General features: G+C 27.2%; 1 protein-coding gene across 1 annotated transcript; it reads right to left on the bottom strand.

The window, feature by feature from the left end:
- Window positions 1–41,290: 41,290 nt before the first annotated feature.
- On the bottom strand, window positions 41,291–131,517 carry klu (klumpfuss). Its single transcript, XM_065504859.1, has 3 exons — window positions 129,885–131,517; window positions 72,015–72,061; window positions 41,291–44,150 (listed from the first exon to the last, which is right to left on the bottom strand). Exon 3 carries the CDS (start codon window positions 44,005–44,007, stop codon window positions 41,848–41,850), a length of 2,160 nt encoding a protein of 719 aa, XP_065360931.1. The 5' UTR covers window positions 44,008–44,150; window positions 72,015–72,061; window positions 129,885–131,517; the 3' UTR covers window positions 41,291–41,847.
- Window positions 131,518–144,179: the final 12,662 nt, after the last annotated feature.

Raw genomic sequence — 144,179 nt, 5'->3', positions numbered from 1 at the left:
TTTTTTTCAAGCCTTGTCCTATTAGCATTATTCTCCTTTGTGTACTCGTATTTATTTAAATCTGTTTCTTTCTTTGTCTGTCTGTCTGTCCGTCTGTGTGTCCATACAACTATTACTGGTAGCAGTTTATGCTGCCTCATAATTTAGCTGCAATCATCATTAACGTACAGTAAATGACTTTGAATTTGCAACAAGTCAGTAGTTTACCAGCCACTAACACATCCAGTCAGTCAAAGAACCATTCAACAGTCTACAAGCCCGGCAACCAGTCAACCAAGCAACCAACCAACCAAACAGTCCGTTTGGCCCGTCAGTCATTCTTTACACATTCATTTTGCAGTCAGTCAAATCTGGCAGTTAATACTGCTACCACTTCCACATTGCTGCTGCTTCTTTATGTAACTGCAACCATAACCTGCAACATGGAAGGAATATAAGCTCAATTTTATCTTATGATAGCAACTATAATTCAAAGGCATTTGTCTTTTATTTTTTTTGTTTCCAACCAGTAACAAACAGGCATCTAAAAAAAGAGGAAAAAACACCCGCGTCTTAGTTGATGAACTAAAAATAATAATAAAAAAAAGAGGCAAAACAAATCACAGTAAAGGATGTTGTTGCTGCTTCTTTTTATTACATGCAACAATTACTTCGATGTTGAGGAAAAAAATCAAAACCATCTGAAGTTGAAATACAAGGAATTTATTGAAGCCTGTTGGTTTTCTTTAATACACCCTCTTTGGTAAGGATTTGTTTTGTGCTGCAGTTTTTTTTAGCTAGTTTTGGAAGGTATTATCAGTTGAAGGTAAGGAGTGTAAAGTTTTCGAAAATATTAAGATTCTAACTTAACACTGATAACAAAGTAATGTACACGAAGTTTGACAACACAATTTGTATTAGGCTTGAATTAACAAAAGTTAAATCATTTAAAGTTGGAATGAGTTCTGGTTTGTACAAAATTTGAGGACTCCAGATATTAAAAAAAAATAAAGTTTGAAGCAAAAATGGATCTTTTACAATAATCCTAAGCTTAAGAGATCGTATGTGAAGACCGGCAAACCAGCCTAATCCACACCAAATCCAAATAGCCATGGCTCTAAGGTAATTATCTGTATTTAGTGGGAGCAAAATGATTCTATCTATTATGAGCTGCTGAAATCTGGCCAGACCATCACAGGGATTCTGTACCGAAAGCATAATCACAGAATATGTGGCCAGACATGAAACCATAATATACGCTCGGCTAAATGTTGCAATACCTGTTAAAAACTATTTAGAAAGAAGAGGTTGGTAAATTTTGCTTCACCCTCTTATATTACAAACCATGCCCAGTCCGATTACTATTTGTTTCGATCGATGCAGATCGATTTCTCTGGAATACTCTTCACTACAGAACAGAGTATCCGAAATTGGCTAATAATTCGTTCTTGGTCTTAAGAGATGAGAAGTTCTTTTGGCGCAGAATCTATATGTTGCCCGAAAGATGGGAAAAGGTGATAACTATCAAGCAAAGGAAGGAATACATTCCAGCACATGTCCGGTATATACCGTCGATAAAACAAGTAGGTGACCATCCTTAAAACGTGCAAAATTATCATTTGGGATGAATGGTACGTAATTTTCGACGAAACAACCAACCAAATTTTGCCCGTTATTCCTCGATCAATGCCCGCAGATGCTTGAAATCTTCATATCTTTGGAACCGAATCCAAAAAATCAACCTATCGACGAACATGCGTGCACTTGCTACAAGAAATTTCTGACGAAACATTTTCAAAACAACTGTCGGTCATCTGAAATGGAAAAATTCCAATTGATCTCGCCGAACTTCTACCAAATGCAAATGAATACTCAAGCAGTTGCCGACAAGATGTTATTCCCAAGTCTTACAACAAACTATTAAAAATCAGATTGGCTGAGGGAACGTGCAATTTTTGCACCAAAAAATTATGATGTCAACAAAATCAATGGGCAAATTCAATTGAAACTGACTGGCGAAACTATGAAATACAAATCAATTGACACAGTAATGAACGAAGAACAAGCCGTCAATTATCCTACTGAATATTTAAATTGAAGGTTTTATCACAGATAGTGCTTCTCAGCAATTTAAACGCCCCAAAATTATGAAACGGAACAAGATTCACCATCAAAAAATGTTCACCAAATTTAATTGAGGCAACAATCATCTATGGCAGATTCAAAGGCGAATACGTACTGGTTCCACGCATACCGATGGTTTTCAACGACTTACCATTTTAATTCAAGCGGCTCCCGTTTCGTATTGCCTTGTATACAGTGATGCCAGGAGATTTTTTCAGAAATCCCTACGCTTATGAATAAAAAATCCCTTTTTTCCCTACACTCACTTTTGATTTTCCCTACACTACTTTTTTCTATTTTGAACAGCTAAGTTGTGTTCAATCAAAAAAAGGCTTAATCGGATTTTGAAATTGGCCACATCATTGGTTTTTCCAGGACTTGCTTGCCAAAAAAAGAATACCTTGTTCGGGTTTTTATTTTTAAAATATTTTTTGGTGCATTTGGGTATTAGCACACAAGCCTTGTATCTGCTTTTAAAGTCGTCATCTTTGACCGGCTCCTGCCATCTAATTAGCTTCTCGTTTCTCAACCAACTTGAGCAGTATTTCTTTACTTTTTTTCCATCATTATCAGAAGACGAATCGGAAATTTTTTCTAAAATTTGTTGTTTTAATTTATAATGACATTTATTTCTTAAAAACTTACTTATTAAAATCGATGAGACCTGCGAAGATGGAGTACGTATGCATGTAAAAAAAATGCACAAAACCAAACATGTGTTTACTTCAAAAGAAAATTTATTGTAGAATCTACTCTTGTAGCTAGTTCTTTAAGGAAATGTCAAATACCATAAAAAGGAGAATCCAAGGCGTATTAACAAGGTGAGTGCGTGAGTGAGTTAATACGCCTTGAAATAATAACTATATATGTATGTAGTTTGAAAGCCATGATGATATTAAAGATGCCACATTATTACTTACTTCATATTATACCAGATTTACGAAGTTCTAATGATATCCTTTAACTTATCAGGTGGTGGTAAATTTTACACCCTCTTTTCATTTTTTTAAAGTTTTATCAAAAAGGCTTGCGAAATAAAGTGCCTGCATTTTTGTTTCAAATAACATTTTGCTTTCTTTTTTTAATTTTTTTAAATTAAAATTGTTGTATCTTATTGTTAAAAAGCAAATATTAACGAAAAAATGATTTTTAAAGTAAAATGTTTTGCAAAAATTATAAGGTGTAAAATTTACACCACATCTGTAACTATGTCAAAAATTTTCACGCCATAAGTTAAAGGATATGCTTAAACAAATTTTATGTTTTTTTAATTTTATATTTGGAAAATACATAATATGTAGTTTTAAATTTGCTATTGCAAAAAATCCCTAAAATTCGACAAAAGTAAAAAAATCTTTCCCTTTTTCCCTACATGTGAAATTTTGGGAAAAAATCCCTACAAAAAGGGAAAATTCCCTACACTTGGCATCACTGCTTGTATATCCCCTGGCCTTAAGATGAATTCATAAATATTATATCCCTTTTGTCTTTAATAAATTCGTTTCTTTTTTAAAGGATATAACATGTCACAGTAGTTATAGATATCTGCTACAACTTTGTCATATGACCACCTCATCCGCATCTGGCTACAGATAATAAGTGTTTCAGGTCGGGGGAGAGATCGAGATGCAATGTAAAACATATATTTTCTAAGTGCCAGCAACGCGGGTTCATCTAGCTTTAATGATTTTTCATCCAACACTATCAGTTCTTATATTCGAAATCATTTGATTATAAGCCACGATCGATTTTAATTCTTACAAATCTCTGAACACTGTGAGAATTCAGGACGATTTTGATTGAAATAAATAAGTTTCTAACTGTCAGAGTTCCGTGTAACATACTTAGACATATAAATTCGTTTGTTCAAAAATTCAGTTTACTCGAATACTCGTTTTAGGGCCATTACTACAACTTGCCGTTATAGTTAAAGTTACCTTTAAGGGTACCTTTTTCTATTGCTTAAAGTTACCTTTAACTATAACGGAAAGTTGTAATAATGGCCCTTAGTGGAACTTATTCATATTTCACTAGAGTATTAAGCGATAATGTTTAATCACGTAATATTTTATTTACAGAAGATCACCAGACGGTTGAAGCGTTTAACAGCCTTAGAACGATCGTGTATAGTCAAGGGGTCACCTTAGTTAGAGCCAATAACACATATTCACAATTTCGGATTTTCCTATTTATCGTAATAAAATCTCTTTCTCTGGTCTTATTCTGTTACATACCCCTTACTGCTAATCGTCAGTATACAATATACAAAATCTCAGGAGTTCCTTATAGGCAGTATATTCACTAATGTCTGATTCATTTTTTATATTAAAACTTTTCGGTTTTTAAGGGGGGAATTCCTATTTGAATTCCTATTTCATCCCTCTGATTCCGCGTCTGCTCTGATCACTTGGCTGACTCCAATTTATATATTTTGGGTCGTCTGAATAGCGTTAAAACAAATGCGATTTAAGTGTCTCTAAGTGATCTAGGGTGTAGTTACTTTAAACGTTTATTGTGTACTGCACTTTTTGAGTAATTCGTACACGCAGAGAAAAAATATAGTTGGGCATGGTTACTGTAACCATTTCAATATTGTTACAAGTTTTTTAACTATATTATAGTCACAGTAACCATTTACATGATTGTGGTAACCATAATATGGTTAATTTATGGTTAATTTCACATGATTGTAGCAACCATATATATGGTTACAGTAAACAAATATATGTTTGTGGCAACCATTCATATGATTAAGCACTTATCATATTATGTTGCTCTCGGCTTAAGGCTTATCATAATCTGAGAACAACATATTATGATAAAATTATTCATCATAAATATGGTTGCCACAAACATATATTTGTTTACTGTAACCATATATATGGTTGATACAATCATGTGAATCATAAATTAACCATATTATGGTTACCACAATCATGTAACTGGTTACTGTGACTATAATATAGTTAAAAATCTTGAAACACTATTTAAATGGTTGCAGTAACCATGCCCAATTATATTTTTTCTCTGCGTGCACCTAGAGCTTTTAGCAGCTTTAACAGTACTTATAAACAATGTTAATAACAGCGTGTTATCAACGCTGTTATTAACATACATATATCCCGAAGAAACATGACGGTTGGAAATCAAAGTGTTATTTGGTTTCCAGGGATCATTTTGCCTCCATTACACATAAAATTGGGAATTATGAGGCAGTATATGAAGGCTGGTTCATGTCTTACCTTTCTTTCAAGAAAGTTTCCAGGGTTGAGTTGAAAAACTGAAAGCTGTATTTATGATGACCCACAAATAAGAAAGACAACGATTTCATACATTCAATGAATGATTTGGAAGCAGTGGGAAATAATTAATTCTTGATTCCATCTTCGAAATCAAAATAAGTTTTATCTCTTAACCATTCCTTTAACAAATTCGTTACTATTTAATTCATAGGCTTATTTCCTTTGAGAATTAACTCTCTATAGAATTAATTCCTTATTGAATCATTAAAATACATACTTTACAAAATAGCTTTAAAATTGTATTGAATTATTTAACCGCTCAGTAGACAAATATGAAACCCTTATATTTCTAGTGTATAACGAATTTATTGATTTCGAAGAGAAAAGACTTGGCGATAAGAAACGATCCATATTTTAACGAGAAATGTGTGTATGGGCTTTTCAGCAAAGTCTCTGAAGACTCAAGACATTGTGGATACAAAGCTTTCCAAATATAACAAAGGAAATATTAGCGATTAGCAATGACGCAATCGATTAATTATGTGTTACAGCCGATTAGAATCATGATCAGAAAAATGTAGTTTCTACAAATAATGATGAATGACTCTCTAACATGAATATAATTCCGAATTAAGATTTCCGAGAATTTATCTCAAATTTAATTAATTAATTCGAAGCTCTTCTCTGAATGATAATGAATATAAGCTTTGTATGGGAGGGGCTATTCTCTTTGCTCCGATCCCACCAATTTGTATTCTATAAATGTACAATGTTAACGAAATAACTCATGCCATGTTTTCAGGCTGAAACTATTTAATTCTCTAGATATTCAACTAATTACTTTAGGAGGGAGGAACCATGTCCCCACTAATAATATTTCGTCCATATTTTATAACAAGTAAGAGAGATATATTCGGCTATGCCGAATCTTATTATACTTTAAAATAAAAATTTTAAATATTTTTAGGTAAACAAAATTTATTTTTTTTTAAATTGTTTTATCAAATTTAAATACACTAATGGTGAAGGGTACAACATTTTAAGACCTTCGCAAGCTTATCTTCTGATATTAATAATATTTTGTGTATATTGGAGGTGCCGCGCCCACTTTAAATCTATCTATATATGTATATAAAAATTAAATGGTCCATGTATGTAATGGCATCACGTGAAAACGGCTGAAGCGATGTGGCTGATTTTTTTCTAATTTTAATTTTTAATATATTTAATATATTTTCTTAATTAGAATAATTTTTTGCAAAAACTTGAAGAACTACATTAGTAAATAGCTACCAGGCGAAGGCGTGGCGGTCATCTAGTTTTATAATAAAAATTAACCTATAGTTCCTTCCAGGTACTCGTGCAAATGTAGGCACTGTACACAATTCAAATCGGCCTAGCCATCTAGCCGTTTATAGACTTCAAACAAACATATTTTTGATTCAACTTTTATGAATTTTCATCTTATTTACTATTTTTTAAATCGCCTTTTATATCGTCCATTCTACCCTAACTAAGTATTCTTAGACCCCTTTCACACTAGGCAATTCAGTTGCGCAAGTCTCTTGCCCAACAACAAAACAGCGTGTACATTTTTCTTCTCCTTAACCCGACATTACCTCTGGCATCAACAAACACAAGAGACTTGCGCAACTAAATTGCCTAGTGTGAAAGGGGTCTTATATTCGATATCATTTGATGATAAGCCAAGTCTGTAGTATATTGATATCACGATGACAACGGATACGGTCGATTTTAATTCAATTCCTTGGTGAAGTATTTCTTATCGCGTATCATAGATTTTATTTACAGATGATCATCAAACTATTGAAGCGTATGATAAACGATCGTGTTTGGTCATATGTCGGATTTACATCCAATATCGTAAGCAGGCCTGGTTTATATGGCTTCTTTGGAATCTGTTTATCATAACAGTTTACGTATCCCTTATAGACATTAATTTTCACTGATGTCTGATGACTTGGCTGACTCCTATTTATATATTTTGGGTCATTTGACACGTATGTGCTCTTTGTAGTGTAGAGAGAAGTCAATTGGTTACATTATGTAACCAATGTAATGTAGCGCAAAGACAAATGCCACTTAGGTGTCTCTAAGTAATCCACATTTTTGTGAGTAATTCGTAGAAACTGGTTTTATATAAACTTCCTGTGTGTTGATATAATTCTCATACATTTCCCAGCAGTTAATCAAGTAGTCAATGTATCCTTTAAAAACAGTAATTGTCACAAATGTCTTATCACTTGGCTGACTCCAATTTATATATTTTGGTCATTTGACACATATGTGCTCTTTGTAGTGCTGAGAGAAGACAATTGGTTAATTTATACATCCCAAGTAATCTAGCGTGAAGACAATTGCCACTTAACTGTCTCTAAGTAATCTGGAGTGTAGTCACTTTAAACGTTTTGTGAATAATTCGTACAAACTGGTTTTATAAAAATTCTGCTGATATAATTCTCATACAGTTTGTTTTTATTTTTACATAAGTATACTGATATCTCGTGTAGCATAGCATGAAGTCAGTAGTCACTTTAGTGTCTCTTAGTAAACTATGGTGAAGTCACTTCAAACTTTTTTTGTACTGTACTTTATTTTACCCACCAGAAGTAATCTATTGGAGAGTTGTTGAAGGAAGGTTTGTTTACAAGCAATCGTTTATTGGACTGTTTATGATATGTCATTTTAGCTTACTATTTGAGGTCAATTAGCTACCGTACATGTTGATAGCTGGTCAAGTGACCAGTTTGGTAGCTGTAAGGTAACATAAGCTATGTAACCAGTATGTGAATCCAATGCGTTGACTATTTTCGACCAGCCATCAGACAGTCTCATTGGAATCAAAAGTGGTCAATTGACCCCCTGCTTAGGACATGTAAATAACTAGTCACATGACTATTGAAGTAACTAGTTCCCACCCTCAATGATGCGTAAAATCACTAGTTGGTTATATACATGTGTCAAATTGGAAATTTGGACAATTTCCGATTCGAAAAGGCTGTAGAAATATTGAATGTAGGGCATCTCATTGTCCGTCATAAACAAGTATAACAATTTTCCTTCTGTTTAGTTTAAGACAAACGACCTAAGGAGTGATGATGTGCTTCATGTTGTTGTTATTACTTACACACTCCAAAAAAAACGATATAAAACTACAACAAAGAAACGCAAATTGCAATTGGAGCATATTCTATAGTTGGTTTTTTCTTATTATTTCTTTTTATGTAAACAGATGGATACCATGCTACCGGTAATATCAACTGCAACTCCTCTTAGCTGGCACAGCTAAATTCCAGATTCTTGTGAAAACACCAGGTTGCACTCATTTTCGAGAGTGTTGTATGAGTGTGTGCAACAACTCCTTATGTGGATAATGATGAGCTTTTTGTTTTAAAATTTGTTGCATTTTTCTTTTGCCAGAAAAAGTTACTGGCCGCACTTGCCACATCAATTTTAAACAACAGCATTGACTGCTGGCAGTTTTTAGTGTAATTACCGTAGTTAAAAACTTCCTTTGTATTAAACATAAAAAAGGAAAAAGATAACAAATATGTTGTTTTTACTTACTTTTTTGTGAACATCTAATTTTTATTAATCAATTGTAGGTGTGTTCGATTTTTCTTTGCGAAAATTAAAACTCATTTTTTATTTGAAATTTATTTTTTCTTTTGTTCATTATGTATTTATTTTTTAAGTTGTTTGTTTTTTTAGTTTTCGTAATAATTTTTGGGAAAGTTTCATAAGATTAATTTAAGAATTAATTTGTTTTTTTTTGTGTATAAGAGTGTGTGTCTGGTTTAATTATTCTTTTAGTTTGTTAATTAATAAAGTAGTTGGAACATTTTATGATAAAGTTTTTTCTTTCATTTTTATTTAGTTTAAGGAAGAATAAAATAATTGGTTTTTGTTTGTTGTATGCATGCAAAATGGAAAAGTTTGATTTTTTTTTAGGATTTTTACAATATTTTTTTAAGGTTTGAGATTTTTGTTTTATTTTTTAACTTTCAAAATTATTTGTTTAAAACTTAAGATTTGCTAAAACGATTGTCTTATTTGTAGATTTCTGTATAATTTGTTTATTTTTTTCGGGGACTTAAATTAAATTTGTTTTAAATAAATTTGAACTAATTAAAAAATAATGTTTTATATATAAGATACTGCACAGTGGCATTAACTAGTCCTACCATTAACTAATTGTTCACATTTAGATTGGACTATTAAGTTATTATCACCACTGTGCAATACCTACAAATCTAGTTGCTTTAAATTATATTAATTCTATTAGAAAAACAATTAACAATTTGGATAAATTATGATTATTAAGAAATCAAGAAATAAAATTAATTTATAGATCAATGATATGAACACAGTATGACTAATTAGTTTTAGTTTTTATGAAAAAATGCAAGACAAAATTAAATTTATGGCATAAAAAAGCTTAATTTAGAGTACATAAATATTTATGCAAGTTGTGTAGTAGAGAGACATTTAATATCACAATTTTTTTTTATGGTGTTTTGCTTAAAATTTAATTTATTTTCAGTTTTTTTTTTAATTTATGTTTAAATGTAAAATTTTACAATATTTTTTTGTTGTTGTTTTTTTTCAATATTTAAAAGGCATTTATTGTAAATCATTTAATGATTTTATTTTTAAGTAATTTTTAATTATTTTACTTATTATTCATAATATTTAAAGGCAAAATTTTTTATTTCTATTAGAAAAAAATGAGAATTTCTTAATGATTTAAATTTGATAAGGAAATAAAAGAATAAACACCCAATGGTGGCTACTTAAAAGCTGATGTAGTTATTACAACATTCCATAAGAGCTTTAAAGTTGTTAAAGCTTTAGCGTCTTATGTTTTTCAACATCAAAGCTTTTTTATTTTCTTGTGTTCTTTTCTCTCTGTGTGGGTATTAATTTCTTAAAAAGCTTTATATAAAAATATTTTAAGTTTAGGAAGCATTGATTGTTTGTTTGTTTTATTTATTAATAATAAATTAATAATTATGTTTGTTAATATATTTTTATTTTATTTATGATAAAATTATTTATAGAAGAAGAAAAAAAATATTGTAGGCTTATTCATTAAAGTGTTTTATTCTTATTTATTAAAGCTTGGAAGCATGATTGATTTTAAAAAGGAAATAAATTTGTTAATTTAATTTTTAGGAATAAAATTTTAATACAAAATATTTTAATAGACTTATATGTACAATTGAGAGTTTACTAAAAGTTAGCTTAAGTGTTAATGAGAATTTTACAGAGTATTTTAGAGGCAACTTTGAGAAATTGTTTCTTTCATAACAAAAAGAAATCTTTACCAAGAAAAAACTATTTCTTAAACCGTTTCAATTCAAATATTTGTCACATATTGAACTGGTTTCAATTATTTCATAATTAAATCAAGTATTCATTTGCTCAAAAACAAAATTTCTTGATATTGTCTATTGAATTTTGAGTTTTGAATTTGATAATTTTGACAATTTAATATACAATTTTCGTTATTGGTTGAACTTTAAATACAAAAATTATTAAATAGACAATTTTCGTAATTGAAAACACAAAATATAACAAAAATGTGTTTTCAATTATTATGATTTAATCATAAAATAATTGAAATAATTTTTGTATTTGAAATTCAACCAATAACGAAAATTGTATATTCAATTGTCAAAATAATCAAATTCAAAACTCAAAATTCAATAGAAAATATCAAGAAATTTTGTTTTTGAGCAAATGAATACTTGATTTAATTATGAAATAATTGAAACCAGTTCAATATGGGATAAATGTTTGAATTGAAATATAATTTTTTCTGTGTACAATATTTTAAAAATTCAAAAGTTGCATATTTTTGGTTTTTAAAGAAAAATATCAGAATTCAAGCAGTTAAGTAATTCGACTCAAAGGCAAATTTTTTATAGGTGTAAAGCTTGGAAATTCCAAAGATTTTTTATTTTTTCTCCGTATATTTCTTCTAAACTACTCTTTGCATTCACCTTAAATTTCTTATTTCTATATATAGTTCTGAAATTTTACTTTTTTCGAAATTTATCTCTTAATACTTAAAATTCTCTTTTCTTTTTTTATATTTTCTCTAAATATTTTTCGTTGTCATATTGTAATTATTTAGATCTTAAATGCTAAATTTAATTTAATTATTTTATTTACAGTTTTGTTATTTATTCCATAATTATTTAATTCGTTGTCTAGTTTATTTAATAGTGTGTTTATTTTATTATATTCGTAATAAGGCACTTCCGTGTGACGGAAATTTATTAATTTTATTTAAATTAATTATTCATTTGTATTTTATTTAAATAAAAATAAGTTTTTTTTTTGTAAATATTGCTTTAATTGTTGCATTTAGAAGAGTAGCTTTAAAATAAAAAAAAAAATAAGAAATTAAAAATATTGTTATAAATAATGTAAGTTCGTCATAAAGTTGATATAAAATATTACAGAACCAAAATATTTTGATTCTAACTGGTTGCTCCGTTAGCAGTTGAGTAAATAATTGGATTTAAGTTTGGACTACGGATCCCTCAGTAACCCATCATCCTTCTAAAAAGCTTGCAAATTTGAGAATATTCAATTTTGAATTTTCGTATTTTTTTGCCGAAAAAAAATTTCCTAGAAAAAAGATTCTGAAAGATATCTCACAAGGGATAGCTGTAGAATTTCGAATTTAGTCTGTTTTAATATAATCGAAATTTTGAATGTAGCCTAAGTTTTCTAAAATCAAAAATGACATTTCAATACGGGTAACAGTTTTAGATAATATGATTAATTCCAAGTCAGTCATATAATTATTTTCCCAGCCCTGGACCAGTGCGCAATTTGTGCAAAATTGTTTTTAGATAATTACGGGATTTGCTCCTCCTAAATCATATAAAGGGTCTTTCAATAAGGACTTCGAACTTTGAAATTTGATAGCAGCTGTCATTTATTCAGTTTTTTTTTTTTGAAATCACCATGGACAACACGTGCAAATGATAAAATAATTTTAACAAAATGAGTATTCTGTTCGGGCAACATTTCGCCCATTAAACGGTGAGGCCCATTTCTGGATGAATGGGTACGTCAACAAACTAAATTGTCAAATTTGGGACGACATGAGCTCCAAGACAATCCAATGCATCATGAAAGAGTCATCTCTCCACATTTATTTTAGAATCATGTTGCTATGGCGAGCGCTATAGGGCGATCTTTTAGCCTGATTTGATTTTTCCCAGTCTCAGTTTTATGACAATTTGTAAAAAAGATCATCCTGAACAATTTTATTTAAATCGGTTGAGATTAAATCACGTCTTAGCCCTCTAAAGTTTTGAGATGCATTTACAGGGAAAAATTAAATTTTTTCAGTTTTTGTAAAAATTTTGCCATCATAAAATTACTTTTGCAATTTTATTTAAAAGAATAGAAATGTGTACGTAACTCTCGTTCCAATGAGATTATTGTTTAAAAAATGTTAAAGTTATTAAAAATTCCTCAGGCCATTAACGTGTCTCAGGTCACTAGAACAAGAAATGTAGGAACAAAATTAATATATTTTGAGAAATAATAAAATAAAAGCCCATTTTTACTTAAAATATATCCATATGTACTTGTATATGAGTTTTTGTTTTCGTAGGATACCGTTAACCTATTCGCAGGTATGACCGAAAAAATAATATTATTTTAACGGCAGTTTCAAAACTCCAATTTCAAATTTTTTAAAATTTTGTTAAACTAATTTCAGAATTTTTTTATCATCACATTGGGATTTATTGAGAATATAATAGGGAATAAAAATATGAAAAAATTATGACAATATCTCCTAAAATTTTGTCCGTACTTGCGATTTAAATTTTGCGATTTTCGCCATATTTTGGCGAATCAGCCCAATTTCCTTACTGTTATTATTTTAAATAGAATATTATAGTCCAGATAATTATAAATATACTCTGAAAGTTTTACTAAAATTGAAAAACGTTAAACATTAAATCGTAAAGGTCAAATGTCAAATTTTTCAATATTTGAAATTTCTAATGGAATGATAGCGAATGTTATATAGTTTTGGGCCGATTTTGATGAAACTTAAGAAAAATATAACATAAAGTATAGTATTTATAATAACAGCACAAAAATGGACAGTAACCTTTAATGGCATCAAATTAAGCCTAATTTATCCGCCAGAGTCATGGACAATTAGACATTTTGGATGCGCGGAACCAAGCGAAGCCTTGGCGGATATTTGCCATACATAATGGGATCAATAGGCCCTTCGAACGAATACAAAATGATTATGACATCTCATTCACTACGAAATACTTATTATATAAAGAAATCCATTAATTAGTTCAATATCAAACCGTTTAAATTAAATCATTTAATCTCAAAATTCTATAATATTTAGTGTCTCAATCAGCTAATGGTCTGTCGCAAGCTCCTTAAGGAATTTCAGGTTATATTTAAATAAAACAAAACAGAAATTATTATTGAAATAAGAAAGAAAAAACGTATTACGGAGTATCATGAATATGCGTTGTGGCATATCGAGCACTTAGCGCCAAATTATCGTAAGCGACATTTTCAAAATTTATTTTTTTATTGCAAAAATTAAAATTTTATGGACCGACTGATGTTTTAGCGTTCTCAGAATATCAAAATTGTTAATAACTTCAAAATTATAGGGGGTAAGATTTTATCGTAAGTCAATGTTTACATTTTACAGTAAACGAATTTTATCGTAAGCGACACATAGTGGTATAGAAAAAAAAGAGGGAAATAAATCTGTAACTTCTAAATGATTAGATTGGTTTGAATGAAATTTCACATGCGCAAAGAAGAAATGCTATTGAGTTTAAGTTCTGAATGTGGATCTCATGGGCCCACTACGGGCGCGACCAAGGGTCCTCAAAGTAGGACACCTCGGGTATGTTACATTTTTAAAACGATCCTATTTCTTCGTTTGTGTTCCGATTTCAAAAAAATTACACATATAGAATCTTTTCATCGAGCGCTACAAAATACCTAGTCTTAGCTATCAATTACCTCTTATAGCTTAGGAGATATTCGCATTTGAAAATTAAATTTTCAACAGTTTTACCCAGCCTTTTTTCCGATTTTCTCCAGTTTTCCTTCATTCGACTAACAACATATGTATGTGTCAAATAGAAAAAGAAGTGTTTAAAAATAATGCCTAAGTCCAAAGTTATATGCATTTTAATTTAAAAAATTTTAAAAGCCGATTTTTCGCAAATTTTTTTGGGAAAAAATAACTTTTTTTCTTTTTAAGTTATCGCAAAAAAATTCTAAGAGGATGTATAAGGAATTTATACTTTCTGAAAGCTAAGTTTTCATAAAATATTTTAATTAAAAAAAATTAAAAACTTTTCTTACCGAGGGGACCAGGTCCATTCAAAAAACACCTATTTTTGTATGTTAAATTAAAATTTAGGGCAAAAATTCTCAAATCGCATATTCGATACCAAAATATAGTAACCGATTTTAGACGGCCCAATATGCTTTTAATTATTTTGTAAAGGGTTCCGATAACTCGGACCCTGGTATGGATATTATAGCCAAAAAAACTAAAAATTTCCATTTTTGGGATTTTTCAAAAATTTTTTGAAAATTGCGGGATTGCTGATAATAAATTTCAAAATTCGTTTTTATTTTTCCATTTTGAATAGAAAATTTTACATAACTGTGAAATTTCATTAAAAACTATTCATAAATAACAATTTTATTGCAATTCGAAACATTTTTATCTATGCAAAAATTCAATAAAAAACATTTTTTGTCATATTTTTCAATAAAGTATTCCATGAATTTTTAATTGTCAAAAGTTATAAATATTTTTGAAAAATAGACAAATAGCTTGAACGAAATTATATTATATCGCATCATAACATTTTTAATTCTATGTATAAATTTCAAAATAATCGAAACAACCTTCTCCTGTAAAAATTGTTTGTGCCCTAGATATATATTTTTTCAAAACATATTGTTACGTTTTAACCTTTTTAAAACGTTTGTTTATTTCCTTTAAATAAACCGGATACTTTTGATTGCAAATAAAAGCCGTTTAGTAGTTTGAAAATGGTAACAACTCTTTATTTATTCAAATGTACAACAACAACAGAATTAAATAGTCACTCAATGTTTTTTATACACGTTTGTAAATTCGTAGAAATACAGACACAATTTATAATGTACACGAATTTACTTGAAAAACACAACACACTTTAAGGCACTCAGTTAAACTGACTCTGATAAACTGACTCCCGACTGCAACCTCTGCCACTATTTATAACACTGCCATCTGCACTCTATATTGCTCTTCGAATATTCTAGATCTTACTAATACATACGCCATCTGTGGTGTACTTTCTACAATGTTCTTTAACTGAATATTCGAATTCGAATACAGCGTTGCCAACTTACGATCAAATCAACTGAAAGCTTTTATTTAATAATGCCCACAGATATGTTACAGTTTGCTATTACAGCACTGTTATTAGAAAGCATTATTCTACTTTTAAATCAGCCCTTAAAATCGTTATATTTGAATTCAAGTACAATTTCGTAGCAATATATTTTTTCGGTTTTAGCTGTCAAAATATTAAGTAGGATAGTTTATCAATAACTAAACATATGCTGGAATTATACAATATATTTTATTGTGGAGGTGGTGAATAGTCCCCCTTTACTTATTAACCACATACTCTTTCCATGATATTACTAAAATTAATATAATTTATTTAAAGACTCTATTAAAAAACTCCAAATAAATTCACACATTCTTAACCATCTACGATAAACATTAAACCTGACAACCTTTCAACCTCTTTTAATTTAGTTTTTATTTTGTTACTGCTAAACTACAGTTTTCAGGGTCGTTATACTGATTCACAGATGATAAGCATCGAAATGTCGCAACACATCCTGTTTCTGTTTCTTTTATTTTATTATCCCGTAAACTTGTGTGTTCGTTGCCGTATTTGTTTCAGTTTTTTGTTTGTAGGTATTTCTCATGAATATTCCTGGCTACTCGTATAAATAATCCTTAGAAATTCGCATGTTGCTTTTAGCTGTCGGGCTTTTGGCAAAAAACTAAAGATAACCCAGTAACATTGGTTTCATTTCAAAGAGAATTATAAAAGCTACTGAATAGATGAAGGAGATTGGATTTGAAAATTATAGCAATGAAAATAGTAATAGATATTAGTAAGCAATTCCTGAACTAATGTCTTTCGTTTTCCCTACCTGAACACTGCCTTGTTCTTAAAATCAGATGATAACTCAGACAGTTGGTTTTCAAACATTTTGCTGGGTTGTTTTTAGAGTTTTATTGGTTTTCTTGTTTTATATTTTTATGTCCTTGTTCATGTTCGTCATTGCAAATTAAAAGTCTTGTTTTTTAACATAATTTTTTTCAAATGAAACAAAAATTTAGATCAGACAATTTTAGGAACAAACTGGACTTTACATTGCTAACATTTAACATAATTAAATAAAAATCTAAATAATTGAACAGACTTATTAAGGAAAATGTCAACAGGATAATTTTCTTTTTATACCCTACACCACCATAGTGGGGAGAGTATAATGCGTTTGTGCAGATGTTTGTAACGCCAAAATATATTAGTCTAACACCCACCTTAAAGTATACCGATCGACTTAGAATCACTTTCTGAGTCGATTAAACGATGTCCGTCCGTCTGGTTGGCTGGCTGGCTGTCCATGTAAACCTTGTGCGCAGAGTACAGGTCGCAATTTTGAAAATATTATGATCACCTTTGGTACATATTATTTTTTCGGCCAAAGGACCAAGCCTATTGAAACTGGCTGAAATCGGTCCATTATTTCACCTAGCCCCCATACAAATGTCCTTCTGAAATTGGACTTTATCTGTCATAAATGTTTAATTTATAAATGTATCTCCACAAATTGCCCTCCAAATAAGTTTTATATATACAAAATTTATGTCACCAAATTTTATTACGATCGGTCCATAATTAGTCATAGCTCCCATATAGACCCGCTTCCGAAAATCACTTTAACGTGCATAAATCGCTTAAAAATATTGATATACTCACAAAATTCAACATAGTTAACTTTAATATAGACATAAATTACAGGACCTAATTTCATGGTGATCGGTCCATTATTGGTCATAGCTCCCACTTCCGAAAATCACTCAAAAATATAAATTATTGAAATTTTAAAAGAAAAATGTTTTTGCTCTTTTACTTAGTGTAGGGTATTATATGGTCGGGCTTGACCGACTATACTTTCTTACTTGTTTTTCTTTTAAAGCAGGGGTTCTCTTAAGCTTTTGCATCACGGCCCCTGACCCATTTCATTGAACACTTAAAAATTTCTAGATTTCTTCGCTACCCATCTGTAATGTTTATTTGAGAACAGTTGTTTTCAACATGTTCGAATGTACAGACATAATTTAAACATATTTTGCATTATTTTACAATTTTTATTAAAGACTGCTTAAATTTTGCTGTTTCTTTCCTATTCACAACTTCAAATTGACATCCTTAATTACCTAAATTATAGTAATTATCCTTAATTCGCCATTTTTGAAATTTAAACAGGTCCTCCCTAAAAAAACAGTTGTTTGCATTTTACATCCGTTTAAAGCCTCTTTTTCAGTTCCTCCTGCCCTTTTACCCTTTTGTGTACAAAATTGAAAACAATAAACTATACCTTAGTGACATGACAATTTTATCATCTCTAGTTCTCTGCAATGTTTATTACAATGACAAACTCTATTCTATTATTTTTTTTTTTAATTCGTTTCCCTTGCAAACAATTACAAATTACAACAATAAATTTTACAATGTTGGCCTCAAACAAATATTTAGATGAATGAATAAAATTTACTCTTAAACAAATACAAACAAACTAACACTAACATATGTAGAATTGCCTAAATATCTCAGCTGACCAAAGCATTCAAAAATTGTATTACCATTGAACTTTATGCCAACGTTTTCTATTACAAACATTTGAGAACTACTATCGCAAATGACTGGAAACGAACCTCGAACCTTCATTTGCAAAGTTTCGAGAAAGATATCAATAACAAATCATTGGCTCTATCGAAAGAGATTTGTTTACAACAACAAATATTCGTTATTTTAAAATTTCTCTAAACAGAGAAAACAGATAGGCAATAGAAACCGAATTTTTTGACAATCGAATGATTATGTCTTAATGACCATATTTCAATGTTGTGGCTGCACCATTTTAGAATGGGTAATACAACTTTGGTTGCTTCAACCGAAATTCTTCTTTATCAACTGACTTTCTGTTGATAGAACCAAAAAATGCAATGTGTACAACCGCATCATTGGATTGATAACTAATTCGGTTGCTACTAAGAATCTGTTTTCTCTGTGTACAATTTATGAGGTTTACTTTTCAAAGAATTACTTCGTATTTAGCATGACACAACAATATAAGGTACACTCAGTAGAAAATAAATAAACAATTATACAATTCTTGTAACGTCAAACAAAATAAAATATGAAAAAATATGATAAAATCAAAATCAAAGTTTGACGTTGTAGGCGTAAATACTGAAAACTAGCCCTGGCGATTCTACCTTCTACAATTATTGTATCATGGTATTTTGAACATTAATATTTTTAAAATATTTTACCAACATTTTTGTTGAGGCATATAAATTCGATTGTTTGGTCATGTGGGATACGTTGTGTGATTGTATAGACTTACAATGCAGCCATAAAAAGTTAAAAGTGATAAAGTTTTTTCTCATTGTATTGTTGGTGTCCACACAAAGTCCCCAAAAAATGCTTAGAGATTTATGTTTTTGGGCCGTAACAACAATAACAGGAGCCAAATACAACAACAGCAACAACAACGACAAAGAAAGAAAATAAAGTGCGAAAAATTATTGCATTTTGTGTAACAAAAACAAAATGATGCATGATGCACCAATCTACTGTAGATTGAAGTAAATACATACAAACATATTTAAGTTAGTGTGTGTTTGTATTTTCAAATACTTATTGTGTAGTAATGTTAGGTAGGTGCAAAAGTATTCGTAATGAATAAACTATATCAAAATGATCCAATATTTTCATAAAAAGTTTATGATTTACGTTTTTTGGTTGAAATTTAATGAAGAAACCAATAATTCAAACAAATTTTAGGCTATTATATAATAAAATAACACGGTGCTACGATGGAAAAAAAACTTGGAAAACGAACGGTGGGTTATAGGGCTTGCTGAGTACATTACAAATTGTGTCAAAAAATTTCAAAAACACCCTCAAATTCAGAAGTTATTCTGAAAAAACCGTTTTCAGTGATGTTAGTGAACTTATCTATCTGTAACTCAGTCAGTTTTTGTCCGACTTTAAATTAGTTAACGGGTTTGGAAAGAAAACTGATTACGCTTTTACGTGCAGTTGTTTATACATTTGTAAGTTATAAGTATTGTTTTTCTTAAGATTATCTAAAAGAAAAACAAAATGTATCAACTTTTTTGAATTTAGTCGCTTTTCATTGCTTATTTTGATATGAAAGTTTATAAAAATTTATACCAACATATATAGGAAATTTAGTTCTTAATAAAGCATGGTTTAATTATTCAAATCGGATTAAAATTGTAAAAGTTATTCAACTTTTAATTAACACCATTTTTAGTATTTTCTCCCCCAGCGCATATGAATAAAAACAAGTAAGAGCTATATTCGGCTGTGCCGAATCTTATATACACTTCACCAAATTATACTTTTTTATAAATTTGTTTAAATATTTTTAGGTAAACAAAATTTATTTTTTTTTTAATTGTTTTTCAAAATTTTTTTTCTTAATTTTTTAAAAAAAAAAAATTTTTTTTTTTGAAAAAAAATTTATGACAAAAAAAATGTTTTCATGAAAAAAAAATTCGGGTTAAAAAATATTTTTCCCGATTTTGACCCATTGTAGGTCCAACATACTATAGCCTTATCTAATCTACATCGTTGCAATGGACTTTGAAATATCTGTCATTAGATATCCATATTGTCTATATTAATGACTTAGTAATCCAGATATAGATAAAAAATACGTAAAAAATCGAGGTTGTTCCGGTTTTTTGCTCACATCTCCGTTATTTATGGACCGATTTTGCTGATTTTAAATAGCAAATTTTTCGAAAGCATGTCTGACAGAATTATTGAAGATTTGGATCCCGAAGATATCCAGAAAATTGATTTCAACAAACGGACAGACAGACAGACGGACATGAACATATATACTTTATAGGGTCGGAAATGAAAAATGTAGAAATTACAAACGGAATGACGAACTTATATATACCCTTCTCATCAAGGTGAAGGGTATAAAAAAATAAAACTAAATAGTTTGTTTTGAATCATCCAAAATAATATAAGTTTTTGAAATAAATAAAACAATTCAAATATATTTTATTTAGTGGTTACGTCTTTTTTGTCAAATATTTGCCATGTGTGACCCTAAATTTAGTAATCCAGATATAGGTCAAAAATAGGTAAAAAATCGAGGTTGTCCTGGTTTTTTGCTTATATCTTAGCCATTTGTGAACCGATTATATCGATTTTAAATAGCAACCTAGCCGGAAGAATTTCGGAGGTATTGATGTATGAGTCAATGACTCATACATCAATATGATGTATGAGTCATTCGGCTCATTCGCCAAAATATGGCCAAAATAATTGTTTTTCTCGAAAATCTCAAATTTTAAATCGCAGGTACGGAAAAACTATAGGTGGTATTTTCATACTTTTTTCATATTTTTATTCCGTACTATGTTCTCAATAAATCCCAATGTTATGATCAAAAACTTTTGAAATTTGTTTAACAAAATTTTTAAAAATTTGAAATTGGAGTTTTGAAACTGCCTTTAAAAAAATTTAATTTTTTTGGTCATACCTGCGAATAGGTTAGCGGTATCCTACGAAGACAAAAACTCTTATACAAGTAAATATGAATATATTTTAAGTAAAAATAAGCTCTTATTTTAATATTTCTCAAAATAGGTTAATTTTGTTCAAACATTTATTGTTCTAGTGGCTTGAGACACATTAATGGCCTGGCGATTTTTTAATAACTTTAACATTTTTTAACCAATTTATGTCTTTTATATCTTATTAGAACGACAATTACGTGTACATTTCGATTATTTTAAATTAAACTGCAAAAGTAATTACTTAATGCCAAAATTTTTACAAAAACTGAAAAAATTGCATTTTTTCCCCTTGTAAATGCACGTCAAAATTTCAGCGTCGTTGCGGCACCAGTTAACGTTACCCTATCATCCTAATATTTTACACAACGTGTTTCTACAATACATAGAACCATTCTAGAGGGGGGCACGGTCAAAATTCGCAATTTTATATTTTTGGAGCACTCTAATGCGTCATGTATGTAAGTTATTTTGGGGTTTCGGAAAGTTGATTTCTACACACAGACGGACATGGTTATATCGTTTCCGCTATCTATAACGATCCAGAATATATATTATTTATGGGGTCGCAAATGAAAAATGTGGAAATTACAAACGGAATGACAAAGTTATATATGCCCTTGCCACTCATGGTGATGGGTATTAAAACATAACTGATTTTTTTAGAGAGCATCTTCAATTTAAACTTTAACTCAGCCATTTCCCAACCGAAACTCATATTTTTCAAACAAAAGAACACATTTTGAAATTAGTTTAAAAACAAGTATGAAAGCTATATTCGGCTGTGCCGAATTTTATATACCCTTCACTAAATTATGCAAATTTTAAATATTTTTAAGTAAACAAAATTTTTTTTTCAAAAGTTGTTTTTTTAATTTTTTGGAAAAATTTTTTTTTCGAATTGTTTTTTTCAATTTTTTTTTGTTTGTTTTTTCAATTTTTTTTTAATATAAAAAACCAACTATGGTGGTGTATGATATAAATAGTAGGACTGACTGTCCGTCACAATAAAATTAAAACACTTTTTAAGGTAGTTTTATAAAAAATCCTAAATTTTACATGGAAAACATTTTTAAAAGTGCATCTGAAAAGTACATTTACTCCATGAAAGCATTTTTTGTAAAAACAAATTTTTGTTTAATTATATTGTCTATAAAGGACACAAATATCTTTCAATTGCATTGTAAATCAATAATATTCAACGTCAGGTTCATGAAATACGACACTTTTTCGAAATTTAAAAGAATAAAAATCGAATAGTCAAAATACCAAAGGTCAAAAACTTGTGTTATTTTTGTGCTCTTTGGTGAAATTCACAATAATGTGTTTAAAATTTGTATTAAAATTAATAAAGCTCATTCATAAATCTCCTAATTTTCATCATTAGAACTCGAAATTACATTTACACTTTTCTAATATTCGTGCTTTTTGGGTACTATTTATTCGCAAACAGAAACGTTGAGGTTGGGTTATAAAACATCTCGGATTATAAAATTGCATTTACAACAAAATGCAGTTGCCGAAAAAAACAAAAACAATAACAACAACTAAAACACATAAATACAGCAACAAAACTATGCATGTGTGGATATGGATATGAAGGGACATTTATTGTTTAACACTCATGGTGACACTTTGCATACATACACTCACTCACTGACTGCACTGTTGTTGTTGTTAGTGACAACAATGATGGTATTTGCTGCAATCATGTGGCAGAGTATGAGTTTTGATCTCTGGGTATTTGTTGCTGCTGCTGCTGGTGTCATTTTTGTGGGTACATGGGACAATATGAAATTGACTAATTTCGCGGTTTATAACAAGCATCAGAAATAAACAAAAAATCTGTTGTGTATAGTGTGGCAAGTGTTAGTTTATTGGCATACTTTAGCTTGATGTGGCAGCTATTGTTGTTGTTGTTGTTTCGTTTTCATGCGCTTATGTTGCATGTTATGTCAAGTGATAAATGAGGCTTTTTATACATCCTCATCATCATCATTGTCGTTGGATAAGTGATAAACGATGGCTTGTGTTGAAAGTCACACTACTAAATTGAATGCATATTTTTTTTGGAGTCTTTTTCAATGTTGATGACACTATTTAGTTGTTGCAGTTGCTGTTTTTTTTTTTTAATTGTATTTTGCAGGTAATAATTTGAAAAATGATTAATACTTGCACACATACACATAAACTGTGAAACATTACTTTTTCATATAAGCAGTTGTCAGCTTGAAAAGGAGGGGTAATTAATTAAGGAAAATTTGTTGTTTTGTAGAAAAATTTAAGGTAGTTAATTGTTGTAATTTATTAACATAAAATGTATAGATTAAATAGTGCAATATTAGTTTCATTTAATGTAATGATGTAATGCTGATATTTGAAGGAAATCTCATTCACAACTGTTGGTTTGTCAAGCTTGATATGACATTGGCAAGGATTAGCAAAGACTTTGGCATGTCATAAATTAGTAAAAAAAAACAGAACTTTTATCACTTAAAGTATTAAATATTCCTATGATATAGAATAAGGCATACAACCTTTATATTAATTTGTATCTCTTTAACCCTTTGGCTGTAAAAATTAGTGAAGTTAATTTAAAATATGTAGCAGAAAACCTTTTACATATTTGCTGTTGTTCTCAAATCAAGCTTGCGTGCTAAATACAATTCTTGCTGTCAACTTCATAAGTATAATATACTTTCATAATCGTCTATCGTAATGTTTGTTGTACATTGGCACTTCCTCTCTGCTGGTGGTACAAGTTAATTTTTATATGAACCCTGCAGTTTTTAAAGGTAGTCAATCTTCCACTAGCTATAGTGCCACTGTCTAAGTGACTATTTTTACCGACTAACTAATGCAGAGAGTAGCAATTGCTTCCTTCTGCATTACCATTCACCAATAAAATCTCTAGTTATTTGCCTACATTAAGTAGTTGACAACAAAAGAGCAAATTGTTTTTTTATACCCTTCACCATGAGTGGCAAGGGTAAATATAAGTTTGTCATTCCGTTTGTAATTTCCACATTTTTCATTTGCGACCCCATAAAGTATATATATTCTGGATCGTTATAGATAGCGAAATCGATATAGCCATGTCCGTCTGTCTGTCCGTCTGTGTGTTGAAATCAACTTTCCGAAGCCCCCAAATAACTTACATACACGATTCATACATCAATATCTCCGAAATTCTTCCGGCTCGATCGCTATTTAAAATCGAGAAAATCGGTCCACAAATGGCTGAGATATAAGGAAAAAACTAGGACAACCTCGATTTTTGACCTATTTTTGACCTATATCTGGATTACTAAGTCATTAATATAGACAATATGGATAATGATAGATATTTCAAAGAACTTTGCAACGACGTATATAAGTTGGACATACAATCGGTCAAAATCGGAAAAAAATATTTTTTAACCCGAATTTTTTTTCATCAAAAATTTTTTTTTGTCATAAATTCTTTTTCCAAAAAAAATTAATTAAAGAAATTTAAAAAAAAAAAAATTTGAAAAAACTTTTTTTAAACTATTTGAAAAAAAAAAATAAAACATTAAAAAAAAATATTGATTTTGTTTAAATAAAAATATTTAAAAAAAAAATATTTTTAAGTATAATTTGGTGAAGGGTATATAAGATTCGGCACAGCTCTCTTACTTGTTTTTGTATAAAATACCAATCCTAGGCTAAATTGCTGGCCCGTTTGATTGATGAGTGCATTGAAAATACTATTATACATAAAATCTCCTATAGAAAATACTGTAGAAAATTTTGTTATACAAAAAGTTTTCTCTAAAATAGAATAACTATAGTTATTCAGAAAATTGTCTGTAAAATAGAAAATATTGTTATACACAAAATTTTCTGGTAAAAAAACTGTTATACACAAATGTGTCTACAGAAAAAATACTGTTATACACAAATTTGTCTACAGATAAAAATGTTATACTAAATTTTTCTCAAAAGAATAATGTTATACACAAATATTTGTATAAAGAAAACTGCTATACCCAAGATTGTCTATATAAAAAACTGTTATACAAATTTGTCTATAAACACACATTTTTATATAGAAACAACTGTTATATGTAAATCTTTTTATAAAAAAAAAACTTTTGTACACAAATTTGTCTATAGAAAATCTGTAATACAATGTTATAAGCTGTTATACTAAAATACTGTTATACAAAAAACATAATACTGTTATACACAAATTTGTCTACAGATAGAAATGTTTTACCAAATTTTTCTTTAAAGAATACTGTTATAGACAAATGTTTGTATAAAGAAAACAGCTATACACAAAATTGTCTTTAGAAAAAACTGTTATACACATTTTTTTATAAACACACACTTTTATATAGAAACAACTGTTATATGTAAATGATTTTATAAAAAACTGCAATACACTGTTATAAACTGTAATACAACAAATTTTATATAGAAAATACTGTTACACACAAAACTTAATACTGCTATTCACAATAATTTCTAAAGAAAATACTGTTATACACAATATAACACAGTGATACAAAAAAGAATGAAGCAGAAATACATGGGAAGTAGGGCGGCTCGAATTAAAAATCGTCCAAATGACAAGGAAAATCGTTAGGGATCAAAATAAGAAACTTTTCCCTAGGATCCATACCTCTAAAGTGAATTCTGATGTTCCTTATTTTGAGCCAAAAGTCAAATTTTTAGACTCGATTGGGGCACTTTAAATGTATAACCGACCCCCACTAACTTTAGAGGGCAGGGTCAGACGGGTGGGTCACCCATGCTAGTGGCAAACAAAAATTTCAAAAAATCACCATTTTTGCCACTTTACATGATGTATGTATTGTGTATAAAATTTGTTTATGGAGCGTATGATAAATATAAATGTGCTGTAGGTAATAAATAATATTAATCATGCGTCTATGAGAATCAGCATAGCTTTATTTTTAAAATTTAGTTTAAACTTTAAACCAACAAAACTTTTGCACGCAATTAGCGAAATGATTAATACGAATAGTTTTAGTTTGCTTAAGTAGCGGAGTATTCAAAAAGCAAAAAATGGCGTTCGTGTCATAATAAACAAATTTTGAAAAATATGCTTAGTCAAATTCTCCAAATTTTACCTTTGGCTCAAAATAAGGAACATCAGAATTCATTTTAGAGGTATGGTTCCTTGGGCAAAGTTTCTTATTTTGATCCCTAGAATACGATTTTCCTTCTCACTTTGGCGATTTTTTTGCGTAACTACAAATCGACCCGGCCTAATGAGAAGTGATACTAGTTATACCCTTCACCATGAGTGGCAAGGGTATATATAAGTTTATCATTCCATTTTTAATTTCTATATTTTTCATTTGTGACCCGACCCCACAAAGTATATATGTATAATCTGGATCGTTATAGATAGCGAAGTCGATATAGCCATGTCCATCTGTCCGTCTGTATGTTGAAATCAACTTTCCGTAGCCCCCAAATAACTTACATACATGATTCATACATCAATATGTCGGGAATTCTTCCGGCACAGATAATATTTAAAATCGACAAAATCGACCCACAAATGGCTGAGATATAAGAAAAAACAGGGACAACCTCGATTTTTGCCCTATTTTTGATCTCCCGTCAGAGAGCATTTAGTTTTAATTTTAGTTATAAGATTTTATTACTTATTGTCAGGCCTAAATAAGGCAGATTCGATAAATAAATAAACGTTAATAATAAAAAAAATAAATTTTTGATCTACATATATCTGGATTACAATGTCATTATTTAGACAATATGGATATGTAATGATAGATATTTCAAAGTCTATAGTAAGTTGCTACAATGGCTCAAAATTGGGAAAAATCTTTTTTAACCCGAATTTTTTTTTCATCAAAAATTTTTTTTTTCATAAATTCTTTTTCCCAAAAAAAAATTTTTAAAAATTAAAAAAAAAAATTGGAAAAAACTTTTTTAAAAACAATTTGGAAAAAAATTTAAAAAGAATTCTAAAAAAATTTAAAAACTATTTTTAAAAAAAAAAATTAATTTTGTTTAAATAAAAATATTTTTAAGTATAATTTGGTGAAGGGTATATAAGATTGGGCACAGCCGAATATAGCTCTCTTACTTGTTTTCTGGTAGGTTTTGTTGAGTACTACCAGTGTTTAAAAAGCTACGATAACTAACAAATTTTTAACTGTTGCTACAACTACTGCTTCAAAAAAGTGTATGTAGCGGTAGCGGTAGCAGTAGCATTTGTCTTTTTTCGTTTTTTTGTTTTTTTAAAACAACTGCTACCTTCAAAATATAAAACTCTTAACAGAGCAGTAGTAATAAAACATGAATTGTAAATGGAGTAGTAGCATAAAAATACAAATCATTGCTACTGCTCTATATCGAGTTTTAATTTTTAAGGTAGCAGTAAAGTAGCAGTTGATGCAGCAGTTAAGGTAGCAATAAAAGTAGTCAAAAAAGAAAATCTTCAGTCATAACACCAAAATTGACAGAATTAAACACTGTGTGTTGTTTTTGTTTTGAGAGAGTTTGAAAGAATTATTCGATTTTATTCGTCTCAGATGTTCTTGTTGCTAACAGAAAGATCGTGTTTTCTGTGTGTATAACAAAAAAGCGGAACTTTTGTTTACAACACGACCAACTTACACAAATATACATTCACAATAACAACACATAATATACTTTTTTGTCTGAAGAGTTTTATTTTTGACTTATTTTATTGCTACCTCAACTGCTACTTAGCTGCTACTTCAACTGCTACTTAACTGCTACTTCTTCTACTACCTCAACTGCTACTTCTATTACTACTAAATTTTAAAAGTAGCAGAATTAATAAAAAACTAATGACTGCTACATCAAAACTTTTTCTTTTTTAAGGTAGTAATAGAAAATAAATTACTCTGCTACTTTTAAATTTTTCTTTTATTAGTACTACTACAACTACTGCTACCAATATGTGAAGGTAGCAGTAGTAATTATTGACTCCGAGTTTTTATTAATTTTTTAACTAGACTACTTGTGTTTTTTCGTTGCTACTGCTACTTGTAGTCTACTTTTTTAAACACTGAGTACTACAAGAAATCTTTTATTTTAATTGGCCAAACACCTCTAAAATCTTGAGTTACGGTAAAAAACGGATTCTCTTAAACACTTATAAGAGAGATATTTTTATACAGTTTTATTAAGTAATTAAAAAAAATTTGTTAGAGAAATACACACAGATTTCACAAGGTTTACTTAAATATCATCCATAAATCCGTGACTTTTAGGATTTTCCGGCTCTTAACTGAAAGGGCAATATTGCTGCTGTCAACAGTCATCTTGACTCCTGTCAAAATTGGAAAGAACTGAGTTTCTTCTGCTCATTAAGCATTATGTTTTTGGGAAAAAACTATCACTCAAATAAAGACTAAGCTTGATACTATGAGAATTCTGCGCGATAAATTTCAATGGTAAAAATGTAGTTTACTGAATTCCGTTGTGGCCGTACAAGCATGGACCAGTTGAGGTCTCTACACCCCAAACAATTGAAAAAAACACGATATGGAGTTGGCTGATCGCAGACTGATAGTGCGAGATTGATCGTGGAAACCATAGGCATCTCACATGGCTCAGTGGTTTAAATTTTGAATGATCACTTGGGTATAAGTAGGCATTTCGAATGATTGCTTTCGTGTTTGCACATAATCGTGTGCATTGCTTCGAAAGTAAAATCAAAAATTATAAAATTGAGGAGTTCATAAATATATGGGATTGTTCGTTAACACGTCACAATGAAATTTTTTACATCGGTACACCTTCTAATATCTAATGCAAAGATGGAAACAAATATAAGATTTATGAAAAGCAAATCCCGCAATTCTCAAAAAAAAAAAACAGACAAAAATCAGAATTTTTGTATTTTTTTTAAGGAATTTTGCCCATGAATTCCACATTTGGTCCATGCTAGTAAACAATACCATGAATAATTCTGCACATATCATAGCATCTACTGTTGCTCGTTTGGGAATTCCTGCTTTGAGATTTTGGAATACTTAGCGAGAATTCAAAATTTCGATATAAAATAGATTAAATCGTGGAGATACTTTTTAAAAAACTAAACGAGAGCTTCAAGAATAAATTAATATTTTTGATTTTAGACAAATCTTAAAAAAAATTGCATGTCTGAAATGCCACAGATCCTGTCCTAAGGGTCTTTAACTCGAATACTCCTCTGGTAAGCTCATGTGAAATTTCAAATCGTCATTTGACACGTATGTGTTCTTACTTTATACATCCCATGTAGTCTAGCTTGAAAACAATTGTCACTTAAGTGTCTCTAGGTAATCTGGGGTGTAATCACTTTAAACATTTATTTTGTACAGCACTTTTAACAAACTGGTTTTATACAAATTGTGCTGATATAATTCTCATACAGTTTATTTTGTTTTTGCTTAAGTACACTGACATCCCATGCAACCTAGCGTTAATTCAATTGTCACTTAAGTGTCTCTAAGTAGCCTAGAGTGTAGTCACTTTAAGATTTTATTTTGTACTGCGCTTTAGAAAGTAATTATCATAGGGTACAACTAGAGGCGCAACTGAGAATAAGCTGTGAGTAAAATAATTACTCTCTTTACACGTACTTGTGATATGTGAATTCAACATACTTGTGAGAGAATTAAACACATAAAAATACTTGAAATTTTAACTTCGATATTCCGATTAAATAGAGACCGAACCACTTTATTACACTTCTACACAATATTTGTCATTTTTTTTGGAATACTTTTCAGGACACTTTTTTGCCGAAATACGTTAATTTTGCTCAAACGAAAAAAATATTTTATATTAATTTTTGACACTTAATTTTATTTGTGGTGGAATTTAATTTATAGAACAGAGTTTAAATTTTTGGCATTGAAAATTGAAGAAAATTTAAATAAATTAAACTTTAAACATTTTTTATACAACTCTGTGTGTCTGGTGAAAATTAAAAAGGCACCAATACAATATCAAAACTATGTACTAATACATTCACACGACTTAGGTTTTTGACAACAGACTTAGGTTTTCTCCCTCTCAGTAATTATCATAGAGAAACATAGAGCGGAAACTAGAAAAAAACTCAAACAAAAAAAATACACAAAATAATCACACATACGAGTGTTGTTGTTGTTTTCAAATAGTTTGTTCTACTAATAAATTCTCACCACTTAGGTTTCTGACAACTGAGTTAGGTCTTTGACAGGAGAGTTTCCGCTCTATGTATATTCTCTATAGTAATTATTTTATCCATCAGGTTTGTTTACAATCAATAGGTTATTGGACTGCCAATTAGCACCCATGCATGTAAAAATAACTAGTTATGTTGAAGCTGATCAAGAAACAGTATTTGAATCCAATGCGTTGACTACCTTGGACCAGCTATCACACAGTCTCATTGTAATCAATATGAAATGCAAGTGTTAAATATCTATTCACGTAACTGCTTATGTAACTTGTTGTCAACCTAAGTGATAGGTAAAATCACTTGTTCGGAACAATCACCAAGAACTGCAGGGATATTTGTGTGTTTGTATAACAAATACACAGATACAAGTACACACTCTCTTGCATTTACACAATTACAACTACAGCAATAAAGTTTAAGGGGTTTGTATGTTAAAATGCAGCATTTACTAACTGCAGACATAAATTTGTAGGATATTTTTTTTTAGTTTTTGCATTTCAAGCATGTAAAACTACCAGCAACTACAACTACTACTACAACAAACAACAAAAAGCAACAGCAACAACAATTGTATTAATTAAGTTAAAGAGCAGCATGTGAGAAGGAGGTAAAACTAAGAAAACTGTTAAAACAACTACAAACATACAAACTATACAACAAAACAGAGCAACTATAAAACAGGGTCAAACATTAAAATACTACAACAGAAATAAAAAAGAAAAAACCGCAGAAAGTTGTATAAAAAAAACCAACAATTTGCTGCATTGCACCATGCGACACATCACACCCTCAATTATTTTGCTTGATTTTTTTTGTTCCACTACTTTAGCAACGAAGAAAAAGAAATCAGGCGACTTTTGCATATATTTATACTTGATTACATTGAATTTAATAACAGCATGGTGTTTTGGTGATTTTTAATTTTTGCCATAAACCCCTCTTTACATTTTTTTTTTACAGCAAGCGTGGGAATTTCGCTTTCACGTTACAAAATAAATTTCAAAAAACACAAAATTAAAACCGCCTGCTGCAAAGCTCTGAGATGTGTCGTGCATGTTTAAATATATTGAAAAAATGAAGAAAAAAGTCATAACAATCACATCATTAATTTAATAATGTCCTTTAAATTGTTTTACTACATGATGAGGATGTGTCGCTGTGTTTTTGTTTTGAGAAACAAAATTATTATTTTCAAGGTTTTTGGTTTTAAGCCAACCAGCAAGCAATCTACTGGTGTGCCTAAGGCATGTTACTTACTGCATATTTATTATATTGTAAAATTTTATGTTTATTTAAATGTTTAATTAAAGTTTTTTTTAACTTGACGATAAAAAAAAATGAATCAAGTCAATTTATGAATTTTTTTTGTAATGACAAAATTGATGGTTGTTATGAGAATCAATTTTTAGGATATTCCAGTTTATCGTTTTATGATATTTTGTTCTAACTCTATAATTAGGATAATAGCTCAATGGGAATCATCACTCAAAGGATTTGAAGTTTACGAAGGAGTTTCTATTACGAATCTGTTTTTTCTGTGAAGTATTGACTATTTGAGCTATGACTTTTTCCCATCAGTCTGACAACATATGGAATCCGAGCCGAAAGAACTGCTCATCTTTTGAGTCCAAGAACGAATCAAGCCAATATCGGATACTCTCGTCCAAAGTGAAGCTTGCTTCAAAAGAATCAGTTGCTTAATGTACAGGTTTCCTCTGATGGTCTGGCCAGATTTCAGCAGCTCATAATAATAAGGATACTTAGCTCCAAACGGCTTTGGGATCGAATCGGCTTGTTAGCCGTGCTTCACATATAATCTCTTATACTTATACTGCTGAATATGGTAATGGATTCATTTTTCATACCAAGTAATGATTCGGTGCAAAAATGCTTTTCTTTTATAGCGTTCAATCATAATTTCTGATATTCAAAAATGTCTTTCAAGGTCTCTCGGCTTCAATTCATATGGTACCCAATTTCCCGTGCTGCTTGCTGATTGAGTTGCTCCCAATGATCTTGCAAGCTCTTCTTCGTGATCTTCATGGAGTGAAGCCTCAACTTCTGGATTGTTCGATCTTTGTCTTCCGTCTCAAAATTACCACTTCTGAATCGCACAAACCATCTCTCGCACATTGAAACTAATGGAACATATTCTCGCATATGACGCTTTGTTGGTACAAAATTCGACATTTTCGAAGCAAAAAAACATGAATTTTTAAGCCTACAAGCGATATTATCACAAAGATTATTCCAAAATAAAGTAAGTAAGTAAGAGTTTTATATTCGGCTGTGCCGAATCTTGTATTGAATCAGATATGATCCGAACTATACGGAAGAGTGATTCATTTCTTAAAACTTTAAATTGCCAACAGTTAGCCTCAAAAGTGAGTAAACACCAATAATTATTTGATTTTTTTTAAGATAATGAAAATCCTAAAATCTGTCCGTAGATTCAAATTTAAAAGTTTCGGCTTGTTGGAGATCGAGTTGAATAATAGATTCGGTTCTGAAAAAACATTTAATACGGAATATAATGATTTTTATGATCTTAAAAAAATCAAAAAATTCACTGGTGTATACTCACTTCTTAGGGTGTGTGTATGTCGAAATTTATGTTTATATCATTTTATACGAGTGTAAATTATTGACAACAAAATATTTTTATGGGGTTGATAGAAAGATATACGTTCATATAACTTTTCATCACGATATTGATTATTATAAGACAATTATGAATGTTCGAGTGATTTTCTGAGAGGGGCCTTGTATGGGAACTAGGGAAAATTGTTACCCGATTTTCGCTATACTTTACGGTGTAATTTCGAAGTACTTAGAGGTAATTTTTGCGAAATTTTATCAGGATTTTCACCTAAACAACATAATTATGACTGCACAAAGAGTATTCCGGGGGGAATACTGATAGAGAGATCGTCTTAGTATAATATGAGGATCCAGAATATACAAGGTGGCGCAAAAGTAAACTTCCGATGTTTTTTGGCTGTAATTAAAAAAAAAAAAATGAAAAACTTTGATTCTTCTTGTGGATTATTTTTATTTGGCCTTTTAATTTTTCTTACATCATGTCGAGAATATGATGTCATGTAAATGGCCGCCGCCACAGTTGATTGTCATTTGAGCCCTTTTTATGTCATTTGCCATCACTTTTTCCAAAACTTCCGGCGTTAGGTCCTCACATTCTTAGGCTTGTTGACATAAATCCGCGACTTCAAAAAGCCCCACAAAAAGAAGTCTGGAGCGGTCAAATCAGGCGATCTTGCTGGCCAGTGCAAATCGCCTTCAGCATATCGGTTGTGGCACGTGCAGTGTGTGCCGTTGCACCGTCCTGTTGGAACCACATGTTTTCCAATCCCAATTCATCTAGTTGCGGCAAAAATAACTCGTTGATCATTGCTCTGTAGCGCTCACTATTCACAGTAACCGTTTGGCCCGCGACGTCTTCGAAGAAAAAAGTTCCGATGACTCCTCCAGCAAATACAGCACACCATACAGTGACTTTGAGCGGGTGTAATGGCTCTTCGTGGGTTACACGCGGATCTTCAGTGCCCCAGAAGCTTAAATTTTGCTTATTTACGTACCCGCTAAGATGGAAATGGGCCTCATCACTCATGATTATTTTTTATGAAAAATCATCTTCGTTTATTGGTTAAATAAATAGTCAGCAATATTCCGCGTTCTGGAGCAGTGTAGCGTAACATTGTTTATTAACGTGTATTTCGCATGTGTTTACTACACAAATGTCAAAACAGAACTGACATTTGGGGCCAATCGCAAATTTTATAGCATTTTTTGATAGGAGGATAACTTTTGCGCCACCTTGTATATACATTTTGATTCTACGACCCACCCATGCTAGTGGAACTCTCCCTGGGGGGGTCACCATACAAAAATTTCAAAAAATCTCTATTTTTGGCACTTTACATGACGTATGTATTGTGTATAAATTTAGTTTATAGAGCGTATGATAAATATACATGTGATGTAGGTAATAAATAATATTAATCATGCGTCTATGAGAATTAGCATAGTTTTATTTATAAGATTTAGTTCAAATTTTAAGCCAACATAACTTTAGCTCGCAATGAGCGAAATGATTAACACGAATAGTTTTGGCGGGCTTATGTAGCGGAGTAATCAACAATATGATTTTCCTTGTCATTTGGGCGATTTTTTGTGTCCCTACAAATCGACCCGCCCTAATATATATAAATTAATGAGGTCTACAAATTAACAATATTTTTATAAATATGCCGCAGTATTTTTAAAATATCAGATACAGTTTTACCCCGAGTTTCTCGAAAATTACATTGATTATTTAGAAAAGGTTCTTTTTGATCATATTAATAGAAACAATATTTTATACAGTTCCAAATATAGGTGACTTTTAATATATTAAATATTACAAACATTTTGAATTTTATAGATTTTCAAAACTTACCTATAATTATTAGCCCCTAGAAAAAACTGTATACAAATGTACAATATTTGTATTAGTTTCGTAAATACGTTATCACAAAGATTATTCCAACATAATAAATAGATACAACTTTTAATAATCGTCCTTCGAAATTTTAACGCATAACAGGAAATCTCCGTAATACAGTTTTATATACCCTAGTAGGTTTTTAATATGTCTAGTCAGCTTCGGCTTAAATGTGGTCCTAATGCGCCAAAATGTTAAAATTTCCAATTTTGAAATTTATTTAGTATTTTTTTTATTACAGGAATTATACGAATATTTTTCTCCAAACTATTTTAGTTTTTATTAACAAACAACGATCTAGCGATTTCCGTCCTTCTGTCTATCTGTTAAAGACACTATAGGGTCCAAACGAAAGGATTTAGTTGCAATAACTGTCTGTTATATCGGTCAATGATTTCACCTACCCCCATACAAATGTAGCCCCGGAATACTTTTTGAGCAGTCATTAATATGTTGATTATCCGACAATGCTGATAATATTTTGCTTAATTTAGTTCTAAGTACTCTGAAAGTATGGCGAAAATCGGGCAAGATTTGTCTCTAGTCTCCACACAAGTCTCCTCAGAAAATGCTTTGAACATTCATAATTGTAATTATTATCGTGACTAAATTGAACAGAAACAAGTTTTATATGAACCTAAACTTTCTACCAAATTTTGTGAGGATCGGTTTGAATCTACCCCTCTATTGACACATATTTATGGTGGGTATTTTGGGCCGAATTTAACACTTTTACTTGTTTTTTTTTTCGTTCAAATATTTCCGATAAAAAAATACATAAATGAAGATGGACATAGCCAAAATATACAAAATATTTGACTTAAATATTCATTTTTTTTTTCAAATATTTGAGTTAATGTCAAACATTTAACTGAAATTCTTCTTGCTGATCACCCTGTATTAAAACAGTATTACCTAAGTATAACTTGTATTGTTAAGCTAAAAAAAACTATGTTATTTATTATTATTTTTGTTTTAAATTGTCTCGTAAATTATGTTATTAAGTAAATCAATTTCGGATTAAGGCCCCACCCTAAAATGTCTAACTTATCATTTGGTATTTTTTGGACAATAACATCTTTAATTAAGACATTTACATTTGTTCACAATTTATTTCGAATTATATTCATCACATTTGTCAAAATCTCCTTTTGTATTGTATACGAAAACAATACATACAAAAATGTGTGATTTTTTTTCAGAAATTTATTGGTTTTGTGTGTCTGTTTTTATTAAAATAAAAAAATCGCGATTTGAATTTCAATATTTTTGATTCTTTAAATTCTCTTTTTTCATATTGTTTTAATATTTATGTAGAGCGTTGTTGTGGGTTTCGTATTGTAGTTCCCCCTAACTTAATATAAAAAAGTATTTATAATTCACACATGTCTCAATATTAATAATGAATAAATATAATTATAATACAAAACTCCAATCCTATACAAACTTAAAAAATAAATAATATTTTATAAAGCAAATTATATTTGATATTAAATGGCTTTATTTTATTTCAAATTTATTATGGCAAATAATACGACAGGTTAAACATTTAATCTTGATTATCAGATTAACAAAATAAACAAAAATATAAAAAAAAATAAAATGCCAAACTACAAAATTATTATTATTGTTCGAGTATTCATTCATGTGCGTTTGTCGGTGTGTATCACTTTATAATGTTATTAAATATGAATTTGTTATATTTGGAGTAGGCGCGTGTGAATATTTTATGTTCAATGAATTTTAATTTAGTTGCCAAGTGTAGTAGTAAATAGTCAGTGTGAAAATAATACATACAAAAAAATATATGTTGCATATTATTAGGGGTTGTATGAATGATGCAGTTTTCAAACCAATTTTAAAGCTTATTAAGGCTAATCACATTAATTTGTATTGTTTGCAGAACAGTGATTTATTTATTTATTCCATTATTACATATCTATATTTTTGTAATTTAATTTAAATATATTTTAACTATGCAAATTATTGGAATCTATTTCATTTAAACGTTTAATAAAAATATTGCTAAATGGAAATATAAAAGAGGTTTGGAAAATTAGGACTTAAATAAAAGAATTTAGAATTGAACATTAAAACATTTAAACGACTTTATTTTTCTCTTGCCTTTTTTAAGCACTCTGTTTTTCTACCAAAATAGTTTGTTTAAAACACGTGTCTCAGCTAGAAACTTGCTTAGAATCTTTAAGTCTTCTCTGGTGAGACCCAAAGCGGGTTGGTCACACGAACATTTTCTACGAGGTAGTTCTAATTGGTCATTCTAGTATCCCATTGGGTAACGACTTTAGACTTCTGTATGACACCCCCAATTATGTTTTCCAGTAAGGACTTGAATGTGTAGTAGAAGGGGTGCAGTTTTCACAAGCCACGGATTTTATAAGGGCACACATCACAGAGGGGTTTATAGTGACTGTCATAGGCAGCACAGTGGTCTTTGAAATGTCATATGCTACACTCGAGCATAGTGTTGAACTTTAAGTGGTCTCTAGAAGCTGTATTAGAACTATACTCAGATTTGATTGTATTTGCTACTAGTGGACTGCAACTAGAGTTACAAGAAAAAAGATTTAAAACAAATAGATCAATAACAAGTTCATTATTCAAAATATTCCAAAAATTCATGATTGTTCACTGCTGTCACAGAATTCTATTCGGATCGAAAGTGGAATTATTTTACACAGAGAAAACAGATTCGTCATAGCAACCGAATTTGTTGCCAATCGAATGATTCTATCTTAGTGACCGAATTTTACAGTTGTGACTACAATATTTTGTAAGAGGTAACTAAAGTTTGGTTGCCTCAACTGAAATTCTTCTTTATCAACTGACTTTCTGTTGTTAGAACTGATTCTTTGTGTGCAACCGAATCAATAGATTGGCAACAAATTCGGTTGCTATCACGAATCTGTTTTCTCTGTGTAGTATTTTGCTTTTTCACAAAGAATATAACTAAAATTTTTGGAATAAAACCACCTCTCTTGGAATTGAATTTTGTTTAATATTATTGAGTTTTCTTCAACTTTTAATAAACATCTTAACTTAATTTTTGATTTATTAAGCAAAACATTGCCAATTAAAAATTAAAAAAAAACTAAAATAAATATTTTTTGCGAATTAACAGAATTAATTGGAATCTAACGCAGGTAGAACAAAATCTAATGGAAATTGAAGCCATTCCGTTACAAATAATAAATGGTGCCAGGTTTGTATATTCCCAAAATTACCAACCACTTTGATATTAATTTATCAAAGTCGACTATTACAAATCAACCCATTTTCTTTTCGGAACTCAGACGTAGTTTCAGTGCCGATGAATACATTGTTACAGCGACTTCGGACGACTGTTCAGTTAAGTTCATTTATTTGTATTATACACTAAGTATCTAAACTATTATAGCGTTAGTTATCATCCGATTCCGTACCGAAGATACACATCACCAGAACAGTCTACATCCGAAGTATTATCGTAGCTTTTCGGAAAATAGTGTTAGTAATCACCCGATTCAGTACCGACAAAACGAATCACCAGAAATTCGTATCACTTGTGACAAACTGCCCAGAATCAGAATCGTCTGCATTCGAACGTATTATCGTAGTTGTTCGTATAAAACTTATTATATATAAACTCGACCCCAGAAAGGGTAAATCGATTGTATTATCACTTAAGGTTTGTGGATCCGTAAGTCAACAGTGGACTCGACTGAGACACATTACATAGTTCAGACCTTGCCCCGTCCGACTACTATTTGTTACGATCGACGCACTTTCTGGGATATGCTTCACTTTGGAACAGAATATCCGATATTGATTCGTTATTGGCCTCAAAAGATGAGCAGTTCTTTTGGCTCGGAATCCATATGTTGTCAAAAAGATGGGAAAAGGTCTTAGCTAACAATGGCCAATACTTTGAATAAATTTATATTCAGGGTTATTCCTGTTCTCACTTTCACCATTCACCTTATTTTTGGAAGCATAATTACAACAATAGTATCAAATTTTCTCAGCATTTCTAATTATAAATGTTTACAAGTGATTTTTTTAACCTTAATTATATAATTTTCGAAATCTTATTTTATATTATATTGTTGTAATTATGCTTTCAAAAATTGGGTGAATGGTGAAAGTGAGAACAGGAATAGCCATGATTGTACAAACAATTATAACAATTTTAAAAAATCAATAATTTTGAAGAATGAATTTGGATAGGAAGTCATCATTAATTACATTTTTTTAGCTCTAGGCAATTCCACTTCATTACCATACAATGTCCAGCATATATCAGCTTTAAGCGTTCTTCAATGGGTGCGCATGTAAAATTTTTGGGGTACTTTAAAATAAAATTTATAATAAATGCGAAATTAACCCTAAGCTCTCTTTTGTTGTGTCTTATTTCTGACTTTCTGGTTGAATTTTCCGTTTTGGTGTATTCAGGGACTTATAGTAAAATTTCACGGACAATACTTTTGCGGAGCATTTTAACCCCTTAAATCCCAGTTTTAATGGAGTTTGTTGCTCTTTTTTAAAAGAAGGACAAAATAGACCCATGTCTTGAGGAGTTAGAGGGTTAACATATTCCACATAAATGTTCTCCGTAACATTCTGCATAAATTTGCTGAATACGTTTTATCCTAAAATGTACTTTAAAATAAAATTCTTAATAAGTCCGAAATTAAGCCTAAGCTCTCTTTTGTTATGTCTTATTTCTGACTTTCTGGTTGAATTTTCCGTTTTGGTGTATTTAGGGACTTATAGTAAAATTTTACGGATTTTTAAAAGAAGGACAAAAAAGACCCATGTCTTGAGGATTTAGAGGGTTAACATATTCTACAAAAATATTCTCCGTAACATTTTACATAACTTTGCTGCACATATTTTATACCTAAAATGTAAGGATCACATGGTTTCTTATGACGATTAACAATAAGAATGTGCCAGAGTTGGGAAACTTTAACCCCCCCTCAAATGAAATTCAGATATCAATTTTCAAAACGCCGATACACGTGTCTTTTTTTTTGTCTCCTCTATCAAAATTTATTGGTCGGACCTTGTAATTTTTTTTGGTGTTGTATAGTGTTATTGTCAACTAAAAATAAGTAAAAATTAAAAAAAGAGAAAATAAAAACACAAAAATTATTTTTTTTTTACTTTTGTTTTCAAATGCAAATTAAAATTCTTTTATTTATTCTTTCAATTCATCTTATTTGTTTTATTTTCTTTGACAAAATTAATAAAAATAAAATTATAATAAAAAAATTACAAACTAATCATAACCAATTAATATAAATAATTAAAAATTAAATATTTAATAATAAAATTCATTTTCACAAAAAAATAACTTAAACAGAAATAAATGAAACTAAATGGTCCTTCGGTTTGGTAAATATAAAGAGAGAATAAGTAATAAACAGGGAAATAAATAACAGCTTAAATTAAACAATAAAAGCAAATTTAAAAATTTGAAATAGAAATTATTATTAACAATAATAATTAAGTAAATTTAATAATAGGAATATAACAGGTTTTAGGGTTGTGGTTTAGCAAAAAACAGTAACAATTGTTAGGAGTTTTAAATTAAACTAAAACTACATAATGAGGGAAACATTTAGAAAATTTTTAAAAATATAATTTTAACAATTTTAAGAATTTTTTTTTATATAAAGATGGAATGGGTTTTAAGAGTAAATAAAAAACAATAAAAAAGTTTAAAAATTTTTTAAAAAAATTTGCAAAAATTTTGTAACAGTTCAAAAATAAAAACAAAAAAATTTAATTCATTTAATGAAATCAAAAATTCAACTAAAAATTATTAATAGAAAAAAATAATAAAAAAAAAATAAAAATTATTCGAACAAAAAATTTTAGAAATTTTTGAAAAACAAAGGAATTTTTTAGAAAAAAAAATTAAATTTGAAAAGTTTTTTTTTTTGTAACAATTTTGAGCCCTAGGGAGAATTCTTGGTATTTTATAAAAGTTTTAATAATAATTTTATAAAAAAAAAATAAATAAATTATTATATTGTATGATTAATATTAAATTTTTTAAAAAATTATTTGTTGGTTGGTTTGTTTGTTTTGCTTTAGGTTTTGTTTTTGTTTTTAAATAATTAAAAAAAAATTATGTTTTAATAAAATTAACAATTAAATGTAATAATAAAAAATAGTAAAATTAACTTAAAATAATACAACTATAAACTAACAAATGCTTTAGTAGTTTTTATTTATTTATTATTTAAAAAAAATATATTAATACTATGCAAAAATTGTGGTTGATTGGCGGCATTAAACAAAAAGCTAATACACAAATCTTACTTTAAAGAGATTTGTAATAAACAGCTTTTTGTTTTAAGCTTTTGCTTTAATTTGTGTTAAAAAAAAGTTGTTTAGTTTTGTTTGTTTGTTTGCATTTAGAGGGTTAGTAATTTTTAAACTTAGACTCAGTCTTGGCAGAGAGATTATCAATTAATTTGTCTTGCTAAATTTGTTGGTTAAATTAAATTAGTTTAATATTATTATAATAATAAAAAAACTTATAAACTATATAAATCTTAAAAAGCTACTCTTCTCCTTTTAAAATAATGTCTTTTTTTAATTTTTAATTGAAATTAAAATTTAACTAAAGTGGCAAGTTTTAGGCTGCTTTTTATATTTAAAAAAGGGTTTGTTTGTTTGCTCTAAATTAATCTCATTTCTAGTTTGTTAGTTGTAGTTCTTAATATCATTTCAAAGAGTAAAAGCTTTCTTTAAACGGAAAGCTGTGAGAGTTAACATACCATAAGCTGTGAGCGCTTAACTAGGCGCTCTCTGTTTTCACCACGATCGGCATGGAAGCACTCATGTTATGATTCATAGGTATATTCCGGGTATAATCCTCAGATTTCAGCAACATGGGTATGTTCATTTTCATGTCGGCCAATATGGGCAACGTGGGTTTGTTGTCGGAAACCTGGTGTCCTTGGGCACCTCCCTGCTGTTGTCTTTGTTGCTGAGACTCATAGCGTGTGTGGGTGCGCATATGTCTGGTGATCATGTCACGCCTGCAGGCTGCATAGGGACACTGGGGACATTTGTAGGGCTTTTCTCCGGTATGAGTACGTTGATGGGTGGATAAGTGATCAGAACGTGAGAATACTTGGCCGCATACTTTGCAGGTGTATGGCTTGACACCGGTGTGCAGACGCATGTGACGTGTCAGCATATCGGAACGGGCAAACGAACGATTGCACACTTCACACGAATAAGCTTTGGCTATGTCGTTGGAGGGGTTGCGAGACTTGTGACGGGAGGCCATGTGTTTGGCCAAACGATCGTGCAATGAAAACATTTGACCGCACACCGGACACACATAGGCTACATCTGAGCCGGGCGGCATTTCCTCTACCACGGGCGAAACATCGAGATTGTAACGCCAGGCCACTGATTCCTTAGTGGTGGGTGAGGCTACATCTCCCTTAATGACGGGCACCCCCACGCTAGTGGTTGGAGCATGAGCATGCAATGGATGCATGGGCATTTCCATTTTGATCATGGCAGCCGCTGCTGCTGCAGCAGCATGGGCATGAGCTGCCGCCACTGCATGAGACATGCCGCCGCCATAGGGTGAAACAGGAGCTGAAGATATGGTGGTGGTGGTAGTGGCCGAGCCCGCAGAAGAACTTTTGTTACAATTACTGGGCGACAAAGAAGCTGAGATCGGTTGTTGGCTGGGCGGCAACATCATGGTGGTGGCTGGCAACGGCGAAGTAGACTTATACTTCTTGGCATTACCACCTACTGCCCCCTCACCCATTTGCATTACTAACTCTCCCGTGGGCGTGGTCCCACCACTACGCACCGACAAATCCAAAGGTCTGTCCTGGGGTGGCGGCATTATAGCGGGATCCGAGGTATTAGCCGACATGGTCTCACTAACCGAAGTCTCACTGCGCGGCGGTGAAGGCAAAGCCATGGCCACACTATGAGTCGGTGACATGCTGCCAGCTCCCGCCGTAAATTCACCCTGATGAGATCTTTCCATTTTCAATTCCTTCATTTCCTTGGCATTCGGTGAAGTTTCATCCATTTGTGAGGAAGCTATGGAGGAGGGTGTGTGCTGCAGGGGCGAGGTGTAGAGATCTTGTCTCCGTCGAAATACTTCATTGAGATATTTGGTGTGCAAATAGTAACCAAACAGGGGAGAGGGTATGGGAAAATAACGATCGTAGGGACTTGACAGATGGGCTTCGGTCTTGATGTCCACTGTCAAAGGATTTTGAGGTTCTTCAGTTTTAATGAATTTCGCCGCAGGTAAACTATTATCCATAATAATGTTGTTATTGTTATTATTATTGTTGTTGTTATTATTATGATTAACAGGACTCAAGCTTATTCTAGGGCTATCATCATTATCTCCTATAGACATTTCCTCCACCGAATCGGCCTCTTCGTCACCACTATAGCTGGAGCGTTTGGTAGAGCAGGATGACTTACTTTCATTGTGATTGTTGTTAGCCTCTTTGGATTTCTCCGAATCCTGATCATCAGCGTCCACCTCCATATTGTGATTCACACTATTATGATGTAATTTATCTAGAACCGCCGACAGACGTTTACGTTTCCTTTGCTTCCAGGGCATATTCGTTGTGTTATTATTGTTGTTATTCTCTCTAACATGGTCCTGTGTTAAGTTGTTGTTGTTGTTTTCATTAGCTTGGGCTGCCGCCGAGGCCGCTACAGCTGCTGCTGCCGCCGCTTGCTGTTGCAGAGTCAAGGCCAGATTGTGGGGCAAACCATAGGGCAGGTGAGTGTAGGGTGGATAATGATGTGGCTGCTGCTGCTGTTGATGGGCTAAGTGCTGGGCTTGTTGATAATGATGTTGTTGCTGCTGATGATGATGCTGCTGCTGCTGGTGGTGATGATGATGATGAGATGTTGCATGATGCCCCATGGGGTCAGTACCTTCGGCCATAGTCATTAGGTGACAGTTTTTAGATAAATCGTAGGTGTAGGGTGTGTGTTTTGGATGTAATATTTTTCCGGTAGCTGTTTTTTTGTAGTAGAGAGGATCAGGATAAAGTTGTGGTAATTGGTTTGGTCTGGGTTGTTTTATTTTTTTAACTGTAAATAAATGAAGGTAGAGAGAGTTGGTTAAGTTTTATTGTTTCAGTTAGTTAAAGACTTAAGTTAGTCATTTTTAAATTTCTGTGATAAATTTAATTTTATTTCTTTCCTGTGCTTTTTTAAAAAACAGTTTTGTTTAAAACTTTATAGAAAAACCTATAGTTTATGCCAAAAAATGTAATAAAACTTGAATATGTTTTTTTTGTTGTTTTCATTCCCTTAAAACAAATCATTCAAGCATTTCCTTTATGTCAAAGATTTATGTTTATTGTGACTGCTGCTATACACTATCATAAACTTTATCACACATAGAAAGACATTTGTTTCCGTTTTAGAACAAAATCCCCCCCAAAAAAATTATTTAGTTTTTGGCATCATCTATATAGCCTTAAATAAAAGAACAAAACTGTTTCTTTTTTTGTTTATTTGGTTGACCCTCTTGACACATTGGTTGGCTTTTCTAACTTGGTTTAGTGTCGCAATAAGAACAACTGCTGGCTTTTTTTTCTAGATTGTTACTCGTTTACGCTGCGTTGATTCTGTTGATAGGATTTTATATGGTTTCAGTGTTGTTTCGTCCAAAAAAAAAAATAAAATAAAAAAATTTAGAATTTAGAGTTTTATTCCAAAATATTCTACTATTTTATGATGCTGAAAGTTTATAGCAGGTTTTGCTGGCGAAAATAAATAAACTTTAGCAGTTTTTATTAATAACTAAGAAATTAAAACGGAAAATGGTTAAGAAGACAACAAAAGCCTTTGGTTTTAATTAAAATGTTAAATTTTGTTTAATATAATTCTCATTTAGTTAACAAGTAACTAGGTTTAAAGTAAGTTCTCTTCTGCTAGCAGAGATGGTTTGCAGAATCGTTTAAAATTTAAATGAACGAGAATAGAAATTAAAAAAACGAAGGCCACAAAGTTCTATTCGTTTAAATGAAAGAGAATTGAAAATGAAATTAAAATTAAAAAACGAAGGCAACGAGTGTATGGATCTAATGCAAGTTTTCTTCAGTTTGCATGGAATATTTGGATAATCGTTTAAAAGGCAGAGCCTTGAAATTGTAACTAAAAAACGAAGCTCTCTGCTAGATGAGATGGTCTGCAGAATCGTTTAAATGAACGAGAATTTAAACTAAAAAACGAAGTCAAAAAAGTTCTCTTCTGCTAGCAGAGATGGTTTGCAGTAGCATTTTAATGAAATAGAATAGAAATTGAAACTAAACAAGTAAGAGAGCTTTATTCGGCTGTGCCGAATATTAGATACCCTTCACCAAATTATACTTCAAAATAAAAATTTTAAATATTTTTAGGTAAAAAAAAATTATTTTTTTTGCAGTTTTTTTTATTTTTTGGAAAAAAATTTTTCGAATTTTTTTTTAAATTTTTTCAATTTTTTTTTTAAAAATTTTTTTTTTGTTTTTTCAATTTCTTTTTAACAACAAACGTAGTCAAAAATGTTCGAATGCTCTCTGCTAGCAGAGATGGTTTGCAGAATCGTTTAAATGAACGAGAATTGAAACTAAAAAACGAAGTCAAGAAAGTTCTCTTCTGCTAGCAATGATGGTTTGCAGAAGCGTTTAAATGAGAGAGAATTGAAATTTAAACTAAACAAGTAAGAGAGCTATTAGATACCCTTCACCAAATTATACTTCAAAATAAAAATTTTAAATATTTTTAGGTAAACAAAATTAATTTTTTTTCCAGTTTTTTTTTCATTTTTTTTTTTTTAAAAAATTTTCGAATTGTTTTTTTAATATTTTTATATTTTAAAAATATTTTCTTTAAATTTAAAAAAACTTTTTTTTGTTTTTTAATTTTTTTTTAATATTTAGCGAAAAAAAATGTTTGGTGGAAAACAAATTCGGGTTAAAAAATATTTTATCCGGTCTTATGTACATCGTTGCAAAGGTCTTTGAAATATCTATCATTGGATATCCATATTGTCTATAGTAATCCAGATATATGTCAAAAATCTAGGTTGTCTTGGTTTTTTCCTTATATCTCAGCCATTTGAGGACCGATTTTCTCGATTTCATATTGATGTATAAATCGTGTATGTAAGTTATTTGAGGGCTTCGGAAAGTTGATTTCAACAGACAGACAGACAGACGGATATGCCTTAATCGACTCCGCTATCTATAAGGATCCATAATATATATAGTTTATAGGGTCGGACAATTATATTGTGGAAATTACAAACGGAATGACAAAGTTATATATACCCTTCTCACGAAGGTGAGTTTGCTGTTAGATTCCGAAAAAATTTTGCTGTTTACATCAGTGATCAAGGAAATGAATAAAAAGATTTTGGGAAGATATTGTAGTGTCAGCAGGTTAAGCTTATTAAAGATATACTAAATAATTTATTAAGGAGCCTTTTTGGTTACGTAAGTGCGTTAATTCAAGCTTTCCTTTTTCTATTTCAACACTTTAAATTTCAATAACTTCCTATGCAATTTACCTTCATTTAATTCGTGCTAATAACAATTTTTCTGTCCTTTAAAATCCTTAATTTCTCCTCATTAAACCTTCAAAACAAATCTTAATTTTTCCTTTAAAACTTTGTTTTTTTTTCTTTCTTTAAAACGTTAGTTTAAGTCGTTTTTCGTTTTAGTAGGAGGTTTGTTGTTTTTACTGCATTGCGCTTATCCTTATTTGATATATGTGAATTGTTTCCTTTTGATTATCCTTTTAACAGCAAACAAACAACTACAACAAGCAACTAATACAAGTATATATACATTTAGACTCTATATAGACACATTCCTTTAAGCTTTTATATTATTTTCCACATCACTGAATATTCAGCAGCTCCTTTTGGCTACTTAAACTACAGCAACTACTACAACACGAAAATACATCGTCAGCAGCACCAGCCAGCACGCTAGTTTAACAAATATAAACAAACATTTATAGTAGAGTAGAGTAAACATTAAGTGGCCTAAGGATGTGTTACACTAAATACTCATACCTAAGCAAAAGGTCCTTTTTTCCTTGTTTTCCTGGCTGTCGCTGTTGTTTGCCATATTGAGGTGTTGATATTTGTTTAAATGAATATTTTAACCTTAAAGTGTCTGCAGATTTGCTGAACATATTGTTTAGATAGTAAGGATTTCTGTCTATTGAAAGGTTATATGAAAGGATAATGTTGGTAGCTATGTGATTTTTGCTGGGATTAAAGGTTACAATTTATTTGTAATGTCTTACTTATGTTTGAAACTTTAAATTTGTTTAAATGGGTTAATATTAAGAAATGATTTCTGTTTGGTTTTCATTAGAGACTTTAAAAAGCTGAATTAATGTATATATATAATGATGAAATTTAAATTGAAGACCCTAAATGGTTTCTTAAGAAATTCTATGACGATTTAGATTTGTCCGTCCGTCCGTCTGTCTAACCTTTTATCTGTGTATCCATTTTTATGTGTGTTTAAATCAAGCTCTCGCCTAAAATACTGACTCCAAACTAATATAATTAACATAAAAGGTTTATCTTTAACCTAATTGAATTGTTATTGAACATCAGCAAAATCGGTTGAGGAGAATTGAAGTTATGAACCAAAATGTGAGACAACCTCAAAACCAAAATTTCAAACGAAAAATTTATTTTATTTCTTGGCTTGTTAATGTAGTGAGTCTACAAATATAATGTGTATGAGCAATTTTGTGGTCATTGAGTTTCCTAGGTATTGAAAATCAGCAAAATCGGTTATATAGAAATTATGCACCAAAATGTTAGAAAACCTTCCATTTTTGCAAATGATGCTTGTGTTGTTGTAATGTGTATGAGCAAATTTGTTGTTGTAGTTTTGTTTCTAACGTAGTTTAAAAGTTAACAATATCTCAGGTCTTTCTATACGTTTGTATGTTAGTTTAAATCAGCCTCATATCTAAAATACAATCACGAAATTAATAAGATTAACCCAAAATGTTTATATTTCCCCTAGTTAGTTTGGTATTGAAAATCATCAAAATCGGTTATATAGAAAAAAAGTTATGCACAAAATTGTGGACGGACTCTTAAAATATGTATATGAGGCTTAGATGATCGTCGCAGGTCTTAGTCAACAAGTTTTTGTTGTAGTTTTGTTTCTTACAAGGTTAAAGTTAATAATATCCCAGCCTCAACTACAAATTTGTCCTACCATTCTGGATCTCCATAGGTTTTCAAATTAGTTATATACCTATAATTGACCCTACATAGATTACGAGGAGATAGTGAAGTAGCTAGATCCATTAGTCAGTTATCTCACTAGCTCTTTTACTGTTAACTTGACTAACTATTTAACTAGTTATTCGAACAAGTTCTAAATAGTATTCAAACCTTTCCGATTGAAGCTTTAAAGATAAGATTCAATGTTAGAGGAAAAGGATTTTCAAATTTTTGTATTAAAATCACTCAGTTTTTAAATAATTTTTGAGAGTTTTTCATAAAAAAAAAATTGGGAAATTCTTTTCCTTTGGTGTTTCTGAATCAGGCCCTGAAAATGTTTATATTTATGAGTGTGTGAAAGGTCAGCAATGTTCAAACGAGTGTAATTGCTATCGAGGTAGATAGGAGGTATTTAGTAAAACCTGTTTATATCAAAACTGAAAGGAAGAACTGAATTTGTCTATGTTTGTGTTTATATGTGTAAAAAGGCATTAATGTTGAAACGAGTTTAATTGCAGCTATAGGTGGAGGTTGTGTCTGAACTAGATCCAGTACAAACAAATATAGCTTCTCGAATTGTTTTTCATTTATTAAGTCTAGTCAAACCTAATTATATTTCAAGATTTATAATATTATTTTCGCTTTCTGTCCTTTTTTCATACAAATTATTGTAATTACAATAATTATTTCAAAATATTTATGTCTTTTATTCACAAATTCTTGCAAGCTAAAGTCATAAATTTTATTTAAAAAAAATCATTTTTTAAATACTATAAAACAAACTGTAAAACAAAAAAAACTAAAGGGAAAAGTTTTGCAGTGTTTTTACATACATTATATGTGAGAAATTACGATAATTATGTTCTGGTTAGTGTTGAAATTTATTTCATTTTTAAGGTTTTTGCTGTTATATTTTCCTAGATTTCTCATGTTTGTTTTTTTTTTCCCCCGACAACAATGTAAAGCTGTTAATTTTTCATAATTATGTTAACAGTTTATAACCCACCAAAAAAAAACACATTCAAAAGACAAAGCACCAAAAAAAAATAATAAAAACTTAATGAATATGACTGTATAAGTGCAATACATATTTTACAAGGACCCTGAAACAAACCAAAATAAAAAATCGCGTGATTTTTATAAAGCAGAAAAAAATCTCGTAATTTTTTCTTTTTTCCCTCATCATAACTGGGTTGTGTATATTCTAGAGTTGGGGTGTTTCCTAAGGGAATATAAAAGGCCTTTGCTTTATTCTTTTCTGTAACAGACAACTATTCATGAATTTATTTTTTTTTTCTTCAGAATTTTGTGTTAAGTGGATAATATTTAATGTGTCATAAAGTACTTAATTTAAGCATAACGAGACAAGGGACAGCAAAAAAAAAAGATTTTTCCAAAAAAAAAAATCTGATTTGATAAGCAACCCCTTAAAGTAGCAAATTATAGTTTAAATAAAGGGAACTAAAATGATATTAAGGAATTTTTTGGGAAGCAAATTTAACAAATTTTAGCAGTATTTTTTTATTAATTTTCAAACATAATTTTTTTTATAAATAAGACAATTAATATAAGAATAAAATCTTTATGCAAATACATACTATACATTTACTTATGTTTGTGTCTCCAAAAAATAAATGTTAAATAAATAATGAAAATTGTATATATAGAAAAAATACCAACATTTATTTACTTAATAAACAAATATTTATTTAAGCAATGTCTGTTTAAAATAAAACACAAACACTTTAAATCATGAAAAATCTCGAGTTAATAAATATCAGTGAGGGTTTTAAAATATGGGTAGAAAAAAGTAATTAATTTAAGGAAAAAAAAAATAAAACACGTTAAAATAATCAAATAAACGCTTTTTATAATTTACCAAAATAGTACCAAAGTACTTTTTGTTATTTTTAAAAGAAAAAACTAATTTTTCGATTGAATTTAGTAAATTTAATAAGACATTTATTTAAAATACAATTTTTGCCAAAAAGTACCAAAGTACTTTTTTAGTTTTGAATATGTAATAAAGTACTTTTTGTTATTTTTAAAAGAAATAACTTAATTTTCAATTGAATTTAGTAAATTTAATAAGAAATTTAATAAAAACATAATTTTTGCCTAAAACTACAAAAGTACTTTTTTAGTATTGAATATATAACCAAATAGTACTAAAGTACTTTTTGTTATTTTTAAAAGAAATAACTAAAAATTCAATAGAATTTAGTAAATTTAATAAGAAATTTATTAAAAACATAATTTTTGCCTAAAAGTACCAAAGTACTTTTTTTGTTCTTATCCAAAATCTATTAAAAATCAAATCATATATAAAGATTAAAACCAACAATTTTAATAAATGTTGATTTTTTAAGAAATAAAATAAAAAAAATACTTTTTTTAAAAATTCAAAAAAAAATATGGAAAAAAGTACCAAAGTTCTTTTTTAGTTCTTATCAAAAATCCATTAAAATCATAATCATATAAGGATTAATACCAAAAATTGCCAAAATTTCAATAAATGATGATTTTTTAAAAAAAAAGACCTTTTTCTAAAATAAAAAAAAAAAAAATATGGAAAAGTATCAAAAATTACCAAAGTACTTTTTTATTTTTTATCAAAAACCTATTAAAAATAAAATTTGCATAAAGATTAAATCCAAAAATTGCCAAAATTTTAATAAATTTTGATTGTTTTAAAGAAACATAATAAAAAAGTACTTTTACTAAAAATAAAAAAAAATTTGGATAAAAGTACTTTTTTAGTTCTTATCAAAAATCTATTAAAATCATATTTATATAAAGATTAAAAGCAAAAATTGCTAAAATTTTAATAAATGTAGATTTTTATAAAAAAAACAGAATAAATAAAGTACTTTTTCTTAAAAAATACTAAAAAGTACCCCGTACTTTTTTTTAGTTATTATCCGAAATCTATTAAAAATCATAAAATTTTAATAAATGTTGATTTTTATTAGAAATAAAATAAAAAAAAGTACTTTTTACAAAAATTTTAATTGAAAATTTTAATAGTTAAAAATTATACTAATCAGAATATTAAATTTCGTTTATATATTTTTTCAAAATCAAGTAATAAAGTACTTTTTTAAAAAATGTACAAAAATTTTAAATTTCATCCCTTTTAATCGAAAATATTATTTAGTTTCATAAAAAAATAAAACAAATTTAAATTTAATCGAGAATACTGCTAAAAGTACTTTTTAAAAAATAGTACTAAAACAATTTCTTTTTTTAAATTTAAATTTGTCTTGTTTTACATTCTTGATACTTTTTTTAAAAATAGTACTTTTTTCCTTAATTTCTTTTCTCTTCTTCAAAACTCATAAATATCCCCATTTTATCACTACTACACTTCACGTGTCTTCCAGCCATTAGCTAATAAACAGTACAAATATATGTGGTTGTCGCTGTTAGTCAATATACCAAAATTGCTGTTTAAACAAACAAACAAATAAACACAATGCGAGGCAAGACGTAACGAAATACGGCGACAATTTGGACTTTCTTTATCGTTTTAGTGCAAAATAATAAAACAAGCGTGTGGGCGATCAATCGTGCGTGCAATAAAAACCAATAATAAAATACAAATGCAACAAAATGCGACAGACTAAACAAATTGTGTGGTGGTTTTTGTGTCGCTATAATGAACGAGTACATAAATATAATGGGGCAGGCAGATGATACCGATAATTGTTAATAACTAAAGTAACAGATCATGTTATTCAATTAACAAAATTGAAAGAAAAACAGAAAAATATTTATGGTAAATATAAAACCAAGAAGTTTATTGAAATTTTCCAAGACACCTTGAATGGTTTAAAGTTTAAAATTTTACAAACAACAATTCAATTTAATAAAAAAAACTGTTTGTTTATGAAAAAAAAATCTGACCCTATTTTTCATTAACATTTAGTGTTTAACTACTGTCTGTTGTGTGTGGTATGTGTTTTTTTGCCATAATTTTATGGTTGTTAACAACAATTTGTTATCATTTAATTTTTATCTTTAATTATAAAAATGTAATAAACAAAAAGTTAAACAAAACTTTATTATTTTATTCGCTCCTTTTTAAAGCTGTTTGTTGTTTTTAAAAACTCTATTAATAAAAATCAGCAGAATTTTTTTTTAAATGGTTTTAATACCTTGATGGTGGCGTTGATAATAAACATGACATAAAATCGCTCAAGTGTTACTGATGACAATAGTACGTACGTTCACTCATTCACTCACACTCCATTGTTCAGCCTTTAATAAACCATTCACACTTAACCATTTTTATATAGAAATTTATATTTATTAATAAAAAAAAATGGCTAATAAAACATTTATTGTAATACCTATTTAATAAAAACGAAAACAAAAAAAAAACTGATTCATTCCCCCTCTTAAAAGCAAAACCAACCAAAAAAAATCCCTCCCACACTATTTTTTTCTTCATTGTACTTCATCACTAGCAAACGGAGAAAAAAAATTAACAACCAATCAACGTTTAGTTTTACTTTATTGTTGTGCTGTTGCTAGCTTTGTTAATGTTGTTGTTGTTGTTGCTGCTGCCTTTTGTTCAGCTACAACAAAAGAGTTAAGTAAACAATAATAATGTATACAGAAATTAACACTAAAGACACCACAGTGGTGTTTATTATATAGAAATGGGTGAAATTTTTTGTGGGAGAGAAAGTAGAAGAAAAAAGGTACCAACAATTTTTATTTATAAAGTCTTCCATTACTAAATTACATTTTCAAAAAAGTACCAACGAACAAAAATACCTATTAAATCCCTTTTTTCTAATTTTGTTTCTAAATTTTTGTAAAATTTAATATTTAAAATTTTTAAAGAAAATAATAAAATTTAGATTTAAATAATACTATTGGTACTATAGTACAATAATACTTTTTTTCTAAACCAGGACAAAAATCGGTATTTTAAACTTATTTACACTTAATAAGTTTATTAAATTTTAAAAATTGTAAATAGTACTATTTTCAGTTTAGTTTTTTTATAGTACTAAAGCAATTTTGGGGAAACATATTTCAAATCCATATTTTAATCAATTAGTTTTAGTATTTAGCACTTAGTTTTTTGATAATTTATAAAAAGTAAAAACTTACTTTTTTAAAAAAAATGTTTGGAATAATGAATTTAGATTTGTTCTAAAGTACTCTATTTGAAAAAGTACCAAAATACGTTATTGTAAATCTTAGTAAAATGTAGCATTTTATCTGTTTGTAAAATAAATTAAAACCATTTCTAACACATTTTTATAAAAAGTATAAAAGACTTTAAAAAGTACTTTTTGTAAAAATCATTTGTTAATAATATAAAACTTTTGTTAAGATTTTTAGTACCCTTTAGTACTTTGTTTTATGTTTTTTGTTAAATCATAACAAATATAAATTTTAAACTTTTTTTTTGAAAATGTTTAAAATATTTTGAATTAAATACAACTAATTTGTATAAGATTGAAGGTGTTTAATTGAAAATTTTACAATTTTTATAAAAAGTACTTTTTCAAATTATCTGTTTTTTGCCAAAAAATTTTAAATTTCTAAACCTAAGCGCAAAATAATTGTTTCAATCAAATCATTTTTTAGTGATTTTTGTTAAGATTTCTAGTACTTACTTTTTCTAGTAAGTTTTCTAGTAAAGTACTTTGTTTTACGAAAAGTACTAAATGAAACAAATTCAAATCTTAAACAAATTCAAATTTTAAATTTTTTTCTTTTGGAAAATGTTTGTAAATTTAAGTGTATAATATTTTAAATTAAAAACAAATAATTTGTTTAAGATTAAAGATGTTTAATTGAAAATTTTACCACTTTTATAAAAAAGTACTTTTTCAAAATGTATGTTTTTTCGCAATTAACTGTTAAATTTTTAAACCTAAAAGCTAAATTATTGTTTAAATCAATCAGTTTTTAATATATAGTAATTTTGTTAGGATTTTTGGTACTAAAGAACTTTGTTTTGTGAAAAGTAATAAAGTACTTTTTTGTAAATACGTAACAAATTCAAATTTTTAAAATTTTTTTTGAAAATGTTTGTAAAATTTGGTTTATAATATTTTAAATTAAAAACAAATAATTTTTTTATTATTACACTGAGTGTTTGATTGAAAATTTTACCATTTTTATAAAAAGTACTTTTTCAAAATATCTGTTTTTTTGCAAGAAACTGTTAAATTTTTAAACCTAAATGCAAAATTATTGTTTAAAACAAATAATTTTTTAATATATAGTACTTTTTGTTAACATTTTTAGTACTAAAGTACTTTGTTTTATGAAAAGTACTAAAGTACTTTTTTGTAAATTCATAACAAATTTAAATTTTAAACATTTTTTATGAAAATATTTGTAAAATTAAGTTTAAATTATTTTAAATTAAAAACAAATAATTTGTATAACTGTTTAATTGAAAATTTTATAAAAAGTACTTATTCAAAATTTCAGTTTTTTCTCTAGAAAATGCTCAATTTTCTAATAATTAAAGCTTGACTTATCTCGAAACCAATTAGTTTTTTTATTTAGATACGTTCTTAAAAATAATACTTAAGGAACTCAAAAAACTATTGGGTGTATGACTTAAAAATGCGTGATTTAAAATAGATAACATATCTTTTGAACTTGGTTTTCCAAAATCATTTGATTTGTAGCTAAAAATATTATTTGTGTTATATTTTTTTTGGAATACTACTTTTTAATAAAAAAAAGTACTATTTGCAAATGGTACTTTTAGCAAACTTAAAATTTTATTTAGTTTTGAAATTAAATAGCTCAAATTTAAATAGCCAAATAATAAGGCCAAAACAAAATAGTAATTTTTAAGTACTTTTATTCGATTCAACTCAATTTTACTTAACATATAATATAATTCATTTTAATGTTTCTATTTCTCTGCAAAAAGTGTTTTTATATATTTTTTTTCAAAATAAACCTAGTTTTATTTAGTGAAAAAAACTGCGGTCTCAAAAGTGTTAATACACAACTGCAAATATTGAAATATAATGAACCCAACTATTGTTGTACTCCTCCCTCACACCCAACAAGCTTTATTATAAAGTATTTGTTTACTTAAATACAAAAAAAAAGCTTTTTTCCTCCCTCTCCGTATAATGAATTGTAATAAAACTTTAGTAATTTATGGTTTTCACAAGTTTTTTGTGTTTATTTGCAACTTATTTGTTAAATTGTTTAATTTATTATTAGCAGCAAAAAAAGCAATATTATTTTAAAATTTGGCGCCTGTTATTAACCTGGTATTGTGGAAATATTTATTAGATTTCTTAACTCAATAAGACTAAAACTCATTATTATTATTTAAATTGTATTGGTTCGAGATTTTTTCCATCTAAATGTTAAAACTGAAATTGAAAATAACTTTTCAAATTACCTTTAATTAACATGTAACCTTTGTGACCCCCATTTAAATAAAACTTTCAATGTGGTAAATTGAACAATGTATTGCCACATTTATTACTAAATTGTGGCTGGCTGGTTGGTTGGTTGGTTTCAGTTGGTTTTACAGAATTTTCAGTTGACTCGCATTGTAACGATTTGGTGGTGGCTGTTATAAATTAGCTTTTTTGTTTTTGGTTTGTTGCTGTTTCTTTATTACTTGTCTCTAGTATTTGTTTTATATTTATACTATAATTATATGTTCGAGTGAGGGTATATGTGTGGTTTTTTTTAACAACTAATGATTTGTTTACTGTGTTAAGTGGAATTTTTTTTATTATTATTATATGTATCTACAAGATTAATAATTAAGACTTTGTCGCCTTGTTGTGGCAAATTGTAAATTGTAGGTATTTAAAATGAAACAACTACTACACGTTTTTTATATAAATTTATATGGTTGACTGAAAAATGGGTCAAGAGATTACTAAAACCTATATGTAAATAATAATATTTTTGAGTAAAATTCCTTTTTTTAATATGTAATATTCACCCTTAAGCTTTCTGCCTTAAAAAATCATTGTTTTCATTTAATGTTTTTCCAGTTAAATCATTACTGATAATGTTTCTAACACACCTGCTGTTTAAAGTTTAACAAAGTTTAATTTATATGTTGTTTTTGTTGGTTTTTTCCTTTAACAAAATCATTTTAAATTGCTCGCTTTAAGCTATAAAAATAAGACATTTTAATGATAATGATGCACAAGTTTTAACAGACCTTTAGTTAAAGTTTTTTTTGAAGGTTGTTTGTATATTGTAGTAATTAGCATAAAATAAGATTTTGAAATTATTTTGTGTTTAGGGGGGAAATTATAACAAATTATGTTTAAAAGTGTAACAAAATTTTAATAAAATAAATAAATTCACTTTCAAATTAATACATTTTCAAAGAAAAATTCAGGAAATTAAAATTTCAGTAGGAAATAATTGATTGAAATTAAGTTTGCAGATGGCAAAATACTGAAGAAATATTTATTTGTTATAAATAGAAATGAAAAAACCTTTAGACGTTTGATGTCTACAATATAGAGCAGTACAGAGCTTTTTAAATCAGTATTAACCTTTTTTGGGAAAAGTTTTTATTATAATTAAAGCTTTTTTAATAAAAGCTTTCTTGATTTAAGATTTAAGAAACAAAATTAGTGGAAAAATTAAGCAAAAGTTTTAACTCATTTCTAATGTCGAAAAATTTCAATATTAATTCCCAAATAGTGAAAGCTTTTATTTTCTAGAAAAGCCTTAATTTAAGCTTTAATGGGAAAAGCTTTCAATTCTATAAACGTTATATTTGGCCTTGTTAGTAAAAGCTTTCTTATAAAGTTGTATAGAAAAGCCTTAATTTAAGCTTTATGAAACTAGATAAAGATTTCTTGGTTTATGATTTTAAAAATTTTACTACAAATTAGAAGAAAAATAATGAATTAGGATGATTTCTGTACAAAAGCTTTAACAAGTTTTTGTAATGTTGAAAAATTTCAATATTAAGTAATGCACAAATAGTGAAATCCGTTTTACAATGTTTTCTCGAAAAGCCTTAATTTAAGCTTTCAGAAACAATAGCTTTCCAATTTTATAAAAGTTATATTAAGCCTTGTTAGTAAAAGCTTTCTTATAAAGTTTTCTTGAAAAGTGTTAATTTAAGCAACGAAAGCTTTCATACAATTTTGTTATAAATTAATAGAAGAAAAAAGCTTTGGAATGCTTTGTGTAAAAAATGTATACAGAATTCTTGTAAATTTTAAAAATTCCAATATTAATGACTTTTTTGTAAAAGCTTATTTATAAAGTTTTCTTAAAAAGCTTTAATTTAAGCTTTAGGGAACAAAGCTTTACACATTTTGTAATATTTAATAAAAATTAATAAAGGTTTGTGAGGCTTTATTAATAAAAGCTTATTAGATTTTCTAAATTTTTAAAGTTTAGTTATAAAGCTTTTTATATAAAAGTTTTCTAGTCAAACAGTTTTTATAAAATTGAGATACATTTACAAAAATAACACAAATAAAGATGGGAAAACTTAATTTTGGAAAAAAAATAATAAAAAGCTTTAAAAAAAAAGCTTTTCTAATCAAAAGAGCAATTTAAAATTTATTTATATAAATTAGTAAAGTAAAAAAAATAATTTTTGAGAAACTAATTGATTAAAAAGCTTCCTTTTATGATTGAAAATTATTTTACAAAAATTAGTAAAATGTTACTAAAATGCTATAAATAAAACTTTAATTAGTAAATTTTTAAGAAAAGCTTGTTTTATTTAATAAATAGAGCCAAACTAAAATATTTGAAATTTTTTTAATGATGAATAAATGAAAAACCTTTTAATATGACACATACATGAAAGCTTTTAAACGTTTTGTTTATATGGGAAAGCATTTTTCTTGAAATTAATAAAATCTCTAAAAAGATATTAAATCAAAATTTCCAATGAAATATTAAAGCTGTAAAAAAGCTATATTAATAAAGAATTGAATAAATCTGAAGCTTTTGTTTCAAATTCCAAATTTTTAACTAAATTTGTGTTATTTTAAAGTTTTGTTAAAACGTTGAAAGCTTTCTAAGTAAAAGCATTTTCCTTTATTACAAAAATGCTTAAAGCTCACTCATTTTAAAAGCTATTTAATAATCGGTTTATGATTTTTGTAACCAACTAAAATTGTATGCCATTTCCTTTAAATTTGTGTTTTATTTTAACAACGTCATATCAAAAAGAAACACAAAAAGCTCTGTTTCTGTCTCTGCCACTGTAATTGTTTTTGCCATAACCATAAAACTGCACTTGTTGTTGTGTTTACTATAATCATTTATATTTATTTTTTGTTGTTTTTTTTGTTTGATTCAAGTTGTTTTCCTTCTGTCTTCCTTGCAATTTGTGGCCATAATCATTTCTTAGTCAAATGTAATTATTTTTTCAATTGTACACCTTTTAGACACTGAAAGCTGATCACATGCACACAGTTTGTATGCACTTATGTATGTTGGTCAAGCCAAAATAGGCAACAACAGGCTGCTGCTGCTCTGGCTGACCAAACGGAATACATGAATGGATAAATGAATGAAAGAATTGGTTGGTGGCAGAGGTGGTAACGATCGGTTTTGCAAAAGCAATAATAATGTTGCTACATATACATACAATTTTCAAAACTTCCGTCCGTTTGCAAATAATTTTCTTTACAAAAAAAAAATAGAATTAAAGCGGCAACAGGCAATTGCAACAAACATTTTTATATACATACATAGAGGTTTATAAGTATTTTATAAAGTATGGCAAGAACAACTGCAGTTTTTGAATATAGCATACTTTTTTTTAATACAGTAGCAATTGTTGGCCAAGCATCGCGTGATCACAGACAATTTAGCCCAGACTACATATACTGATATATACAACCAATTCTTTTTTTCCTTTACTTTTTGTACGAAAATTTTACATTTTGCTGCAGCAATAACATGAACAACACAACAACATTTTTCAAAAGAAGAAAATGATCCTGTCGTCATCTGCTGTTGCTGCTGCTGACGATGCGGCTGTTATAATTTTAATAATATTGAGCAGGGGGTAGTGCAGCCTTATAAAGACACCCAGACTTAAACCGAAATAAAGGTAGAGACAGAGACAGACAAGAGCATCCGTTACCATGCTTCTCTTTCGTAGCAATTTTATAGATCTATATTTTTGTTGTTATTCAGTAGTATATTTACCTTTTAAAGCCATAATTATTAACAATACCACACTATTTTAAATTAAACACAACAACGGCAAAAAATAAGCAGCATTTACAACAATAATACAACAAAATACCTATAAACCTAGAAGAGTTTTGTTTTGTTTTGCTTGCTGCCTTTTTGCAGCTAGCTACTAGATGTTGTGCTAAACAACTATAAAAAGATTAGCATGTTCTGGACCCAGGCCCGGCCAACAGAAATAAAGTTAAAAGAAAAATTTAAAATTAAATAACTATAAACAGGATCTAGAATTTAAAACTTTAACTTATTAACACAAGCGCAGGCGCTTAAACTCACTCGCACGTAGCCCATGTTGTAAAGACAGACACCTTCAATTTTTCAGTTTTCAGTTCGTTTATAAAAGAGCTTTTAGAGTTTCTTGATTAGCTTTAAGATATTGTTATTACTTTAAGTTAGATTTTTGTTGGGTTTTGTATGCAAAAGAGTACAAAAATTTTAGCTGACAGACAAACTTATTATAACTTTATGACTAAAATGCGGTTGATATTACGAGGAACCCTTTTCAACGTAAAAATAAAAAACTCTAAAATGCTAAAGAGAATCAAGACGATAATGACTACAAAGTTAAGACTTGTTGGCTAAGTAAAGTTAAATTGAAACAGGTGTTTTGTTCTTGCTTTTAAAAGTAATTTGTTGGCAAACATATTTTTTTAATGGATAAAATTTAAAATGAAATTAGGAACATTTTAAATGTTTAAATTAGATAATTAAAGAAAACAATAATTAAACATTATTGAAAATTGAAAAATAGCTAAACATTGTTTTATCATCGTGTTTAGTTACAAAAAACTACAAAACTGTTTATATTTTATGTAATAGAAAAATTATCTCGGCTTATTTGAACACCATGTTTAGAAACATAAAATGTTGCTAAAGATTTTTTATGGAAATTTTTAAAAATTATGGATTTTGTTAAAAGTTTTTATAATATTTACAAAATTCTGTTTATTTTAGTAAAAATAATGTTGCTAAACATTGTTGCCCAACATGTTTAGATACATTAAATGTTGCCACATCCATAAAAAATGGAATTTATAGTTAGTTTTTTTTTAAATTGTTAATTTTACTAGAAAGAAATTTGTAAACATTGTTTCCCAACATTTTTGGATACACAAAATCTTGATATAGAAATAAAAAATGGGTAAATTTTAGTTACAATTAAATTTTCATTTAAAATTTTTTATTTTATATAAACATGTTGCTAAACATTATTTAATCAATATGTTTAGATGCATAAAATGTGGCTAATGAATTTTGTATTGCTAACATTTTTGATTCACCAACATCTGTTTATTTTAACAGCATGATTTAGCTACATTAAATGTTGCTAGGAAACTGTTTAGATACATAAAATGTTGCTAGAGATTTTTTATTGAAATTTTGACAAATTATTGATATTGTTAAAAGTTTATATGTTATTTGAGAAATTTTGTTGCTTTTAATAAAATTAATGTTGCTAAACATTATTTCCGAACATGTTTAGATAAATAAAATGTTGCCAGGAATATCAACAAATTTTAAATTGTTGGTCAATGATTAATTTTGCTTTAAATTTTAAATTGCTAATTTGAAATGTTGCTAAACATTTTAAATTCAATTAAATTGAAATTAACATTGGAATTAAATCAAAAGAAAGAATCAATGTTGAAATAAGTTGATGTAAAAGAAAATATATTAAATGTTGCTAAACATATTAAATTCAGAACTTAAACTAGTATTGAAACCAAAGATACAATAAGCTAATTATAAGCCACTTAAAAGCAAAATTAAGTTTCATATTATAAATTTAAATCCCAGCTACGACTTAACATACAATTTATTTATTTATTTTCCTTAAATAATAGTTCGTTTTCAATGCCTCATTGTTCCAACATTTAACTAGCTAACCGCCTGCCCTCTATTGCTTGTTAAACCTCACACTCTATTACGATCAGAGATTTGAGAATTTTATTAGACTCACAAACAGCAAACAGCAGCACCTTTAAATTTTCTACAATTTAAGGCCTCAAGACATTTACAAAAAATCACAAAATGTATTTGTGTAACATTAAACAGATTTAGCATAAAACTCATGTTAAAATAATTATATTTAATTTATTTGCTTTGTAAAAGACTTGGTGTGCTAAAATTGATGTTAAAATAAATAAATTATAAATAAATTAATTGAATTAATTATAATGTTTGATAAAAGCAAACAGCAATCCAAGTTTTTGAATAGCAAAGTGTTTAGAAAACTGATAGTTATCTTAAAAATAAATGTTTTATAAATTTAATAAAGATATTAAAAATTTTTTATTAAGAAACAGTGTTGAAATTTAAGTTTAAAAGTAACATGAATATTGTGCTAAAATTAGCTTTATTCAATGGTATTTACTTAAATGTCTGCATTATTATTTACAGCAATTATTTTTAAGTTGTTTTCTTTAACACTGAATTCTTTAGTTCCTTTAAAGGTGCTAAAAATCTCTGTAGAGCAAAGTTGTTGATTTCGTATAAAGATAAATGTAAATTTGTTAACTAAATAGGAAAAAAAGAATTATTTCAAAAATAACAATATTTTTAGCAGCTTCATTTATAATACATATATTTTTTTATACTTAAATACTTTCCCCGTTTGTTGACTGCACGTTCTTGGTCTTAATTGGAAACAAAAGATCTTTGAGTTTACTTAACAAATTTACAAGATCATGTCAAGTTTTTATTTATTTTTATTTTTTTGGTTTTGATCTTTATTTAACTTGCAGACAATGATGCGGGTGTGCTAAGCAAATATTTATGTTAGAGTACACAACAGAGTTTAAGGTGAAAAAGTAAAAACTAAATTTTTAAAGAATAACCCAGAAAGAAATTCAACAAGTAATGACATGTTCATGATCAATATATGAATAACATGTAAAATTTTGCAGTGTATTGCATGTTATTGTATTGTATTTGAAGTGAAAAAATCTCTAAAATAGTTATTGAAATTATAAAATTGTGTAAATTAATCAAATATGGGAAAAGTTACTTCAAATTTCAACATTTACAAATAGTAGTAGAAATACTACATTTTGTAAAACATAAAAAATTTTATTTTACGATCTAAATCACTAAGTCTGAAGCAAATATCATTAATTTATATAAAATTTTCAAATTTTAAAATAGTAGTGAAAATACTACTTTTTGTAAAAGTTGTATTTTAAGTGAAAAAATATCTAAAACAGTTATTGAAATTATAAAATTAATCAAATATGGGAAAAGTTACTTCAAATTTCAACATTTACAAATAGTAGTAGAAATACTACTTTTTGTAAAACATAAAGAATTATATTTTACGATCTAAATTACTAAGTCTGAAGCAAATATCATTAATTTATATAAAATTTTCAAATTTGAAAATATTAGTAAAAATACTACTTTTTGTAAAAGTTGTAGTTTAAGAGAAAAAATCTCTAAAACAGTTATCGAAATTTTAAAATGGTCAAAATTAATCAAATATGGATAAATTTCTTTAAATTTCAAGAAATACTACTTTTTGGAAAAAATAAAATTTTATATTTTATGATCTAAATCACAAAGTCTGAAGCAAATATCATTAATTTATATAAAATTTTCAAGTTTTTAAATAGTAGTGGAAATACTACTTTTTTAAAATTTTGTAAAAATGATTTTTTAAGAGAAAAAAATCTCTAAAACAGTTATTTAAATTATAAAATAGTGTAAATTAATCTAATAGGGATAAATTTCTTCAAATTTTAATTATTACAAATAGTAGTAGAAATACTACTTTTTGGAAAACATAAAATTTCATATTTTATGATATAAATCACTAAGTCTGAAGCAAATATCATTAATTTTTATAAAATTTTCAAATTTGAAAATAGTAGTGGAAATACTACTTTTTGTAAAAGTTGAATTTTAAGAGAAAAACTCTCTAAACCAGTTACTGAAATTATAAAATACTGTAAATTAAACAAATATGAAAAAATTTACTTCAAATTTCAATATTTATAAATAGTAGTAGAAATACTACCTTTTGGAAAACATAAAAAATCATATTTTCCGATTTAAGTCACTGTGTATGAAGCAAATTTGATTGATTTTTATAAAACTTTCATATTTGAAAATAGCAGTAAAAATACTACTTTTTGTAAAAGTTGTATTTGAAGAGAGAAAAAAGTAAATAAACTAAAGAATAGGGCTTAATTAAAACTGCTAATTTTACCTCTACTTTAAATCAATATTTTTTCTTAACAAAAATTGTTGCTGGGTGTTTTTGTTTAAACTTTTATTTGTTTTTTTTCTTCTCCGTTTGTATAGGCAATTGCGGTTAATCAACCACATCCTTTATAGACCCTTTCAAAAAAAAAATACTGAAATTTTAGCAGCCAACATTTTGGTGAGAACATTTTTTTACCTCTCCCCGGCTAAAAGGCAACTAAATGCGTGTCTTAAAGAAGAAAAAAAAAACCCAACCACAAAATAATTGTTGCAACATTGACACTATTTGTAATAAACAGCAGAAATACAAATGACAAATAATTTAAAATTATTGCCGCAATAACAGAAAATAGAAATAAAAATTTGAATTTTGCTGTTTTTGCTATTAAAGAATTTTTATGTGAAATTCAGCTCAAGAAAACCACAATGCAATACAACAGCCAACCAGTCAACAACAGCTGTCTTGGTAACATAAAAAAATAAATTACAAATCTTACATAAAAACAACAAAGATTACCATCATTCTACAAAATTAAAACCAAAAAAAATCACAAAAATAATTTTGGCATGATTTTACACAAACATTTTAGCTGGTGCACCTACAACTTGTTTTTTTTGGCCTGATTTCATGCAGGGTACTTTTATGCATAAAAATAAATATAAGATTTTTAACCAGATAACAATCATCGCCAACCAGTGGCCGCCAACGCCGCCACCGACTTTCAGAAAAAAATTAAAAAAAAATACTAAATTTAATTTCTTTTCTTAAACATTTTCTTTTTTTTATATTCACTATCTCGCTGCCTTATTAAACAAGTTTATTTAAATTCCTTTTAGCTTTTAAATTGCTTATCGCCAATGAAAGAATCTTGTTGCACTTTTGCTGGTTTTTATTTTGCCAAAAAACTGCCAAAATTTATCTAAATCATTTAATCTAAATTGCATTTTGAATTTAAGACAAACATTCATATACCCCACCACCATGCTGCAAGAAAAAAGGGCTGCACTTTTGTTTATTGCCACGTATTAAAGCTTTTTTTTGTTACGTTGCAAGTTTAAATTATATTTTTTCAAAAATTTCACCTGCTTTCTTTGAAAATTAATAATTTGATTACAGTGCAGCAAGAAAGCAAGGATGATGAACAAATAATCGTTTTATATCTTTATAATTAAATAAATATTGTAATAATGTATTAAATTTCATATAAGTAACAAGTTGAAGTTCAGTTCAATTTCTTTTTTTGGGTTTTCAAATTAAATAATTTTGTATAACTAATCAATATAGTATAGCTTTAATCAAGAAAACGTATATTATTATTGATTGAAGCTCTATTATGAGCAAAAGCTTACTTGAGTTTTTTACAGATGCTTTTATAAAACAGTTGAGGAAATGTTTAATAAAATTTTCAGGTAAGGCTTTTTTCTCAAATGACTTTAAAAATAGTCACAAACCTGCTTTTTATAGAAAAATTTATAAAATGGTGTTTTATTTTTAACTTGAAACCTGTATTTTAGAAGGAAAAGCCAGGTAATATAACCAAATTCCAATATTTTAAAATAGTAGTAGAAATACTACTTTTTTAAATTATATAAAAATGATATTTAAAAAAAACATCTTTTAAAATGCTTTATAAATTATAAAGTATTTTAAATTAATCAAATTTAAAAAAAATTTTGACATTTACAAATAGTAGTAGAAATATTACTTTTTGGAAAACATAAACGATCGTATTTAATGATCTAAGTCACTGCATATGAAGCAAATTTCATTGATTTTTATAATATTTTCAAATTTAAAAATAGCAGTAAATATACTACTATTTGAAAAAATGGTATATTAAGAGCAAAAACTAGTTTTTAATAAACAAAATATTGTAAATTAAGCAAATATGGAAAAATTTACATTAAATTTCAACATTTAAAAATAGTAGTAGAAATACTACTTTTTGGAAAAAATAAAATATCATATTTTATGATCTAAATCACTGCATATGAAGCGAATTTATTTAATTTTTATAATATTTTAATATTTAAAAAAGTAGTAGAAATACTACTATTTGTGACAATAGCATTTTAAGAGCAGAAATGCATTTTTAATAAACAAAATATGGTAAATTATGCAAATATGATAAAATTTATTTAAATTTTAACATTTACGAATAGTAGTAGAAATACTACTTTTGTAACAATGGTATTTTAAGTGCAAAAATTTATTTTTAATAAACTAAGTATTGCAAATTAAGCAAATATGGAAAATTTACTTTAAAATTTAACATTTAAAAATTGTAGTAGAAATACTACTTTTTGGAAAACATAAAAGAAAATATTTTATGATGTAAATCACTGTGTCTGAAACAAATATCATTAAATTTTATAGAATTTTAAAATAGTAGAGAGAAAATACTACTTTTTGTAAATTTTGTAAAAGTTGTATTTTAAAAGAAAAAATCTCTAAAACAGTTATTTAAATTATAAAATAGTGTAAATTAAACAAATATGGAAAAATTTACTTTAAATTTGAACATTTACAAAAGCGTAGTAGAAATACTACATTTTGGAAAACATAAAAGATCATATTTTATGATGTACATCACTGTGTCTGAAGCAAATATCATTAAATTTTATAGAATTTTAAAATTTGAAAAAAGTAGTTAAATACTACTTTTTGTAAAAGTTGTATTTTAAAAGAAAAAAATCTTTAAAACAGTTATTTATATTATAAAATAGTGTAAATTAATCAAATATGGTAAAATTTACTTCAAATTTCAACATTTATAAATAGTAGTAGAAATACTACTTTTTGGAAAATACAAAAAAAAATATTTTATGACATATGTAAGTCATTGTTTCTGAAGCAGATTTCACTGATTTTTATAAAATTTTAAATTTTAAAAATATTAGTAAAAATACTACTTTTTGTAAAATTTAAAAAAATGGGATTTTGAGAGAAAAAATTCTCTAACACTGTTTTTAAATTATAAAATATTCTAAATTAAGCAAATTCTCCAAAGTAATTTTCCAAAATCTTAAGCTTTTCTTGAACAATTTTATACATCCTAGAACCTAATTGACAAATAACTGTTAAATTAATAATGACTTTATGCTATCACTTTATACAGCTTTTAAACAAAAGCTTTTATTTTAATCTCAAACACACACATTTCACTATAAACAGCCTATTATTGTTTAATTTTTTTCTTTTTTCATCATTAACCATAATTTCTGTCAAACTTTTCTTATTTAATCGTTTAGAAATTTCAAAAATGTCTGTACAATTAATTGGAAAACAATTTTTATGCCCCAAATATTATAAACGATAAGAATTTATTTAGGCATTTTTACCATTTTTACTCTGCTTTTACATGAATTTTAATTTAATTTTCAAATATTTCAACAATTTCTTTCCTTAATAAATATCAACAGCAATATTTTTATTATTTTTTTTGTTCGGCTCTCCTGCCTCTATGTTGCCTTGGCTTGTCATTTATTTGCAATTTTCAGTTATATACCCTAATAAGAATACTCCACAGCAACCATCACTTTGTCCGGCCATATATAGAGCCCTATAAACGCTTCATAAATCATGAATTGTCATTACAAACATCAAACAACAACCAGCACAAAAATGCACAAAAATGGCCACGCTTACAACAAGCCTACTTTGTGGCTGACTGACGACTACTTGCTGCTGATTTTACTCTTTTTTATTTTTTTTGCAACAAATTGTTTAAGAAATTGTTTCACATAACCAAATATGAAAATATTTTACAAGCTCTCAAAACCAAAACTTTATAGAAAAAGAAAGATTTTTATCTTGTGATAAGTGGCTTTTTCTTCTTGCTTTAAATAATTAAAGGCGTACGCAAACAATTATATGAAAGAAAAAAACAAACTGTAAGAATGAACATATACGCGTTAATAAAAATGGCAAGAACATTAAAATTTAATAAAAATTTTACAAATTATAATGATATTTTATCTGAAAACTATAAACTGCTGCTGTCGCTGCTGCCACACAATACAATTATCATCAAACAACTTTTTTTTGTTGCTACAAAAAAAAGTGCTGCAAAAAAGCTGTATTTTTTTACCATAAATGTACAGGATAGATTGCAGCTTGCATTTGTGGCTGCAGCAGCACAACAAAAAATGTTTACTTACACCTTCACCTTTAGAATCTACTTAAAACGCATAACGCATTTTTAATTTGAACGTTAACGCACACACTAAAATAAAGCAAAAAAAAATAACATAAAATGATGCTAAAACATTTACAGCTCTCACTGTGTCTACATATGTGTTTGCTGATATGACTCTGAGTCGGACTGTAAGCCTGTCTGTCTGTCTCTCCGTATGTTTGTCTGATTTAAGCCAAGTGTATAAGCAAACAATACCAAATGAAAATGTGAAAAAACTGAGAGAAAAAAAACAAACTTACAAAAACAACAAACGTCAAGATCGATCATATATGCTTGTCTTACCAAGTCAAGTCAATGCGTTTTGCTATAAATATGTTTGAATGCTTTAGACTTTATACGCAACAAAAACAATAAAATATATTGAGAAAATACCCTATACTTGGTCAAAGGATTAAAATTTTTATTTCTAAAATTGTTTAAAAATAGTATTAAGAAAAAAAAATTCCTTAAAACTGTTTTTTTAGTGCAAAAAATATTCTAAATTAAGCAAATTTATTTAAAATTTTAACATTTGCAAATATTAGTAGAAATACTACTTTTTTAGAAACATTAAAAATTGCATTTAATGACATGAATTATTGTATCTGAAGCAGATGTCACTAATTTTTTAACAAATTTCAAATTTAAAAAAAAGTAGTAGAAATACTACTATATAAAAATTTTGGAAAAATTTTATTTTAAGAGAAAAAATTTCTAAAATAGATTTTTAAAATATAAAATATTCTAAATTAAGCAAATATGAAAAAATTTACTTAACATTCTAATATTTACAAATAGTAGTAGAAATACTACTTTTTGGCAAACATAAAAAATTTGGTTTTATGACATAAATTATTGTTTCTGAAGCAGATTTCTTGGATTTTAATACAATTTTTAAATTTAAAAAAAAGTAGTAGAAATACTACTTTTGTAAAAGTGGTATTTTACGAGAAAAAATCTTTAAAATAGATTTTTAAAATATAAATTAAGCAAATATGGAAAAATTTTCTTAAAATTTTACATTTACAAATAGTAGTAGAAATACTACTTTTTGAAAAAATAAAAAATGGTGTTTAATGACATAAATCATTGTTTCTGAAGCAGATTTCATGTTTTTTTATACAATTTTCTAATTTAAAAATAGTAGTAGAAATGCTACTTTTGTTAGAATGGTATACACTGATTTTTAAAACATAAAATATTGTAAGTTAAGCAAAAATAGAAAAATGTACTTAAAATTTGTAACAATTACAAATAGTAGTAGAAATACTACTTTTTTTGGAAACATATAGAAATGGTTTTTATGACAAAATAAGTGTTTCTGAAACCGATTTCATAATTTTTTATAAAATTTTCAAATTTAAAAAAAAAGTAGTAGAAATATTACTAGAAACAAAATTTTGTAAAAATTGTATTTTAAGAGAAAAAATTTCTAAAGTAAATTTTTATAACCTAAAATTTTCTAAATTAAGCAAACATGGAAAAATTTAAGGAAAATTGTAACATTTACAAATAGTAGTAGAAATACTACTTTTTTGGGAAACATAAAAAAAAGCAAATTTTGGTTACTTTTTTAACTAAACTCAATAAAGCGTCACGTTTTAGGGGCACAAAAAGTTCGTTTATTATTGAACTAAATGTTTAAGCACTTTTTTTGTAGCAGCTTAAAGTGCGTAGACTTTAAATAGTTGCAAGATAGTGTATGGGTATGGCTGTGTGTGTTTAAGTTCACAATTTGATCATCTCAAGTTTGTTGCTTAAATCTTTTGTTTGGTATTGAACATTGTAGACGAAAAACAAAAACAAATACAAACATAGATTGCATGGGAGGCGCAGGAGTTTAGTTTGAATTTTTTTTTTCTCAGTTTGATTTTTTTATGAGTTTTTTAACGTTTTCTTCTAAAAATGGTAAACAACAACGACCTTCTATTTTAGGCCACTAAGGAATTGCATTAATGTTATTTTTATTATTTTTCAATTTTTTTGTAGAAATGATTTTTTTTTTTTCAAAGCAAGTATTTGTCATATTGTGGCAAGTAGACATTGAGTTTTTTGTTTGTTTGTTTGTGTGTTTTTGTACAGGTGAATTTTAAAGTTGAATTTAATATTAAATGATTTTCGTTTGTTTGTTTGCTTGGTTTTTAATGCCATTGAAAATTTTGAACGTTTTAGACAGATTGCCACTTTTGTCATAACGAAAATTTAGTTTGTTTTGATTTTAAATTGGAGAATTTTCTTAAAGAATTTTAAGGTTTTGGGATATAACTGAGGCTAATGTTTAGAGACAATAGCAAAAAAGAAAGAAAATTATGATACCTTTTAAGATAATAAAGAATTTTTAAATTTAAAACAGTAATTTATAAACTAATATTATTAATTTACTTAAAATTCTAGAATTTAGAAATAGTAGTAGAAATACTACTTTTTGGTAATTACAAAAAAAATTATTTTTTGTTTGTTTCGGATGAAAATTACATTGATTTTTATAAAATTTTCAAATTTAAAAATAGTAGTGGAAATACTACTATTTGTAACAATGGTATTATAAGACAAATATTCGCTAAAACTGATTTTTAAAATAATAAATGTGTTCAATAAACAATTAATGAAAAATTTATTTAAAATTTTAACTCTCACAAATAGTAGTAGAAATAGTACTATTTGAATTTCTCTTATTTTTAGAGAAAAAATCTCTAAAACTGATTTCTAAATTATAAAAAATTTTAAATTAAGCAGAGTTAGAAAAAATGGATTAAAATTTGAAATTTTAAAAATAGTAGTAGAAATACTACTTTTTGGAAAACATAAAAAAATTGTATTTTGTGATATAAATCATTGCTTTTGAAGTCGTCTTCATTGATTTTTATAAAATTTTCAAATTTCAAAATAGTAGTGGAAATACTACTTCTTGTAAAATTTTGTAAAAATGGTAGTTTAAAAGAAAAAATGTCCAACAATGATTTTCAAAACAGAAAATATTGTAAATTAAGCAAAAATGGAAAAAAATGCTAACATTTTTAACAATTTCAAATAGTAATAGAAATACTACTTTTTTTGAAACATACATAAAAGATATTTTCAGTGTTTCTGAAACCAATTTCATAAATTTTAAAATTTCTACTACTTTTTTCAAAAAAAAAAACTTCAGGGACACAATTTTTAAAAATCTCCATTTTAATCTATTAAAAGTCTTGGAAACTCTAACAAAACTAGAATTATTTTTAAAGTAAATAAACGAATTAAGTTAAAAATTGCAATAGAAAATATATTTGAAAAAAACCTATTCGTATTTTTTACTCACATTAAAATTTTTATATTTTTCAAAAACACAAACATTTTTTGAATTAAACAATAAAAATTTTTAAGGTCATTAAAAAAAATGTTTTTTTTTATTGCAAAACCAACTTACAAAAAAATTATTTAACTTGACAACTAAGCTTTTGTTAATTATTTTCATTATTATACTTTTTTGTTTGTGTTTATTTGCAAAATCTTTAATGAAATTAAAACTTGCTGTGGCTGTGTTTTATTACTTTTTATATTTTTTGTTTTTTGCGAAATTTTAATAACTTTATTAAAGCAGCCATTATTACTTTGTTTAAATTTAATTGACACAATGACATTTTTTAACTTTTTTTTTGTATAAATCTTATTATTGTTATTCATTCATAATGTAGAGTTTTGTTTTAAATGAAAGTACAAAAAAAATAAATTAAAACAATTCATGCTTTCTTTCATATTTAACACAAATTTTGTTAATTCAACATGTTTTTTTTAACAAAGTAAGGGAAAAAGTGCTGATTTTTGTTTAAAAGCTTTGCATGAAAAGTGATTTTATATTGAGAAGTAACCTAAATGGCGCCTGTGCTGGTTTGATTCAAAGTTTATGGAAGAGTTGTGAGGTGGCGCTCTGTTGAAAAGCAACCTAAATGACGCCGGAACAGGTAAATTTTTCAATCTAGAGTCATGTAACCTTTAAAACCAAAAAATTTCCAAAAGATGACCTTTTGTAACTATGTATTAATAAAATCAGTATCAATTTTCTAGGATCAATAGCTCGAACAGACCTAAGAAAATATAAAACAATAAAATTTTGTAATAAAAATAAAATTTACTTACCGTTTTTTAACTAAGTGCTGCACATTTCTATAGCTAGATTTTAGTAACTGCAAATAAACAAAATTAAAATAGAGAATTAATAACGCTTTCTTTTTAATAAAACATATAAAACTATTATTAAAATTATATTATAAGAAACGTTAGTACTATTTCCTTTTAATCGCTGGCCTCACCCCCTCTTCTTTACCATCTAACAAAGAAAATCGTTTAATGCAACACCTTTAATGTAGAGGTTGCATGTGTGTAAAAGTGACATACGTCATGTAGAGTCTACAAAATGCTTCTTTTTTTTTGGTTTTTTTTTTCTAAGCTGGCTACGCTCTCTATGTAGCATCAGCAAAACACCCAGTAAATAAACAAATGAAATTGTTATGGAAAAAATGGTTATGGCACAGATGATTAAAGGTATTCAAAGATTTTATTTATAAAGTATACATATTTTTCCAAATTTTACTAAAATTCAATCAAAGAGCTTATATATAAATAATGCAAAATTTTATTTAAAAAAAAATGTTTCAAAATAAAATATTTTTCCATGTTCTTTGAATTATTGCTATTTTACAAATGCTGATAAAAGCTTGTAATTTATAAATTTGGATAAATTAATGTGCTGTTTAATTTTGGTTTTTATTAGGTTTGCTATACGTTTACAAAAATATTAATAATTTTAAAAACTAAAAATTACCCTCGAATTAATATTAATCATACGCTCTAGGGTTTGAAAACCAGTTATCATTAAATATCTCATAAAATAGCTTAACAATTTAGACTTTTTTCTTAAAACAAAAACAATATAAATGTGAACTACATAATTATTAAAAAAAATTGAAATTTTTAAAAAATTTATTGAAAAAAATTCCAAGTAAAAAATTAGATTTTTAGATTTTTTTTTTTAAATTTGAATTAAACTCTTTTAATAACCAGCTATTTTACAAATGCTAATAAAAGCTTCTAATTTATAGATTTGGATAAATTAAAGTGTTGTTTAATTTCGGTTTTTATTAGGTTTGCTACACGTTTACAAATATATAAATAATTTTAAAAACTAAAAATTACCCTCGAATTAATATTAATCATACGCTCTAGGGTTTGAAAACCAGTTATCATTAAATATCTCATAAAATAGCTTAACAATTTAGACTTTTTTCTTAAAACAAAAACAATATAAATGTGAACTACATAATTATTAAAAAAAATTGAAATTTTTAAAAAATTTATTGAAAAAAATTCCAAGTAAAAAATTAAATTTTTAGAATTTTTTTTTTTAAATTTGAATTAAACTCTTTTAATAACCTGCCTTGTACAAATATTATAATGACGATCATATGCTATTCTACAAATGCTGATAAAAGCTTCTAATTTATAAATTTGGATAAATTAAAGTGTTGTTTAATTTCGGTTTTTATTAGGTTTGCTATACGTTTACAAATATATATATAATTTCAAAAAAAAAAATTACCCTAGAATTAATATTAATCATACGCTCTAGGGTTTGAAAACCAGTTTTCATTAAATATCTCATAAAATAGCTAAACAATTTAGACTTTTTTATTAAAGTAAAAACAATATAAATGTAAGCTACATAATTATAAAAAAAAAGTTTAAATTTTTTAAAAATTTATAGAAAATAATTCCAAGTAAAAAATTAAAATTTTAGAATTTTTTTTTTTTAAATTTGAATTAAACTCTTTTAATAACCTGCCTTGTACAAATATTATAATGACGATCATATGCTTTCTGTTAAATCTATATACACATTTTTTTTGTTGGTTTGAGTTTTTCTTAACAACTTGTTGCTTGGACTATTGTGGTCATCTGTTATGGTGTGGTATTGGTTAGTTGGTGGATATACTTGATAGTTGTGGCTGTTGTTGTGCTCTTTTTTATGCCTGATGACATGCGCTTTAAGCCTTTTGATTCCATGACAGTTGCATTCATATAACCCACAAAATATAAAAAAAAACTAAAAAGAACGAACCAAGCAAGCGACCAACTAAACAAATGTTGAGAAAAAAACCATGTAGCATAGTGTCATACTTAAGTTGCCACAACCAAAACGACAAAACACAAAACCAAACAAAAAAAAAGCTAAAGAAACCTACAACAAATAACAAACATTTGACTTGATGCGATTATATGCACGCACATCCCAGCCAAGACAAGTCAAGTATGTTGCTGTTTTATTACTTTTTTTTCATACACATACAATAATAATGAAAATAATAAAGAAAACCCCAAAAGAAGACGAATCTGCTTATCTACGGTGATCCATCATTGGTCCAAAGAAAAGAAAAGACAATCTTTTAGGTAAGTAAGTGTGTGTGTGTTAAAGCACACACAGAAATGTTTTGCATATTGTAAAATTTATAGGCCACAGGTGATTTTTGTGGTCTTAAAAGGCTGCAAAAAACTATACAGGCCTACACTACAACCACAATAAAAACAGCAACAACAACAACATTAAATCTTAATATGCGGGCGTTAAGTTTTAAAAATATGCTAAAATATGTCAGAACCTTTTTAAAAACCATAAAACAACAAGTGTCACCTTCAGTTTTGAGTATAAAATCTTTTGCTAAAACCACGAAGGAACCAGAAAAACCAGTGAATCAAAAACATTGCATTCCTTGGTTTTGTTTTTTTTTTTTTTTTTTTGTTTTTTACTTTTCCTGGTTGTTTGATATTGATTACGCTCCCACGGTTTTTGTGTGTTGAAAGTACACAAAAAAAATGCAAAAAAAAAAAACAAAAAACATCAAAAATAAAATCTTAGTCAAGCATAAAAACAGGAAATTTTTATTTTGTTAAAACCACAAAATGACTGGAACGACTTGTAAAACAACAATAAACACCCTCATTTAGGAAATTTACACAAGGGAATTAAAACCAATGATTCAAAATTAATTTAAAATAAGAAACATAAAAAGAACTTCAATTAAAAGCTTTTTTTACTTACTCTTTCTAATATAGTTCTTAAATAAAAAAAGTTTTCTTAAAAAGAAATTGAAGGAAGCTGCTTTTCTAAGTTCTTAGAATTTTAGCTTTATTATCTATGGTTCTAACAGATTTTGTTTTCTATGTTTGTATAATTTGAAGCCTTAAATAATTTCGAATTTTATTAGAATTATAATTGGTTTACAAAAATATAGAAATTTTTAGAAATTAAAAAATTATCTTTTAATTAATATTAATCATACGCTCTAGGGTTGAAAAATTTTTAACTTTAAATATTTCTTGAAAAAGTTAAAAATTATTTGTTTTTTTTAATAAAATATCAACAACACAAATGTTAACTACAAAATTGTTAACAAATTATACATATTTTGTCTATATTTATTTAAAAATCCTTAAATATAAAACTACAATTTTTTAGGAAAATTTCTTTTTTCAAAATTATAATTTTTTTATTTCTAACAAAAACATGTTATGATACATATTTGTAAAGTTTAAAGGGTTCTTTAATTTCGTTTTTTATTAAAATATTTTTAAAACATTTAAAACTATTAATTTTACAGAAATTAAAAAAAAAAACTTTTAATTAATAATAATCATACGCTCTAGGGTTGAAATTTTTTTTTTAAATTTTAAATATTTCATAAAATTGCTAAATAAATTAGATTCTTCAATTCAATTATACAATTGTAAGCTATATAATGGTTAATAAAGTATAAAATTGTTTATAAATATATTTAAAATAAAACTATTTTTGAAATAAAATTTTTGGAAATATTTCTTTTTTATTATAAATGACTTTAAAAGCTTATATGTTCTATATTTAAAAATTTTAAAGGGTTGCTTAATTTCGGTTTTTATTAGAATATTATTTCGTTAACAAAACAATTATTAAATTTACAAATTAAAAAATTGCCTTTTAATTAATAATAATCATACGCTCTAGGGTTACAAAATCTATAAATTTAAATATTTCCTAAAATAGCTAAAAATTATTATTTTTTTTTCTACAAAAATAAACCCTAGAATTTAAGCTGTATAATAAATAAAATATTTAATTATAAAACTAAATTTTTTTAGCAAAATTTTTCTTTTAATTGAAAAAGGTTATGAATTTGTTGTTTTAATATTAATAAATATGTTCAATTATTTATAATTTTATTAACAATACTATAAACATGGCTGACTTAATTTAAGCGGCAACATTGTAGGCTTTTCATTTTAAATTGACTTTGTTAATGAAAACATTTTATTTAAAAGAAAAATTATATACATACATATAAATGTATGTATTTATTAAATAATTTTGTTTTATGAATTTAATTGAATTAAATTTCATAAGGCATAAAGCCATGCTCTGGCTGTAATACATACTCGTAAATTTTGTATGTATGATAACAATTTTAAAGTCAAATTAAATTGAAAACAAAAAGTGTTGAAAGTATAATTTTTTAGCCATACGAAAATTGTATATTAAAACAGCAAGCCTCCAAAGTGCACTTTGGTTGCTACTGATTGCTGCTGCTGTAGTAGTAGTAGTCGTAACAGCAACAGAAAAAAAACGCGACAGACCATATAATGATTGTAATTACATGTACCGTAGCTGTGTAGTTAAGTTAACTTGGCTTTAATGTAACATTGAATTTTTCATTTTTTTTGGCGTTTTTGAAGGAGGGGGAATTTTAGCTTTAATATTTTTTTCTTATTTTGCTTTACATTGCTGTTTTCTGTGTGTGTTTGTGTGTTGTAACAATGTAACATTGCTACCATTTTAATGCTATTTTTGTGGCAAATAAGCATTAGATTTATGGCTTAAGTTTTAAACCCAGCCATGTACACAAAAATCTTATACACAGGCATGCAAGTATGTATGACTTGGTGAGTGACTTAGTGAGTGGCTGGCTGTAAGTGTAAAAAACAAACTGAAAACGTAAGCACGCTTGCGCACATGCCATTATTATGTTATCTTTTTTTTTGTAGTTTTTTTTTCTTTCCAGCACTGTATGTCTTCTTCTTTTGTAGTTTTCTAAGAGACAACAAAAAATGCAATCAAACTACTTAGAAAACTACAAAATGTACAAACTCTTTGCTTAGGCTCCCTCCTTCTCTCTTTATTAAATGGATTTAAACAATAAATACACTTATACACGAAAAAATTTTTATATTTCAGTTTTAGTTCAGTTTTTTTTTATTTAGCACGCGCTGCTAATTCTTGTTTACAAAACACCATTTAAACCATGGCATCTATCCATCCATCTAATATGAAATAGAAAAAAACAATAACAAAAACTTTACCAGCCAACCAACTGAATCATCATAAACTCGGCTAGAACACCATTTCCTAACCATAGCAAAATGAGAAGAAAAATGCATGTTACAAATTGCAAATGAAAAAAAAACCTTTTTCATTTTCAAAGAATTTTTAAATTTTTTAAAAAGTCCTATACTATAATTGAGCGGCTAATTGGAATAGATTGGACTGTTTAATAATTTCGGTTTTTCATATTTTTCAATTTCACTTAGTACCAACAAAGATTTTAATCAATTTTGTAAATATAGCCGAAATTAATATTACTCATACGCTCTAGGTAATGAAAATTTTAAAAATTAAATAACTCTAATATAAGGTAAAAAAATTTAACTTTTTCTTTAACAAATCTTTAAATATTTATGTAAAGATCATATTATAGCTAGTAACTTACAAACATTAATGTAAGAAAAATAAAATTTATTTTCAAAATTTCTTTTAGCCACAGTGTTTAATTGTATTGTTCAAAAATTCTTGTTGATATACTATATGAAGTGTTATGTAGCAGCACGATATATAGCGTTGGTGGTAGTGGGTCTATTCAAAAATAGCAACCGGAAAAAAAACTGTTGCAAATACTTAGCAATATGTTAGCAACAACCAAACAACCTTATTTATAATAATACCTACTTTATATAAGGCAGCGTTTGACCATTCTTTATGGTAATAATAGGTAATAATATAGTTTTGTGGTTATACCGAAGATTATGTTTAAAAGCCTGCCTGCCGAGCACCACACAAAAGAAAAACTCCAGCAAAACTAAGCTAATTGTAAAGCTAAACAATTTCCTATTTGAAAAACAAAACCACGCCAACTAAAAACAGCAGCAGAAGCAACAACAATTGTTGCATGATTTTCTTGCAGCTTATATATTGTATATAAATAAAGGAAAGAAAAAAAAACTTAAGAACAAGTAAAAACTGGTCTAGAAATATTTTAAACATACAGCTTGCAAACATACAAAGTAGTAATTTCACATGTCCACCCTCGTCTGGTAATTGTAACATGTACAACAAACGTATCAAGAGCACCGGCAGAAATAACAATTAATTTCTTAGAAATTAAAACAAATAACTTAAGATTGGAAGCAAGAACATGATTTATGAGACAATAGTTTATTTTATTAATGGTTAAAAATCCTAGCAATTTAAAGTTTAGATTAAAATATTTTTTTTTTTAATTCATTTTAAAATTTTAGTATTTATAGAATTTTTGTATGATGTTTTTTAAAAGAAATTTAAGTATAAATTAATTTTTCTGTATATTTTTTAATTACGAATTTTTGTTTTTCATTTAAATTTTATGCAGAAATAATTTTAATTAATTTTTGAAAATTTGCTATAAAATTAATATTAATCATACGCCTTAGTAACACTCAATCTTTAAATATTTATAGATTTTTTAGTTTCAGTTTAATTTTGAAAATTTTTCCAGATTCTAAATACTTAAAGAGATGTCGAATAACAGTTTTTTAATTTTCAGAAAAATTTAAAAAAAAAAAATTTATTTAAAAAAATTATTTTAGAATGAGAAAAATTAAAAAAATTTTAATTTTGTTACAAACACATAATTAAGTCTTTATTAATTTCCCTTTATTAAAAAATAAATTCTTTAATTAATTTTTTAAAAATAATATTTTTATGCTTTTAGAGAATATTTTATATAATAATTATCGAAAGAAATATAATTCGTTGTTTATTCTGTAATTACGAATTTTTGTGTTTTATCTAAATTTTATGTAGAATAGTTTTAATTAATTTTTTAAAATTTTGCTTTAAAATTAATATTAATCATACGCCTGGGTAAGAATTTTAATTTCAAATATTTATAGATTTTTGAATTTTAGATTAATTTTTAATCTTATTTTAGATTCGAAATACCGATAGCTGTAGCTAATTACGGTTTTTTTATTATTAAAAAATTATTTTTTTTTAAAAAATTTTTTTTTAAAATTTTTTATTTTAATTTTGTGAAATTTTAATTGTATCAATGAATTATTATTATTTTCTTCTCAAAAAATTAAATTTGTTTAATTTATTTTTTAAGAATTTATGTTTTTTTTATTATAACTATTTAGAGATTTTTATATTTTCTTGTTTTTAAAAAATTTACCGTAAATAAAATTTTCTGTAATGATTTTTAATTACGGATTTTAGTTTTTTATCAAAATTTTGATTGCAAATAATTTTACTTAATTTCTTAAGATATTACTTAATAATTAATATTAATCATACGCCTGCAATTAAATTTCAAATTTAAAGATTTGGTTATTTATTAATGTTGCTACAATTTAAAATTTATTTGCAGACAACAAAAACCATATTTATTTCTTTTTTTATTTTTTGAAATATGTTAATTTTCACAATTTATCTTACAAGAAATAAACTTTAATTGGCCATACATTTGAAAACTATGAACAAAAAAAACCTGATAAATTAACCTTCAAAGGCCGTTTGTTCATGAGAATTTATCTAGATTTTGTGTGAGCTTATATAAAGTGACTAGTATAGCGGGTGTTTGTTAAATTTTTTAATTTGAAAACGAAACAAATGTGAAACAAATACGATTTTTTGCCCAGTTGCTTGAGTTCCCAACAGGCCTAAACCAACAATTGTTGTTTATTCTAATAAATTCTAGACAACATGACAATCAGGACAGACTTAACAGGACAGACTTAACGGACATAGATTGAAAGACAGACAGACGGACGGACATTGGCTTGGCTAATAACAAACTAAACGACCTTTAGAAATATGTGCACATGTGTGCACATTTTCCACCAGCTTTCAAACCACAAAAACCACAAGTTGGTTTTATTGTTGCCGTTCTTGTTGCATAGAATTTTCTATATATCGACAACACACAACACTCGAGCGTATTTGTGGCATATGAAATATGAACAAACAACCCGAAAGACCTTTATGCAGTTTATCGAAAAGTTTTTATATTTTTTTTTGTTCTTTTCAAGCATAAATAAAACTAAATTATTTCTGTTTTTTTTTTCAAACCAGTATAACGTGGTTAAACTATATGGCAAAAAGTCTGTAAAAAACATATTAATTTATTTAAGAAACATTTGTTACAACCCGACCAGGCTGCTAGCTTTAGAAGGAAATTTGCCATATATAATTTTTTTTCCTTATTTCTTATTTCAAAAAGTTCAATAGTCAATTGATTTGAGAAATAGTAATGAAATACAACGTAAGTTGTTTAATATTCATTAATATTTCTTTATGTTTTTCCTACTCAAACATGATAACTTTTAACCCCATAATCATTTAGTGCGTAAATCACCCACTAGTAAATCATTATTAGAATCAAAATATGTAAAATATTTCGTAATGAAAACTAAAAATCTTATCAGTTTAATGTAAGCTGTTAAATAGCGCTTTTTAAATCAATCTATTATATTCAGCTGTTTTTTTTTTAATAAATAACTTTTTATAAATATTCAATGATCTACTTAAATTTAAAGTATTCATGTTATAATCTATCTCAGTCTTGTTAATATTTTAATATGAGTTGCACGATTTCTATTTGCTTTAATGTTTATCAGTTTAGTTTCATTAGTAGTAAAACTATTGTTGTTTTTGCTGTTAGTTTTATATACATATTGTAATTTGAGTATTTATATTGTGGTCTTTTCTAATAAACTGCATTTCATATAATTATCTCAGTTGTGGTATTTAACGCCCACACATTCACATTTATTTCTACATACAACATTAATTCCACAAACGTTTAAACTCTAACAATATGCTGTAAAATATTTTATTTGTTGTTGTTAGTTGTTGTCTACAACAAAATTTGTTATTTTTTTTTTCTTTGCTTTAGAGTTTATTAAATGACCATTTGTTATAGGAAACTATACATATAAACAACTGAAATATTTAAGCAAAAAAATAATAAAATTAGCAATTTAAATTTACTTGTTATAAAAAACAAGATATATTTTGTTTGTAATCTATTGTTGTTATTTTATGATATTTATACTATTAATTAACTGTTATTACAATGCCTAAACGTTTGACATTAATTTCAAGCTTTTATCTTAAATATGAAATTTCAGCCGATTTATTAGGAATATGTTTCTGATGTAAGAAAATCTAACAATATGGGTATCAAACTCTTTTAAATTAAAAGAATAATACAAATTTAATATAAACTTAACATGAATAAAACAATTTTTAAAATTTATAACTCAATTTGTTAAAAATAATTATAAATTTTAAGAATTTTGAATAAATTTCTTTAAAACTAAGTTTTTGTTATAAAATAAATCATAAATTAAAATTATTTAACAATTCCCATGATTTGCCTCTATTTTAAAGCCCTTTTCTTGCAATTTAAATCTTGTTATCTCTAATATGGATTTTCAGCCGATTTATTAAGAATATGTTTCTGATGTAAGAAATTCCAACAATATGGGTATCAAATTCTTTCAAATTAAAAGAATAACACAAATTTAATATAAACTTAACATGAGTAAAACAATTTTTGAAATTTATAACACAATTTGTTAAAAATAATTATAAATTTTAAGAAAGAATTTTGAATATAATTTCCATAAAACTAAGTTTTTGTTATAAAATAAATTATAAAATAAAATTATTTAACAATTCCAATGATTTGCCTGTAAATTAAAGCCCTTAAGTTTCTATATAAATTCTAACCGATTTATTAAGAATAAGTTAATAAGCCAATAAACCTAACAATATGCATATCAAACTTCTTTAAATAAAGCTGGGAATATTAATCATACAAAATTTTTAGGAAATATTTAATTTGCTGGAAATTATAAAATTTTTAAAATCACAAGATTACGAAATTGTTGTCTTATTTATCCAAATTTGTTTTACAAAAGCTAATTTAATAACAATTTTTAGCAGTAATTTTAAAGAATTAACTAAGTCGAGTTGTATTAAACAAATTTTAAGTTATTATCTCAAAAAAAATATTGTTGCCGATTTAATAGGAATAGGCTTTATCTGCAATAAAATTTAAATTGTAATATAAATTTAATATAAACTTAAACAAAATCATTAAAACTAATTTGAAAAAAAAAAATATTTTTTTAAATTTTCAATTCTTACAAAAATTCAGAATTCTAAGTTTTTCTTATGCAAATTCTGTTAGGTATTATCTTGGTAAGTTCCTTTAATTTGCATTAAAATTTCAATTTATACAAATTTTATTTTAATTTCTTTATGAAGAGTTTTTCGCCGATTTATTAAGAATGTAAAAAAAAATCATTATTATATGAAAAACGTATAGCAAACTCAAACCTTAAAGTAAAAGTAGAAATTTAACTTAAAAATTTATATTTTTAAATTTTCAGTTTTCAACCGATTTATTAGGAACTTGTAAAAATAAAACTTTTATATAGCAAAATGGGTTTCAAATTGAAGTTTGAAAGCTCAGAATTAAAAATACGCTATAAAATTAAAAATTAATAAATATATTTAAAACCGATTTATTAGGAATGAAAAAATATAGCTCTAAAGATAATCTCACTTTACACAAATCTTTATAATTAACGTTACATCATTAGGTTAACATAGGTTTTTACTTTTAGCTAAAATATTATTAAAATTGTCAAAATTTATGTAGATAAAATAGCTCGGTGTACAATCTTTGAAATTAGGATTTTATTAAATTGTTAAAATTGAAATTTTCTTATTTTGTTTACAATTTTGCCTTATTTTTTTTATTTTCTTGAAATTCTTTTTAAAAATTCTTGAATATTTTAAAGTTTATATTTTTGTTGTAATCTACTCATTAAATGCTTTAATTTGATACCTATATTAATACAATTTAATGCTTGATTTGTTGATTCCTATTAAATCGGCTGAAATCTCAAGTTAAAGATATCTAACAAATTAATGACTCAAATGAAAGCTTATCACAAGGCAAACTAAAATCCCTATAAATTGGTAATAAATTAAAGATCTAAAAAAAATTATAATACAATTTTCAAATTTTATTTATGATATTAAATTTTTAATTTGCGGAATTCACATAAAAAAGAAACAAAGTGGTTTTTTATGCAAAAACTATGATATTAACATTTGAGTGCTAAAGAAATTTTCTTAGGCTTGTGACAAAAGTTAAAAAATGTGTGTTGAAAAAAAAAAACTTTCCATATTCACATTTATTTAATGCCAGACAATTTGACTATAAAAACTTGTTTTAATCTTGAAAATATTTATATATTTTTTTTTTTATATTTTATACAAGAAAACAAAACTCCCTCAAGACATTATGTTAAACACATTATAATTTTATTTTGTGTTCAATATTTTTCAGAAATATTTGTTGTAGTTTCTAAGACATTGATTGATTAAGTGTTAGCATTAATATTAAATGCTGATTACAAACATATAACTACAAACACAAACAACAATTCAAAATGTTTAACACTAATATTACAAGCTACTTAAACAAAAACTAAACAGCTATTTTCATAATATTTATTATGAAGAAAAACCTAAATTGAAGGTAGATTTCAAAAATAAAAAAAAAATTGTTAACACCCCCAAAAATAACCATAAAATTTTTTGAAAATTAGGAAAAAAAAATTAGTTTATTTTAATTGTAGATTTAGAGGGCGTATTTTTTGAAAACAAAATAGAGAAAGATTTTGAAGTAAAGGCAGGCAGGCAAGCAGGCGGCTTGTGTTTTAAGGTTTCGTGCTTAACTGAAATACGGAAATTTTATTTTCTGTTTATGGTTTAAGGTTAACCCCAAATTATCTTTAAAGTTTAAAGAGAAAAAAATTAAATAGCTAATAAAAGGTCATATGTAAAATTAAGGCCTTAGAGTTCAAATGATTAATGAGTTTTAAAGCTAGGTTTGAGGGCTTACAAAATTATATGTATTAACCAGAAATTTTGTAAATATAAATATTTAAAACAAGAAAATAGAAACCTTAAAATTAAAGAAATATTTAACAAATATTCATGCTTGATTTGCAATATTAAATTTAAGTTGTATTGTACAAAAAAAGTATTTTAAATTTTATTGTAGATTTTAAAGTTCCAGCACATTAACACTTGGCCAAAGACCATAACGAAATTGTAAATGATTTGCAGCAGCTCAAATTGTAACTGCTTGCCACACACATACCTGCACTTGCAGCCATTAGGTTCCCTTAAACTTTTAAGCCACCAACGATTTTTAGCCATAAACTGTGAGTAAATAACTAAAAAAAATCCTACTCATCTTAAGCTACTTAAAGGTGAGTTCGTCTAAATCTAAACTAAACATCAACATTTTTGTTCTTTTCAATTAAATTACATAGCAAATTGATTTTGTAAGCATGACACATAAATACCTTTACACGTTGCAAGTAAAACACAAAAACATGCAACAAAATCATAAAAAAAAAATTGAAAAATTTTTTCTCCTCAGCCATGCAATAATAACTTGCAACACATGTATGTATTTATGTAAAACAGCAAATTGAAAATACTCTAGATGTATGCAGAGAGAGAGACACACTGTGGACAAAGAATGTTGTATGAACATCGAAAGGCCAAAAACTATGAAGACCTTTTGGGAAACATACATAAAAATCAATGAAGTCAATAGTCGCAACACTAAGTAAACGTCTATATGTTTCTTCAGCTACATTTATATGTCTATAAATGCATAACAAATTTACCAATATGAAGGTGTTTGTTGGAAATTGAAAAATAACAAAACACTATAATAAAAACAACAAAATGTTATAGCTAAAATCAATGACACTTCAAGGGGGGTTATCTGTAAAGAAATATCTTTAAATTTCTTTAAAGATTTTAACATAAATTTTTGTAAAAAGGCGCCAACTTGTTGTAGCTAAGATGGATTTCAAAGATAAACTTAATTCGTTAATATTAATTGCATAAAATGTCATTTGAAACTCGATGTTTGAGATAAAAATTTACAACAGTTGGAGAGATTTTCAAAATTGTTGTGGAAAATATCATAGATTTTATTTGTCTTAGCTTGTGTAAACATCAGGCTTTAATTTGATAACCATATTTCTAGACTTTCACACAAAAAACTTTTGATTCTTAATAAATCGGTGGAAATTTAAATTTGGGAATAAAACCATAAAACAACACAGCATAATACAAAGATTTTAGGCAAATTTAATAATTTTATAAATATTCTTAAGGAAATATACAAAAATTTCCTGATTTCACACAAAACATCGAAAAAAATTTATATATTTTTTTTAAATTTCCTTAATTTTGTTAAAAAAATTTATGAAAATAGTCAAGTTTATATTATTTTAGTAACATATTTATTATTTACTTTTGTTTGATACCCATATTGCCTTACTTAAATGCTATATTTATTGATTCCTATTAAATCGGCCGAAATCTTAAAATCAAAATATCAAGTTAATATATATTTCAAATGCAAGCTTAGCTAAATGCAACTCAAAATACATAAACATTTTTTTATATTAATTTAAATAAACAAAATTGTCGTTGTTTTTTCAAATTATTTAGAAAAATTTTAGGTTTTTTTTTAAGATTTCTTAAATTTTATTAAACTTTTTCAATAAAATATTAAAGTTTATTTATTTTTTAAAAAATATTTGTTAAATAATTTAATTTGATACCAATATTGCTTACTTAAACATTAAATTTCTTGATTCTTAATAAATCGTCTGAAAACTCATTATACAAATATCGACTTAATACATAGCTTAAATGAAAGCTATTGGTAAAGCATCTTCAATGTTATATAAATTTCTTATTTTAAGTTAAGTTTTTAACAATGAAAAGTATTTGCAAAATTTAAGATTTACTTAATAATTTTTATTTTTCTTAAATTTTGTTAAAGAATTTGCTGAATTTATACAAGTTTATATATTTATTAAAAAGTACTCTTGAAATGCTTTAGTTTGATACCCATATTACATTAGTTTCGAGCAATATTAATTCATTCCTATTAAATCGGCTGAAATTTCAACATAAAGATATCTAAACAATTTATAACTTAAATGAAAGCTAATACAAAAATAACTTATAAAAAGATAATTTTTTAAAATTCAGTCCACATTTTAGATAAAAAAAAACTGAAGTAAAGAAAAAATTAGGGTCTAATTAAATTTTGAGACTCTAAACAACAAAGCTATTTAATCAAAACTGTTAAACCAATGAAATAAAGGTAAATAGCTTTACTACAAACTTAACTCTATATATATTTTTTTTATCTACCATTATTTTTCCATTATTGCAATAAATAATTATTAAATCTGTCATATTAACTAGCCAGGGTCAATAATTTAAAAGAGAATTGTTACTTATAGAGCAAAGCATCTATCTATTCATACGATAAGCATTTATTGTAACTTATTAAATTGTTTGGAATGTAAATATGTAATTATTTTTTATTACTTATGACACGATATGTATTTTACTATGAATTGTTGGTTTTTTTTATATTGTATTTAATAATTTATTATTTAATTATTAGCGCTGCTATTGCTGTTAAATCCTCCTGTCTATTAATTATTTTTTCATAAAATGTTAACAAGGTGTTTAAGCGTATTTTGAGAAATTAACAATTGCCTCAAATTGACACATCGTGCTAATGCTGTTTTTGGTATTATGTTGTAGGATTTTTTATTGTATAAAGATTTCTAAACAATTATTTTAAATAAAACACTACCAAGATTAATGTTAATTTAATGTAAATTTATAATGACAATTGTCAAGGCTTATATTTATTTATTTTGTCTTTTTAAAAGAAAAATTTATTATTTGCAAAAAAAAAAGAAAAAAAAATTGAAAATTAAAAAACACTAAATAATAAGGCATATACATAAGTCATATAAAAACTGACATATGACAGATCAATAAATAATTTAAAACAATGTTTTAAAACAAAAGAAAAAATTTTATATATTTTTTTTTTGTTTTTAACTGTAAACAAATATTAATATTTATAAAGAAAAATTCTCTATAATTTATAAACCAACAATAATATGACAAATTTAGCTACACTATAAAAAAAAATCAGCCAGCAAAGCAGCAAAATTTTTAAGTAATTAAAGTTTGTTAAATTGTGGTTGGTATAGAACCAAACGGAAAAAAAAATTTAGTAGAATGTTAACAAATGTAAAAATATTTTCTTGTTTTTTTCTACATATTTATTTCTGTTATTTGTATTTTGCTGTATAGACCACACATTTATCTAATGGTGCGTTTTTGTGGTTGTGAATGGAATTTGAATTTTAAAATTAACAAATAAATATTTTAACGAGAAAAAAAAAATCACACACAGTTATATGTGGCCAGTTTATTTGCTGGAAATATATTAAATAACAACTTTCAAATAAATAAAAAATATCGCCAAATTATAAAAAAAACATATGTGAGACAAAATTTTGATTAATCATATTTCTATAAAATTGAATAATTACATGATTTTTGTTTAAGCTAACAAAATTGTTTAATTAAGTTTAAAATTGTTTAAATACTTGAGATTAAAATAATATTTTAACCAACACCTAGAATATAATACACTCATTGATTAAGTCTTTAAGTCATAACCATATTTGTAGACTTTCACACAAAATCCTTTGATTCTTAATAAATCGGTGGAAAATTTAATTTGGAAATAAGCTGTTATTGTAAGAAAAACTTAGACATAACACACCATAATACATATACTTAAGGAAAATTTAATATTTTTAGAAATATTTTTAAAGAAATATACAAAAATTTTCAGATTTTACACACAACATGGAAAAAAACTTTCTAATTTTTTTAATTTTCCTCCATATTGTCAAAAGATTTTATGAAAATTATCATGTTTATATTTTTTTAGTAACATACTTATTATTTACTTCAGTTTGATACCCATATTGCCCTACTTCAAAGCTATATTTATTGATTCATATTAAATCGGCCGACATCTTTAAATCAAGATGTCAAATTAATTTATATGACAAATAAAAGCTTGTTTCAATGCAACTCAAAATACATTTATATTTTCTCATATTAATTTAAATAAAACAAAATTTTCGTTGTTTAATAGATTTGAAAAATTTAATTTTAGTAAACTTTTTCTAAAAATTTTTTTTTTAATTTTCCTCCATATGGTTAAAAGATTTTATAAAAATGATCAAGTTTATATTTTTTTAGTAACATACTTATTATTTACTTTTGATTGATACCCATATTGCCCTACTTCAAAGCTATATTTACTGATTCCTATTAAATCGGCCGAAATCTTTAAATCAAGATATCAAGTTAATATATATGACAAATAAAAGCTTGTTTTAATGCAACTCAAAATACATTTATATTTTCTCATATTAATTTAAATAAAACAACATTTTCGTTGTTTTAAAAGATATGAAAAATTTAATATTTTTTTTAAAGATTTTTTAAATTTTAGTAAACTTTTTCTAAAAACATAAACTAGAATATAGTTTATTTTATATTTTATAAAATATTTATTAAATACTTTAATTTGATACCAATATTACTTTACTTCATTATTAAACTCCTTGATTCTTAATAAATCGTCTGAAATCTCATTATACAAATATCAACTTAATTCATAGCTAAAATGAAAGCTATTCGCAAAGCATCGTAAATATTATATAAATTTGTAATTTTAAGTTAAGTTTTTAACATTTAATATTTTTAAAATTTTTCTTAAATTTTGTTAAACAATTCTCTGAAACTATAAAAGTTTATATATTTATTAAAAAGTACTCCTTAAATACTTTTAAGAAAAATATATTTTAGGTACAAATATTTTGAAATTTTCTGACACTATAAAATATTCCACAAAAAATTTTAAAATGTTTAAAGCTTTTAAATAATTTTATTGACTTTATTGTCTAATTATTTGTTTTAAACAAAAGTTTATATTTTTCCTGGTTTCTATATAACAACACAAACAATTTGATACCCACATTGCCTCGATTTTGTTACACTTATTATCATTCTTAATAAATCGGCTGAAATCTAATATTTCAGCTATTAATTTGAAATTTGTGGCAAACTTTAGGTTTTATGCTAGACGTGAAAGAAAGCATATTTTTAAATAAAAATATATTATAAAATTTTAAATACATAAAGAAAAAATTTGGATCTTTTTAATATTTTTAGTGACTTTACTGTCTAATTATTCATTTCAAACAAAAGTTTATATTTTTCCTGGTTTCTATATAACAACACAAACAATTTGATACCCATATTGCCTTGGTTTTGTTAAACAGTTTATCATTCTAAATAAATCGGTTGAAATCTCAAGTTTGAGCTATTAATTTAAAATTAGTGTTAAACTTTAGGGTTTTTATCAAAATTAAACAAAATTATTTATAATCAAATATATATATGAAATTAAGAATATTAACACAAAAACTTATATTTTTATAAAACATTTTCTTATAATGTTAGGCTTATTAAACTTAATTGCCTTTGTCAGCATCCTTAGCAGAAACTTTACTATTAATTTTTTTTAGTATTAAAAAACTTATTAACACGTCAAAATCTTGACTACTATAAACATTTAACACATGTTGTTTGAGTGCAAGAGGAAACCAAAATAATAATGATTATAATAATTTATTTTACTCATAAAAATCTTAAGCAACGGAAGCCAAGAATAATAAAAATTTGTTTACATATTTTTACACATCTCACCATGGCAATGTATTCATTCACACTGTAATATAATTAAAAATGATTTTTTTATTATTTTTACAAACTATTTTTCTCTTTTGATTTTTCTAAAATAATGAATGAAAATTTTTTAAGAAAATCCTTTTATAAGTTTTATTGTTGAAGGTTTTAAAAAAATGGTTTAATTTTTTTTTAGCTTTATGTTGAAAAATAACTAAACAAGTTTGTTGCTTATATCTTTCGTTTGGCCCTGTTTTTTTTTTTTTGGTTTGGTGAAGAATGCTGGGTTCCTTTTTTTAGTTTATTTTTATTAATAATGCTGTTGACTGGCTGACTAAACCCAGTAAATTCCTGATAAGACTTTTGCATAGTTTGTTATAAGCAGAGTATAAAGAACAAAAATTATCGTAAAATTTGCTACATCTTGGCAGTTGGCTGGCAGCAGTGAAGTTGGTTTGAGTGGTGTATAAAGAAATTGTTTGATTGCTGCTGTCTTAATGTTACTTTGCACCTGCATAACGTTTGAGGTGATGTTCATTCTATAGTTTTAATGCAACAGCGTAAATTAATAGTAATTATTTATGCAGTAAAACAGCAACAACAAAAATATAAGAAAACAGCAGCCAACGGAAGAAGGTGGTAATAATATTGAAGGTAAAAGAAGCTGTACAACAAAAGGCTACTGTAATGCAACTACATTTATATTTGTATTTATGTATATGATTAGCCAGATTTTGAATGAATCAAAATAAACAGAAAAAAATCTTGTTTTTGTGCTTAAACACAACATCAATTGCTGAGTAGCTGGCTCTATGGCTGACTGGCTGTTTGATGATGCATAATTACACTTTGTTTTCTGACAGGCCATTGCTGTTAGTTTTTAGCCACAGCAACAAATTATTGCTGCTATTATAGCCAACTCATGTTAAGGCTAATTTTGTATGGATTTACAAAACATTTAAATACATTTGTTTTTTGTATTGTATATATAAAAATGCTTTGTCATATCTTTAGCCATTAGTGGGTGGTTTTCAAAGTAACGCCTTAGAACTTTATTCACAACATTTTAGAGGACTATGTGTAAGCTAATGCAGATAATATTGATAATTCTTAGCATGATGCTGCTGATGGAGACGATGACCATCAAACTTTATATAATGTTTTGCAAATAATGATGTGTGCATAATTTGTTCTTTTTCTTTTCCTTCCAACTCTCTTCAGAAAACCTTGTTTAACTTGTTGGTTTGGTTGGCATTGTTCAACAGTTTCTTTTTATGTGTGAATTTTTAATAGATTCTTATCGTTATTAAATATTGCGATTTTTTTCATACACATTCATTTTATTCTCTTGGCTTGCCAAGGAGTTTTCTTTTGGTAGCTTCATGTGGTGTGGAATATCAAACTTGGTTTAGTGTTTTTTTTTAAGTATTTCTTTTTAATTCACACTTGGGAAATTAGGTGTTAATTTGAGAGAATAATTGCCAGCAACAAGTAATTAATTAAAAGCCTATACTATGTTGCAAAGTATGTAAACGCAAAAATCAATTAATTTTCAATAAACCTAAAGGTTTTTTAAAGAATTGCTTTACAAACACACTTTAAGCAGGATAGTTATATACAAAACGTGCTCAGAATTACTAAGGAAATAAACAAAATCCAATTATATACCAATTAATTAGCAAAATTCTCAAAAATATTTCTAGAAACTATAAAATCTTAAATAAACCATTATTTTTGGAATATTTTAAAATATAAACATATATTTTGAATTCCTCTACAAACCAGCTTTCATTTGATATATATATTAAGCTAATCCCTTAAAACTTGTGTTTCAGCCGATTTATTAAGAATATGTTAAACTATATAATAACTATAGCAAAATGGGTATTAAACTTTAGCATTTTTCTTAAACATATGCAATTTGATATAAACCCTAAGTTTTTGATAAGAAATATTGAAATAATATTTTTTTAATTTTTTTTTTAAAAAATAAAAATTTTTGTTAAGAAACTTGTTTAAATTACTATTTTAATATTTCTTTTAAATTTCTCTGCCAACCAGCTTTCATTTGATATACATATTGTAACGATTTTCTCAAATTTATTTTTAAACCGATTTATTAAGAATATGTCAAAGCATAGAATTATTATAGCAAAATGGGTATTAAACTTTTGAATTTTTCTTAAATATTTGAAATTTAATATAAACCCTAAGGTTTTGATAAAAAATATTGAAAAAAATTTCAAAATCAAAAATAGTTTTTAAATAATTCTTTTTAAAAAATAAAAATTTTTGTTAAGAAACTTTTTTAAATTACCATTTTATTATTTCTCTTAAGTTGCTATGCAAACAAGCTTTCATTTGGTATACATATTGTAACGAATTTCTCAAATTTATTTTTCAACCTATTTAATAGGAATATCATAAACCATAGAATTATTATAGCAAAATGGCTATCAAACTTTTTAATTTTTATTTTAAATTTATAATTTAATATAAACCAAAATATTTTTATACAAATTTACAAAAAAAAAATGCAGAAATAAAAAATTTTATTAAAATTTCCTTAACAAATATTAATTTTTTTATATAAAAATAAATTTATTTAAAATTAGCTATTGTTCTTAAATTCCTTTGTAAACAGACTTTTATTTGATATGAATATTAAGCCAAACCATTAAATTAGTTTTTAACCGATTCATTAAGAATATGATAAACCTTATAATTACTATAGCAAATTTAAGCATTTTTCATACCAATATGAAATTTAATATAAACAAAAAGGTTTTTAAAAGATAAATTTAAAAATTTTGCTAAATAAAATAATTTTTTGTAATTTTCCTAAAGATTTTCATTTTTTAAAAAGAAACTACTTTTTAGTAAAATTGTTTTCTATCTGCTAACTTCCTCTTAAAGCCAGCTTTCATTGGCTATACATATTAAGCAAATCCCTTGAATTTTATTTTTAACCGATTTATTCAGATTATGTAAAACCATAAAATTACTATAGCAAAATGGGTATCAAATGTTTTCATTTTTCTTAAACATTTAAAATTTAGTATAAACTAAAGTTTTTTATATAAAATATACAACAAAATTTCATAATAAGTAAAATATTTTTTTTTAAATTTCCCTAATTTTTTTTATTACCATATTTAACGCATGTTTTTAACATAGATATTAACAAAAACAAACCCTTTTACTCATATTTATTCTAAATCCTTATAAATAATTTTCTTTAATACTTCCTTTAAAGCATAAATCTTTTGTAGTACAATATATTGTATACATTTTATTTTTTTTCGCATAAAACGTGTCACAATCAAGTTATAAAATATAATGTCATGCTACTAACATACAAACATTTTAAGCTAATAACCTTAAAATAAAAGGTCTGAAACATTAGCTATTGCAACAAAAAGTTGCAAAAAAACACAACAGCGAAGAGAAACTTTAAAACACGCACAACTCACATACCAGCAAACAATAATAACCACATCCTTTTTGGCCATATAAAATGACCCTTTAACAAGCAACAATATGTAATAGGCAGTGCAATAGCAATAACAAAACAGCACCCTCACAATGCAGTTGAAAAAATTAGCATATTGTGTTACCGCACTTCCTGCCACACTTTTTTTTAGCTTTGCTTTCACAGTGTCTGTGAGTGTGTGTATTTGAGTTTAATATACTTGACTCTGTGTGTAATTCTTTTTTTTTTTTTTGTTTTGTTTGCTCTTTCTTTTTTAAACCGCCAATGAATCGTATAATATCCGTTTTAAAAACAAAACTTTCTTATTTTCACAACTCACCCCTTTTGCGACAGGGTTTAAGAAAAGGTACAAGTTTTAGCTAGTAAAACGTAAAGAAAAAAACTGAAATAAATCACTAAACTAAAAACAACAACAACAATATAAGCAAAGACACGCACCCACTCTCTGGCTTTTTGTTGTTGTTGTTTCTTTTACATTTTTATTTCAGTTAACAACATGCCAATGTTGGTATACAATTTCTTCTTGTTGCAAGTTGTTCTTTAAATGTGGCAAAAGTTATTGTTGCTGTTGTTGTTATTGTTTGCTTTGGGAGTAGTAGAGATGGTAGGTGTTGGTGTTAGTGTGGCATGGTGCCGTTGGTATGTGTGAATGTGTTTGTTAGTATGTTTATTTAAATCGTGTTTAATGGCATGAAAACTACATACAATTTTGCTTTAGATTGTTTGTTTATTTGTTTGTAGGTACGTACGAGAACTTTTTACTCGTACAATATTTGTGTGATATAAAAAAAAGAGAAAAAAGTTTTTTTTTTGTTGCAACAACCAACAGTAACAGAAAAAAATTAAAGTTTTTCTTCTTACATTCATTCCTTACACTTGTTAAGAGGTCTGACACGCATTGCAGTTTGTTTTTTGCACCATGAATACAGGTTGGCTTTAAACAAGCAGGAATTAAAATGATGAAGTCATTTGACATCAAATGTTTATCACGATATACATGATTTAAGTTACTTTAATAATTTAATTTACATCATATAAATAAACATATTTAAAGAGAATTTTAATTAGTTTTATTAATTTCAATAAATTATGCTATAGTCTAGAAAATTAGCTTTGAAATCATTAAAGTGTTACTATTTTTAAAAATCTATTACAGGCATTTTGTTACACTTTAAACTAGCTTTCATTTAATATGCATTTCGATAGAATCGCTTAAGTTTGACTTTTGCACCGATTTATTAAGAATATGGAAAGACTGTATGAAACATAAGCAATATGGATATCAAAATTTAGCATTTTGTAAGTACTTTAAGAAATTGATGTAAATCAAACAAATTTATTAAAATTTTAAAGAAAACATAGATAAAATTTTATAAATAGTTGATGTTTTAAATTTTGTTTAAGCTAATTTTAATGACCTTTAAACTAGCTTTCAGTTTTTATAAATTTCATTCAAATCCCATGTAATTAATTTTTTCAACCGATTTATTAGGAATATGCTAAAGCAGTTAAAAACCTTAGCAATATGGGTATCAAAATTTTGCATTTTGTGAGTACTTAAAGAATTTAATATAAATCTTATGAATTTATATATATTTTAAATGAAATTTGTTAAAATATGAAAAAAAATATTTAATTTTTTTTTAAATATTTTTAGCTTTTAGTCATAAATATTCATTATTTTGAATTAAAACTATAAAAGTTTTATATTCCTTTAAAATACCTTTAATTTGCCATACATTTTGTGTAATTCCCTTAAAATTAATTTTTGGGCCGATTTGTAAGGAACATGTTAAACTAGCATCAAACATAAGCAATATGGGTATCAAAATTTATCTTTTACAGAGTACATTCAAAATTCAGTATAAAGCCAGCAATTTTCTGAAACTTTTAAAAGAACATTTTGTAAAATAAAAATTTTTTGGTTATAAAAATATTTTTTTAGCTAAAATTTAGCATATTAAACATTTTGTGATAATGGATGATAAAATAATGTTTCTTTTATTTAAGAATTTACTTTTTCAGGTTTCTGCTTTTTTGCTTGGTTGCCTGTTAAGTTGGCACGTTGCTTATAAACAAAGTTTTTCTTTTGCTAAATAGAAAAACTTAGATTTTATTTGGTTGTTGTTTTTGTTTATACTGCAAAGTTTCGCATTGCAAAATTATTTTCTATTTAAATGACGTTTAACATGTGCCTCTTACAACAACAGCACAAAAGTTTGTTAAAAGGAAACTCTATAAGACATTTGTGGTTTTCCTGTGTGTTTGTTTGTTTATTATTTCTTTCATACCATTCAAATGCAAACGTCTATGTTGCAAATAAAGAGATTGCAAGTTAATAACAGGATGATGGTGTGGTGATGACGATGATGATTGCCATGATGGTTGTTTAGTGTGGTGTGCCAGTGTTAATAACACCCGCATTTACCTGTTTATGGGAATTTTTTGTTTTTTTGATGTTTTCATAAAGAGGAAATCTTACCTAAAATGAAAAAAATAAAATAAAAAAAATTAGAAAAACAAATTATAAAAACGTTTGTTAAATTTTACAAGCAATAAGTAAAATAAGTAATAATAATTGCAAGTTGTTATTATTTGCATTACAAACTGCAATAAATTATTAATAATCATATTTAATTATAACAAAAGCAACAACAAAAAAAAACTTTACCAACAAATGGCAACAGCAACAACAACAATAAAAGAAGTTTAAGAAAAATAGTTATAGAATGAAAAAACCTTGACGTGTTTTAAAATCTGCGTGTTTAAATGTAGAGACCTACTAAAATAAAATTGGTTTTAATTACCTCGATAATTTTAACAACAAAAAGCACAAAACAAACCAAAAAAAAACACTAACTGAAATTTGAAATTTTAAGCTTTAAATTTAAGAATAAAATGATGTTTAATTTAATAATCATTTTGAAAACTTAATTAAATAAATTTCAACTTCAGTGGGTTAAATAATTAGAAATGTAAAGTTCAGTGAGTAAATCAAAAGATATTTATAGAAAACTTATAAAAATTTTAAAAAAACTTTTTTTTTTTTAATTTTTGTGCAATGATATTAAAACAAATCCCTTTAATTACACTTCTCAAATTCCCTGTAATTTCCTGTTTATCTGGCATTAACAATCAAAATCTACACAATCATGTTTGTAATGATTACAAAGCCTTTATTAACAAATTAATACTTACATTCTTATTAATAATAATTACTATTAAATAATTACAAAATGTTTTTTTTTTGTCTACCTCTTCCTTTTACATAATACAATGACATGCTATTGATAGTTTATTATTAAAAAAAAATCCCTACAAGATCTACAAAAAGATGCGTGTCGTCTTGGCTATGAAGACCCAATTCTTAAAAAAATCTTTTGCTGCATCATATCAAATTTAATTTAGTTGATACACTTGATTTTGTTAAATTTTTTTACTGTTTAAGATTTTGAGTTCTTTTTAGACTTCGGCTTAATTCCTTAGGTCATTGTTATGGAGCTTCTTTTTTTCTCTTAATTTCTTACATCTACTGCTGGCTGCCTTTTTTCATTATTTTCGTTAACATGACTTTGACAATCGTTTATACTAGTGCGTGTGTGCATTTTTGAGTTGATCTGTTTGTAGTTGTTGTTATTGTTTGTTATCGCTTTTCGATTGTACTTTGTGTCATTCACTATGTGACGTTTAAGTGGTCAAGAACCAACAACAACAGCAAAGACCTTTTTAACCCTGTTTTTAAGTCATGTTTATTTGGTGAATGTGTGTATGCTTATAACAGAGAGAGTCTCAGTAGTTTTTTGTTGTTTGTTGTTGGTATGATTTTCTTTAAAGGTATTACCTTTGACGTTTCTTGTTGTTGTTTTTGTTTTAAAAACCAAATCAACACAATCGAACAAAAGCAACAACAACAATAAAAATAAAAAATAACTCGTCTACATACAACACGTTGGCGGCGTCGGCGGTTTTTATAAAGATGCTGCCGCATTTCATTTAAATGTACATTTGTACAAGTTTTGATTGTGTGTTTGTCTGTCTATCACTCTGTCCGTCTGTCCAATGTTGTTGGATTGTTCTTTTCGTGTAGAGCTAAAACTGATGATGATGATCATCATCATTATGATGATACTTAATGCTGCTGCTGTTGTTGTTGCTGTGTATCTTAAATTTTTTGTCCGGTTTGACAGGTGTTTCAGGGTTTATGAACACGATTTAACAAAAAAATATTCACAAAAAATATACTTAGTAGAATATTTAAAACCATTTTAATAAACAATTGTTTAGTTAGATTGGAATTTGTAATATGTTATGTTAAATTTCTGTAGTTTTCTTTAACATATTTAAAGATCTGGATTATACATAAACACAAGGAATGTCAGCCATAACAAAAATATTTATGAAGAAATGCAAAACAAAATTCTAAGTTAAAATAATTACAAAATTTTTTTTTTAAAAATTTATAAATTTTTCTTCATATTTTTAACAAAATCTTCTATAAATAATTAAAATTTTCAAATTCCATTATCAGCGTTTTACTACCCTTTAAATTAGCTTTCATTTGCTATGCATTTTATTAATATTGCTTAAATTTTAATTTTGGACCGATTCATTAAGAATACGACAATTTAATAGATAATATAGGCAATATGGGTATCAAACTTTAGTATTTTTTGAGTACTTTAAGAAATTAATATAAACCATTTAAATTTTTGTTATATATCACGGGAAATTTCCAAAAATTTGTAATTATTTAAATTTTTCAAATATTTAATAACTCTATTTTATTGCTCTTAAAACTAGCTTTTATTTGCTATATATTTCGATGAAATAATTTAAAATTGATTTTAGCACCGATTCATTAAGAATGTAAAACAGCAGTATATACAATAAGCAATATGAGTATCAAAATTTAGCATTTTGTGAGTACTTTAAGAAATGAATATAAACTTTTCAAATTTCCATAAATATTAAAGCATTTTTGAAAAATTTGTTAAATTTTTCAGATTTGAAAACTTTTAATTATCACCATTTTAATAACCTTTTAAAAAGCTTTCATCTGCCATACATTTCCATGCAATAACTATAGTTTGTTTTTTGCACCGATTTATTAGGAATAAGAAATTACTGTAGATAAGACAAGCAATATGGGTATCAAAATTTAGCATTTTGCAAATACTTTAAGAAATTAATATAAACTACTAAAATTTATAAAGATATAAAGGAAATTTAGTAAATATTTAGAAATTTTTAAAATTTTGCAGTTTTATAGTAAGCATATTGTATTACCCTTTAAAATACCTATCATTTGGTATGCATTTCAGTAAAATCCTTATATTTTATTTTTGCACCGATTCATTAAGAATATGAAAAGGCAGTAGATAACATAAGCAATATGGGTATCACAGTTTAGAATTTTGTGAGCTCTTTAAAAATTTAATATAAACTAGTCAAAATTTGCTTAGAAATTAAAGGAATTTTCGGATTTTTTTAAATTTCACAGTTAAATAATTTTTTATTACTTCAAATTTAAGTAATTTCCACAAACTTTGACAAATTCAGCAAGTAACGTACATTAACTAAAATAATTTAAAATTATATTTAAAAAATCTCTCTACTCTATTCACTTTCAAAAATCGTGGGAAATTTATTTTAAAACCCTTAAAACAAGCAACAAATTCACTTAACGATTAAGGGCTTTAACCATAAAAAAAAACTATAAATAAAATATAACATTTAAAATATACAGCAGATTCACCATATTCCCTTTTATGCGACCATAAAGCGAAGGCGTTTATTGTAACAACAAAATTGACCTTAAGAATTCCTTTCAAAATCTTCAGCCAAAAGACACAAAATGAACAACAATAAAAACAAAACCCATCACAACTCCTTTAGATATAAGCCGCAGTGGCAATCAGCAGCTTAAATGGAATGACAATCGGGCCAACAAAAGCAAACAAGCTGAAAAATACTAAAATAAAAAAGAAGCAACTACGAAAAACGTTTATTTTCATATATGAATAGAGGGAAAGAGAGGAAGTAAGGAAGGCAGGATGGCTGGTAGAAAAAAAAGGATGACTGTTGTTGAGTGTTTAGTCTTAAACTTTTTGCCATTTTATTTTCATTGAACATAAAGATGTATAAAACTGTCAACATGGTCTAAAATATAAAAATCAACATTCAACAGGCTATTTTTTTTAAACTATTTTACAAAGACGTTTGTTCATTCGTTCCATGAAATGTGAATTTTATGAGGTGACTTCTTTAGCGTTTTCATAAAAGTAGACGTTCTTTTTTAATGTTTTCATTTAAATTAACTTATTTAAGTTTAGACGATTTTATGTTATTAATTTTTTTTCGTGTATGTATTCTTATTTATTTCAGCCATCGAATAAATTTGGATTTTATTATGACTATGTCAGCAGCTGAATGGCAAATAATTTTGTGTGAAAGGTAAGTTGCAAATTTATAGATTTTTAATAGTAAACTACATTTCTTTAGACATTTATTGAAGCTGGTAATAAAATAAAGCCAAAAAAGTTAAAATTTTTGTATTACTAAGATCTCTAAGATCTGCAAGAAATGTTATTATTTCTCCTAAGGTTTATTTTCTCTCCGTGTACTACATTACTTTAACTAGTAAATACAAATAAATAAAACTAAAAATATTCATCACCACTAATATAAATATGTTGACAAGCTTATTAACTTTTTTGTTTTTTGTTGTTACTTGTTCCAAGCCATTGTAAGGCAAACTTTAAAAATTCTTTGCTTTTTTTCTTTATTTTTATGATTGGATCCAAAAAGTCATCTCTTTTTCTTAACTTAAAAACTATTTTTTGTCATACAGTCATTCGTGTTTGTATTTTTGTTTATGATTTTGTTTGCCAAGCTAAGTCAAAATAAATATTTAAATATTGGAAATAAACAACATGAAAATTACATACAATCATTATGGCCATTTAACCAAGGCATACAATACAGTACAGAGTTTTACGGCATAAGACAGACAGACAGTTAGAGATGTCTTTTTCTTCTTTGTGGCTGTTGAAGGGTGTTAAATTTAACAATGGTCTTAAGTGGAAAAACCCTAGAAAGAAATCCCATTAAAAAGTCAAAGACAAGTGCATTTTTGAAAGCATTTATGCTTAAACTTATTATTGTGAAGTATTTAGTTAAGGAACCGTTGAAAAACAAATCCCACAAACAATTATTAGTAAATATTTTAAGGTTGTTTTCGAAAAAAAAGCTAATAAACATTTTTTAAAGAAAAATATTAAGACCAGCTACAAGAAAATAAGTATTTTTATGGGAAATCTTAAGGAAATTAGGGAAATTCTTTTAACATTTATGCACAAAATTCATTAAGAAAAATAAGAAGATAAGAGAAAGTTTAAATAAAATCAGTTAGAAATTTTTTTTATAAAACTTGTGTTTATGTAAAAATATTTCTAAGCTAATTCCCTAAAAACGGAACATAAAAAATTTAAGTAAAAGTTTGAAAGCAAATTTCACCGAAAAATTTGCATTTCTCTATACGTTTACTTAAAAATGTTTATAAAACAAAAGTTTTTCCTAAATCTTTTAGCAGTTTTATAATGTCAGCTTAACTAGCTTTCATTTCATATACATTTCAATAGAATCCCTGAACATTTAATTTTACACCGATTCATTAGGAATATGAAAAGGTAATAGATAACATAAGCAATATGGGTATCAAAATTTTGTATTTTGTGAGTACTTTAAGAAAATAATATAAACCACACGGAATTTTATGGATATTAGTAGAATTTTTAAAAATTTGTAGATTTTTTTTAAATTTTTCAACGTTTTTTTCATTGATTTTTATTATCCTTTAAATCAGCTTTCATTTGCCATACATTTCAATAATATTTTTTAATTTTTATTTTTGCACGATTTATTAAGAATATGAAACGGTAGCAGATAACATAAGCAATATGGGTATCAAATGTTAGCATTTTATAAGTACTTTAAGAAAATAATATAAACTACTCAAAATTTTATAAATATTAGCAGAATTTTTAAAAATTTTTAGTTTTTTTTTTAAATTTTCAAAATTTTAATATTAAATTTATTATCCTTTAAACCAACTTATATTTGCCATCATTTCATTCAAATCGTTTAAGTTTTATTTTTGCTCCGATTTATTAAGAATATGAAAAGGTAGCAGATACCATAAGCAATATGGGTATCAAAAGTTAGTATTTTATAAGTACTTTAAGAAAATAAAATAAACCACTAAAATTTTTATAAATATTAGCAGAATTTTTAAAAATTTGTGTTTTTTTTTTAAATTTTCAAAATTTTAATATTGCTTTTTATTATCCTTTAAACCAGCTTTTATTTGCCATACATTTCATTCAAATCGTTTAAGTTTTATTTTTGCTCCGATTTATTAAGAATATGAAAATGTAGCAGATACCATAAGCAATATGGATATCAAAAGTTAGCATTTGGAAAGTACTTTAAGAAAATAATATAAACCACTCAGAATTTTGTAAATATTAGAAGAATTTTTAAAAATTTGCGTATTTTTTTTGGTAAGAAATTATATAAAAAGCTAAAAGATTCTCATCATAACTTTATGTACATACGATAACTTATTCAAATTTTAGTACTACAGTTTAGTTGTTGTATTTTCTTGAAATTATTCAATTAAAATATTATAATTTAATGAAATTCAATTCCATTCAAAATTAGATTATTTAGGTTTCTTGATTAAATTGTATTAATACTGTTATTAATTTAAAGCTTTTCTGATATTAATCTTTATTAGCAATTTATAACAAATTTATTAACAAATATTTTGATACTGTTTTTTCAAAATTACCAATAATTTCCATAGAAATTTTGTGCCTGCACTTTAAGTAATATTTTATCAAACATTTTAAACATATTTTCATTAAATAAGATAAATTCCAACCAGCTTAATAACAGGTGTTTTAAATTTTTTTTTTTTTCAAAACTGTTTCAAATTTGATAAAAAAAAATACTAAAAACTTCAAATAAAAATAAACATACACAAAATATACCAAAACTACTCAAATGAGTATATCTAAACTTTTTTGAAAGATATTTTATTTTTTAAATTATTTAAATAACAAAAACATCAACTATAAAAATTAACATAAGAAATAATACCGTTTGGAATTAAACTCTCAAAAAAAAAGAGATGTTTGAAATAATCTTTACAAATACTACACAATTGAGCTCATAAATTACAACAATATCTGTAAATTTGTTAAATATTTTTTTTTTTGTAGCTCCAAACAAAAGTGCTGAGTTGGAGCTGTAGAAGAATATACATAAACTTTAAGAAAACATATGTAAATGATTGGTTTGGTATTAGAATTAAAATATCAAACAAACATCAAATAAATATCAACAAAAAATACCGATATTGAAAAAGTTTTTTTTTTTTTTTGTATTGAATAGATCTTAATTTATTTGCTACTTAAAAACAAGAAGAAAAATTTTATTCTTTTAATATTGTTGTTGTTTTATTTTGTGTGTTTCTTGTTTGTGTAGAAAAGGCGTAGAAAAATATCATGCATGTTTATATTGTTAAAAGCAGCTTACATTATAATAAAATACAAATATATTATTAAACAATAATAGTAATAAAATGTATAAAACAAAATCATAATAATGAAAATCATTTTGATTTTAACACCTTTAAGACATTACAAATTGCTAACAGTTTTAAATATATGTAGTTTTGAATAAAATAGCTTAACAAAGAATCAAAGTTCAGTTTTGAAATTACAAAGAAAACTAGTTTAAAATATGTACTCTTTACTCAGGGGATTTAGGAAACTAGTTTAATTACTTCGAATCTTCAAATTTAGTGGTTTATTGCCTTAAATTTTAATTATTTTCATATTTTTTTTATTCCAATATCACCACAAAAACAAAACTGTTTCTAAAAAAACCAAACCTATGACAACATTTGTTTAATGTTTTTTTTTACTTTTAACCACATAGTTTTTTTTTCCTGATTCTTACATTTATTAAACAAAAACATATCAAACATATTCCCATGTATTTATTTGTCAGTGTCCGTCCTCTGGTGATGTTATCGCTAAAACAACAAAACGTAACCACCACTAGAATTTTGAGATAATAAACGAGACCACAACAACTTGCTAGTGCAAGTACGCGTACACTTGAGTCTGTCAAGAGATTATTTTATATTTTGCTTATTATCAATTTTAATTTTCTTTACTTCATACATATAAATTTGAATTCATATTCAATTTTACACAAAATAATGAAATTGAGTACAATAGTTTAAAAAGGGTGTGAAATCTTTAAGTGATTGAAATAGGCTTTCGTAAGAATTGCTATTTGAAAGCTATCGATAAGAGTATTGAACATTTTAATACATAATAATATTGATTTCGAAATAGGTTAAAGGTTTATGTTTTTTTTCAAACACGCCTTCTTGAAAACGGCACGTTTAATAAATTAGTTTGATTTTGAATATGTATTTATTAAAACTTACACAATTTCTAAACTAGTAATCCCAACTTAACAATATTTAGCAATATCTAATAAGTAGAATTTATTACCAAAGATTTATTCTCAATATATCAGATTTTATATAAAACATTAAACACAATAATTTGTTGTTAACTGAGGAAAATCCTTACAAAGTCATTTAAAAACCATGCAAATAATTTGGTATTATAACTATAGTTGAGATTCTTTAATTTAGTTAACTTTTACACTCTATAAACGTTTGTAAAAATGCTAATAAACATGTTGAAAAAAGGTAAAAAAGATCATCCAACCAGAACATCTTTAAAGCTGTAAAATCTCATATTTAAATTTTCAAAAAAATTTCGCAGAAATTTTACATTTACATAATTTCTTAAAAAAATTTTAAGTTTTTCCAAAATCCGTTAACAATTTTTCATTGCCATTTAAACTAGCTTTAATTTGATATGCATTTCATTAAAATCCATTAAGGTTTACTTTTCAACCGATTCATTAAGAATATGAAAAGGTAATAGATAACATAAGCAATATGGGTATCAAAATTTTGCATTTTATGAGTACTTTAATAAATTAATATAAACCTTTCAGATTTTTATGATATTAAAAGAATTTTTTTTTCGCAAACATTTTACAATTCTTGCAACTTTTATATAATTTCTTATAAAAAGTTATGTTTTTCCTAAATCTGTTAAAAGTTTTTCATTGCCATTTAAAATAGCTTTCATTTGATATGCATTTCATTAAAATCCATTAAGGTTTAATTTTCAACCGATTCATTAAGAATATGAAATGGTTATAGATAACGTACGGAATATGGGTATCAAAATTTATCATTTTATGAGTACTTTAATAAATTAATATAAACCTTCAAGATTTTTATGATATTTGAAGAATTTTTCCAAAATTTTAAAATTTTTTAATTTTTTAAAAATTTTAAAATCAATTTTTTAATACTTTTAAAATAAGCTATCATTTGGTTAGCATTTCGCTGAAATTTCTTAAATTTTAATTTTGCACCGTTTCATTAAGAATATGAAAAGGTTATAGATAACATAAGCAATATGGGTCTCAAAATTTTGCATTTTATGAGTACATTAATAAATTAATATAAACCTTACAGATTTTTATGATATTCGAAGAATTTTTCAAAAATTTTTCAAAAACTTCAAAATCATTTTTTAATACGTTTAAAATAAGCTATCATTTAGTTAACATTTTACTGAAATTCCTTAAGTTTTAGTTTTGCACCGATTCATTAAGAATATGAAAAGGCAGGAAATAATAGAAGCAATATGGGTATCAAACTTTTGTATTTTGTGAGATTTTTAAGAAATTAATATAAACCACTCAGATATTTATGATATTAGACAAATTTAAAATTTTTTTTTAAATTTTTTAATTTTTCAAAAATTTTAAAATCAATTTTTTAATACTTTTAAAATAAGCTATCATTTGGTAACCATTTCGCTGAAATTCATTAAACTTTAGTTTTGCACCGATTCATTAAGAATATAAAAAGGTTATAGGTAACATAAGCAATATGGGTATCAAAATTTTGCATTTTATGAGTACTTTAATAAATTAATATAAACCTTTCAGATTTGTATGATATTAGAAGAATTTTAAAAAAAAATTTAGATTTTTTAAAAATTTTCAAATTTTCTAAATCATTATTTTATTACGCTCTAAATTATTCTTTATTTGATTTACATTCAGTTGCCAGAAGTTCTTTAGGAAAATAAAAAAAATGTCGATTGACATATAATAGATGCTAAGATGGTTATTTTGTATTGAAATTCACACATAATTTGGAGAAATTTTGAATTATTTCTTAAATAAAAGAGCTACAACCGAATAAAATGCATTTCTAACACCTTAAATGCCGTTATGACAACACTGCATTGTGCTATGAATTTATCTGTTGATGCTATATCTCAGCTTTAACGAATATTCAATTCTACTACTTTTACGCTTCTCTGGAAGTGTTTTTTTACAGGTACATATATTTTTGTTACAAATTTTCTAAAAGCTTTATTTAGAAATGCTTTTTTTCTTAACAAGCTAAATGCATTTTAATAAAATCTATGGAAAAGTTTAACAAGACCTAACTGTTTTAATATACATATATTTTTCCTAAGTTTTAATTAATCAACGTCATGGCATTGGTCAGGCAGTTACACAAAAACACTTGTATTTTTTTTAAGTATCTGTATTATATTTTTAATTATTTAGACTAGTAAATATTATTATTGTTTTTGCATTTAAAATTGTTCAAAAAAAAAATATAATTTTTATTTGCATTTGATTGACCGACCACCCACCGCAACTAACAACTGATTAGATTTCTTTGGAGTAACCATAAACAAAACATTTAAATTATTTTTTTTATAACGATTGTGCCACATTGATTAAACTCGTAGTCCCCTTAGATTTTGAAAGACGTGCTGGGCTGTAGTTGCGTTTTTTTTGTTTTTGGTCACTTATCAGTAATTATTTTTAATACTATTTCGTGTTTTTTTTTTGTTTAATATTTTATAATATTTGTATTTACGTCACAATATTAAAGCAATCAAGAAATTTTTAATTTATTGAAAACCAACAACAACAACAGTATGCCTGTTAATATAAACAATAATAACAATAAATTTCTATAACAAGATTTCAATACAATTTGGTTTGGTTTGAACAGCAACTATTCAACTATTATTAAATTATTTCTTCAACAATATTTTGTTTTTTTTTTTATTATTTTCTTTTAAATTTAACTTATGTTTGCTAGTTAAAGTTAAAATGTTATCAGTTTTAACGATAGAATGCACTTGTTTTTATTATTTGTTTGCATTTAAGGAAAATAATTTAACACTTAGTAGGGGGTGTTTGATTAGATTGTTGCAGAACATGTTGGTTGGTATTTATTAGTTTTATGGTCTTAGATTAAAATAAATTTATTGGGGACTACATCTGGTGTTTATCGGTTATAGTATTCAATAAATTAAAGGTGATTTCTAGAAGTTATCAATAATAATCTACCGCTAAAATAAGAAAAAAAAAATAAAGAAACAATTGAAATAAAAAAGTATTTTAGCAATAATATTAAAGAAACAGAAAATAATCTGCCCTATTCTGGAAATCTGAAACAAGATGGTTTCAATAACAAATTCCTTTTAAAATAAGGAATAACAATTTCAAACATATTTAAAACGATTTTTTCGCCAAAATCCTTAAATTTGTATAGTCAGAAAAAGAATATCAATATAACAGGAATAAAGCTGATATAATTAAAATTAAGTGAGCTTAAATGCAACCAACCTCTTAACTTAAGTTTCATTTCTTTTGCAAACATTTTATTAAGTTGTTGAAAACTGTTAAATTTAACGCTTCTTTTTGACTGTAGAAAACCTAACTGAAAACCTAACTATAAACTGATCAGTGGAAAATAAACTCTAAATAAATTTACATATATGGCTTATACACTTAATAATTTATATATTTATTTATATGCAGGGACCCGAAATAACTGTTATTTTTTTTTAAATAAGCAATTGGTTATAGAAAAAATAACTGCAAACAAATAGGTCCCGTAATAACAATTATAAATAACTCAAAAAAGTTTTAGTCTATGATAACCATTATGAAAAATTTAAATTTTTTTAGGTCTTTGATAACCATTATGAAAGATTTTTATTTTTTTTGGTCTTCAATAATTATAATGAAAGATTTTTATTTATTTCGGTCTCTGATAACCATTATGAAAGATTTTTATTTTTTTTGGTCTTCAATAACCATTATAAATGATTTTTATTTTTTTGGTCTTTGATAACCATTATAAAAAAATTTTATTTTTTTGGTCTTCGATAGACTACAGCCATTACAAATATTTATATCCTACACCACCATAGTGATATAGCGTATAGTGCCCCAAGAACGAAGTCTATTGAATTTGGTTAAAATCGGTCTATTATTTCTCCTAGCCCCCAAACGATTGTCCTATCTGAAACTAGATAATCCCTCATAAAAATCTTAGTTATATAGATATCCAAACCAAATTCAGCACAAATAAGTGTTATATAAGACGAACTATCACTACTAAATTTTGTGACGATTGGTGCATAATTAGTCATAGCTCCCATGCAAGGCCCACTTCCGAAAAGCATTTTAACGAGTATAAATTTCTTAAAAATGTTGGTATTCAAATAAAATTTAGCACAAATAACTTTCATATATACAGATGACATGCCACTTAATTTTATGCCGATTGGTCCATAATTAGTCATAGCTATCACATATTGCACATTTTAAAAGAAAACTGTTTATAATCATAAATATTCTTGATTCTTATGAAATTCTGGAACAATTTATCTTTCTCTGTCTATTTTAAAATACAAGAAAACCAGGTCCATACGACCAAAAAACTTTGTTGGTACTCATAATGTTTACGGAAGACCAAAACAAATAAAAATCTTTAATAATAGTTATCAAAGACCTAAAAAAATTAAAATATTTTATAATGGTTATTGAAGACCAGAAAAAATAAAAATCTTTTATAATGGTTATTAAAGACCTAAAAAATAAAAATCTTTTATAATGGTTATTGAAGACCAAATAAAATAAAAATCGTTTATAATGGTTACCAAAGACTAAAATAATATTGGTTATTTTTAACTGTTATTCAGGGACCATTTTTCAAAAATTCTTGATAAACAATTATTTCAGGATTTTTTCCAATATTGGTTATAACAGTTATGTCCCTGTTTATATGTGTGTACATACATATGTGAATTGTTTTTAAACAATTTTTCATAAGGCCTGACAAGCATTATAAGATACAGTATGAGTTGTTCATTTAAAACATGACTGGACTGGACTGTCTGACTGGTCTAAATGTGTTTTTGGTTGGCAAGTTGGTTAGCCAAAATCAGCCTTAGCCTGCCGTATGTTTACAACAAATAAAACATTATTTGATAGTTTTATATGATTAACATTTGATTTAGGCAAAATAGTTTGGCTAACTGGTAAAGTGGTTTATGTACAAACTGTTTCAGCTCATATAGTTTTCAAAAATTTTGTTAGCTGTTTTTTTTTTTCTAAAAATTTTAACACCATTAGCCGTCAAGTTAGCTCTTCCCTGTTTTGGTGTTTCAGCCAATATTTGTACGAGTAAGAAAATACTTATGGTGCGATTGGTAAACGATTTAAGTTTAAATGATTATACGCATAATTTTTGTCAATGGTTAATTATGAAAATTGCCTATAACGATCAATGTTAAATTATTGTTTTTTTTTTGTTTGTATATTTATTTTGTTGCCATAATTTTGTTTGGTTTTTGGTTAAAAATAATGATGGTGATTTAGTAAAATAATTATGATTAATGTTAATGTTTGCTTAGAGCTAGTTTAAGAAAAATAATTGTTGCGGGGGGAGGAATTTAAAGGGGGAAAAACAAACTTTGTAATTATTAAGATTAGAAAGCCTTCAAGGTTAGTGTGTAAGATTTACAATTATTACCCCCTTTAACAATAAAAATGTAACTTAAAGTTGCAAAAATAGAGAGACATATTTCAATGAAAATAATCAATATTAAGACCTATAGCTTGTGCTTACTTTAAGTTAAGTATTAATTGTTACTGGCCCTTGACAAGAAATTTATTCTTTAAAATCTTGTGATCTTTGTCACGATCATTATTCTATTCACGAGGAGAAACTTTTTTGAAAGATCTTACGATCTTTGCAACGATCATAATTCAAGAGGAAACACATTTTAAGAAAAAGTGAACCTTTGAAATATCAAGCTTAGAGATCCTACGAAGAAGTAATAATACATTTCTGATCTTCGTTATGATCAGTATTCAAATCGCGAAAAGAATAAGTTAAGCCAGTCCCATTACAAATTACAGACAGGGAATTTTTGTTATTGAAAAACCAGCTTTTTAGCAGCTTCCATATAACTTAACCATCTATATAATACACAACTAAATTAGCTTAGAAATATTGATGATGAAAAGAGATTTTATAAAATAATTAAAAATAAAAGCTTTTTCGATGACAACATTTTTTTTGGTGTTGCAGGTTTTTAATGGAAAAAATTATTTTTTATTGAAAATTTGTTTTAGTGAAAAAAGCTTTTGTGGTAAAGAAAAGGTAAATTATCGAAAAAAGTTTTTTTTTGTAGAAAAAATAGCTTTTTGTTTTGGGTGAAAAAACGTTTGTTAAAAAAAGCTTATTTGATGAATAAAATGTTTTTGTGAAAACAGCTTTTTTGATTGAAAATGTGTTTTAGTGAAAAAGCTTTTGTGGTAAAAAATTTAATTTAACAAAAAAAGCTTTTTTGTTGAAAACTATTTAATTTACGAAAAAAGCTTTTTTGTTGGAAAAATATATTTTTTTTTTGGAGACAAAAAATGTTTTTCTGAAAAGCTTTTTGGTTAAAAAAGCTTTTGTGGTAAAAGATTAATTATCGAAAAAGCTTTTTTGATGAAAAAACATGTTTTAGTGAAAACATCTTTTTGATTAAAAAATGTGTTTTAGTAGAAAATTGCTAATTAACGAAAAAAGCTTTTTTGTTGGAAAAAGAGTTTCTTGTTTTGGGTGAAAAAACTTTTGTGGAGAAAAAAAAAGTTTTGGCAAAACAGATTCTTGGATTGAAAAATGTGTTTTAGTGAAAAAAGCTTTTGTGGTAAAAAAGGTTAAAAAGTTGTTTTTGTGAAAACAACTTTTTGATTGAAAAATGTGTTTTAGTGAAAAAAACTTTGTGCTATAAAAGGTTAATTAACGAAAAAAGCTTTTTTGATTGAAAATGTGTTTTAGTGAAAAAAGCGTTTTTGATTCAAAATGTGTTTTAGTGAAAAATTTTTTTTATTGAAAATGTGTTTTAGTGAAAAAAGTTTTTTTTTATGAAAATGTGTTTGAATAAGATTTTTTGATTGAAAATAAGTTTTTTTGATAGAAAATGTGTTTTAGTCAAAAATGCTTTTGTAGTAAAAATGGTTAGTTAACGACAAAAGCTTTTGTTGGAAAAAATAAAACATTTTCGTTGGAAAAATGTGTTTTTGTAAAAAAAGGTTTTTTGTTTAATTTTGTTTGAATAAAGCTTTTTTGTTGATATGTGTTTTTTTTTGAAAAAAGCTTTTTTGTTGAAAAGTATTTTTGTGAAAAAAGCTTTTTTGTTGAAAAAAGTATTTTTGTGAAAAAAGCTTTTTTGTTGAAAAAAGTATTTTTGTGAAAAAAGCTTTTTTGTTGAAAAAAGTATTTTTGTGAAAAAAGTTTTTTTGTTGAAAAAAGTATTTTTGTGAAAAAAGCTTTTTTGTTGAAAAAAGTATTTTTGTGAATAAAGCTTTTTTGTTGAAAAAAGTATTTTTGTGAAAAAAGCTTTTTTGAGAAAAAAAGCTTTTTTGTTGGGTGAAAATTTTTTTTTGTTGAAAATCCAAATTTTTGCCGTCCTTTTAAAATCACTTTGTAATTTCCTAAAAGCTAGATAGAGATAACATTAAAATTTGTTTAACATGAAAAAGATATTTATGATTTTAATATTTGTTTCACTTTAAATAGCTTTTTCGTATTTAACGAACTTTTTATATTAAAAAGCTTTTTCATATGAAAGTCAAATCAAAAAACCGAAATGGATTTTTGCAACGAAAAACCTATTAAATCATTGACATTAAATAACTGATTAAGACATATAAAAGAAATAACAGGAACCTCAAAGTACAGTCTTTTGTTCTCTTTAATTTTCAATTCAATTTTTTTGCCTTAAATCATATTCAAAACCATTTCTTCTAAAAAACACCCTTAAAAAGCAACATATTTTCAAAATAATGACTGATATCTTTAAATATGTTTAACATCTGAGTGTTAAATTCTACTAGACAATGTTTAATTATATAGTCTACAGTAATTAATTATTATGCTTCTCCTCATACCAGTAAAAATCACTAAGCTAATAAATAAAAAACAATTTAATTTTATACAGCTTATTTAAGTCACATTTTTATCTCGTTTTTCCATAACAAATTTAATTGAATTTAAATACGATTGCAAAGAAATCTCACTTCATGATTTCGGTACAGATAATTAGTTGACAGTTGATAATGATTGTAATCATTATTGGATATTTTTTGTTTTATAGCAAAAAGTGTTAATTGTTTTTTTAAGATCAGACCAGAGAATAACAATAAAAAAAATGTTTATGGAGGTTGGTTTCATTTCTTTGGTATGGTTTTATTTGATCTGTTTACTTCTCTTTTAATTGTCAGCATTTAGTGAAGTATTTGTTGTACAATAAAATAAGATATAGATTAAAGAAGTGGGTGTTTTTAAGTTTTGGGGAAACAAAATTTCAAAGAAAATTCATTATACAAAAAGTTGAATCTTTTGTTTTACTGGTCTTAAGCTGAAATAATTTGTTATTATTTTTTCAAAAATTATTTTACACTTTGTTTAAAACCACTAAAATCCTTCCCCAAAAAAAAATCAAACACTTGTTGCTGTTTGAAATGTCATAAAATGTATAAAAGGAGAATTTACACTTGTTATCCCCAGGTTTTTACACGGTTTCACCTTTGTCGACAATATCAAGTATATAATGTTGTTTTGTGGTTGTTGCTAGTAATGTTTATTACTGATGACGACGACGATGATGATGATGACAACACCAACATTATGTTAAATGTCTTAAGACAAACAACTACACAACAGCAGACACAAACGAAAAAAACACAAACACAGAACACAGTTTGTATTACATTTTCTTTGTATAAGACTTTGACATCTTACCATAACCACCACCGCCGACAACTTTATGCCACAAAAACCAACAACATTTGGCTTAAAATGCAAGAGAATTCAGCCATCCTTTATAAGATCTCGTTCAATATCTTTTTTGTTTGTTGTAAGAAGTGTGAGTATTTGTTTTTGTAGTTTGGTGTATGTATTTTATTGTAATGGTGGGATCACGAGTTTTCAGTTCTTGATGCATTATACAGCCCAGCCAGCCAGCCAGCTAGCCGTACATGCGCTAAATGTTTAACGCACGTTCGTCACTTGCAACAAGTTGCAACAAAAATATAGATGACCAAAAAATCTTTAAAACAAAACAACAACTTTACTTGCAGATTGTACTCAAATCTTAAGTATTGATGTTTGTAAGATCTTTGTTTGTTTTTTTCCTTTTTGTATATAGCATTTTGTTTATTTCAAGTTTGGTGCGAAAAACAAAATAAACCAAATTGAAAATGAAAAGCAGCTTGTTTCACACATATAGCCATACACTTGCAATTATATTATTGTACTACTTTTAGGTATGTTTGTATGTATGATGATGTAGAAGAACAGTAACATGCATGCTTTAAGACATGTGCGTTGTAAATGACTCGTGTTTTAGTTGAGGTTTAGTTTTATTTAAAGATGTTAAAATTATGTGCACCGTGAAAAAAATTGTGTTTGGTTAATAGTTATAGACAAGTTAAGTAGAGCATTTTGAAGTTTTTTTTGTAAAACATGAATTTTTTGGGGGAAAACAGCTTTTTGTAGGAAAAAGCTTTTTTTTAAAGAAAGCTAATTTTTTCTATGTGAAAATGTTTTTTTTTTGTGGAGATGTTATATTATAGTGAAAAAGTTTTATTAATGGTATAAAGTTTTTAGTAAAAAAGCTTTTTTGATGAAACAAGTGAAAAACGGTGTTTTGGTAAAATTAAATTTTTAGTGAAAAAAGCTTTTCGGTAAATAATGTTTTAAGTGAAAAAAAGCTTTTTGGTGACAAGTCTGGAAACAAGTGAAAAATATGTTTTGGTTAAATAGCTCTTTGTTTTTTTACTGTAGAAGTATTTTAGGGAAAAAAGCTTTATTGATAAAAAAATTTTTTTGTGATAATAGCTCTTTTAACAAGAGTTTTTAGTGAAAAAAGGTTTTATTAATGAAAAATATTTTTTTATGAAATGTTTTTAGTGAAAACAAGCTGTAAAAAGGATTTTAACGATAAAAGTTTTTATTGCAAAAAGCGTTTTCCATCAAAAGATGTTTTTTAATGACAAAAACATATTCCATGAAAAGAATTTTTTTAGTTAAATAGATTTTTCCTTAAAATATATTTCTAAATGAAAAAAAAACTTTTCCGTGAAATGTGTTTTTAGCGAAAGAAGCTTTTTACTTGAAAAAGCAAAAAGCTTTTTTTGATGAAAAACTTTTTCGTAGTAATACGCTGTTTTGATGAAAAATATTTTTCGTAGCAATAAGCTTTTTTGATGAAAAATATTTTTTTTTGGTGAAAAATAAATTTTTGTTGATGAAAAATATTTTTTTTAAAAAAATCGTTTTTGATGAAAATATCCTTTCTAGTGAAAAACTTGTTTCCATGAAAATAAGTTTTATACTTAAAAAAGCTTTTTTGACGGAAGGGGTTTTTTTTTGAAAAAATTTTGTTGATGAAAAATGTATTTTATTGAAAAAGCCTTTTGATAAAAAACGGCTTTCACAGCAAAAAGCTTTTTTTGATGAAAAAGTTTTTCGTAGCAATAAGCATTTTTGATGAAAAGTATTTTTTTTTGTGAAAAAGTAAGTTTTTTTGGTGAAAAATATTTTTTTTTAAAAAAAGCTTTTTTTTAGGAAAAAATCGTTTTTGAAGAAAAATTTTTTTAGTGGAAAAAAATATTGTTTATGAAAAAAGCTTTTCTGACGAAATAAAATTTTTTTTAGTGGAAAAAAATATTGTTTATGAAAAAAGCTTTTTTGATGAAATAAAAGTTTTAAAAAAATGTTTAATGAAAAAAAAAATTTATTTTGGATCAAAAAGCTTTTTTGATGAAAACGATTTTTTTGTGAAAAAGCTTCTTTGCAAGAGAATGATTTGTTAGGGAAAAAGCTTTATGTTTCTTAGTGAAAAAAGCTTATTTTTACGAAAAAAAACTTAATTTTTTTTTAAATTCTCACTTGTAAAATCGGTTTCAAAGTCGTTTATATATTGACTATTTCTGAAATAATTTAGATGATTTTTAAATGAAATAATCTAAAGAAACATGCTTTAATGAAACAATATCTTTACTGTGAAAGCTTTCAAAAAAAATATTTTTTGGAAAAAGTTTTTTTTATGAAATCAGCGCTTTTTTGTGAAATTAGAGCTTTTTCTCTCATTAGCTTTTGGCAAGAAATATTTCTCTTTTGTGTAGGCGCTTTCAATGTATGTAGTTTATGTCATGACCATTTCAGAACTAATTGAGATGATTTTCCAGAGCGATAATTTGGCCCATAAGGGCTTTGATTATAAATATAAATAAAAAAAAAAAAAAAAAAAAATGTAACTGACAGATGTCTTTATGGATAAAGGAACAAATATTATGAAAAATGCTAACATGTGCTGCCTAGGTGTAGGGTTGTACCCTGAATCTATTGAGGACTGTGATTCCAAAAATAATTTTTTAAAGTGTTTTCTTTTCAAATCCTCCTTAATATATTTCTAGTATTTTATAAGGCTAGTGTGGTTTTTTCTGGCCTTATAAATCACAATCCCAAAACACAAAACAAACATAAAGTTTTGTGTTGATTTATAAAATTATTTCAATTTAAGTTTGTTTGATATTTGTGCCCCATTACACTGGCATTGGGGTGGACATATAGACACCGAAAAAATTGCAAATAAAATTTAGAAAAAAAAAAAACATTTTTTTATTGATGTCTATTGACTGACATATTTCGTTTAGCTCACTGCGAGTATATTTTAAAGGCCTACTACTGCTATTAAGTTACTGGGTTTTAAGCCGGGCTGGCAAAATGTTTGACTGACTGCAGGCTGGTGGCTGTTTGTTTGTTTGTTTGCCTGGCTGTCTGTATAAAGGCATTAACCAATAGTTTTCTTACCTTATAAGGCAAACATAAAAAAACTGCGTATGTATTTTTGTAAGTTAGTGTGTGTATATAAAAATTTATCTCAAAAATCAATCTTAATATTTTTTCACATTTATTTTTTTATTTGCTCAAATAAAAAACTGCCATACAAAATCTAAAAATCTGTATAAAATCGAAAATTCGCTTACAAAAACGACAAGTTTAGTAAATAAATAAAGATTTATGAGGCATTTATTTTAATTTTTATATTTATTTATTTTAGCTGAAAAACGTAAATAAATAAAAATAACATTTAACACAATTTGAGGGTAGAAAAAGGAGAGAAAAAAAGCTATGAGCTTTAAATTTCTAAAATTTTATATAACAATTTATGACAAATGATGATAAATCAAATTCAGCACACTTCTATTTAATTATATTAGCTACAAATAAAAAAAATAAACAAACAATAAACGCTAGCTTATTATTAACACGGTTAGCAAGATGGTTAGAGAGACGGACAGTGGGTTATAAGAATGTTTAGTCGGTGAGTGCTCTCATTGCAGTTGTCCGTCTGTCCGTCCGTGTGTCTGCAAATGTTGCATGAGCTTGATGTTTGTTTTTATTTTTATATATTTTTTTGTAAGTAATATAATCTTATGCTTAATGTTGCTGTTGTGGTTGTTGCTTGTATTGCTTTACTTATGGTTATAAATTACTAATGAATGACATACAATTTAATTGGTTGCACTTGCTTTACACTTGTGTTATGTATTTATTGCCAAAGATCCATCCATCCTAACAGCCAGCCAGCCAACCAACCAACCATACAACTAACCATCCCCAGCTTTAGACACACTTACCGGCCAGTCCAGACAGTCAGTCGGTCGTATTGTCATTCAGTTAGTTGGTCAGTCATTTGAATGGTTGCGTCTATTTGTGTGACAGAACATCTTTATGTCGCTATTGTTGTGCCTATTGCACGATCCTATGGGAGAACCAGTTTATACAATGTTTACTTAAGCAGCCTACAAATTTGTCAATACCCAGTTTTTGCTTTCTATCTCACTCTCTCTCTCTAGCTTTATTCGCTCTCCTTCTTTTCAGTTAAAGTCTTAAAGTAATCAATCTTCTTGTTTAAATCTAACTTTAATATACAATTTCTTTTAAGTTTCTTCATTTTCTATGGACAAATGTTCCTTTACATAAATGGTTGTTTAATGGGTTTGATATACATCGGAGATGGAAAGTACTTTTTCAAGTACATATACAATTTAAGGCATTAATTAGTCTTGATGAAGTTTTTAAATTTTAACAAACAGCATGGACAGATTGTTTATATTTGGGCATAGGAGCAAAAATAGAAACACTCTTTATTCACAAGCTTTCTAGCACTGACCTAAGTGGCTAAGGAAGGGTATGTTCATCATTCTGGGTTTTCATTTTACACGTTTTAACTATATTATGGTTGCTGTAATAATTTATATGATTGCGGTAACCATAATATGTTACAGTTAAGATTCACATAATTGCAGCTACCATATATATGATTGTAGATAAGATAACAATATATTATGATCTAATGATTCTTCATGAACATGCTTGCCATAAACATATACTTAATAACTATAACCATATAAATGATTGCTGCAACCATGTGAATTGTAGGGTGATCATGTACAACTATAAGTTTTCTCTGCGTGCAGAGACGATGCAATGTTGTTAAAATCAATTTTCCGAAGCCATTAAATAATCTATGGTGCTGACTGCGGCATCAATATATCGTATACACTTTCGAAATCTGTCATATCGGTTCATAAATGGCTAAGATATCTACGAAAAACCAATATTGCTTTTCCTACTAAAATCTATTTTAAGAAACTCCCAAAAAACTTACTGGACTAGAATTATTGAGATCTAGTCCTTCAGTTCGTGTGTTTAAATCAAATTCCCGAAGCATTTAAATAACCCATGAGGCTGAATGTAATATCAATATATCGAATATTCGTTCGAGAATTTTGCTATTGAAAATCAGTAAAATCGGTTCACAAATGGCTTAGTTATTAGCGCAACACCATCATTGCTTTTTATAAAAAAATTCAGTTCCGGAAAAATCTAATTTTCGAAGCCTTTTAGTAACCTATAGTGATCCATACATCTTAAAAGCTTTCAAGAACATTCCTATTAAAAAGTTGCACACTATTGTTGCACCAAAAAACTATTTTCAGAAACTCTCTAATAACTTATCTAGTCCCTCAGTCAGTGTCTTTAAATTAACTTTTCCAAGCCTTTAAATAACCTATGGTGCTGAATTTGGCAAGAATATATCAAATAAGCATCGAGAATTTCGTTAGTGAAAATCAGTAAAATCGATTCACAAATGGCTAAGTTATGAGCGAAAAACCAACATTACTTTTTATACAAAAATTATTACCACGGGATGGTAGCGGCGAGGCGAATTCAAGCAAATACAAGCGAATTCATTAAGTTTGTCTAAATGAAGTTTGACATGCTCATTGTTGAGAATGTCAAACTCCATTTTAAACGATAAACGAATTCGCTTGTATTTGCCTGAATTCGCCACTTCCACCACCTGGTATAAATTCGCCTTGTTACTGGCAATACTTTCTAGATAGTGAAGCCAAATCGCTTTATAAATTGACAAGGTTTTAAATTGCCCAATAATATGCTGAAGTTAATCGCCCCTAAAAGTTTTAATTTTTTTTTTTAAAATAACAATTTTTTTTCCCTTCTTACATAATGCATAATTTCTTTTTCACTTAAGTACTAAAAAAAAGTTGGTACTTTTTTCTAACAAATCCTAAACCCCATCACTGATCTACATAATTCTAACATGCTGACAATTAAAGGGTGTTTACAAGCAAAGACTTTGCTAAAAGAACTTATGTGCTTTAAAAAAAATAAATAAAATAAAAATCGCATGACCAAATGGTGCGAAATAGCATTTTTACTCGTACGTCTACGATTTGTATTTAAAATGGTATTATTTGTATTTAATTGTAATTTGTTGACAAAAACGTCCACTTTTTTCCATAATGGAATTTTAATTAATTTCTAGAATGCTAATGTGCGTAATATGTACAACAACTATTATAAAAAAAAAATACAATAAGTTGAAGAAAAAAAAGATTTCATATTATTGATTAGCTGTGTTTAGAGCGAGACACAAGGAAAAACAAACTCAAGATGGTTAAAATTTCAAATCATTTACATTTTTATAAATGGTTTAATTACCATTAGATAATGATGATAATAATAAATGTATTTGGTTTTTATAAATGATTTTACTGTTATAAACATAAACATTTTAAAGTAGGAGTTTTATAGAAATTGTTTAATTCAATTATTAAATTGTTATAGGAAACTATTGTAAGTAAGACCTGCTTAAACAGATTTAAACTCTAAAAAGCAAATAAGTGTAGAAAAAAAGATTAGATTAGATCAGCATCATGTTATGGCGCTCTTCCAAGGCATTCTCTCGTTATGTCGATCACTGACCTAGATTTACTAGTTCAAAGCTAATTTTCCCACTATAAATTTGTTTAAATGTTTTATGATTTTCACAAATAAATTTCTCTCTATAGTAGAAGAATTTTAAGATTAGATCAGCATCATGTTATGGCGCACTTCCATGTCATGCTCTCTTTATGCCGATCACTGATCTAGACTTACTAGTTCAAAGCTAATTTTCCCACTATAAATTTGTTTAAATGTTTTATGAATTTTACAAAAAAACATCTCTCTATAGTAGAAGCATTTTAATGTTATGGCGCTCTTTCACGGCATGCTGTCTTTATGCCCAGCACTGATATAGACTTACTTGTTTCAAAGCAAGTTTTCTCCCACTATTTTTGTTACAGAACTTTTTTAAGCTGAGATTAATACACAGAGAGAGAAAGATGCATTTGTAAAAGTATTTGTGTGATTGCACTGAAGGAGAATGCTGTGATCTTCGCTTAATATACCACACGATCGCGCTTTGTTGAAAACTAACAAGTAATTGATTAAAGTTTTTGTCTTTCAGAATAAAAAGTTTGCATTACTTTCATTTACATTCGCGTTGTGCTCATGAAAATAAGCAATCAATTTCATGATCTGGAAAATATAAATTTCTATCAAAGATTTAAAGGTTTGTGTCTAGACTACATATTATATTATCAGTCATTCTCAATAATAAACCATTCTATCATTACCTTTTAATTAAATGTTTTAAAAATGTTCATTATTTACACGTTATTGTGATAATTTTATGAATTACATTTATTTAAGCCGTAAAGAATTTAAAAAATTTAGAAAGTTCTAAGATAATATTGCAAACTTCCACTTGTTTACTAAGTTTATTTGAAGCGCCACTTGTAATTGAGGAGAAATTCTAAAATTTCCATAATTTACACGAATTTTTTGATTACTTAATAAATTGTTTCATTTATTTGTTTTAAATGTTAAAAGAAAGTCATTGTAAAAATAAATATAAACAAATTTCAGCACGTTTGTAAAGATATGTCCACAAAAATTTCTGTTTTTTTAAAGTCTCAATATTTTATAAATATTTTGCAATATTTACAATAGTAATATCAATAATTTTATTTAAAAATGTTTTATTTAAAAGTAGTATTATATTTAAATAGATATTTGCAAAATGAAGCCTGGTTTGTTTACTCCTAAAAGTATGTGATGTTTTTTAGTTAGTCCTACATTTGAAAAAAGCTTAACTCCTAGATGTATGCAATATATTTACGTTTAAATGTAATAAAATCGTAAAGCTTAAAAGCTTATTAGAAATCATAATGAAACGCATTTAGCTAATTTTGAAAAGCGTGTTGTGATTTAAATACCTAGACTCCTAGATATATGCAATATATTTCTATTAGCTACTTTTTAAATTCAAAAGCTTAGCATTTAACAAGCTTTTAATTAAGTTTAATCTCTTGTAATTCTAATCATATTTTATTTTTGAGCTATTTTTAATTAATTTTCTATATAAAAATATAAATACAATTTCTGATTTCAACAGACAATCAAGGGTAATTTCTTTCAGAGGTCACCTACAACTTCAACCTATCTCGCCAGACAATCTACATGCAACAAAAAATTAAGACCCTAAACACACCCCTCCAATTTTGGTCATCAAAACAATCAACAACCATGATTTTTTTTTTTTAAATTTTAATTTGTGTTCTATTTCTGCTATATTTTCAATTGATAAATAACAATTTTCCTTATACATATTCACATGTAGTTGTACATATGTATACATATATTTCTTATTTTATTTCATTAATTTACTTGTATTTAACAAAAATATTGTGCGTCAATATTATAGACTACTGTATGGAAAACAAAAAAAAAACTGCTGCTGATGTTGTTTCAGAACGAAAAATTATTGTTATTGTTATTGGTGTTGCTGTTATGATGATTATTGTGTCGGTGTCATAGCGGTGATTGACGTCAAACTTGACAATCAGTTCGTTTTTATATATGTATATGAAGAAGAAGCCTAAGAAAAGGAACTTATTGAATTGAAAAATATATATTTATATATATTAAACAAATATAGCGATCACCGACGCCTTAATAATTTCAAAATATGTATATAAGGAAAATCGCACATAGTGATCATTGTGAGGGTTTTGTTGGTTGTTGCAAACAATAATTTTTTATTTAATTTTTTTATACACATTCAGTTAGACTCCGTCACTCACACTTTTGCATACAGTCAATCATAACGAAAGTTTAACCAACCAACAGAAATATTGTGTCAAATACAGTTTATACGAGCCCTCCGTTTAAACTGGAGCCTAGATAAGCGGCTTAAAGGGGAAATAGTAAGCAGAAATGGGAGCTTTAAAACCAAAGTTTGTTTATAAAGTCCGAAGGTTCTTAATAAGCTAAACAACGTGTTAAAGTTAGACACAGTGTCTAGGAAATAAAGGCATCTGGAAATTTACAAATTTGAAAAACATCGGTTCCTTCTTACTTCAGCCTTACTTTAAAAACCCTTACAGGTATGCAACATATTTTGTTTATACTCAAGAGTGAAGAAAGTGAATCGTTGACTTTAGATCGCTATTTTTAGTACAAAGAGAAATAAAAAATTTACTTTTCTTTTAATTATCTGTCAAAAACTAAAAATTCTGAAATGTCAGAGTTAAAAAAAAAATCTGTATTGTTATAATTTGTTTTAACAGTGACTTCACTTGCTAAAAAACTGGAATCCTTCTCTCTTTAATAGTAACATTACATGATTAGTGTCTAGATCAGTTTTCGGCACTCATGAACAAATGTTACGAAGAACACCGATCACTGATCTAGACATAGTAGGGTAAAGCTTTTTTTCTCAACATATATTTGTTGCAGAAGGATTTTAAGCAGTGCTTGGCATATGGAGAGCGAAAGTATTAATCACTTAAATACTTTCGCTCTCCATATGCCAATCACTGCTTAAAATCCTTCTACAACACTGAAAGTTAATGCTTTGGGTTTTCAAAAACTACCACATGATCCACTCATGAGCAAAAGACACGAAGAGTACCGATCTTGTATCTAGACTTAGTAGGGTAAAGCTAGTTTTCTCCACTTATATTTGTTGTAGAAGAATTTTAATCAGTATTTATGTGATTTCACTGGAAGATAGTGATTTATTATTTTCTTTATTAAGTGCATAGTTTTCAAAAATCTGCCACATGATCCTGCTTTGTTCACAACTAACAAGCAACTGATTAAAAATTTTGGCTTTCAAAGAACAATTTTTAATCATTTTCGTTCACATTCACTGTTTCAAGGTTTGTGGAATGGAATCTGTAAAAGGTTTCCCAATAAGGGCGGTTCGATGCTGGCAGCCTGTGGCGGATAGTTCGCCGATGGCATCATTGATCCTTGCTTCCTTGAAAACGACTTTGGTGAGCCGATCACTATCAACGGCGAGAGCTACATATCTATGTGGACGGCATATGGTTGCAGTATAATGGCGTTACATACACAAATCTATCCCCACAGTGGATATTATTCATGATCAATTTGGTTATATCTCGCGAAGGATCTCATGATCTTAGTCACCGTGTGATTTGAACACTCAGACTTTGTCTTGTAGGATTCAAAGGCAATATAACCCAGATCATCGACTTAATTCAGCCGGATTTAAGAAATAAAACTCTCGCATGTCTTATCAGCATTGGCCGATCCTCAAAGATTTGATCTTCTAGAGGCGACATGGAGTGACAGAATTGGTATATTGGAAATAGGAAGCTATTGGTCGTCTGGCAGGTATTCTGGAATCCATTTGAAATAAACTGAAGTTTCCTTATCAGTACCTTATTTAGGAAATAGATCTAAAGTTCGAAAAGAATCCTCTGATCAATGACTTGAGAGAGACACTAGTCATTACGGTGATCATGATTCAGCTTTTGATAATAAATATCTCCCAATATAAATAGCCTGACTGATAGAATCAAATTGTCAATTGGTAGGGTATCAAATATAACTCAATACGAATTTGAAATTCAAGGATCCCAACTTCCTGTACGAAGGTATAGATCGTCTGGTAAGTTTTCTGGAAACCACTTGCAATTGCCAGAAGTTTTTAATATCACATTTTGGAAATAAACTTCAGTTTATGCAGTAGCCAATGAGTTGAAAATCAACAAGCAGAGTGAGACATTCCGCCCCATTAGCTGGGCGTGGCTGAGAGTAATCAAATGTTTAAAACAATTTAGCTGCACGTGCAAATTTTATTAAGAAAATTTCATATATTCTTTAAATTCTACCACCAAAAATTCCAGGTTTTTGGTTTTTGATTTTTCTTTTTAACTAGCAGGCAGGGCTTTCCTAGTAAGGCCGCCTTTCGAGGATGATTTTATGGAAATGTATGTATGAAACATACGTTTTCGTATGTATAAGCGTTCTTCATTGTGCATGTCAGCGTTTATTATTGATAAGTAAAGGCATTTTGGAGACTTAATGCAAACATTTCTACTTTTTTTTGTTGTTGTTCATATGTGTTGTTGCTTGCTACTTCTATATTCAACTGTTGCTGTTTCTCATGGCTGCGGCTGCTGTTGTAGGAGTTAACATTTCTGCTGTTCAACACTGTGTTACAATGCACTCGTAGCCATACAGCAATATAATAAAATACAATACAACACACAATATGCAAATGAATTGAAAGGGTATCGTTGTTATTTGAACTTTTTGTGTGTATGTCTTCTTTTTTTTATACGTTTTTTGTATTTAATTCTTTTCAGTTATTTTTATTTTTTTTTTATTTTTCGAATTTATTAGGGAATATATTTATGTATATTTTTGTTTTATTTTTTTGTTCTGATTGTGTGTGAATATGTTTGAACAGATTTTTGTCAGGGTATTTAATGTGTGTAAATTGAAATAAATTAATTTTGATCATTGATCGTTACTTTTTTTTTTGATATTTTGTTAAAGACTGAATGACATACATATTTTTTTTTGGGATTTCTTGATAAGTTTTCAAATAATAAGAATTTTCGTTACATTTTTTGTGGCTACTAATAAGGGGAGAAATATTTTCTTATCACTTTTACTGAAATAATATAGATTTAAAGAAAACTGGAAGTTTTTTTTTTTGATTTACCAGGGTCTCAAATTACTAGGGCATTGAAATTTAGTTTAGTTTCATATAATTAAATTAAATATTCAACATTTATTTAAAATGTTTTTCAATTTCAATTAAAACGGTTCAAAATTAAAAAAAAAAATTCATAACTAAAAAAAAAACTAATTAAAGATTAAAAAATTGTATAAAATTTTTCTCAAAACTAAAGAATTTTAGAAAAAAATTTAATTCTGAAAATGAATGTTTAAAAATTATTTTTTTTTTTAAATAAAAGGGTTTTATAAAATTTAAACATTTCTCAAAACGTAAGAATCTATTCAATATTTAAAATAATTTTGAAAATTTCAAAATTTTTTTTAGAATTATATTATTTTAAATAAAATTTATATTTATTATTGAATATAAAGAACAAATTTTTAATCCTTTTGAAAATTCTAGATTTAAAACTAAAAGGAAAAAGAATAATTTAAAAAAAATTTAAATTCTGAAAAATTATTTTCCAAAATTAAACTCTTTAATTTCTCAAAATGTAAGAATCTATCAAAAATTTTAAATAATTTTGAAAATTAAAATTTTTTTTTTTTTAATTATTTTTTTTCAATTTTAAATTTAAGTACATATTTTTAAAAAGATTAAGATTTTGTTTCTTTATATTCAATAATATAAATTTCATTTACTTTTAAACATTTTGATTTTCTTTATAAATTTAAATTTACAAAATTTCTGCTTAGTTTTCAATAAATTAATTTGTTTAATTTTTGTTTTCATTATTAAAAAAAAATTAAATTCCACTTAGTTTATTGGCGCTTATTGTAATTAGAGCTATATTTAATTTTTTTTACCATATAAACAATTATTAAATATACTTTGCAGTTTCTCATAAGTAATTTAAGACCCATTTAAGTAACATGCGCCTATTAAACACATTTTTTATTGCCATTTAATATTTTTTTATTATTTAAAAAAAAAATTAATTAGTTCTCATCAATTTTAGTCATTATTTATAAGTAAAGAATTGTTGGTTTTAGTAACAAAACGAAAATTAGGAAATGAAATTAATATTGCAAGATTTGCATTGAATATACATATATCAAGACAATATAACAAAATCTTCGTAGGATGTACAAATTTTATATCCCCTATATTAAATTTACAAGGTATCCTAATGTTCTAATCATAATGTCATAATGTTCTAATAATTCAAGCTAAATATGTCCTAAAATACTCTACTCTGGTATTTTTCATGTGTTGTCGTAACCAGTCAGCAGAGACCTTCCCCGATAGTCTAATTACCGGATAAGCCGAGCCACAACATTATAACAGTATGACATGATAGGAATCCAACAGACCTGTGCTGATGATATGATCTATAAAATAAACATCGTTTTTCGTCAAACTGTGCTGGAACGTAAATACAAATTAATATTTAGATTTGAGATTTAAACAACTAATTGACATTATTTTATGATACAATAAATAAAAATACGAATAAAAAAAAAATTATAGGATATCTTGTGAAACCACTACGTGTCTTAAAATAACTTTTTCTGTATTCTTGAGCCTAAATAGGTTATTTCATATGATTAATATAAATTTTAATAAGTTTTTCTCACCCAAAATAATGAAACCCTGAAATTTATTTTAGTTTCTCATCGTAAAATAGCTGGCAAATTTTTGATGGTACTTTTCCGAGGTTGAAAATGCATTTAATAATTTAAGCCTTAAAATTAAGACATTTCATATTTTTTATTTATTCAAACTCACCTCAATTTATAAGAACAAATTTAGAAATTAAATTCCAACTTGAAATACATTTTCTGATAAGATTTTTAAACCCATTAGTTTAGTAATTTCTTTAGAGATTTTAAATAGAAAATTTAATTTGTAAATCAAATAAATTTTTCTGCCAAGACAGTTAATGAAATGTCCTTAACAAGACTATTTGGAAATTTCCTCAAAATAATTCGTAATATTTTTGTGGAAAATTCTAAATATTGAAAATTTTTACTTCTGGTGTAAAAATCGGCTGATATTGATAAAAAAAAATCTAGAATATTTCAGCATCTAAATCAAAATAACAATATTGTGAACTGGTTGTATTTTTTCTAAGCAACAGTAATTATATAATTATTGCAAACATTTAATTTTCCCCAAGATTTCTGTATGAGTCTATTTATAGCCTGATACTTGAAGAAACTTTCTGTTTACAAATAAAAAAAAAAAAATCAATTTGACAATTAATTTAAGATGATTAAGAAGACATCACTGACCGATGTAACTGATGAATCAAAAATAATGAAAACAAGTTAGAATATGAATTATATTCGGCGGTTCCGAACTAATTTGTGAAAAATGATATCAGGATTGTCCCATAATCAAAATATTTATGACTGCTCGAACAGTATTTCGGGAGCACATTTGTATGGGGCCTATGTGAAATCATGGACTGATATTGCCGAGTATTTGTGGAGAATTTCAGCGAGTAAGCTCCTTTCGTTTGGGCCTATCGTGTTTTCAGCAGATAGACAGACGGACGGACATAGTAAGATCGTCTTAGAATCTTATGATTCTGATATAAAATTACTCAAAATTATCACACATACGAGTGTTGTTTTTGTTTTCACATAGTTTTTTCTACTAATACATTCTCACCACTTAGGTTTCTGACAACTGATTTAGGTCTTTGACAGCAGTGTTTCCGCTCTATATCTATTATCTATGGTTTAAAGCATTTGTACTGATTTTTGTAATGCCTCTCATCCACACCCACTCCAATTGGCTGAGAAAAAGTTTCTGATTTGATGTAGCGATGTCCGTCCTTCTGCCAATCTGAAAATCTTGTTTTATTTGTACACGATTCTTAAATAATTACATTTAACATTCTGGAACTGTGTGCATTTAAACTTGGATTTTATCGCTTTTACTTAAACACTATCAGCTGTATTCCTAACAAAAAAACAATTTTTTGCCGTTAACTGTTTCTTTTGAGAATTTTTCACACAAAAAAAGTTTATTACTGAATGATCAGAGTTTCTAATATTTCATACACAAGTTATTGGTTTCAATTTACACTATATTACACTAACTGAAATAGGTAAAAATCGCTTAAAAATTTCAATCTCTTTTCTCATTCATTAAATCAAAATTGCATATAATATCTAAATAAATACAATTGGGGGATTCAAATGGTCTGCTATTAGGTCGTATTGTCGTAATGTCATAAAATATTTTTTTAGTTTAAACAAATTCTTGTTGTGCTGCAAACAAAAAAAAGTGTTATTTTATGACAAACCAATAAACATAGTTCTAAAAGTCTTATTAGTTTATAACTTTTTTGTTTGAAACCAAACAAAAATTTATTTAAACTAAAAAAATATTGTATGACATTACGACAATACGACCTGTAGGAGACCGTTTGAATCCCCCAAATGAAAAATTATTAATTTTATGAATTACATGTACATCAATGAATATTTAGGCTCAATTTTTATTGTATAAATGTAAAAAATTAATGGTAAAAGTAATTATAGACTTATGACAGGGTATAACTCTTTGCGGTTGAGTGGTCACTTTACTAACCACCTTTTTAATAGTCTTTAAAACATAGTTTATTGGCATCTATTGCCATTTTGCTAAATAATTATATTTTTTGAAGTCATCGTTTATGATTTTTTGCTAAACCTTTTCTGGTTAGATAAATATATTAATTTGAAAATATTGTAAAAATCAGGCTTTCACGCATTCAATAAAAAAATCACAGAGTGTTTATTGTTCATTGAATTCAGTGTTACTTTGCTATTTCGGTTGTTTGGTCAAAAATATTCGATTTCAAAAAAATATATACGAAACAAAAATTATAGTTATTTTTAATGCCAGCCATGGTGGTTAGTAAACTAACCACTTCACTCCATAAAAAACCTTGGAATGTGGTGGATTTTTTTATGTTTTGATTTATTTATTTTTTTAATTTTTCTAATAAACTAACCTTGATTAAAGTAAAAATGCAATTGTTTTGATTTTAAACTTATACACAAAAAAGCGTGGCTTGAAGAGTAAAGGTATTTTCTGGCCTTATATTTTTAGTACAAAGCCTTAAATATCATATATTTAACTTATATTTTAGTGATAAATACACATATATTGGAAATTCTACTGTCAAGACCTAACTCAGTTGTCAAATATTTAAGTGCTGAGAATGTATTAGTAATTAAAACTATATGAAAACAAAAACAAGACACATATTTGTTATTCTTTGACTAATTTTTTGTGTTTGAGTTTTTTTTCTAGTTTCCGCTCTATGGTTTTTGCATTAGCCAAATAAAAAATTTATTAAATTTACATTTTTTTTAAAACAATCATTGAATAAATTTTTTTTTCTATTTCACAAAAGCCTAAAAATAGCAAGCTAGTTTTTAATTATTTACTAGCATTGAAAATTTTCAATATAAAACATAAACATAATATTGGAAAATAATATAAGGTAGTAAAAACGCCTAAACTTATACAAAAGTAGAGATTTCTTAATAATTCGAAATGACAACTAGTTACCATATACATTATTTTGTAATGAATGATCATTACCCAGCATATTATTTTATTTAGTAGAGTAGATTGTTATTTTTCTACAGGCATTTATACTTTCAAACACAAGAAAAAAAAAAACAATCGAGCATGCCGGTTCGATTCCCACACAGGGAAATTTCTTGGGGTGAATGTATGAAATCACAAACAAAAATAACTAGAGTTTTAGTCAAATAATAAGTAGTTATCACTTAGCTCTAATATTACTTGATGTCTTACTAGGTAAGTAGAGTTTTTGCTGGGTTTACCTAAATTCCAAAATACCCCAATCTATTTTACTAGTTTTTTGTGCAAATAATTTTGGCCATACATTTTTAAATCTTTAGTTTCTTTTAGATTTTAACAGATTAGTAGTGGCAACCGAATTTGTTGCCAATCGAATGATTCGATTGCACATATAGAAATTTACGATTCTATCAATAGAAAATCATTTAATAAGAAAGAATTTCGGTTAAAGCAACCAAACTTTTGTTACTCCTTCTAAAATTATGTAGCCACTATTGAAAAATTCGATACTAAGGCATAATCATTCGATTGGCTATAAATTCAGTTGCTACTACGAATCTTTTTTCTCTGTGAGGCTTAACCATTGCTTGAATTGGAGGAGCAAACTTTTCATTATTTCATTAAATTTGCATAAATTTTAGATCATGAAATAAATAAAACAAAAAAAAAATCAAAAAAATTAACAGAAATTGCAGAAGTCGCAAACAAATTCATCAAATATAAAATTTATAAACAAAATGGAGGAAAAATCAAAGAAAGCAATAATATTACGCACACAAATACTTCATAAATATTCAAATTACTAAATTAAAATTAAATAAGCTTAAGCTAAACCAAGCTTAAGCTGGTGGTTATACTAAATGAAAACGTTAAAGCGACGGCTAAACCATGTTTAAAAAAAACACAAGTTTTTAATAAATTTCTTTTGAAATAAATTTAGACCAACTTACCTTTTTAAAATGAGATTGTTGTGTTGACAATGTTGAATTTAATATATAATCCAAAGGTGTAATTTAGTTTTTTAAAAATTATTTTGTTTTTATTTCACTTTTTTTTTAAAAAAAACTGTTTTAAGTTTTTAGTTTTTTTTTAGAATTAAAAATATCACACTGTTATTTTATAATTATTTTTAATTTTTGTTTAAATTTTTGTCATAAGTTTTAGAATATTTTGAATATTTTTTTATTAATTTTATTTTAATATAAAAAAGATTGGCAAGCTTTTGTGTATTTTTTTTTGTATTAATTATTTTGTATAAAGCGTAAAAAGTTTTAAAATTGTTATTGTAATTTTATTTTTTATTTTTTTTGTTATTTAAAAAAATGATTAAGGCTTTAAGACACTTTTTATTTGTTTGCGGCACGTATTTTTTTTATTTTATTATTATAATAATTTTTTAATAAATTGGCAAGATTTGATTGGTGTTTATTTATAATTAAGTGTATAAAATTTATTGGTTATAATATTTATTATTAAACTTTTTAGCATATTTTGTAAAAAGGTACGATTTTTTTTTGCAAATTTCTTTTTAAATTTTTCTTTAAAATCCACTGGTAATTTTTTTTTTATTTATAAGAAAATTAAGAATCCAAAGTTCGCCAGAATTTTTATTTTTTTTGTGTTATATTTGAAAATGTTCTATTTGAGTAAAACGCGTTGCACGCACATTACCCGTCAACGTGCAATCAACAAATAACGTTACACAAATTGTGATTTTTCCTCATACAGTAGTATAACAGCAACAACAACAACAATACAACTTTAACAACAAACACACAATCATATAAATAGTAAATCTATGTGTGTTTGTAAGTAGTGGTTGGTGCTGATGATGATGATTGTTAGTGTGGCAAGTATGGTGTTGCGTTGTTTTTCAATTTCGGACAAAATGAATTGAAAAATAGAAAGAAGAAAAAAAAAACAATCACGAAAATTTTTTTCTACAGATTTTCCTAAACACTCTACTCTACACACTACCGCTCAGAGGTAACTACCACGTACTAATAGTTAGCAGCGTATGTGTGCCTGAAGTTGCAAGTAAATGTGTGTACAAAATGCAGTTGGCTTTAGCAGCGGCTGCTGTTGTTGTTGTGGATGCTGCTGCTGCTGCTCCCGTAACATGTAACGCATTTGCGGCTGCTGTTGTTGCGTTGGTTGTATGATCACTTAGATCATATGTTAATTCAAAAACAAAGTTTAATTCCTTTTTAAATAAGTTTTTCTTTTTTATTTTGTCGTTTCCTATTTTATTTTTTTACATTCCAAACTTTATTTTATAAGCCAGGTTTTCTTCGTTTATTATTATTTTTTTCTAAATTTATTATAAACAATTTTGTTTATTTTTTTTTTCTTAATTCAATTTGTATCTTTTAGATGTTTAACAATTTACAACAACAAAATAAAACAATGTGTTAAACAACAACAAAACAGAAAATCTTTTATTTATTTTTATACACAGACGCGTACGGTTCTGACGTTGAACCGATACTGCTTTAACAGATACTAATGGTATCAGCAACCTTTCTAAATAGAATAAGCCCACCATATAACACCAATACTGTGACAGAAACTCCAACACTGCAAAAGGCCGCAACACAACAACAACAACACCAAGCAAAACAAAAACAATAAACACCTCTTTTGCTCTGGCTCTCTGACTCTTTTGGAAGGTAGCTCTTTCTCTTTTTTCATCTTTTTGTTTGGGTTTATGCATGAGCGTGTGTATGTGTGAATTTTGTTTTATCTCTCTCAGTGGAAAAGTGCCGCAATGTGGTACTTTTTGGTTAGTGTTGGAAAAAGTACCTATTGTGAATTTTTAGTTTTTAACTCATAAATAAGTAAATTTATAGTTTTTATAAAAACTCTTTTCCAATTACATTTTCTCAGAAATACATAGTTCCACAGAAGCGATCCAAAACGGGTGCGATGATGGATGAGGAGGCGATCTATCCTTTTTCTGGTAATTCCCTTGCAAATGTAAGTTGGTTGTACAGCAAAGACTATACGAGACTGCTCAGAACAGGTGGACTGATGAATTCACCTGTGTAATCGCGAGGTCGACTTTTCCCGTATATGATCCCGGGAGGCTAATTGTTTCCTTTAATACAGGACACTGTATAATAGGGATACATGCTAAAAGACTGGGCCTACGGTACAACGATTGTTGTAGAAGCTGACGAAATTAAGAAAAGGAGGAGACTGTGTCCCACCTATTCTGTCAATGACCGGCTCTGATAAACATAGGTACGTATCCTTGGAATCCCATTCCTATCGTGTATAGATAAGCTATCAAGGGTGAATCTAAGACTCATACACTCCTTCATCAAAGAATCTGTTTGGTTCAACCTGGAAATATTCTGCTGTTTACTTCTTGGATATCGAAATGGGATCAGTTTTGAATGGATCAAAGTGAGCTGATTGACGAGTGGCTGGTAACCATAGAAGCGAGGAGTGAGCCTGTTCTATTTCATTTCAGAATTCATTCATTCCTTCGGGATATCCTCATATGGTTATCCTCAATATTGAATTCAGCTCATCAATGTTTAATAAATGTCCACTCTTTATGTTTGCTTTAGAAGTTCAATATGAGCAAGTTGTAATTCCAATTCCCAACGATGCTTTAAGACCCAAATAAGACTCATACGAGGAGGTTAATTTCATTTAAAAATATCCTTCGTCTTCTTTCTTTGTGGTCTTTTTCCAAAATTTTTACTAAATGTGATATTTTATTGGATTTAAATAAACATTATATACCAGTGTCTAATGTTTACTCTTTAAGGTCCCTTTGGAAATCCCAGAATGATACACTTCAGAGTTTTACATTGCTCAAAGAAGAGACCACTTTGGATATTTCGTCAGGAATTTCTTTAGAGGTCGAAAACCAAAAAGCATTAAAAATTAGTTTGTTAAATGTTTCGTGGAAAGCTTGTCTAGGGGCTCCTTCTATCCCACAAACTGTTTTTGATTGATGAACTATAAAGACTCTTTAAGTTCCGTTTTGAAATCGCTGATGAATAGTCCTCTTATGTAAACTCATAATGGGACGGAATTAAAGAACCTTTGACATTGGTTTATGAGTAGTACCGATAACTGAAATGCTAGGAAGCTGAAATTTTCACTATTTTGTGCGGATTTTGGATTGAAGTCATCATGAAACCATACTTCTTCGAAATGGTGGATGGTTAAGAATTAATGAATCAATTACTGCATTAAACATTTCCTGATCCTTCATTCTCTCGTTTCGTAGATCACTCGGCCACCAAGATCATGCATTAAACCATATCCAAACCATATTACAAAATAAGTCTGCAAAATCATTAACTCGTGGAACCGTTCTACCACGCTGATAAGTAGTGATGCATGAAAAGGACTATTGAAAAGGAACAGTCCGCAAAAATCATAAGAGCAGATCACCTATGTATGACTTAAAAATGCGGGAATTTTTAAAATTATTAGCTTTTATTTTGAAACATTTGTAGAATATTAATTTATTCAAAGTATTGGCCATGACCTTTTCCATCTTTCTGGCAACATATAAATTGCTCCACAAAAGAACTGCTCATCTTTTTAGGCTAAAAACGAATCAAACCAATTTCGGATACTCTGTTCTGAAGTGAAGAGTACCCCGTAGAGAGCGTTCTGCATCGATCGAAACAAATAGCAGTCGGAAGGGGCAAAGTCTGGACTATAAGGCGGGTGAGAGAAAACTTCCAAAATACTTCTGGCCGAGCGTTGTCATGATGGAATATTAAGGTTTAATGCCTGGCCGCATATACTGGGCGTTTTTCGGTCAATGCTCGCTTCAAACGAATCAGTTGCATTCGGTACAGGTTCCGTGACCAGATTTCAGCTGCTTGTAATAGATAGGAAACTTTTAGTCCCACCAAATACAGAGATTTACCTTAGCGTCATGGATATTTGGCTTTTGTGTCGATTCGGCTAGTATTTCACGTATGATCTCTTACGTTTCGAATTATCGTTATGGATCCAAAGATGATTTTCTTTTATACCGTTCAAGCTGCATTTCGGACATAGGTCTTTCAGCTTTAATTCGTATGAAACCCAATTTCCCTGCTTTTGTATGATTCCTGCTGCTTGCAAAAGTTTTGAAATTGCTCATTGAGTAGCTACCAATGATTTTGCTAGCTCTTGTTCAGTTTGACAACAATCTTCATGGAGTAATGCCTCCAATTCTTGGTCTTCAAACATTTTTGGCTGGCCTGGGCGAGCTTTGTCTTCCGTGTGAAAATCACCACTTCTGAAACGCACAAACCATCTCTCGCAAGGTGTGTTTCAGCGGCACTTTTTTCAAATTAAAAAGTAAAGCTAAACTTCCCGCATATTACGCTTTACATATGATGAATTTTTCTAACGAAAACATATGTTTTTACTGGGTGTTAATAGTATCGGAATATGATCGAAGGTAGGGATTGTTTACGCTCAGGAATTCAAATCAAAGACAGACATATTAGAACAATGAACTGGTCTCAGATGAGATGGGAAATGAGGAAATTGAAATAGATTCGTGTGAGTCTTTCAGAAGAAAATGATTGAGTATTCTATTCCAACGTTTATTCTTTGTTCTGAATTCCGGATCATAATCAGGGGCATATTTTCAAAGTATTTCAATGTTTAGTTTTAGATCACAAAATTGTTAACAAAGGTCTTTCATAAACTTTTTTATGATCAAGAAAAGGTTGTTTTCCTTTTTATCTTTCTTCAGAAATGAGCAACCTTTAGGAATGATTAAAAATCACTACCAATAATCTATATCGGAGGTAGCATCTTTAAAATCACTTACTCCAAAGTTCATTTTTGTCATAGGTCAGCATGAAATACACATCTGCTTCAAGAAGCTCTATTATATCCTCAAAAGAAACAGTGTGAAGTGAATTTCATGGAGGAGATGTGATGGACCGAATTTCTTCATCGATGAAAATGTCTATAGTGACAGGTTGGCAGACTATTGGATGGACTTGATATCAGTGATATGTGGTTCCAATTATTCTGTTGTTTTTTTTAAATAGGAAACTGTTAAGTCCTTATTACAAAATTATATACAATGTCACTATCCAACTTTCTTTCCAGGCTAAGGCTTCATAAGTAAAAATAAAATGATCGTATCAGCTGATTGTACCCACTTATCATATCGATTATACGATTTGAGATTGAGATGTTGACTAATCCAGCTTTTAGGTCTTCATAAGTTATGGATTAATATTGCAGATATTTTTTATATCTGTGATTTAAAATAAGTACTTTTTCATCATACATATTTTAGTACTATTTTCAAAAATGAATTTAACAGCTATATTTTTGTGCTCTCTCTCTTCCCCTATTTGTATCTCTCACTCTCTCCTTTTACTCTCTTAGTATCTTTTGTAAAAAAGATTCAGAAAATCATTCAGATAACTTTACGGATAAAAAGCAACAACAAAATAACATCATCTATTTCATGGTTGAATGAAACCACGTGCACAACAACTTCCTTACAAATTGTTTTTGTTGCTGTTGCGCTTGTTTTTCGTATATTTCATTTTGTTATTATTCCAGTTATTTTTTTTTGTATTTAAATTTTTTTTTTTTCGTTTATTCGTTTTTAACTCATTTTATGACAACCGAGAAACACAGCAACAGCAACAACAACAGTCATGCTAAAAATGTATCTCTTTTTATCTCTATCTGTAGTTGTTATCTTTAACACCAAAAATATATTGGAGAAAAAAAAAACAAAAACAACAGCAGCAAAACTCTGTATTGTTGGTGTTTTTTGTTCGTGTTGTTGTTCCTTATATCACATAAAGTTTGTTGGATTTGTATTTTTTTTTTTTTCATTTTCATTCATTTCTGCTGCGTGGGCTTTTTCGCTTCTAATTGCACGCTACGAGTGAGTTTATGCCAATGAGATCACAGTGTTTTGTTCAACAACATTTTTTTCCATCGCTGTCTTTTTGTTGTTGTAGTTTATATCATCTTGTTGTACACTGTAGGCGCCTCCTACTTTTTCGTTGTTGCTGCTGATGGTTTTTGTTGTGTTGTCGTTGTTGCTTTTAAATGATTTAGAGTATAGATTACAAGGGCTGTTTTTTTTAATTAATTTTTTATGTTCCAAATTGAATTTCAATGTTTTTTTTTTTTTGTTATTAGTTTGCCGATTTTTTGTTTTCTGTGCGGTTTTGTTTTATTTTGTTGTTTTGCGCAAATGAAAAGTGTCCACCTTAGAGTCAATGCATTCATTTATAGCTGGTTGGTGGTGGACTTGTTATGATAATTAGCAGCTGCTTACATGTTTAAGACCAAAACTAAAAATCCAATAAATATTAAATTGATAAATTTATTTGAATATGAGTATGTAGTACAAAAAAGTTATAAAAGGCACTCCAAATTTAAATATGTAATAATTTTGTCAAAGTAGATTTTACAATTAAAGAGTGGGCAGTTAAATTTACAAAGAATGTTGGGTTGGAATTTTCAAACACTTGCCACAATTGTGAGTTGTAATAAGAAGTTTTTTTTTTTGTTAATAAATTAATATTTTTAGCTTGGCTTTATCAGTGGCTGTTATTTAAAGAATTTGTTTCTCCATCGAAAACAGTGTTGATAATTATATAAAACAAAAATTGGCTTCTGAGGAATGAAAATGCCAATTATCCAAAAGAACAAAAATTAGTATGTACATAGGAGTAAAAACTTGAATTTTCATATAATCCGCTTAACTCCTTGGGGAGTATAGGGCCCCAAAACTTCTAGGAAACCATAAATAATCCCCTCATCTAAATTCAAATCCGCAACTTGACTAAAACTATGATAGACGAATCCGATTTCATAATATCTTTTAAAGTTCAATCAAAGCTACCAGGCTGACATAACATTGCTAAACCGTCAGAAGATTGCACCCTCTGTAGGTATTATTAAACCAAAAATATTGAAAACTAAACTCCAGCAAACATAATTCAAATATGCTTCCTTGATCTCTTAACGAAGGGTTGGAAAGGCGTGGCATTTTATTTTTCAAGAACATTTAAAACGAAAATTGAGAAATTAAATAGGTAGATTCTGAAGCGATCTTATCAAAGTACAATTACTAACGGATCAGCAACTTGAATGAAAATCTTTCAACGTGCAGATCAGATTGTTTTAAGGAGAGCGCTGAAATAAATCGAAATTTCAGACAGAATTATCAATTTGTGGAGAGTGTGAATTTTACAGATCTAAGAGCAGTGCCTACGCAGGAACATTTTATTTTATGTTATAACAAACTGTGGATCCTAATCATGGAATTTAATTGTGACTCTCACAATATGGAACAAAAACATGTATTAAAGAACATTGTCAAGAAACAGACAAGTGCTTAAATTTCATTATCAAAACCAATGTTATTACAAAGTATGGCTAATTCTTTAAGAAGATCATTAAATTGGAAGATCGTTTCGAACAAGGATCCTTATTTGCTTGCCCAAAAAAGTATTTAACCTCTAGTTTAGAACACAATTATAACTATATGGGAGTAAATAGAATAAATCGCCATAAAAATATTTTGAGACGTTTAGATCGAGTCGAATCCAAATACACACTACAATGAATGGCCGTCTGTACAGAAAATCTCTATTAAGCGAAGCCGTACGTAATAACAAGAGAAAAGAAATCGTGCTTCTGACCGAAGGCCAAACTCACTTTTTAGTCAAAGATGGTATCAAGAGAATTTTCTTTTTTTAAACAAGAAAAATATGTTAACATTAACCAAACAAATATTTGTGCTCTTAAAATACCCAAACGGAATAAACAATTTCGAATGACCATGCGTAGATTCTGGATGAGCCGCATAGTCTCTATCTTTAACGGCATCCTAGTCAAATGGAGTCGAATCGTAGTTCTCACGTAAATATTTGCCAACGTTCTTCACACCTCGACGCAGTTCCGTGGAAACATAGTACCGACTAACGGTGCACACTTTTATTTGGACTCCTGAGTTTATTTACGAAATGACACATTCATTGATTTCTAGTTTCAGTTTCAAATAGAACAGATTGGGTCAAGTTCTTTTAGCACAACCACATGCTATGTTTTCATATGTGGTTCTTTCGCCAATAATGTGACTAGCATCCGCATTTTAGTTTAGGTCTGAATAACAGTTTAAAAAGGCTTGTAGTTTCTGAAGTTGTGAGCTAAATTCAAAATAATATAGATGAATTGAGGTGACACAACGGTTACAAATGTTGCATTAACTTTGGAAAGTTGCGATATAATCGCTTTAAGATATATGTGTATATGGAATTAACATGTATAGCTATGATAGACTTCCCAGCCGCAATACGACCTTTAATGTGCGGAAGTGATAACAAGGTCATTGTCAGAATTTTCACAGATCAATTACGAATCTGTAAAATCTGGAACAGTACTAGAAGATTAGATTAGGAAATAATCTTGAATTTAGAGATAATTTGGGTCCAAGGCACCATATGACCATAGGTAACAAAAAAGCTGAAGAGCATTCCAACATTGGTAACCTATGGATACAGTCAAGTTTTGATAATGGCACGAATCTGTCATAGTATAGAGCGATCCCGAAAAAGAGAAAAACGGAGAGCACGCCAAATTTGATTAGTTAGACCAAAAGTCGAAAGAAGACCTCACTGGTCGCATTGAATTTAACTTGAATCTCGGAGTATGTAGTCTGTAGAGCATTTGGAATAATCTTTGGAACACTACTTATGTCAGTATCCGGCATTTGGTCGAATAAGAGAAACAAATTTATTAGGGAACACAATACCTAACTTGGAACAAATACATATTTTCGTTCTCTGTACCCAAATTGAAGCGTTTGGAACATTATATGACCAGTGTTGATATCGCCACAACTGCTAACACAGCTTCTTTAAACATTTCTCATTCTATAGTCTCAAAAAGAGACTGTTGAATTAACATGTCCATGTTTTAAAATGTTGGTATTGGTAATAACTTCTCTTGATTTATGTAGAGCTTTCTCAGAAATCGCAATGTATGAGTTTTTGTAGATGTGACCTCATCAAACGAGTTCAAGATAAATTCAGGGGTACCATAAGGTTCCGTTCATTCTGCCTAACAAGTCCATGTTTTCAAATGTTAGTATCGGTAATAATTTCTATTGATTTATGTATATCGAGCTTCCTCAGAGATCGCACTATAGGAATTGTTGTAGATGGGATCTCATCAAACGAGTTCAAGGTCAATTCAGCGGTACCGCAAGGCTCCGTTCTGTCTCCTACTCTATTCCTTATTTTTCTAAATGACCTTCTGGTCAAATTTCCAACCTTTCAAAGATGACAACAATATTTGACATTCATATTCATTCTATGATACAACAAACCTATCGGAGATTGGAGCAATTACGCAGAACATTAATGATTCGCCTGATAAGGATCTTGGGACAATCTCTGAATAGGTTCGTGTAATTAGGAATCTCTTTCAACGCTCATTGCATGTTGACACACAAATAGATAATGATTGCTTGATCTGTAATTATGGATGGTGTAAAAATTGTGGAATCAGACGTTCTTGATCAGATCTCCTTACTATTTAAACTGGAATACAACTCTCATGTATAGGCCGGAGCTTCTCGGCGTAGAGGAGAAGGCGAAGATGCTTATTGATTTGCTGGATCACTGTTCTATCGGTACTACAACGGAATGTGTTCTGCTGAAATTAGGAAACTTGTTCCTGTAATACACCTTTTTAATAAAGAACGCATCCCTTTGTAGTCGATTGGCCAGTAGACTGCACAACACACTACAGGGACAATTCTTTAGTCTTTCCTGTCGCTACTTCCTCTTTCATTCCTTCATTTTCCTAGTTCGAGCACAATGCTGTGCACATGTGGGGTTCATACCTTGAGTGCTTGTCCAAGAAGATGAAAAAGTAATCATATGATCGCGAAGATATTGATATCAATATGATTAAAGATATGATCAGTGGAAGTATTTCAAGGCTTCTGCTTGCAAAATATATTTTTGCATATATCCGGCATTTTTACCGAACCTTGCATAAATATGCATATTACGAACTTCGAACACATAACTTATGCAGTGAGAAGCTCACTTTTGCATACAGCTTCCATTAAGTCTGCAGAAATTTTTGGAGCACTTATAAATGAATCATTCCCAATTATACCTTCTATTTTGCTTTCTTCTCTGGTAGTTAAATTTCTAGGACGTCTTGACCTTGGCTTATTTTAAATTATATTTTTCTTTTTTGAATTGATTTATTACTTTTTGTATTGTTGATTTACTTCTGTTTATTATTTTGGAAATTTCGGAATATGATTTCCCCATTTTATGGCTACGTTTTTGTCAAAAAATTTTTAAATTATTATTACAAAATATAACAATAAAATTAGTTTCATTTTGAAAACTGGAAAAAATTCAAAGTACTTTTTAACCAAATTTTTTAAGCCTTTTGCATGCTTATTTCTTATTTTATGTATATGATTGCAAATCTTCCGTCCACCCGGCTGATTAAGATTTTAGTTTTCTTCATTTTCAAATGCCTACCTATAACTTCTAAAATATGAAAGAGTACTTAAAATTTGTTTACATCACTATTATCAGTGTTACTGGTGAAAAAAATTGGAAAAATCTGAGCTGAGTTACACAGTTCCATTTAAGGCTCATATTGTTTCCCAATTTGTTTTTAACATTTGTCATTCTAGTAGCACTGCAATAATTTCTTAATTGGCTTTATTGCTTAAAAAAAGAAATTTTTTTACAAATTTATTACACCTGTTACGAGATATACTAGAAATTAATGGACATCCGCTGATTTTAAACCCTCTCCTATAACCATTCAGTCGGACATATTCCAAAGGAATAAATAGTTATACCCAACAAAATAAAACTAGTTCATTTAAAAATTCTATCCAAAATTTTAGATAAATTATCCGTTTCAGAATATTTTTAACTCTCTAATTTGCTCTCTGTTAAATATTTCTCACAAACCTGTTAATTTATTCTCTCCATCTCTGTTCTCTCGCACTCTTAATTTTTATTTCTGTTAATAAAATGCAAAGAGCATAAGCAACTAGTGTTGTTTAGAAATTGCAAGAAGACATATTCAAAAATTCCTACACCTTTTATGCAATGAACTTGAAATTTGTAAATGAAAACAAATTACCAGAGACGAAACAACAGAGAAAGAGAGGCAAAAGAAATAGTATATAGATATGAGAATATTTTGTGTACATGTGGTTGGTGTATCGGAATTTTTACAATAATAAAAATCATATGCGTATAAGAAATAAAGTAACAACAACTATATGGTTGGGTAAACGGTAACCAAAAACAATTTTTGTTACATAAATATACGAACTCATACACATGTAAAAGCGCCTCCACTCTTTTGCTAACACTTGGAACAGTGTTGCCGAAGTTGAGGCTGAGGAACCTCAAAATAAATCAACATTTTAAAATTTATGCTACAATTTTGTTTAACTTCAAAGAATTTTTCTATTTTTCTCTGCTCATCTTTTGAGGCCAAGAACGAATCAAGCCAATTTTTGATACTCTGTTCCAAAGAGAGCGATCTGCATCTATCGAAAAAAAAATGTAGTATTCGAACGGGGCATGGTCTGGTCTATAAAGCGGCAGAGGCAAAACATCACAACCACGTCGTTCTAAATAGTTTTTAACAGGTATTGCAATATGTGGCCGAGCATTGTCGTAACTGGACATTTGTTGACCAATGCTGGCTTCAAAAGAACCAGTTCGATACAGGTTCCATGTAATGGTCTGGCCAGATTTCAGCATCTCATAATAGATACAACCCTTTTGCTCCCACCAAATATAGAGAATTGCCTTAGTGCCTTGGAAATTTGGGTTTGGTTTCCATTCGGCTGGTTGGCCGGGCTTCACATACGACCTCATACGCTTCAGGTTATCGTAATTGATCTATTTTTCATCGCAAGTAATGATTCTGCAAAAATGATTTTCTTTTACAGCTTCAAGCATCATTTCGGATATGCAAAATCGTATTTCAAGGTCCCTCGTCTTCGATTCGTATGGTAACCAATTTCCCTGCTTTTTGGATGCTGCTCGCAAGAGTTTTGTAAGTGCTGCTTGAGAAGCTCTCACTGAATACAGTCTGAAAGTTTTCCTAAAATCGGAATACGTTAACCCTTAAATCGTGAAGGTCAAATTTTTCTTAAGTTTCATCAAAATCGGCACAAAAATATATAACATTTCGCTATCTTTCCATTAGAAATTCCAAATATTGAAAAATTAGACCTTTGACCTTCATGATTTAAGGGTTAACGTTTTCCGATTTTAGGAAAACTTTCAGACTATATTTAGAATTACCTGGACTATTATATTCTGAACAGATTTTACTTAAAATTAATAACAGTAAGGAAATTGGGCTCATTCGCCAAAATATGGCCAAAAAATTAGTTTTTCTCGAAAATCGCAAAATTTAAATCACAGGTACGGAAAAACTATAGGAGGTATTGATATACTTTTTTCATATTTTTATTCCCTATTATGTTCTCAATAAATCCCAATGTGATGATCAGCTAATTCTGAAATTTGTTTAACAAAATTTTTAAAAATTTGAAATTGCAGTTTTGAAACTGCCGTTAAAAAAATTAATTTTTTTTGGTCATACCTGCGAATAGGTTAACGGTATCCTATGAGGACAAAAACTCATTTACAAATAAATATGGATATATTTTAAGTAAAAATAAGCTTTTATTTTAATATTTCTCAAAATATGTTAATTTTGTTCATAAATGTCTTGTTCTAGATGCCTGAGACACGTTAATGGCCAGGCGATTTTTTAATAACTACTACATTTTTTAACCAATTTGTGTCTTTTATATCTTATTATAACGACAATTACGTACACATTTCGATTCTTTTAAATTAATATGTAAAAGTCATTATTTAATGGCAAAATTTTTACAAAAACTGAAAAAATTGCATTTTTTTCCCTTGTAAATGCACCTCAAAACTTCAGCGTCGTTGCGCCACCAGTTAACGTTATCCTATCATCCTAATATTTTACACAACGTGTTTTTACATAGAACAACTCTAGAGGCGGGGACGGCCTGTACCTAGACATTTTTTTTCGCCAATACAATCTTGGAGCACTCTAATGTAGATAGAAGACGATTAATTTCCAACACTTTTTTGGATGATTCCCAGCCTGTTTAAACTTTGAACATTGTAATTATCGCTGCATTCACTGTTAGCTTGTATAAGATTCCTACGACATTTGAACATATTTTCTTCAACAACTTCCATTTCAGTACTATAAGTCCTTGACTCTTCATATTTAGACAAGACGTTAACTAAAATCAAAGTTGTTTTCTAGATTTAGAAACTACAGTCCAATTAGCTATCGCATATTTCATACAAAAATCCAAATTATTTATTAATAATTTAAAAACTTATGCAAATTATTACGCAAATATTTATTCTGTAGCCCAATTGAGCCTATCCAAAAAAAATAAATTAAAACAAGTAAGAAAGTTAAATTCTTATATACCCTTCACCAAATTGTATTTCAAAATAAAAATTTTAAATATTTTTTTAGGTAAACACAATGGGTGAATTCCAAAATGTATGTATGCAATGCAGTCATATCTTTATCAAGACAAAGCATGCAAACGCGTAGTTAAAATTTAAAAAAAACTTATCATACTGCCTGTTTTTACTTTTTCATACATTTTGCGATATGAACATTATCAAAGTTTACACGGTTGCGTTAAGAATCGCTCGACTTTTTAAGGTTGCATTGCATACATACATTTTGGAATTCACCCAATGTATTTTTTTCCAAGTTGTTTTTTAATTTTTTGGAAAAAAAAATTTTTCGAATTGATTTTTTTAAATGTTAAATTTTTTTTTTTTTGTTTTTTAAATTTTTTTTAATATTTAGCGAAAAAAATACTTTTGGTGAAAAAAAAAATTCGGATTAAAAATTTTTTTTTCAGATTTTGACCCATTGTAGGTCCAACTTATGGCCTTATATACGTCGTTGCAAAGGTCTTTGAAATATCTATCATTAGATATCCATATTATAAATCAAAAATAGGAAAAAAAAATAGAGGATGTCCTGGTTTTTTGGACGGATTTTCTCGATTTTAAATAGCAACTGAGCCGGAGATATTGATGTATGAATCGTGTATATATATGGGGGCTTCGGAAAGTTGATTTCAACAGACGGACAAATAAGGATTCAGAATATATACACTTTATAGGGTCGGAAAATTATATTGT

This window comes from Calliphora vicina, chromosome 3 (assembly GCF_958450345.1).
Source record: "Calliphora vicina chromosome 3, idCalVici1.1, whole genome shotgun sequence".
Classification (NCBI taxonomy): domain Eukaryota; kingdom Metazoa; phylum Arthropoda; class Insecta; order Diptera; family Calliphoridae; genus Calliphora; species Calliphora vicina.
This window is presented reverse-complemented; position numbering and strand designations above follow the sequence as displayed.

Coding starts and splice junctions, on each gene's coding strand:
- klu (XM_065504859.1), bottom strand. CDS start 44,007: ATGACTATGGCCGAAGGTACTGACCCCATGGGGCATCATGCAACATCT.